This window comes from Heptranchias perlo, chromosome 4 (assembly GCF_035084215.1).
Source record: "Heptranchias perlo isolate sHepPer1 chromosome 4, sHepPer1.hap1, whole genome shotgun sequence".
Classification (NCBI taxonomy): Eukaryota; Metazoa; Chordata; class Chondrichthyes; order Hexanchiformes; family Hexanchidae; genus Heptranchias; species Heptranchias perlo.
The window spans coordinates 44,165,672-44,309,850 of NC_090328.1; the positions used below are offsets into that span (position 1 = coordinate 44,165,672).

Genomic DNA, 144,179 nt, shown 5'->3' on the forward strand with positions numbered 1-144,179 from the left:
GATTCAGTTACCCATTATACATCTCTCCCCATTTTAATTTCCATGGACGGCAACCCGGTTTTATTTCCAGGTTTAATGTCGGTGTGTAAGAGATCAGGCTTCCCACTGGGGATGCAAAGTCCAAAAATGTTGCGGTTGTGACCCAAAAGAACAACTATTTTCAACTCCCACCCCCACCCCCAACCCACCCATTCTTGGGGTTTAAAATCACCCCCATTAACTCCATTTCATAATTTTTGGAAATAAAGTGTACAAATATTCTCAACTTTGTGTATGTTAAATTTTTTATATGGAGAATTGGTTAGTTGGAGTAGATTGAAGCTTTTGACAGGTGATATTGATGTGAGGAACTTCTTGATCTGATCTACATCCAACGTCTCTTTAAAATGCCTGTGATGCTAAAGAACAAAGAATAGTTTAAAGCACAAGGAAGTGGGATTATTACAAACAATACAGTCATCAGTGGGAGGAACAGACACAAAATAGCTTCTATAATTTTTCCAGGTTTTGCAGGTGCTGGAGGGGCTCAATAAATACTTTCTTGTGTAACTACTTTAGGTGGAGGCACCCCCCCCCCCCATTAGCTGAAAACCTCCATAGAAGAAGTGAAGCGGGTGTACTGTTTTGAAGTCCTTTACAACTTTATAATGGGCTGAGTCAATGAGTCCTATCTGTCCAAGAGCAGCTCCTTCTCCAGATGGTTTACCAGTGCTAGAAACGATTATATTAACCCTTCATTAAACAGAACAAATTTAGAATGGAAACATCAGAGGAGAGACTACTCGTATGCAATTTATGATTTTGTGGGGGAAAAACAAGTAAATTTTTTTTAAATGACTGGTGGTTTAATAACTACAAAAACTCAAATAGGGAACAGAAAATGTTTTTATTTTGTTACCTGTTTTAATATGGGCATGACACACATTAGAGGGAGAATACCAGAACTTTAATTTGTTACGCTTTCTCAGTAGTTCTGTGGTAATTTGTTTCAAAAACACAAATGTATACCAATTAAACATCCCCTCACTGAATGTGATGGAAGTTCAGGATAGTGAAGGATTCTGAATTATTCAGTAGCTTGTTATATCACCAGATCTGATTGGTTCCCTCTAAGATGTTTCCCATAAAAATGAATTCCCATGGTAGCTGAGGAGCTGGGGTTTTTATGATGTCCATAAAATGGAAGAGCAGGGCTTTACTTGAACTAATAATATCATGGTTGCGTCGAGTGATTGATGATCTTTAAAAAGGGCTGGATTGGTTTCATCTTTCTTCACATTTTATCACTGACTTGTTTCCAGTCATGTGCAATCACAAAGGCCAAGAGAGGTAACAAGTGTTTGATGTATGATACTTGAGGCACTTTTGTCAGAACTGCATTTATTTTAAACTAGACTCATGTTTGATATTTAACTTCAACATGTATATATTGTTTCTGTTTATTATTTTTTTCAGCCAATGGGAATGTGTACTCTTGGGGAACAGGTCAAGAGGTAAGCCAAGCTTGCTGGTGAGTTATGCCAAGAAAGTAAAAAAAGATAGAGATAAAAAAAAATCCAGGCACATTTTTGGAGGGGAAGAAAATTTAATCTTTTTCATGTTACAGAATAGGTTTATAATGTATGCATGAAATCACTGCAAATTAGCCCTAATTTGAGTTGGGAAGATAGAAAAGAGGGTGTTTTGTCAAAGAGAATGGAAACAAATGAGGAGACACTGAGAGTTAGTTTTGAGTAACCTTGCTGGAATCAGTCCTATTCAAAAAAACAACAATAAACTAACAGCTGGGCCGGTGGATGTTTTGTGTCTCCCTTCACATTAACTGCCTTCATGCGGTTTTATTTGCCTCCACTCCAGCTCACAAAAATGTTAATATATCTTTTTATTTTGACATTTGGAGCACTATCGCAATGTTGTTTAACAAAAACAACTGGGGTGCCTGCAATTAATTTCTGCTGCGGACTGGTATTCTTGGACTGGCGACTCCCTTTGGAAGGGGAGTCACGACAGAAAAGATTTTGATTGAAAGAGAGACAATTCATTATACAATTCAGCAGCAGCTAAAAGTGGCTCAGGGTGTCAGCCCCAGCTCCAGCGCTTCAATGCTAATGAGAGTCATTGCATATTCATAACCCTAAGTACAGTCAGCTTCTTGTAAAAACTTTTGTCACCCAGGCTTCACGGCGTGAGCAAAGCAGCACACTGTTCATGTTGTGGCACTTCCGCCATCCGAGCACAAGAACAAGATTGATTGTGTTTCAACGCAGTCTGACAGGGAGCTAAGAGATGCTGCCCCAGGGATACGGAAACTGAGCTTAGTTTGATTAAGAGGCTCTCTATAATCAAAAAGAGAGGGACAATAAAGAAAAAAAATCTCTTTGGTAAGGTAAAGCAATGCCTGAAAGATAAGGTGTGACTTCTCCACGCAGTGCCAAAGGTAATTAGCTTAGATCAGTGCAACAAACTTATTGTCAAGTTAGCTGTGGAAAAAGGTATGTTGAGGATAGAAGTTGTGTCTGGTCTGAACAATTGTTCTTCCAGTTTCATTCGTTATTAACTTGTGAACACTTGAATATTTTGACAGAAAATTTGCTAACATAATATTATTAAGTGGATAAAGAGCTTCTGAAGGTTTTAATTACCATAATTCACCCATCAAGAGGGAAAATAATTTTAGGGGAAGGGGGAGAGAAAGAAAAGATGAGAAACGCAACAGAAATTGTCTCCACACTATGTATTTATATCCATTCTACAGTTCCCCTCCTGAAAAATCTAGCAGCATTAATTTCCCCTTGCAGTAATCATGTTCTGTAAGCAAACCCTCAATGTCAATGTTTAAAATTAGAGGATCTTTCCTCCCTTGACCTGTTGATCAGTTTTATCCTCTAATGAATTTTAATTTGACTAATTTTTTAAGTAGAATTTGAACAGAAACAACAGTGTCTCCTGGAAAACAATCAGAGTACAAGAATTACAGCCTTTCAATTGTCTCACAGAGTTCAATTTAAAACTCTGAGAAAAGGAAGGGAAAACTTTTAAATCACAAAGAAAAGTTTTAGAGTCCTTGAAGTAAGATCAGAAAATACTCTGCTTTGTGCCTATGTCAGTCAACCAGTTCTTCAAAATGATTGAGCATTCATTCTATGGTAACAGTTTTTTCATTGGTTATGCTATGTACCCTTACCAGTGTATTTTATGATAGTAGAACTGTTGATTATACTTGCGTAAAAGAGGCCGTGTTACATAATGTATATTACGGATTTGTATCCCTGGTAAACAAAATGTATTGTATAATAAATACAGGAGTATTATACTTCTGTGGAGTGTATTGTTGTAAAAGGATTGTTACTGCCTTGTGTTTAATTCACAAGACATTTATTATAATTAAATACACTGAACTGTAGTAAACCCTTGCAATACTACTTATACTGGGCCCCCAACTATCTTAGACCAGACCCTATATACCAGCTGAATTGTCATTAAATTAACTATTCACCACAGGTATGCAGGCTGCATGCTCCAGTACAGATTTGCACTTAACTCTTTGTTCACCAACTTTATAAAAAGTGTTGTACCTCTTTAAAATTAAATGTTACTATATAATATATGTAGGAGCACTAGACCTCTGTAAAATTGAGAGCATTCTGTTGGACCCTAAGATTAGCTTTAAACCTCACTTGTATTGCGTGCCAAGACTGCCTTCTTCTGTCTTTGGGACATTACTGGCTTACTCTCCAACCTCATCACCATCACTGCTGCACACATTCATCACCTCAAGGATTGATTTCTCAAATAGTCTCCTCACCGACCGCCACACCTCCATCCCTAACTAAGTCCAATTAATCCAGAAGTCTGAGGTTTAAGTTCTCTCTCACACTACGTCCTGCATACCCATCACCCTGTCCTCTCCAAGCTTTAATGGTTCCTGTGCCCCAGCAAATAGACTGCAAGACCCTTAACCTCGTTTTCAAATCTATTCATGGCCTCACTCCACCCTAACTAGCAGATCTTCTTCACCTTTATGTCAGGGAATTTTCTCCGAGCTGATCCCACTCCGCCGCTGTAACTTCACCAGAAATACGGCGGAAATCATGTTTAGGGAATGGGTAACAAGTAGGTATAAATTTAGGATTAGTATTAGAAGCATAAAGGATGTGGTGAGAAGATTTTTTCGTGCAAAATAATGTGCAATGCATTCTTGCAAGTGACTATTAAAGCTGAGTCAATCACAATGTTTAAGAGAAAACCAGATAATGTTAAAGGAATGTTAAAGAAAAATGTTAAACGATAAAAGAAAAGAGAACGGAAATGGCCTCCTTCTGTCCTGAAAATACCTATGATCTATGATGGCAAGGGGATTGGGAGTCTTACTCAATGATGGTGATGAGGTTGGAGAATAAGCCAGTAATGTCCCAAAGGCAAGGAGAAAGCAGTGTTGGCATGCAACAAAAGTGAAGTTTAAAGCTCATCCTAGGGTCCAACAGAATACTCTCAATTGCTGATTAGGCAATACAAGGGTCCCACTATCACTTGAATGAGGTGCAAGTGTATCATTAGGTGAAGCAGAGTTCTCAATAATTTAGGTGAAGCAGGGTGCAAGGAGATGTTCAAAATGTTGTTAAATGCAAATCCACATCATTCCTTAAGCAACTGTGTGTCCAAGTAGTTAAAGATTAGGGGCACTTGTGCACAAAACAACAGGTCCTAAAGCTGCAGCATTCTCCCTCAGCAATTGATGACTCACTTTCAGGACTGTGCCCTTCTACTCCAGGCGATCTGGCATTGGAACAATGCTGATGGTAAATAAAACAATCCAGCAAAAAGTTTAAATAAAACAATAACTTCTAAAAGAAAACTAAAGGCTAAAGTAATAACAAAGTGGCTGTGTACTATTTCAGCAGACACTATATTCCATTCATTTACTGCCTGCTTTGCTCTCTCTCACTTGATGAGGGATATTATGTGGTCCCAAAAGCTTCTGTAATTCGCATCCATTAAGCTGGTCCAATAAAAAGTATCATATATTGCACTTGGAGAATATACGCCTATAAAATCTCCATTAAATTGGAATCCTGCAACTTTAAATAACAGCATGGTGAGATTTTATACAGTTCATGTACATGTGCTCTGCAGTGGGAAGATGCAGCTGCTTCAGTGTGTACGATTCATTCTCTTTTCAAGGAATACATTGAAAATGTAACCTATTGCTATATTCTGCTGCTGAGACCTGCATGTGTTATGAGTACCGAAATCACAAATCCCTTGATAGAGAATGGGTTTACAATTTCGGAACAGACACAAATCATGCATGAAATCCTCCCCCAGATTTCTACTCGTTCTTTATCACTAATCTGACTCACCACGGATTTACTTGCACCACAGCTATTGCTGCAGGCAGAGACTCAGCTCTTTGGATCTGTGCGAGTAGAAGTTCAATGTAAGATAGATACAACCTGAATGAGGTACTTCAGTGCTGACACAGCCACAACTAGTGTAAAGAATAGCCAAGCATTAATTAAAACAAAAATCAGTTTTCTCTCTCAATTTTCTCTCTTCCTATCCTGAAGATGGACACTGACACATGGGTACATTTCCACAGGTGCCAAGGCCCTGCAGCACCTCACCCAAGTTGGCATTCATCACTCGAAGCTTACACAAGAGGAATGGTCACTTGGGAGAGGTAGTGAAGGGCATCGGTCCATGGAACCATAACACAGCAAGATTCAGTGCCTTCAGGGCAGGACAAAAAGGGGAAGAAAATTGACTCAAGAAATATCAGAACAAATTAAGATTTTGAATTCTTTAATTGTTTAATTTACAACCACACCACCCCCCACCCCCATCACTTTCATGGTGTCTTTCTCATTCAGAAAGCAAAACAAATTCTAGCCTATGAATATTACGTTCAGACACTGTCAACTCCATTCCACCTGCAAAGTGTATTTGTGCATGAAAGGACCCCTTCCACCACACCCAGTTAGTTTTCCTTTTCCTCCCCAAAATAGCCCACTGAAGACTGCCAAAACATATCCTCTAGGGATAGCCCAGTGTAAATGTCACTATCAGATCTCCAAGCAGGTCTTAGGTATCTAACTTTCTTAAAATATCATGTACAAATGAAACACAGTATTGTGTAATTGTGCTAAAGCTATATTTTATCTGTTATAAAATAGAATGATCAGAAAGCAAAAACACAGCACTTCTGAAAATGGGGGAGAAATTCAATGGTATCTAAGCAGTTGAGATTTAGACATAATTCAATTCATTATATAGAATTACATAGAATGTACAGCACAGAAACAGGCCATTCGGCCCAACAGATCCATGCCGGTGTTTATGCTCCACACGAGCTTCCTTCCTACCTTCTTCATCTAACCCTATCAGCATACCTTTCTATACCTTTCTCCCTCGTCTTTATCTAACTTACCCTTAAATGCATCTATACTAGTCGCCTCAACTACTCCTTATGGTGGCGAGTTCCACATTCTAACCACTTTCTGGGTAAAGAAGTTTCTCTTGAATATCCTATTGGATTTATTAGTGACTATCTTATGGCCCCTAGTTCTGGTCTCCCCAGCAAGTGGAAACATCTTTTCTATGTCTACCCTTTCATAATCTTAAAGACCTCTATCAGGTCACCCCTCAGTCTTCTCTTTTCTGGAGGAAAGAGCCCCAGCCTGCTCAATCTTTCCTGATAGGTATAACCTCTCAGTTCTAGTATCATCTTGATAAATCTTTCTTGCACCTTCTCCAGTGCCTCTATATCCTTTTTATAATATGGAGACCAGAACTGTTCACAATACTCCAAGTGTGGTCTAATCAAGGTTCTATACAAGTTTAACATAACTTCTCTGCTTTTCAATTCTATCCCTCTAGAAATGAACCCCCGCTTGGTTTGTTTTTTTTATGGCCTTATTAACCTGTGTCGCTACTTTAGTGTTTCTGTACTCCCAGATCCCTCTGCTCCTCTACCCCATTTAGACTCTTATTATCCAAGCATTATGTGGCCCCCTTACTCTTCCTACCAAAATGTAATACCTCACAATCACAAGTTGTTACTGAATTAAAATGGCCCCAAGATACATAGCTTCCTTTAACACTGTCATATTGAGTATTCCTCATTTCACAGTGGTGCTGTGGTTTGGCATAGCCCCACTGAATGGGGTAGGAACAGTATTAGGCACATTTTTTTCAGCCTATCTCAAATTACCAGTGATTTCCACACTCACACGATCATCTCAGCAAAGGCATAGTGAATGAACTACACCTCTTTATCTCATTTGTTTTTTTAAGTATTATAATACACAGCAGGGAATAAAGTCTTGCCTACAGTGGGATAACAATCCAGAATGGCATTTGTAAAAAAAAAGATGCTGGAAATCTGAATCAAACACAGAAAATGCTGGAAAACACTTAGGGAGATCAGGTACATCTATGGAGAGAAGATACAAGTTGACATTTCTGGTGTACAGCCCTTTGCAAGACTGGAATATATTACCAGTAAATGCTGTCTGTCAGTTATTGTCCGTTTTCTCCACAGATACTGCCTGACCTGACATTTGTAATAGTTTTGGCTTTTCTCACGAAACAGGGTGAATGGCACTGGACAATCTAGTTGTGTGCATGGCCATTCTTCCCCAGCATATAAAAACAAGGATGGCCTTGACATGTAAGTGAATGTAAATCAATGTTTACTTAATCGGTTGACGGTAGTATGAACTGCAGGTTGACCATCAAATGGGCACACTACCAATGGCCATCACAACTAGTACCACATTATGCCAATGATATTATTCTACCCTCACTGGCTTATGACTTAACAGTTCAGGAGTTTAGGACAGCAAATGCACAAAGAGCTTTTAAAGAGCAAGTCTAAGTTAACCCTTTGACAACTGCATTACCTTTTAAGATGTATAAATACACCTTTAGTTTTATATACTTTTATCTGGAATGAATTCCTGCTTTATCTTGAATATTACAAAGACATAGAAAACCTCAGCACAGTTCATAATAAAAAGAATACTCAAAACAAAGTTTCAAACATTGTAGTTTGCTTTTAATTTTGCGTTTGTTGCCAGAAGGACTGTCTCAGTCCTCCAAGTGTTAGCACTTTCACAAAGAGAAATGAGACATGAAAGAAGGTGGATGGGCAGAAGGAAAAAAGAGAGTGGAAAAGGCCCACATTGCAGAGGCATGAAAAGGCATGAAACATTGCAGAGCACATGTACAAGAGAAAGCCAGCAGCCGGGGGAGGGAGAGCTTCCATGAGTCTGTGCTGTATCTTTATGACCTGTTAGTGGTCTCTGTAGCCCATGGTCAGGTGGGTGGGGGAGTCACCTGGATAAATGTGTAGAGAAAACCCTTTCCTATACATCTGTCATTAAGCAGGCTTCTTCTATTAAGTGGAGACCAAAATATGAGAACAATATGGGCAGATGTAAGAATTTCCTGTATGGTGCTGAGCATGACATACAGGGGGAGAGGGAGAATGCTGTAAATGTTTCCTGATATTATAGGAGATTTTAAATAGCCTGAAGCAGAAATCCTATATTTGGATGATTTATTGTGGTTATTTTAATTTCTGGTAGATTATTAAACTGTTGTGACATTAAATTTTCAGCCACATCAGCTTTATTGAAGTAGAAAGGTTAAAAACAATGACTGTTTTGTGGTTAGAGAAATTTATTTCTCCCCACATGACAATCATTTCAGTAGAAGTCAGGCACTTTGCCAGCAGTTGTGATTTAACCAACTACAAACATAATTTCTACCGTGTCTTTATAGTTGCAACATTGATTAGTTTTAATTGTTCCACATTGAAACAGTTTGTGCAACACTCAACATTATTTTTGTGTACACAGTGACTATTGAATGCATGACTGCATGCGTGTACATATAAATCTGCATGTTGGTATAAAACAATTGATAACAAGCCACGTTCAGAACAACCATTTGATAGTGACGGACCTGAACTCATCTCTGTTCTATAGATGTCCAATTATAGCAATTCAGAATAAGGTTAATGCTTTTAAAGCCATTAAGGTGTAGAGGGTATTCCCTTAAAGGTGGTACAAGCTGTGCCCTCTTCTTTGTTTACAGGGACAACTGGGACAGGGGACGAGCATGAGGTTCCTTGCAAGACCATGTTGTGTATCCATTCATCAGCTCCAGGGATGTGTTCAACAGATAGCAGCTGGAGATTGTTATAGTTGTGCACTTACTGGTATGTAGTTGTACAACTTTTTAATTATTAACATCTTTTCTCTTACAAATGACTGCTGTTAAAAGATACCATACTTAGAGCCTACCTGATGTAGAAGTTTAACATTTTAAACACAGAGTTAAAAAAAAAACTTGTTCAGGAAAGTTTCACAGAAATTGTATTTGTGAACTAACTCCAGGAAATGCAAGCTTTTTATATTCAAACTTACTTTTGCTTACAATTACAGCATTCATTGTACAGGAATCTGTCACATGTATCAGAATCTGTGCAGTCATTAGTCTTTCCATGCTCCTTTTCAAATATGGTGGGTCTCAAAAATTATGCAGATTGACAAGAAAGTGCTGGATGCCGAGTCTCCAACACTGCATTTCAGTATTGAAACAGCTAACAAATTAAAGTAAAACTTTATTTTTATAACGTCCTTCCCTTTCATGGATAATCCAGTTCAAGTATCTTCTCAAGTATTATGGTGTAACCTGTGGTGATGAATGAATGAAGATGAAAATTGCTGCCACGAGCAAGTGTTGTGATGAATTTCCCAATCGTCCTCTTCACCCCGCCCCCCCCCCCCAACATGTCCAGTACTGTAATGCTAGTTTAATATTATTGACGACATAATTAACGCCTCTCTTCCATTGTCCAGCCCAGTGGAACTGCCCTTACTTGGTTCTTCACTTACCAATCTGATCATAGCAGAGTATCTTCAGCAGTGGTATCTCTTCCCACCCTTGCATTGTTACTTCCGGAGTCCCTCAAGGATCTATTCTTGGCTCCCTCCTCTTTCTCATCCACATGCTGCCCCTCGGTGACATTATCTGAAAACACGTCAGGTTCCACATGTACGCTGATGATATCCAACTCTACCTCTCCACTGCCTCTGTACTATCAGACTGCTTATCTTCCATCCAGTCTTTGATCAGCTACAATTTCCTCCAGCTAAACATTGGGAAGACCGAAGCCATCATCTTCAACCCCGACTACAAACTTTGTATTGTTTCCGCTGATTCCATTCCCCTCCCAGGCCACTATTTCAGGCTGAACCAGACTGCTCACAACCTTGGCATCCTATCTGACCCCAAGCTGAGCTTCTGACCCCATATGCTCTCCATCACAAAGACCCCCTACCTCCACCTCCATAAAATTGCACCGCCTTCACCCCTACCTCAGCCCATCTGCCACTGAAACTTTCATCCATGCCTTTGTCACCTTCAGACCCAACTATTCCAATGCTCTTCTGGCCAGCATCCCATCCTCCACCCTCCGTAAACCTCAGCCAATCCAAAACTTCATGCCTGTATCCCATTCCGCAGCAAGTCCCACTCACCCAATACCCCTGTCCACAATGACCTACTTCTAGCATGGTTAGTTATAGCATGGCTACGCAGCAAGTAAAGCTCTGTCTACTGTCCTCAACAATGTGCCTAATGCCCAATCTCAGAAAATATGCCTTACTGTGCCAGAATTAGTTTTTCACTTCCCACATCAGTCATCCTTATGGCTACTCTGATTGAGATCACTGACTTAATGCCAATTTGTTCTGAATTATGGGCAGTTTTGCTCTCTGGACTCACATACATTAGGAGTTGAGTTGAAGCAGCTTAGACCTGTTTCACATAAAACCTTTACAACTAATGGAGAGAAGAGACTTTCACTCCATCAGTCTGGGCTGGATTTGACCTCTGGTTCTGGTGGTGAAAGGGCAGTGTGCTAGCTCACTGCATTACTTGACCTCTTTGGTCTCTGAAACTCTGAGATTGAACTGATCCTGCGTTTCATTGTGAAAAACAGAAACACTTTTTGTTTTTATTAATTTTACTTTTCTCTCCATTTGTCAGTTATTTTTCAACACTCTTTTGGTTATCTTTGACCATACATCATCCCTCATCCAGCAGGGAAAGGATCTCTTTCTTGGCCTCTACACTATGGATTACTATAAAACATATTTACCCAATTCCTAATTAGTGTGATGGTAAAGATTTTTTTCTCACTTATTTTCTCCTTTCCTCTCTCCTGAAGAAGTTAACTCCCTCAATGAGACACTGTTCTGTGGATGCCATTCACTTCCCTCATCAAAGTGTGGTTTATTCATATGAATTGAAAAGCGAAGTTATGTCAAACTTGTATAGAACCTCAGTTAGAGCACACTTGGACTATTGTGCACAGTTCTGGTCTCTATATTATAGAAAGGATATAGAGGCATTGGAGAGGGTGCAAAAAAGATTCACAAGGATGATACCAGAACTGAGAGGATATTCTTATCGGGAAATGCTGAACAGGACAGGGAGAACCATCACCACACGGACTGCAGCGGTTCAAGAAGGCAGCTCACCACCACCTTCTCAAGGGCAATTAGGGATGGGCAATAAATGCCGGCCATGAACAAATTTAAAAAAAAGGCTGGGGCTCTTTTCACTAGAAAGGAGAAGGCTGAGGGGTGATCTGATAGAGGTCTTTAAGATAATGATAGGGTTTGATAGGGTAGACAAAGAGAAGATGCTTCCACTTGTGGGGGAGTCCTAAACTAGAGGTCATAAATATAAAATAATCACCGATAAATCAAATAGGGAATTCAGGAGAAACTTCTTTACCCAAAGAGTGGTAAGAATGTGGAACGCACTATCACAAGGAGTAGTTGAGGCAAATAGCATAGATGCATTTAAGGGGAAGCTAGATAAGCACATGAGGGAGAAAAGAACAGAAGGGTATCCTGATAGGGTTAAATGAAGTATGGAGGGAGGAGGCTTGTGTGGAGTATAAACGCCGGCACCGACCAGTTGGGCCAAATGGTCTGTTTCTGTGCTGTAGTTTCGATGTAACTCGATGTGAGACTTGATAGTGAATATCAGCAGGTTATTCGACTACACAGGAAAATCGCAACTCAACCCAATCCTCTTCTCACCTCATCCGATATCCATGCACACACACTTCCAGCAGTTGTTGCTGTCTAGGACAAGAACAGGAGCCTGTTCAATTTTCCCTTCCCTAATCCAGGGACTATGAGGCCAATTGAAGCAATCCTGCTGCTCCCATAGCTGAGAGCAGCCAGCTCAGCACAGACCAGTGATTGAACCTGGGACCTTCTTGGTGAGGTATCAAGGGAGCTTTGATGGTAAAGGTTTAGAAGGGAGATTTCCTCTGTGCATTGTCTTTGAGGAAATTGGAAACTGCTTATAAAGTATAGGTTTATGATTTTGCTACAAAAACACACAGAGGAAATCTTCTTCCTTAATGTTTATTCCTAATATAAAAAGACATGAGAAATCCCAATGAGAAGAAACTCATTTTTATTAAACTAGAGTAAGACAGCCTCCAATAATAAAGAAAATGGAATCCTGCACCAAATTAACACCTTTGATATACAATAATTAACAGTTCTGTGAAATGGTTGACATTAAGGTCATGCTTCTTACAGCGATTTTAAAAAATCATATGTAAATAAATGCTAACAACTTAACTCATCTACATATCAAATAATTATTGAATTTGTTCTGTCATCCTTTTTATTTAAATACAATTCCAACCCACTGAATAGCTGGCACCTTACTGCTGTTACACACTCCAGAGACACCAATTTAAGAACTATCTTGTTTGTTTATTTCAAAGCTAATGGCGAACTATTTATGTGGGGAAGAAATTGTCATGTGATTGATGCAACCCAACCAGCATCTCATAAATTCTGGAGCCCACAGAAAATTGACCTTGGTGCCCAGAATATACACAGCATCAGTTGTGGCTACTGGCATGCCACAGCCCTCACAGGACATCCTGCTGGTAAGCAACAATTCGTATTACATCACTTTGTATAAACTCTATTAAGAACTCAGGTGGCAACTTATTCACAGAATAGGTCAACTGTAGAAATATTCTATGATTCTGTGCTTAATGTTTTTCTAAACTAGAGCATTGTAAGTTCACCAAATATCAATTCTGTAGCTATTTATTTGCGTGGGTTGGGGGAGTGTATACTTTGAAAGCTGGACAGGAAATTAAACACATGAAGGGTTAATAAAATGTACCTATTAGAGGATGTTTTGTGAATTTGCACTCCCAGCATGGAGCTTTGCCCACTGGAATGTATATTCGGAATTCGGGCACAGTGGCAAGAGAGCCACAAGGAGTTTCCATCCATTAATTTTCCAGAAATGGGCTCCTGGCAAATGAGGCTCCCTACCATAAGCACAAATTCAGAAAATATACTCTCTATTGCCCAGTTGCGAATGTACTCTTGTACCTGAAGCAAATCATTTTAGTACACCAACTGCACAATTCCACTGCACAAAAATATACATACACATATGATAGGAAAGAGGTTAGGGAGATTTAATTACATACTGCACTTTGTGGTTAGCATTTAAATGAAAGTGTTCTAAATATTTCTGTGACCATGAGTATAATTTCATCTTTTCCTCAAAAAGAGGTAATTATTTTACTTTGGGCATGTTTAATGGCTGCCAATCAAAATGGCAGGTGCTCACAATTTTATTTAGGCCAGTTTTATCCAACACAGCTTCAAAAATGGGAACAAAGCAAAACCAATGATGACACATCTGCAATAATGGTAATTTCACACTTCTAAAAGTGTTAAATTGGCACACATCAGGCATAAATAGCAAATATAGTGTTCAATCAGTTGTGGAGATCACAAAGCTTACATGAAATGGCCCAATAAAGTTTTTGGAAAGCCCATTTTTCTGACCTGACCGAATTCCCAATAGAATGTGATAACCTGTCAGCTGTAAATTCATTCATTTCGCTGTGTGACCTTTTTAACTTATTTCATTTGTGTCTTTGAAAAATTAGTAACATGGCTTAAAGCTTAGAACTTCACGACCATATACATCTATCCTCTCCACATTAAGGCTGGTCAGCTGTAAATTCATAAGTTTGAGTGTGTGAGCTTCCAGCTGAAATTTGGTCAGTTTTGTATTGCCAATGGGATCTGGTCAGGTAGGTCAGGGCTACCACTGGAAATCCAGTTGCGTCAGACTAAAGCTGCCAGTGGGATTTGGGTCAGATTAGTTCCAGGCTGCCAGTGGAAATGGGACAGGCTTTGGCCTGCCAGCAGGAGCTGGGATGCGACCACATCCACCCTCCGCATCAATCCCAAAACAGCCACTGATTATTTGTCAATTATACTAGCTGTACTGATGCAGCAAAGTTTTGAGCTTCTTTCTATAAACCCACCATTCTGAGTGCAGAAATCAATTTTGTTTCCATTACCCCTCCTCCTCCCCATCCAAGGCTGTGTGATTTTATTATGATTGGCCATCAACAGACTTCATAGCCCTCAACAATCTCTCAACAAGCAACTTTTGTTTTATTTCTTCTTTAATTGACTTTCTGCCCTTTTTAGGATTGGAGCAAGTCAGAGACTTTTTGATCCTTTTCTGCTTACTACCAGTCTTGACTACCTATTTACTCATATTTACCTTTTTCTTACATTTTCACCCAGAGAAAAATATATTCCATAAAGCAGCACTATCCATTATACCCCAGCTAAGTGTTTATTATGAAGGACAGATGGAGGAGGATTTGTTTTCACTATATTGCATCCCTTATTTGCACAGTACTCTGATCCCTGGTGAGGTATTACAAAGATCAGAGGGAACACTGGACTGTCCCTTAATTTTCTCAACAGCGCTCTACAACTTAAGAAGAACACAACTCCGCTGAAGCAAAACGACATTCTCTTTTTTCCCATTCCAAATCTTTGACCTCACGGAGCTAGTGTTACTGAGATATACACCAAATTCAGAGTGAATTCATGCTTTAAAACTGTTGTCACTGAAGAAATGCAGCTTGGCAGAATTCAGCTCACTTGCGATCTTTAAGAGCCATCAGGGAGAGAAAGCCGTCCGTCTGCTTTTCACAGTGTTAGATTTGGACCTGGGTTTCACAGAGACATCACCAATCCTGTCAGCCACTTTTTCTAGCCAGTGATGATTTTATAATTTGAATGAATAACACAGAAAATGAAATAGAATTCATCTGTTTCTTTTGGAAGCTATTTGGTTCACAGGATGAATCAAAGCATAACTGTTCAATAATTTGTCCTAAATGATCACTTACAGGATTTTTTTGTAAACTTTTAGCTTTTGTTTCCTTTTTCCATGTTATGCGCTTTACCCCAGCGAAGAGAGCTGGCAAGCAACTTGTTCGCCAGCATCTGCCAATGTCACTCCAAAAACCGGGTAGCAGGAGGTGCCTAAAAGCGGGACCAGTGCAATACTCAACAAACCCTATCTCCATAACAGTGGCAGTATTGTGCATGCAACCCCACGACCTGGCATTCCGTGGCATGGTGTGTTAGAGCGTCAATGAATGGCACCATCATAATCGCCACCTAGTTAGTTTATACAAATGCTGTTAAATATGAAAATTCAAGCACCAACTAGCCCAAGTGCAGTTAGGACAGTGTGTCTTCAGGGATGTGGAGCAATGGTTTTAGTGCCTAGGATTCCTTAATGCAACAGAACGGTTTGACTAAAGACCTGTTTCACTTCCTTCCAGTAACAGCCAGCTTTCTAAGCTTCAGACACTGAAACGCATGATGTGCTTTGCTTGTATAATTTAGAAATCTTATACTTGTTTATTTTACTCTACTCTCGTTGGTTTATTACTGCAGTTAAGTAAAACATTTAAATAAACAATAATCCCGACCAATTTTACAGTGTCATACGATGCTTGTTATTTGTAAATACACTTAACTTATACTTACTGCTATTTGTAGTTGCGGCATTCCCTTTTACAGTTCTCTTCAATATAACCAATTAGCAACAGGTGGTTACTGGATTGTTTTGCATTGCTCCATAATCTAACATCAGAAAACATAATGCTCACAATGTTACAGATTCTATTTAAAGAGCAACTTTAATGTCAAAGTAAGTGCTTTGAATGTTATCCACTTGTCACAGAGGAGTGCTTTTCATTCTTAAACATTTTCTGACTATTCCTGTAACACAGTTCTTCTATAGAATCCCATATTGATCCATTTCAGCTGCTAAATGCTACAGCTGTTTTGCTTGAGTTGTGCAAGTTATTGGAATGATTGGACTATTTGGGCCAATAGTAGGTCACCTCACCTATGTTTGTGTTTAGTCTCCATTAAAATTTTTCCGTGTTTTAGTAAATACTCAGCAGAGATGGACTAAAACTAATGACAACATGCAATGGGTCAATAACCAGCATGATCACACTGACAGTAGCAGAAGAGAATGGATATTCTCCAAGGGATCGGATTGGCCTACATCACAGTGAGCTTGCTTAGGTATTTAACAGCCAAAATGGATGAATACAAAGGTTTAGAAATCTGTGCCTGGCATATACTTCGTTCTACACTAACATTACCCTTTGAAGACATGAGTAAAGTTTTTTCCTAGGAGCTTCATCATGTATTCCAGTTTTCATGCTTCCCATCATTCTTGCAGTGCTTGTAAGTTGTGCTTTCGTGACAGGTGAAGAAATCGCTGTAACTTTTGGTCAACTCACTTGATCCAGTGATCACCAGTAATGTCAAAAAGTCAAAATGTTAATCTAATGCAGCCCACCACCTCAAGTGGTTGAGCACTTGGCTTCTGTCCAGCAGATTATACATTCAAGTACCAATGTGGCCAGTTACTCAAACTCATTTGCCTCAGTAAGACCATTTTAATGAGTTCTTAGGCAGGAATTTAAGCACTTTGTGGATTCTCGATTTCCACCTTGGAAGGGTGGTAGAGCATTTGGCTTTGCCTGCTAGAATCTCACTTCCTAATCACAAAGCAAATTGATACTAGTTGTGGGTAAATTCACAACATGGATGGCCCTGGCTTCCTAGCCAGGGAAGCAGCCTGAAAAGGGAAAAAAATGATCTTTAGCCTGATAGTGCAGCAATTAAATACATTTACCTGATTGAATATTGACTGGTCACCATACTATCAGGTAAATCTGTTCCAGCATCTAAATGATAAAAACCATTAACCCATCAAGTTGGCTTTTCCAATGACATTTCACAGGATTTCGAGTCTCAGTACAAAAAAGGCACACTGCAAAATGCTCCAGATGTTTCCACAGTGATTATATTCTCAACTAAATATTTACAGATTTTTTAAAAAATGAACAATCTTAAAACAGCAGGGAACTGCAGAAGTGTGACAGCTGTAATACAACACCAGTACATTTAGAGTTAAGTTGCAAAGCAAATTCCTGATGATTGTCAATCAAAGTTCATTTTTATTTATTGGCCTATGATATATAAAAGTTGCAAAACCCTTAACATATTTTTATCAATATATAGTTGAATCAGTAAATTGTTATTAACTGTCTATTTGTTATTTGCATGGTAAGTTTTGGGTTTGTTTGTTTTTCTCTCTGTTATCAGCTATTTCTGGTTACAAGTAAATTTAATTGACAATCTTGACTTATTGAATATAAAAGGATCCCACTATATAATGAATGCCTGCAGCAGCAGGGAAATATAGCAGGAAATGACTTGGATAGCACTGTAGGCATTATTTTCTGTTTGTTTGAATTAGTATGTGAAAGGTGAGCCTTCCCAGGCCTATCATCACCACTTTTGTGATTAAAACCTTGCAGGCCGAGTACTAAGAGTCTCTGTGTGTGAGGTGTACACACTTCACTTATCTGTCAATCTCTCAGCCCACTGGCTTTTCAGGCTTGGAGAGGAAACATGCACTGTTCAGTTCGCCTCCTGATAAGGTGGACTCTGCTGAAGCAACATGATTCAGTAAATAAGATTTAATGGAAAATCAAACCCAGCCTCTCTACTTTAGATAGAAGAGGTCAGTGATTCAACAAGTTGCAAATTAGTGACGTGGAAGAACTTGCAGAACGCTGTCCTTCTGCAGCACAGTGGTAGTTGTAGTTATTTGTTTTTTAGTGCTTTGATGTCAAAGCTCTGCATTTGGATCCGAGCTCCCCAAACAAGACATTTCTCACAGTAATGGCTATTGATTGAATGTGGGTTGTGGGAATCCACTGATAGTTATAGGTCTTGAGAACTGGTGTACTGTTTAGGTTGTTTGGTAAATAAGCTCTTGGAGTCCAGAGATATCTCTTCACTCAGCTCCCCAGGGAAAATCGGTTTCAACACAGTCCTAAATGAGGCCTTCTGAAACACTTCACAGTCTCTTTCCAAACTATTAAACTAGTCTAAACAATTAGGCTATAATTAAAAACTACTGCAGCAGCTCTTGTGCCAGTCTGGATTACCGTATTCTGTGTCTTTAATGATAGAATTCAAAAGATCTGAAAGCTCACTTAAAATTTTCACTGCTTTTTAGTTTGTTGGATTTTCAGTGGTGCCTAGTCAAGTCCCACTGAAGAAGTGCTTCATCCTCCAACCAGAAGAGTGGAGGCCAACATTGGTCACAGATTGCTGAATATCAGTAATCAGTGCTGGTCTGCGATTGTCTTGAAATTTTGTATGACAAAACTGGTTTCTTTAGTTTTTCTCTCTTTCATTCCTCTCCTAGAGATGGGGTGCTTCACTAACATATAGTAGCCTGATAAAAGCTTCAGCAAAATTTGCCCAGTGAAGAGAATAATTTTTTAATTATGGGTGTCGATGGGATTTGAACTCAGTCCCTTTGAAGGAGAATCTGTTGCTAGAATTACCACACAAACTAAGCTGTCAAGTTTACATTTAAATCTTTCCAAAATATATAACTAAGAGATATCATTTGACTCAACTTTACTACGTGCTTATTGCTTCAAGCTAGGTGTGTGATGCATATTGTACAATTTCAATCTCCAGCTATGGGTTCTAGAGTGCAACCTCCATTATCCGTCAAACTGAGGAGGAGTTCCCCATTCCAACCCTGCCAGGGATAATGAAATTGGTGGGTAACAGGGAGGCCCCAAATTTTGGTATTAGATGTAGACATAGGAACAAAGACAAGTATAATGCAAATAACATAAATTGAATTTAATCTTTTTTGGACTGTGAGGTACGGGGTTGATTTTGACTTTGTGCGATAGTGTAAAATGGGTGATAGCGAAATGGCAGCCCGTTTTACATCTCTGTTTTTATTTCCACAGATTTTATTTTTGCACAAAGTCAAAATCTACCCCTAGTAGACTTATGTCAGTCCAGGGGAGATTAGTGTCAGTGGGCTGTGCAATGAGCCAATATCTCGCACAGGGCTTTTCACCAACAAAAATTCTGGTGAATAACCAGGAAAGCAGGCAGATAATAGAGTTTCCACTGAATATTATTGAAACAATTCAGCTTAAGCATATGTAGGAAGTCACACTGATAGTTAATTGGTGAACAACTCAACTTTGGTGTAGCAAAGAAATTCAATGAACTTTAACATTTTCTTTCAAGATTTATATGTATTTGAATTATAGAACTGAATATTATATATGTGGCTGATTACTCTGTAGATATTTATTGCTCATTTTCTTTGCTTACGTTGGCAAGTATTTTATAAATTAAATTAGTCCAATTATTTATCATTGCGATAGCATGTTTAAGAGAATACACATCTGTTTGCCTTTACAATTTGACAGTGTCATGACTGACCTAGTTTGCTAAACAATATCTAAATGTCATATTTAACAATAAGGTGCTGAAATGCTACTTTAAGAGGAAGAGGATTCAGGAACATACATTTCTGTGTTTTTTTTCCAAGCTCTTTAAAGTACTCTACAGCTGTTGACAGTTGTTTGTGCTGGCATTGCAGAGCGGCACCATGGGAATAAGGAATCTGGTTTCAGTGAAACTGGAGAGACCTTCAAAGGGGACAACCACTATCCCAAACTGATGGAACTTTCACAGGAAGAAAAAAGGGATGGGGTAAGGAACTGCACAGCACTATCTCTCATTACGCCTCAATAATCCTCTAAAACTCTATCTCCATTTAAGGGGGAATGCAGGTACCGAGTCCTGGACACTAACTTTCAGTCAAACTTGAATTTACTTTCTGACTCAATTTAAAAATTTAAGTTCTTAGGGGAAGGGGAATTTTCAAATGGACTCTGGCTTCTTTGATTAATGCTAATAGAGAGGGAGGTGTGATGGAAAAGGAAGAGGAATTGGTTTAAAGTGAAGGATATGGTTTTGACAAGGTGTTGTAATCTGATATAATAATGTTTTGGGTTTTTTTATACCACACATGTGGATGTACCAACACTCATTTAGGGCTCTCAGATACCATTACATCTGGATATAAAAAACACACACACACACACACACACACAATCACACAGATTTCTTCTTGTTTACTGGCTTCCGTCTCTGACTTTCTCTTTGCCTGTGTTTTCTCTCATTTCTCACTGCTCCATCCTTTCATGCAGGATGTTAGGACCAGTATCTCACTGCTCGTGGATAGTCCACAACACAAGAGTATTAAACCAGCAGCTGTTCCTCCTCCTCTTCCACTTCTACACAGAAAAGGACATCACGGGGTAACTTTCTGAACCCTTGCTGGCAGAGATGTACCTCTCCCACCATCAACACATTGCAGCACACTACCTGCGATTTTCCAATACGCGTTGACAGCAGGCAAGATACTGCACCATGTGTATGGACTCAGAAAACTTTGGCTTACTACCATTCACATTTAAGAAACAAATCATAACATGAAGATTGTTGCTCAATATTTTTGTCATAATCCTCACCAATTTCTAATGTTGATTAATAAACAGTATGGGGTATTTAAAGGGGCACTATTCTCAGAAAAAAAGGTGCTAGTTAAAACATTTATTTTTGTTTGTTTGCAAATGCACAGAATGATTCTGTAAATCATGTCAAGTCACTTCATTTGTGTATGATATCATCATGTCAAGTCACTTCATTTGTGTATGATATCATCATGACAAAAGCGACAAACGGTTCTTCTGGTCTTTCTCTTAAATAAATTAAAAGGTTTGCCAAACAGTATTTTTTTATGAAGACAGTGCACCTTTAAACTAGGCCTTTCATCACTGGGATCTATGTTTGAATCCTATGATGGAATGAAAGTTTCCTTTCTCTCTCTCTCTCTCTCTGTCCCGTTTTCCAGCCTTTCCACCCCACTCCCACCAGAATTATAACAGGCGTATATGGCAGAAGGGCCAAAGAATATCAGCCTCATATTTTTTAAAGGGATATAATCTTCATGAAAATATTTGGCAATCATTTTTTTATTTGCAAGTACCCTCTGAAATAATATAAATCGCATCAAATGCATCACCATATCACTTATTTGTGATAACTTCACGATGGAAATAACACACAGCTATTCTGGCTCTTCTCACTCCAAAAGCAAAGAAATATTTGCTCTATACTTTTTAATGAAAAGAGATCATTGTGTGCACAATGTGTATCTAAAAAAAAATTGTACGCTAACAGCTAAGATAGCAAGGTTTGAAGAAGAAAAACTGCACTCCCCCTTTAAATGCAAAAGATAACTCCCTGAAACTAGCAAAAGCACTTTACAGCATTGTAACATGATGGCAGTATTATCATTCAGCTTGCTACTGACCAAATATTTTAATTGTTCAGATACATTGTCCATGTTTTATGATTTTACTGGTAGAGAACAAATTACTGTATGACAACAGCATGCTGTTAGCGATCTGGGTAATGAATTCAGCACTCAAAGGGAATATATGAAAATAATTTTTCAAATAATTTTCCCCAGGAAGCATTACACAGAAACATCAGAGTGCATAATTGATGTTATTTTTTGAATAGTGCAACATTTTGCATGCAGTTAGAGATGTTGACATTAGGGTAATTTGATTAAATCAAGTCAGACCTAGAGTCATAAACCATTTGAACTTGAACCACCATTTGCATCCACACCCGGTATTAACATTATTGTAAATAGTAAATTCTGTAGGTAACACAGGTATTATTGATGGCCTATCGATATTATTAGTCTTCATATTTAAATATGTAAATGGACTGTTCCCCACTTAAGGCAGCCGCCCAGGTCACCTATTTGGAGGACCCCAGCAAAATGGAGACTGCCACTTCGACAGGGGCAATGGGGCGGTGAATTCTTCCACGCCATTTTCGGGGCCCTACCACCCAGTTTTCCACTGGGGGGAGAGGCCTAAAAATTCAGCCAAGGTCTACAAAACTAGGCCAAAAATTGGCAAGAATGTGAGAACCATACCTGCTCTCTTTTTTTAAGTCAATAATCATGTTTTCCTTGAAAACTACTTCAACCCTTACAGTGGCACATGATTCAGTTGTCATAGTGCTATCAGGGCTAACAATACATGTGCGTATTCAACACATTTTCTTGTTTTGAGATGTTTTTATGTATCAGATATTGACCTGATCATGCTTATGATGCAACCATGTCAAACTTAGGACCTGAAATTGCATAGTGAGAACTGCAAAAAAAGTGTGTTTAAATATTCAATTAAACAATAACAGCAAACTAGCTTTAAGGAACATTCCAAAGCAGGTCAGACGCATTTCCCTGCCATGTGCCCATTATATATGGGCAGGAAACCCGCTGGAGTGAAATTCAGTGTGGGATCCAGTTTGCATAATTAACGTAGGATAATGGGAGATTTTCTTGCTGGTATTGTTGCCCTTTTTTTCACATCTAGATCATCCATCAGAAAATCGGGTGCTCCACAAATTAAGCATGTGGGGTCGGGGCAGAATTCCCCACTCCATGCCCATGACCAATGAAGTGGAGCCTCGGAAAATCATTCCTCTGCTAAAGCCAGAAAACCCAATGGCTACATTTTCCCACAAGCAAAAACATGTTTCCGTATTTGGCAACAAATTTACCAATATGGATAGTTTACTTCAACTGCCATCGGGCCACGCAATTCAAAAAAAGAATCGTAAAGTAAGAAAACTGATAACAGCAAATTCTCTGCTAAGCATTGACTTCCCCTAAATAAGGCCAGCATGACACTGATGGTTGCGGAAGAGCAGGTAATATTAATTAACTGAGAATGACACCCATCAGCCCCTCCTGACCACTGAGCAGGACAACATGTTCACTGGGTTTATGCCGAGATTTGCACAACAGTTCCACATATTTCTGTGGCAGTTGGCAAGAACTCTGGACACCTAATGCTTTTATAAATCATTGAAAACAGCAGACTGCGAACAGCAGAGTCTCAGCTGTTGTATAGGGAGATGTCTGCGCTAATATCATTTGTTAACCTGCCCTGCCTTAATCAGGTAATTCTAACAGACAATCTCAACTTGTTTTTTTTTTGGCTGCTGTGGTCCTTCAATTTATTACATCCATCTACAACCCAAATCAACTTCCTTGGCACAACAACCATAGATCTGAATGCTGGTTGTTGCAATCCCACTGTTTTAAGAGCAAAAATTCTACCCTATTTACTTTACAATACTGGCAGTGGTAACCCACATACAGAGATGATTTTTGCCAGCTCCTCCTGAGGCACCATTGTAGAGACAAGGGGCTCGATATTAGCAGGGCGGCAGATTCTCAGCGGGGGGTCGAATGGGCACGTGGGTAACGCGCCCGGTGAAATCAGTGTGCTCCGCACGGAATCGCAGGCTAATTGGAGCCACTTACCTGTGCTTCCGGGTTTCCTGCTGGTAAGCTGCGCGGCAGGTGGACTGCGCATGTGCAGCAAGGTCTGTCAGCTGGAGGAGCCCTATTTAAAGGGGCAGTCCTCCACTGACTGATGCTGCTGAAAATAGGCAAAATTACAGCATGGAGCAGCCCAGGCGGAAGGCTGCTCCCAGGTTTAATGATGCCTCACGCCAGGTCTTATTGGATGGGGTGAGGAGGAGGGGGAGGACAGAGATCTTCCCCCCGGCGGGCGGGAGGAAGCGGCCTGCCTCTGCCACCAAGAAGGCCTGGCTCGAGGTGGCAGAGGAGGTCAGTTGCACCACCAACATATTGTGCACCTGCATACAGTGCAGGAGACGCTTCAATCACCTAAGTAGGTCAGCCGAAGTGAGTACACTTACTCATTCCCCTCCCCTCCATCTGCCACATCACCGCCCCCACCCCACATCTCCTTCTGCACTGCCAACACTACTCTATCACATCACTCCTCACACCCACTCAAAGCTCATCCTCATCTCACCTGGACTTACTCACCTTGCCAGTACTCATCCCAACACTACCATTCAACCCAATCCTCATACAATCTCATGGCTCTATCTCATACTCACCCTCTCATGCATCTCTTTCACGGTCAGCCTCACTCAACCTGCCACTACCTGTGCTGAAGCCACAGGGCATGCATCACATATGTGCAGAAGGAAGCGTAAGGCAAACGTGTCGTGAGCATGAAAGGGATGCACAAAGGTGAGGGTTTGTCATGGTGTTTACCTATATTTAATTTCTGATCAACTCACATAACATGTTATATTGTCACCCACTACTGCCACGTCTTTGCAAATCTTGTCTGGTTTGTGCAATAATGCCCTTTCCTGAGGATCACTATGAAGACCCACAACTGATGCCACCCATTGTGTCACTGCAGAGTGGGTGTAGGTGTATTTGCAGGGCTCTTTTGTGCAGACGACTGAGAGACGTCGGCAATGTCCCCGGTGGCACCGTGGAAGGATGCGGAGGAGAAGTTGTTGAGGGCAGTGGTGACTTTGACAGCGACAGGTAAGAAGATGGTGCACGGGCCAACCGGGAGCAGCTCGGCATGAAGGAGGCTGCAGATGTCCACGACTACATGTCGAATGACTCTAAGCCTCCGTATGCACTGCTGCTCAGAGAGGTCCAGGCAGCTGAGCCTCGGTCTGTGGACCCTGTGGCGAGGGTAGTGCCCTCTGCGACGCATCTCTCGCTGCGGTTGCCCTCCCTCCTGCTGTGCAGGTGGATGTGTCACAGCACTGTGTTGTGGAGCTCCATGTGTCAGAAGTGGACGGCGATGCTGTTCGCTCTCCGAGGAGGTCATGACTGCAGCTACGGCGGCCCCCATCGGAAGATGTACATCTGAGGGGGTCCACAAGGTAGGTAAATGTATCTGGACACCTGGGTGAGTGTGCAAGTTTGTGAATTTTATTGTTAGGGGGAGGCTAAACTTTGTCCAAAGTGACAGAGTGGCCTCCTGCAATGAATGAGGGTCTCCCCCCACCCCACCTGTCAAATGGACCTTTGCAGCTGCCACAGGCTGATGGCTGCAACACGTCCATTTGAACTGGGAGTGTTTCCCCCAGTACGGGAAACAGTCTCAGTTAATTTCAAAATCCCAGCCCTCCAAAAAAATCAGGTCAATCAGGTCTGTAAACGACCTGAAGTACCTGTTTAAGTACTTTAAGTGGCACCCCGCCGGCTTTAATTGCCGGCTGGAATCCCACAGCGGGGGCTGCGCGCGCATGTTAGCTTGTCACTGGGGAACCCGGAAGTGGGCGAGTTGGAGCCGGGCTCCAGACCCACCCCAGGAATCCCGGATTTTCACAACCCCCCCCCCCGCCACAAACGCACCCGATCGCGGGTGTGAAAATTGAGCCCTATGTGTCAGGTCTGTGATATGTGGAAGTTTGCGGACGGCAAGACTGTCCCAGATTGCCACATCTGCAGGAACCATCTCTGCCTTGAGACACTCCAGCTCAGAGTCCTTGAGCTGGAGTGTGAGTTAGAGATACATAAGGGAGGGAGAGGAATTTTTGAATAGTTTTCTCCTGAGTACAGTCATTCCTCAGAGGAAAGTACAGGTACAGGAAGGGGGGAGTGTGGCGGTTGGTCAACAAGGTGAGGGGAACCAAGGGGAGGTAAAGAAGGAGGTCCCACAGACACAGGCCCTGTCCAACAGGTACAATCTGTGAGGATAAGGATGCAGGGTGCAGGGTGGACAACCGGAATGCTAACCATGGCACAGTGGAGCAGGAGGCAGTCCAAGGTTGTGGGGCGGAGGGGGGAGCAGAATAGAAAGGTTGTAGTCATAGAGGATTCTATAATTAGGGGGATAGATAGCATCCTCTGCAGTCGCGACCAAGAGTCCAGAAGGGTGTGTTGCCTACCTGGTGCAAAGGTAAAGGATATCTCGGAGCAACTGGAGAGGAACTTGGAAAGGGAGGGGGAAGATCCAGTTGTTGTGTTCCATGTTGGGACCAATGCCATAGGGAAGAAAAGGGAGGAGGTCCTGCTAAGAGAATATCAGAAGTTAGGAACTAAATTAAAGAACAGGACCTCACGGGTGGTCATCTCGAGATTACCACCCGAACCACGTGCTAATTGGCATAGGAAGGTGAATGTGTGGCTGAAAGACTGGTGTGGGAAGGAGAGGTTCCATTTCAAGGGACACTGGCACCAGTACTGGGACAGGAAGGAGCTGTACCACTGGGACGGACTCCACCTGAACCAGAATGGGACTACTATCCTCGCGGAAAGGATAAATAGGGTTGTCGATAGGACTTTAAACTAGTAAGACGGGGGGAGGGGGGATCTTGTGAAAATAACATAAGTCTGAAGATAAAATAAATAGGAGATGAGCGTAAAGGTCAGACCAAGGTAAGGAACAAATACAGTTATAGAACATAAGTACAAAATGACTGTTAAAGATAAAGTGAGGGGAACAATTATTTTTAAAAATTAAATAGCCTGTACAGCAATGTGCACAGCATCCGAAACAAAATGGGGCAACAGGAGGCAATAATTCATAGTGAGGAGCCAGATGTAGTAGGGATAACTGAAACATGGCTACATAAAGAACAGGACTGGCAGTTAAATATTGCAGGATTTAACGTATTTAGAATGGATAGGAAAGGAAGGGGGTAGCTGTACGAATTAGAGACAACATAATGGCAAGAGAAAAAAGGGACATAATATTAAGATAGAAACAGAATCCATATGGAATGAGACAAAAGATAAGAATGGATCGATCACATTAATAGATATATTCTACAGACCACCTAATAGTGGAAGGGAAGTGGAGGAAGAAATATGTAGGTGAATCTATGAAATGAGTAAAAAACATTGAATAATAATCTTGGGAAATTTCAACTACCCCCAAATAAACTGGCAAGAAGAGGTAGGGAAAGGGGAAAGGAGAATATAATTTTTACTGTGTATACAGGACTCCTTTCTTACCCATTGTGTGAGAAACCCAACAAGAGAGGAATCATTGCTGGATCTAGTAATGGGAAATCAACCGGAGCAAATAAGGGAGGTTAAGCGTAGGGGAACATCCAGGCAATAACGATCATAACATAATGAGGTTTAAAATAATGATTGTGAAAAACAAAAGCAAGACAAAGACCAAAGACCATAGTAAGAGAATGGAAAAAAGCTAATTTCATGGGGATGAGAATGGAACTAGGAAAGGTAAACTTAATTATTTTATTGGCAAACTGATAGAACTGCAGTGGGAAATATTTAAAACGGTGATCAATAGAGTTCAGGGAAATATATTCCTCTAATAAACAAGAACAAACTAGACAATAATGAAACACCATGGATGGACAAAAAGATAAGGATAAAATTGAAACTATAGAAAAAGGCATTCGCTAAGTACATAAACAAAGGAGAAGATGACAAAAGGGAATATGAAGAGGTTAGGAAAGATGTCAAGACAAACAATTAAGAAAGCAATTAAAAATTAAATTATCAAGGAACATAAAAAGACATGGTAAAGTATTATTTAGACACATGGGGCATCATTTTAGCACCCGCTATCAGGTGCGATCCTGGCGGGGGGGGTTCCGAAAATCGGGGAATCCCAGAGCGGATTCGGAGCCCGGCTCCAACCCACCCACTTCCGGGTTCCCCACAGACGCGCCGATGTGCGCACGCAGCCCCCGCATGTGGGAATCCCGCAGGCAATTAAAGCCAGCGGGATGCCACTTAAAAGTATTTACTGAGGTATTTCAGGTCATTAACTGACCTGATTAAGTGAATATGTGAGGAGGGGTGGGATTTTATAGACAACTGGGACTGTTTCCCATACTGGGGGAAACACTCCCAGTTCAAATGGACGTGTTGCAGCTGTCAGCCTGTGGCAGCTGCAAAGGTCCATTTGACAGGTGGTGGGGGGAGACCCTCACTCATTGCAGGAGGCCACTCTGTCACTTTGGACAAAGTTTGGCCTCCACCACCCTCCTCCTGACAAGAAAATTCACCAACTTGCACACTTACCCCGGGGTCCAGAGACATATACCTACCTTGCGGACCCCCTCAGACGTACATCTTCCGGATGGGGGCCGCCGTAGCTGCAGTCATGACCTCCTCGGAGGGCGAACAGCATCACCAGCCTCACCAGCCTAGCCATCCACGCCGTCCACCTCTGACACGTGGAGCTCCACAACAGAGTGCTGTGACACATCCACCTGTACAGCAGGAGGGAGGGCTACCACAGAGAGAGATGCGTCGCAGAGGGCACTACCCTCGCCACAGGGTCCACAGACCGAGGCTCAGCTGCCTGGACCTCTCTGAGCAGCAGTGCATACGGAGGCTTAGAGTCATTCGACATGTAGTCGTGGACATCTGCAGCCTCCTTCATGCCGAGCTGCTCCCGGTTGGCCCGAGCACCATCTTCTTACCTGTCGCTGTCAAAGTCACCACTGCCCTCAACAACTTCTCCTCCGCATCCTTCCAGGGTGCCACCGGGGACATTGCCGACGTCTCTCAGTCGTCTGCACAAAAGAGCCCTGCAAATACACCTACACCACTCTGCAGTGACACAATGGGTGTCATCAGTTGTGGGTCTTCATTGTGATCCTCAGGAAAGGGAATTATTGCACAAACCAGACAAGATTCGCAAAGACGTGGCAGTAGTGGTGCCAATATAATATGTAATGTGAGTCGGTCAGAAATTCAATATAAGTAACAACCATGACAAACCCTCAAACACCCTTGTACATCCCCTTCATGCTCACGGCACGTTTGCCTTACGCTGCCTACTGCACATATGTGATGCATGCCCTGTGGATTCAGCACAGGTAGTGGCAGGTTGAGTGAGGCTGACTGTGAAAGAGATGCACGAGAGGGTGAGTATGAGATAGAGCCATGAGATTGTATGAGGATTGGGTTGAGTGGTAGTGGCGGGATGAGTACTGGCGAGGTGAGTAAGTGCAGGTAAAATGAGGATGAGCTTTGAGTGGGTATGAGGGGTGATGTGACAGTGTAGTGTGGGGTGGGGGCGGTGATGTGGCAGATGGAGTGTAGGGAAAGGAGTAAATGTACTCACTTCGGCTGACCTACTTAGGTCATTGGAGCGCCTCCTGCACTGTATGCAGGTGGGCGATATGTTGGTGGTGCAGGTGACCTCCTCTGCCACCTCGAGCCAGGCTTTCCTGGTGGCAGAGGCAGGCCACTTCCTCCCGCCCACCGGGGGGAAGATCTCTGTCCTCCCCCTCCTCCTCACCCCATCTAATGATGCCTGGAGTGAGGCATCATTAAACTGGGAGCAGCCTTCCCCCTGGGCTGCTCCATGCTGTTTTTTTTCCTATTTGTTGCAGCATCAGTCAGTGGAGGACTGCCCCTTTAAATAGAGCTCCTCCAGCTGACAGACCTTACTGCCCATGCGCAGTCCGCCCGACGCACAGATCAGCAGTGGGGAACCCGGAAGACCAGGTAAGTGGATCCAATTAGGCTGCGATCGCACGGGGGGGGCAGACTAATTTCACCGGGCGCGTTACCCACGCGCCCAATAGCCCCCCTGCCGCGAACCCGCAGCCCTGGCAATATCGAGCCCACAATCTCTGCAGACACCTCTTTTAAAACCCTCGGATATAGGCCATCAGGTCCAGGGGATTTGTTGACTTTTAGTCCCATTAATTTCTCCAGTACTGTTTCTTTACTAATCTTTACTAATCTTAATTACTTTATGTTCCTTACTCTCATTAGACCCTTGGTTTCCCGGTATGTTTTTTGTGGTCTTCTACTATGAAGTCAGATACAACCTATTTGTTTAATGTCTCTGCCATTTCCTTATTCCCCATTATAATTTCTCCTGTCTCTGCCTCTGAGGGACCCACATTTACTTTTGCTAATCTTTTCCTTTTTACATATTTGTAGAATCTCTTACAATCTGTTTTTATATTTCTTGCTAGTTTACTCTCATATTCAATTTTCTCCCTCTTTATCAATTTCTTGGTCACCCATCACTGATTTCTAAAACCCTCCCAGTCCTCAGGCTTACTACTCTTTGTAAAATTGTAAGCATCTTCTTTTAATCTAATACTATCCTTAACTTCTCCAGTTGGCCATGGTTGGATCACTTCTCCTGTGGAGTTTTAATCCTCAAGGGAATGTACATTCGTTGAGAATTATGAATTATTTCTTTAAATGTTCACCATTGCTTATCTACCATCATATCTTTTAATCTAATTTCCCAATCTCCCTTAGCCAACTCGCCCCTCATACCTACGTAATTGGCTTTGTTTAAATTTAAGACCCTAGTTTTGGACTTAACTACATCACTGTCAAACTCAATATGAAATTCTATCATATTACGATCACTCTTCCCCCAGAGGGTCCTTAACTATAAGATTACTAATTAACCCCGTCTCATTACACAATACCAGATCCAAAATAGCCTGTTTCCTATGCGGAATCGGAAGTACAAATTCAAAATTTGAAGACAGCACCAAATTGGGGGTATAGGTAATACAGAGGAAGAATGCATCAAAATGCAAGAAGACTTTAATAAACTAGCAGAATGGGCGTGTAATTGGAAAATGAATTTCAATATAGATAAATGTGAGGTGGTGTATTTTGGTAGAAAGAATAAGGAGGCCACATATTGCTTGGATAATAAGAATCTAAATGGGATAGAGGAACAAAGGGATCTTGGGGTACAGATACACAAATCACTAGAAGTAGTGACGCAGGTTAATAAAGCCATAAAAAAGGCAAACCAAGCACTGGGGTTCATTTCTAGAGGGATAGAATTGAAAATAAGAGGTTATGTTAGAACCTTGGTTACACCAAACTTGGAGTGTTGTGCACAGTTCTGATCTACTTGTTATAAAAAGGATATAGATGCTTTGGAGAAGGTGCAAAAAGGATTCACAAGGATGATACCTGAACTGAGAGAATATACGTATCAGGAAAGACTAAACAGACTGGGGCTCTTTTCTCAAAAAAGAGAAGGCTGAGGGGTGACCTGATAGAGGTCTTTAAAATAATGAAAGGTTTTGATAGGGTAGACGTAGAGAAAATGTTTCCACTTGTGGGGGAGTCCTAAACTAGAGGTCATAAATATAAAATAGTCTGTAATAAATCCAAAAGGGAATTCAAGAGAAACTTCTTTACCCAAAGAGTGGTACGAATGTGGAACGCACCACCACAAGGAGTAGTTGAGGCAAATAGTATAGATGCATTTAAGGGGAAGCTAGATAAACATATGAGGGAGAAAGGAATAAAAGGATATGGTGATATGATTACATGAAGTGGGGTGGGAGGAGGCTCGTGTTGAGCATAAACCCTGGCATAGACCAGTTGGGCCGAATGGCCTGTTTATTTACCGTAGGCTCGATGTAACTTGATATAACATGCTAAATCAAGGCTCCATCTACCTGGTTAAGTTGACGTAAAGATCCCATGACACAATTTGAAGAAAAGCAGGGAAGTTCTCCCCAGCAAAACATTGATCCCTCAACCAACACGATCCAAAACAGATTATAGTCATTCAATCATTCATTTGCTGTTTATAGGATCGTGTACAAATTGGCTGCCACATTTGCCCGTTTACTAATTTTTATTGCAAAGTTATTAATTTGTAGCAAAACATTCTGAGCCAACATCAGGGCTCAATCTTCAGGGGTCCAGACTGCTTCTTTGGTCTGGAGTCCTTCCCTCCCCCCACCAATGGAGCCCTCTTACGCTCTTCTTGAGGCCAGTACACCTCATCCTTCCCTGTCAGTGGCCTCATAAGCGATGGGCAGAAGTTCCACCCTTATAAGGCCAACCGGGAAATCCAAGCATAGGTCAGGATTATCCTGCTACCAGCTTATTTCCAAGTTTCCATCAGACTCTCACTGGAGTTACAGTGGGAGTCCGCCAGAATGCCAAGGAAATTTGGCCCCCATTTCACTTGCTGGAAACTTTGTCACAATGGACAAGCATCTATATTCTCAGCCCCCTCCCATCCCAAGAAGTGCTGGTGAGCACAGATAAACCATCAGCCTGTTCAAATCCATCTGATTAAGGGAAAATGCTCACAGAATGTTTTGATGCCTTGTTTATTGCCTCCTTCCAGAAGTCTAAACCTAGGTAAGCATTAACAATGCTATAAAAATTAAAGTGGGGTCAAGCATTGCACTTGCCATAGGGAAAAGTTATCTTCATCCTGAGTGCAGCAGAATTTTCTGAACAAGCTGGCTGCAAACTATTATCAACAATAGGGAGTGTGACCCAAGCCAAATTTAAACCCCCCAAGTTATTCAAATTGGAGTGCTTGGAGCTAATAAAACACAATACTCTGTGAAGGGTTGGGGAGTACTTTCAATCAACGTCACTATCCCAGAATACCACTAAAATAAAACTCAGTTAAACAATTCAGATAAAGGGCTGGAAATTGGTTTAAGCCCATTTCTGGGCTCAAAATAGGTGATGTGCTTGGAGTGCACGTCAGAAGCTGTAGGCCTGAGGCTTTTCTGAAATTGGGCCTTGGTCCTCATCAGTATAATTGTGGCTCCGAGCATAAATCGGGCATCCCAAGGCAGCTCGCTGGTAGTTTCCCTTAGGTAGGTCTTAGGAGGGGGGGGAGGAGAACGGGACAGGGGGAGTGGTGGGGATGCGTGCTTGCAGCGGCACTCAGGATCAAAATTCTGGAACTCCCTAGCTAACAGCATTGTGGGAGTACCTTTACCACATGGTTCAAGAAAGCAGTACACCGCCACCTTCTCAAGGGCAACTAGGGGTGGACAATCAATGCCAGCCTTGCCAGTGATATCCACATCCTGAGACTGAATAAACAAAAAGAAGTGCTTCTCCTTCTGACTCCACATGAAGGTAAGTTAAAAAGAAGAAACTTACCTTTTTGTTGGCGGCCTTTTCAGGGCCATTCGTTTGGCCACAGCTAGAACAGGAAAATCTGACTGGAGCATATTCTGTTCAGCACAGGCCAATTTTCAAGAGGGGTCCTTAAACAGGCAGTAAGCCCCTCATTAGCATATACAAGGGGTGCCTGAATATCACCCAAGCCAAAATCGTGGGACATAGCCCACAAATTTAGGCCTGTTTTCTCCAATTTTGCAACCGAAGAAGCTGGCATAACAAGGTCCAATTTCTCCCCCAAAATGTCTCCAACTGTCCTTCTATAGTATGAAAACTTTAATTTGAGTGGGAGGGCTGGGATTGGAATTCAGGACAGGGAAGGATGCAGACCCTTCCCCCCACTCAGTAAAATGACAGCTGGACAGACATTTGGCAACTGAATATATCATCTGAGCAAGCCTTGCCTAATCCAACATGGGGTTCTCCAAGAGGCTGGTTTTTGACTTAGCAAAATATGAATATTTTTGCCATTGGAGATATTTTAAATACATTTTTTCAATAGCTTTTTGGAAAAAGGTATTTCAGATTAATACTTCAAAAATACCTTGGTTTTTACCCATATCTGGTCCCTTTGAAAATGATACATACAGGAAATATCCCTTGATACATACGCCCCTCTATTTTTGCATTTCTGCTGTACCTTTCTTGACACAATGGCGGGTCACAAGTAGTAGGCAAATAGCTGGAATGAGTCACAGCCACAAAGATAAATAATTAAACTAAGCTAGCATGTGTTGGGGGAGTATCCAACTTCTGGCATTTGAGTGGGGTTGGGATGCAGACCCTGTGTGCCCAGTTTGTGTTTCCTGTCCCTGACAACTCAATGGGGAGGTCAAATCTTCCAACCATCCAATTCCTGTTAGTCTAGTTTTGGGATAAGTATTCACTGCTCCTTCATCTAATCCTTGGCTGTGTAGAGGTCAGTATGCATTTGCTTTCCCTTACAGTGCATTAATTCTGCATATGTTCCCTGGCAATCTACAAAAACACACATAGTCACCATCCAGATTACATCTTTGATTCCTTATCCTAAACATCTGAATTTTGGGCCCATTAAGCTAAAATTGAAGCCAGGCCCTCAAGAACTTAAAACTGTCACCACTAACCAGCTAGCCAAGTTTCTCAAAGATCTCCTTAGGAAGTTGATATTAATCTAATCCCAATGTTACGATAACTCATAGCAAGTCACAAGTGTGTCTTCATGACTGACTCAGTACTGCTGGAGAACTTGTGGAAAAGTTTACAAAACAATGGTCACCAACCATGTTCTATTGTTATTTTGTAATTGTTTTTTCAATTATCTTAAAAAAAGCAGTATTTTTATCTCTCATAATTCAAAATAGTTCTTGCAGTAATCATTAAGAAAATTTGAGATCATTATTGAGAAGTTAAAATTTTCCATCCAAAAAGAGTGAATTGCCTTATTGGAAACTAACAAAATCTGAGCCAGAACAGTCATTAATAATGGGTACAGTACAGGTAAGAGATGCAAAACTAAGGTGCTACAGCGCCACCATTAGTGGGAGGGTGTAATTACAGTATGACAAGTTTACATAGGCAATTTCCATTATAAATGTGCATGTAGGAAATTATTATAGAAAACATTGACAGAGGATGGCAAAAACGTGACAACAAGAAAGTAAGGTTTTGTAGACAGGAAGTGTGCACAGATGTAAATTTTTTAACATAGATGTTTAGAATGAGTAATTATGGTGAAAAAGCTGCTGGGCCCACATTTCTAGACTTGCCCTTTGAAGTCTAATTACACGTTCTAATTCATTTGTTAGTAAGAAGAGATGAAGGGGTTTCATGAAGGTGCTGGTTTACATGCTAGAAAGCTCAAAATGACCTCCTTGTCAGAAATAAGAGTCATTAAGGGCCATCCATTACAGGAAACAAAAGCTTTCTTTACATGTACAAATTATCTTTTACGATCAGTGTGTTGAAATTTTCAGATTAGAGCAACAGAACTGAAAAACAAAGAGGAATACCTGGATAATTCCCAGTTTTTGCAATCAGCTATTCAACCTGGGCACGAAGATTCATGCCAGTATGCAACCTTGACAGAGTGTCCTAACTGCATGGATGAACCTGAAAAGAACAACATTTGCGTGAACTTGAGCATTCAATCTTCACATCATTTAAGAGGTGCTGGGAAATTCCAGTCATCAGTTGGCATTGTGGATGAGAAAGAAAAACAAAAGGAGAAGGACTCCTTACTCCTGGCACAGCACAAATCCAAAGTGGTTTATTTGCCCAAACAAAAGCAGTTGCAGAGAGATCAAAGTTTTACCTCGATACAATCACTTAAAACCATGAATCGGAGAGCACGGACAGGAGAGAGGAAGAAGGGAAGCCTGCCTGTTGTAGGACCCACTCAACATGTCTTGCACAAGCTGCACTCCCCCAAAGACTCTTCCAATTTGTGGTCACAAAGTAGTGCTGAGGTAAGTGTCACTGAAGAAGATGAATGCTCTGAGCAATGGAGGTGAATTTCCTCGGGGCATCTCCTGCTCTGCCGCCGTAACTGTGGTGTAGGCCATGCTTACATGCTTAAACAGGGTTTCCAGTGAAGTTACAGCAGAGGAGCGGGAAAAACCCAGAGGAAATTCACCCTCTAAATTGTGTTTTGAGCAATTGTTCTTGTACACTATATTTACTGAGTTTTTAGAAGTTTCCAAAACTTGAGCACCGCCTCAAAGGACCTGAAAATCCGTGGGCTGCATACCGGTTATTTTGACAGAAGTGTGCCCACCAATACCCTCCAGCACTGACCCTGCCAGAGTTAGCAGGGTCAACAGGAAGGCACCTGGAGCTTGTGGGTGCCCATGTCACTGTTTGTACATCTCCCGTGCCACCTGCCACGTGAAACTGGTGCTTGCCCACCATTGGGAGGATGGTTTCCCAGACACCAGACACCAGACACCCTGCTGCTAATCCTAGCCATGTCCTTTTTGACCCCCTGTGATCAGGTGACCCAATTAAGAAATATTAAAAAACAATGTCCATTTTTCAGAATTCCAGGCCACTTGCCCATCGATGAAGCTCACTTACGCCCATCTGGAAGCTGATGTGCCTCACCTCACTGGGCATGGTGGCCTCCAGTTCTACACAAGGTCCTTAATGAGCCAGAAAAATAGGAACGCCCATCATGAGGCCCTGCTCCCTGGCTGACCCTTGATGATATTTGACTTTTAAAGGGTGGGCAGAGGTACTGCCCCTTTCTAGGCAGCCTGGAAAATCCTAGATCCTTGACATTTTCCAGTAAGTTCTGCCAGTCTCCTGCTGGGGTTACAGTGGGAGTCCAACAGAACTATTAAGGAAATTCGGGGCTGTGATATGTATTTGCAGCTGATTTTTAGAGGGCTTGTCTATTATGCCACACATGGATTCGTCAGGCTGCTCGCGAGGATCTTCCAAAAAGGTCTTGTGAGCGGACAAGGTGTAGCCTGCTGAAAGTGATTCACATTGAGGAGAAATGTCCAGAGTTATTAGATAAGCAATGAACATGTTGACCAGAGACCTAGATCCATGGAGAATCTTGACTGCCTGATGTGTTGCCCAGCACAGGACAGTCTTAAGTTTCTGTAAGCATCATGAATAAACCTTGTAAAAAGTACCTTATTTTGCTGAACTAGTGCTCATGTTCTAAGGAGGAAAACATTATGGCTATCCAAAGGATGGTGCCATCAAGAAAATCCAGATGCTCCCCATCCCCATTGGCATTTATTGGAAATATCTTGTGTTCTTTCAACGTTCATGTACATAAGCTGTGGGTCCGGAAATGGAAGTCAGTTCATTCTTTTGGATCAAAGCTTGCTATTTCAAAGTAACTCTGAGTGTAGGTATCTTATTGTTTAACTACATCAATTGTTAATGATTCATGGACCAAATTAGCATCTTCCTTTCAAATTAATTCTGGTATTTAATATTCTGCTACAGTAACACCTCCCTGCACTGAAAGCACCAATCTTCAAACACTTGACTATTTACTTATTACTTGAAAAGAAAAATGTAACTATGACTAGCTAGAAAAGCAAGTTATCCTTGATTTTCATTACAGCATAAGAACTTTGAGGGTGAAGTCAGTCTACATCAATGGGAAAAAAAATCAGGTGCAGTGTAAAACGAGCAGCCGATTTGCTATGAGCCTGTTTCATGCTGCTGGTGTAGACCAATTTCACCCCTTTCACTATTTTTCTCACCCCTGCTTCATACAATCTTCCATGGTCAGGAGAGCAGGACAATCCAGCTTACCAATGCCTCTATTAATATATCTCCTTTTTGACCTACCCATAGAGATTCTTTTGATTACAGCACGTAGGGATGCCTTCCTAGGATCAAATTTAAATATGAAGTGCCTGGAATTTCTTGAGTGTGCCAGCAGTAGCTGAATATTTTTTTTCCAATCCCTAAAAGTCACAACTGCACACATGTAACCATTTGTGAATGCTTAGCTACAATTCTGAAAATATTTCAAAACCTCCTGCAAAATCCTTGAACTAACAAAATTTGAGTCTTGTCCATCTTTTAAAACATATTTCTGTTCCCTTTGGTTTTTCCCCAGCAGCCTAACTGGGAACAAAAGAGGGTGAAAGGCAAGTAGGCTCCCATTCCTCTCCCAATATCTGGGCAACAAAAACAACTGGGGTGATTTTCCTTCCTTCACATTGGGAACCACCTCATCGCTTCTGATTGTTTATCCCTAACAGCAAGGTTGAGATCAGGAACTCACCTGATGGGGCCGTATGAGTATAGAATCACAACTGCAGTCCATGAAACCACACATTCTAATAATAAACCTCAATGTTTTTTAATAAAAATCTGTGCTCTGATGTCCGTACATTTTCTTGGTATTATAATCAAATAGAACAATTCTAGTAATTTTGAAATTTTACATATTTTTTGATGATTTCCCTGTCAAGCAGGTCCTCCTGAGTTGTATCAAATGTAATGTAGGATTTTGAAGAGCAAGAAGCAAAGTATTTTTTTAAAATTTAAAATAAACCAAAGTCTCATATATTCATCTCTGATGAATGTGCCAGTGTCATAGACAGAAAATTTACCCTGGATGTGGAGTGGGACTTTGCAGACACATGGAACTTTATACTTCTGCAATTACAATTCTTATTAACTGTCACAGCAAATATTGTTTCAGTTGTTTCCTGCAACTTTGGCTCAGTTTGCACTGCATGTCCCTCAAATCTAGTCCAGCCCTAGACCTATGGCTTCCAATCTGTGACTATGAAGATGGGAAACAGGTACCAAGCAGTTCAGTGCAAGTGATTTTCTTTCTTGTCCTGTCACACAATATTTCAAGAGCTGAAAACGGACAGCCATTAAATGACTGTACTGTTACATCATATAGGATTGTGATACACTTTTGTGAAAGATAGCAGTATCTACTTTCAACTGTCAATTGCTGAAAGCAACACAAAATACACCTGTTCCATAAAAGTGGAAACTGCAATATCCATATAAAAACTCAAAACAATTATTTGAAACTTTATTATCTGTCTTTGCTAAAATTAAAAATATACAATTCTATCAACTCAATCATCACAATGTACAGAGCACCAAAGCCTACTTCTGTACAATACTGAGACACTGGCACTCTGGGAAACTGCAAAATATTCCAGCTTTAATTTATACTACAAAATAAACACATTTATGGTAAATGGGTGGAAAATTTAGCCCTGTATAAGGGGTTAATTAAAGCCTTCATTCTAGTGTCTGACACTGCTGTACTGATTTATGATATCAGCTAAATTGGCTCAATTAGATCATAGCTAAGATCACAACTATGGCTGGAACCATGGGATATGATCATCAGCGAAAAGGACCTGAAAACCTTGTAAAAAAGTGAAAATTAACTTATTCAGTCACTATAAACCAATGGCCCTAATTATAAATGAACATATTCACAGTGTGTAATCCCCAAACCATTAATTAAAAAAATCCCAAAATCCCATGTGATAAAAACTTATTCAGTCACTGAAAACCAGTGGTCTTGATTATATCGTTGTAGCTCACTGCATGGTGTCCATTACTCTGTAGGGGTAGTTTTACAAGTGTGTGCTGCCAGCGGGAAGTCTTGCCTGCCAGCAGCACATACTGGAAATTCATGACCAGCTTTCTGTTAACTGCAATGCAAACAAGTGTTTTTGTTTAAGTCAAAACATGTTTGCATTTAAAACAAAATAGTAAACTGATATATTGTCACATTTGTTTTATTTTTGTCTTCTAGAGATATAATAAAGAAGTATACTGTCCCAAAAGTACTTCGAATGGATCTTTGCCCGTTTTTCCCAGTAGTTCACTTCACACATGGGCTGGTGGTGGTTTACAGCATGCACAATCCAAATCTGGAGTGCAACCCATAAGTGTGCAAAAAGGAAGACCCAGGACGACCCCTCACCTCTCACCTTTGACCTGTAACTCTGGCACCCAATTCATTTTGAACTTGAAATCAACAGAAAGGATAGTTAGCCGCCCTGTGTACAAACAACCCATTTATTCTTCAGGAACAGCTTGGAAAGATGTATCCAGGTCACCTGACCCTGTGTTGTCACAGAAGCATCTGAACCCTAACTCATCTTGCAATTAAGCCCTGGACCAGCACATACATAACCTTTGACTTTGTAAATGTTGGATTTCAACTTTGTCAACCTTTCTGAAATATGTTGCCTCTTTCATCTTTAACAAGCTTTGGATCAGCACCAAGATCTCAGTAGGTTAAAAAAAAATGGAATTTCTGTTTTGTGCATCTTTAAAGTTTTAGATCTCAGCCGCGCTCTGATGATTTCAGAAAAGCTGGCAACCACAAATTTATGATGCAATTACTTTTAATTGTTGACAGTGGCAGCCTTTCTCAAATAAACCTTCATTTCAAATTGTTAATGGATACGAAAAACCAACACGTTCTTTGAATATTTAGCATTGTCTCTTCCGAACTAGGTTACTCTTAGTTAATTAGAGCTGTATACAGACATTCAAATAACTGGGATACCACAGATGTGATCGGTAAACAGCACTGTATGTGTTTATAAATACAAAATGCCATCTGTATTCGTATTTCGGAACCTCCAAAATGTAGAGGAATGACTTTACGAACAGAATTTTAATAGAGCTTCAGCAATGCAGAGATTGGAGTCAACCTCTTTTTGCAGAAAGCTTTTACCTGGTGCCTTTGTAGTGCCTGCAATACAGTGAGGCTGAAGCAACTGATCTTTGGACCTTTTGCCGACAAGGAATTCTGGCACAGTTGAAAACAATGGCGATTCCTGGAATTCTAAAGAGTTACGTGGATAAAATGAAATTCTTCCTTTGTATTGACTTCTCAATGTATAATAAAACTAAAATGTATTGTAATCTTGGATAAAGATTATTACACATTGTGTTTTATAAATAACAAATTCCTTTATCTTGTGGTGTTTATTAGTGGACAGCACATTGCACCTAGATAGACAGGGATAAAAAAATTATCATTTTAAGCTAGACAATTAAATATTATGAAAACTTCAATAAGTCAGGTGTGCCATGATTGACGTGATTACAGCTATGTGCCTTGTGAAATGAAAACCCAGACGGTGTGTTAACCATTGCCCATCATGCATGGTTTAACAAAGATTAGTGCAAGAGGTTCACACTGAGGCAATCTAAAAACAAAAATAAGTAAATACTAGAAATGATCAAGAGATATTCTGTACCTGAGCTTTCTTCCTTCTCGAAGAAATAATTATTTGAAATTAGAATGAATTGTATGCTTAAATATGTATATTTTTATCAAACCAAGACCTTAATTATAATTTGCTCTGCTATAAATAGCACTTCAGCATACAACTATTGTGAAGAATTATAACATGGTCTGATTATTGTGAGATGAAACAAACCTGTTCTGTAATTCACTTTGCAGATGTCTAGTTAGTCAATCAAGTGATCTGTAATCACAAACCCTGTCAGAAAATGAATGAATAATGGGCTGTGATAAAATGGTGGGATTTTCTGGTGTGCTTGTTCCATGTGGTGAATGCCATCTGTAATTGTCAGGTCCTGTTGGCTTTGTTCTTTATTTGAGCAGGGAAGTTAAACTATGTAATGTTCCCTTGATCCAGGGAATCTGCACACAAGGAGGAAAGGAGATACTGTAAAGAGGATTGAGTTAAGTAGAGAAAGGGCTCACGGAAGTGATAGGGAAATAGGTAAGCTTTCGAAACAATATTAAGGGATAAATTCTATCTTCACCGCATGGGCAGTAATTTGGCAGAGCAGATTGCCCGCCCGTTATAAAACCCGCCCTTGAAATCAATGTAATGAAAATCAGGTGGGCACTAAAACAGACAGGTGATCCGCTCCACAAGATTACTGCCCATGCAGTGCAGGTGAAAATTTACCCCAAATGTTGTAATACTACTACCACTATTATCACTAAACCTTTGTTTAAAAAAATAAGTAGTGTGCACGATGGTCCAGTAGCTCAAGTTGTTGAGCATTCAACACCAAAAGAAGGTTGCATATTTGAGTCACAGAGCTGTTTATCACATGCATTCATTGAGCTCCATTGGGTGGCTCGGGACTGCCTGGATGGAGTGCTGTGCAAAAACACATTTACCCCAAAAATCCATCTATCCATATAAATCATGCTACCTCCCGGCCAAGCATGGATAACCATTATGGATTGGGCCGGCATCTCAGATTGTACCCCTCCTAATTCGAGCAGGATGCATGATAGGCAGTAAACCAATAGGGGAAAAAAGATACGGTTTATAATAAAAAGCCAAGCAATGTTTAGAACCTGCACAAATACTTTTCTTTTTGTAGCTAAAATGTGCGAGGCATATTTAAAATTTTGATAAGTTTCCATATCAATAAAATTTTAAAATATTAACTTAGAAAGATTATTTGCCAGTTGTTCTCTAGATACACTCCAGTAGCATATGAGCATGTGAGTGCTCCAGAATGAGAGGTTCACACTCATGATTATGTGTGCTATGAGTTTCTGATCTCAGTCACGCCCTCAGCAGCAGGGGTGGGGGGGGGGGGTTTGTAATTTGTGCAGGTACTGATTACTGAACAAAGTCATGAAGGTAGATGAACACATGAGGGAGAAAGGTATAGAAGGTTGTGCTGATAGTATTAGATGAAGAAGGGTGGGAGGAGGCTCGTGTGGAGCATGGACCAGTTGGGCTGAATGGCCTGTTTCTGTGCTGCACATTCTATGTAATGCTATGTAATGAAGTATTTAAGGCAACAGAAACTTATTTTCATTGAGAAACCAAAGTGGAAGACAGGACCCATAGAATAGGGCATCACCTCGTTGAAAAGAGTAAAAGGAAGATGGAGTAAATGATGCTAAGCTTGGGTTTTAAAAACCTGAAGGTACATGCTGTGATATTACTGATCCTCAACTATAGTCAAAGAATAGGGTTAAGGACTGAAAGACAAAAATGTTGATAATGTTTAGCAGAAAATACAGCCAAATCAGAATGACCAAGATTTAATACGAGGTGCATGATATTGCTGGGCAGATGATCAAATATGCCTTATTAGTCTATGTCGCATGGTAATGGTTTAGGTGAGCCCCTACTAAACAGCGGTCAACTTTTTTCACCATTAATGTAGTGCTAAAAATGACAGTCATCAAGTGTTACATGAACAACAATGCACATATTATGCTAATATATTTTATTGATTTGAGTATAAGGCTAATTTACAAGAAAAAAACGCTTTTTGATGCTGACAAGTTATTCAGCAAAGCCCACTAGAAAGAAAGAACTTGCATTTATATAGCGCCTTTCATGACATCAGGGTCTCGCAAAGCACTTTACAGCCAATGAAGTACTTTTGAAGCTTCAATCACCTACAGCCTCTGCTCCTGAACATTTCAGGTCAATTTTCTTGCTGTAGAAAATATAATAGTTTTTACATTTTATTAATTTTAATTTTCACAAATATCAGAAGTCTACCAACCATACACAAAATGGTGCCACCTGAATTTTTCCTCATTTGCAACACATTTGTGACCTCATCCTTTAGCTCCAGGCACACACAGGCCCATACCATATGACATCATAACATGCTAGTCCGCAGCCAGAACAACAAGTGCAACTGAAAATGATGAAAAACAAGATAAAAATACAACTTGAGTAGTGAATGAAGACAAGCAACAGATATGATATATATCTTCCATTTCTCATCACAACATTTATCCTTCCACTAGTTATTTCATTGAATGACATCACTGACATAAAGGTGTGATTAATGTATGACAAGTTTACATACACAATTTTTATTATAAATGTAAACATATAAATTTATAATGGAAAAAGTTCACAGCAAGTGGACATATTTAAAATATTATAGATATATATTTATCCTTTCATTTTCTTCTTCATAAGATGTTGCAAGATGTATTAATTTAATCAATAGTTTAAACTATTCACCACAGTGAAGTTTTACATGAAACACTACCTTTAACATGCAACAATCATGCTCGGTTTGAGAGAACAGCAACTTTTTTCATTTTTACTTCTAAATTTTTTTTGCCCGTGTTATTTTATTTTGTTCCTTTGTTTAAATTCCCCCACCACTTTGTACCATTCTTTAAATGAAAGGGCGGTAAAGCAATTGATCACTAAGCCTCCGATAGTGCTGCTGCTGAGCTGGCCACCAGAGAGAAAGCAAGAATAGCTCTAGGGTGGTTCACCCTCTGATATTCTTTTTTAACCCCCCTCCTTGTGGGGAAGCAACTTGGCAAATGTTCAGTGTCTCCCCCTGATAGCAAGCCTGAGATCAGGAATTCCGTGTATGACGAAATACAGTCAAACAATCCTTGCTGCTCTGCGGAACGTTGCATTAGAGGAACAGTGGACTGCACCTTCCTGCTCAGCCCTAGAACAGCGAGATTTACCTCAAATCACATTTTAATTCTTGAAACCTGTGTGATACAAATTCATGAGGAGAGGACCTGTCAGTGTAATAATTCTTCAATACAATTAGAATAATTTAGGCATTCTGTGTGCTTTTTTTCCTTATTTATGTGATCATAAAAAACAAATGCATTCTTCAAATGAAAATACATCTACAAAAAGTATTTTGGAATGCAAACTCAAAATATTAAAGACTGAAATGGATGTCATATGTATAAGTCATAATTTCATATCAACCTTTTCCTTTAAATGTCAATGCAAATAAAAATATGTCTTTAACGTTTTTGGGTGTATGTCTTTATTGGCTTCATATGATAACATTTTTGGAGAGTGCATAAGAATTTATTGCACATCTGTTATGTATTTTCTTTTTTATTAGGAAAAAGGGGATGAAACAAGTCTCCCCCCCCCACTCCTCCTCTTCCTAGTACAGCTCCATCAAGCATTATTAGAGGTGGGGCCTACCTGCAGAGGATTTATTGATTATTTCATAAACTATGCTGAAATGACTTTGGTAGGGAAAATGAGTTAAACAAAGAGGTCCAAAGGTGTAAGAGAAAATATGAAAAGTTCATGCCAGTGTTGAAGTCATGCAGTGCAGTTTGCAATAAGAAAAGGACAGAGCCCACATCTTTAATTCAGTAGTGGCTAGTAAATAAGTGGAATGAAAATCAAACTGCTCTGGTTTATTGGTACACATGTGTGGAATTGTAGATCAGCTGGCTTTTATTTTCTAGGGTTGGGTCAGCCACCCTTTTATAAATGTCTTTTTCACCCTATATTTAATTGCTCCCCCCTCCCCCACAAGCTGTGCGTCATTACCTGGTTACTACGGCATTGAGCACACAAATCCACAGGCCACTGCCAGTGCCCAGTCTACTAGGGTGCCTTGTACTTTGATAGTCCCTCATTCTTTGTGGTGCAGGGGTGCCTGGCACCTGCTCACTGCCTGTACTTGATACCACAGCTGTGACTGGGAACTCACCATGTTGGGAGCTGTGGTAATGAATACAGGACCTACACATGGCTTTCTCTACATCAGTGCATAATTCCACTGGAAGGGGTTTTTTGCATGCGTGCCACAGATTGACACAAGATATATAAGGGGGCTTTGTGAAAAAGGTAGTGACAAATAATGTTATGATCTGAAAATAAATCTGTAGGCATCAGTTACTTCCATGCATTAGGAATTCTAGCAAATCTTCATAGCATACACCCCTTGTCTAAAACAGGGAAAGATTTTTACTCAAGAGTTTTAATTGATTTTATTTGGTCTCTGGTCTCATGAGCATCACAAACGTTAAGTTATTTATTTATTCTGCAAAAATCACACTGACCAGTTTTCCACACAGTGAGTTCTGAATCTCAGGCATGCCGAGCAGAGGATATAGTGTTTTCCTGCAGAGAGGGAAGAAAAATAAACAGAAGGCAAGTCACCCTGGGTCTCTCTCTTGCTCACCTCTTATTGACTGGTTACAGAGCAAAGGCCTAGCAGCAGATCCATCCCATGTTCATGATTCCAAAGGTTTTTAGTTTTATTAGTAGTACTTCACATGGGACCTTGGCAAAAACTTTCCAGCACAAATAAATCACATCACGGGGAATTACACTATCTACTTTATTTGTAACGTCTTCAAAGATGTTAAGGACGTTTGTTAAAGAGCCTTATAAATCGCTCTAGCTGTTTTTATTAAGTATTGCTATATTGGTACTTCTCCAGCCTACTTCTAAGTATCATTTCCACTATTTTACCTGAAGGTGATTTAAGGCCTTTGTAGTTACCTGGATCAGATTGGTCTTCCTTTTTAAATATGGGTACTACATTTGCTTGAAATCCAATCCAGTGAAACCTTTCCAGTACTCAATGAATCTTTCATGATTATGGAAAGATTCCCCCCCACCCCGCAAATTTACTTCCTAGTCACCTTCAGCAACCATCTGGCCCAGGGAATTTGTTAGTCTTTAGTTCACTTAGCGACAACAACAACTTGCATTTATATAGTGCCTTTAACGTAGTAAAACGTCCCAAGCGCTTCACAGGCACTTAATTATGCACTGCTGTCTCCACATTGATTTCAAAATCATCTAGGACATTTGTTGTACTACAATACACTTTTACCCCTCCCTACAGTTATTGCGGGGAACCGTCTATACCAGGCAATTAACGTTAACCATTTGCCATTCCTATAGATGGCACTGACAACGGCCGTATTATACCATATTAAGCGCTCCAGCTATTCCAGGCAGACTCAGCTGTTCAATCAGCAGTTCACACCTTGTTAAAGCGTGATTACCTTGGCTATTTAATCCCCTGTCATTGTTATCGGGTTAAAGCTTGCACTAATCAGCATTGACTGCAACAGAAAACATAGCTGGAAAGAGAAAAGCAATGAGCCTCAGTGTGAAAACTGACCTCTTAAACAAGATGGATGAGCTGCTGAAGATGAGCCAGTGCGATCTAGCGCAGCACCACAATCTCCAAAATCTACTGTTGCTACTTATTTCGCCATCTGCCTCATATAATGGACAAAACGCACTAACACGAATGCCCTCGATATAAGCGGTGGGGACTATAGTCAGGTAGTATACCAATATTTTCCTCCCTCATGAATACTTCCAGAAAACAATCATTTTGCACTTATTTTCCCTTCATCTTCAAATACTAGCACTGTCTGGTTTTATTTCCAGTATACCCAGTTTTTTTTAACCACTTGTTTGGTAACCCCTCCTGCTTACGAACTTTCTATTTCCATGTATACAGCTATCCAGATATATTGGTGGTAGTGCTGTTGCTACACTTTCTATGTTGCAGAATGGCATGAAACTACATCCAGGGTTCTGTTGGTACATTATCTGCCCTTCTGAAAAGTCAATGAAATGTGCTCCATCTGTGTGAAATCAATAATCATGAAGTGGTTGCAGCTCAACAAAGATTTTAACAAATTTAGAAAAACACTCATCAGTCCTGCAACAAACAAAAGGATGTGTTGATATATTATTGTGCATTGAACTGATCTAAATACGGTAGTCAGAATGTTTCATTAAACACAGCAGCCCAGTAAAGTGGTTAAGTATAATTTCAGAAACTTACAGCAAAGCAACAAGAATGATTACAATCTGATATCTTCACAGACACTGGAGTGAACTGGGGAAGCTAATAAGTATAGCAATACATTGCTGTGGCCAACAATCGTACAATCATAAAAACACACACACACACCCTTTTCAGTAACTGTCCAGCATGATTCCTTACATGCATATATGCAGATTCAATATCTGTTGTCACTGCCAATGAAGGAGTGTGGGCTTTATAAAATCTAAAGAGGAGCAGTCAAAAATCAATATAGGTTTGTTGAGGTTTTTCCCAGATATCCACGGTTTACAAATAACATGTGGGATTCTTTCAGACACTCATTACAAATTCTTTGGCATATAGGTAACATCACAAGGTATCACTCATGCCCTGATAACTATTATATAAAGCTCTGGTTAGACCTCATTTAGAGTACTGCGTTCACTTCTGGGCACCGGACCTCAGGAAGGATATATTGGCCTTGGAGGGGTGCAGCGCAGATTGACCAGAATGATACCAGGTATAAAAGCGTTATGAGGACAGGTTGCATAGACTAGGCTTGTATTCCCTTGAGTATAGAAAATTAAGGGGTGATCTAATTGAGGTGTTTAAGGTGATTAAAGGAATTGATAGGGTAGATAGAAAGAAACTATTTCCTCTGGTGGGGGAGTCCAGAACAAAGGGGTATAACCTTAAAATTAGAGCTAAGCTCTAATGGGGTGATATTAGGCAGCACTTCTTCAGACAAAGAGTAGTGAAAATCTGGAACTCTCTTCCCCAAAAGCTGTTGAGGCTAGGTCAATTGAACATTTCAAAACTGAGGTTGATAGATTTTTGTTAGGCAAGGTTATGGAACCCAGGCGGGTCAATAGAGTTAAGATACAGATCAGCAATAATCTAATTGGATGGCGGAACAGGCTCGAGGGGCTGAATGGTCTACTCCTGTTCCTATGTTCTTATGTTCCTATTATCCCATAGTGCTTTGCACTAGTAGCTGACTGGAGGCTGACTTCATTCTTTAACATTTTGAGAATGGATTCTTAGAATTACAAGACTGTTTCTGGGTACTAACTGAGCTCATAGTTTTACCAATCCATGCGGAAGCTGCTTCATTTTTTCCCTTTCTCGTTTAGACACACTTGTAAATAAGTTTTACTGGACCCCATTAAGAATATTCCCCTTTTGTGGAATGTTGTAGCACGACAGAGTTTCAATACACTGCATCATATGTACTCAGATCTCTATTCAACATATTCCTGATTGCAGACAGCTCACCTAACTGCCCTCTCAGCCAAGGTAAGGTGCATGAAATAGGAGAAAATGCACAATGACAATAAAGCCCCAGAATTCTGATCCATGCCAAGGTGGAATTCCAGCAGATCTCCGGAGTGGGAGCCGCAAAATCGAGTGGATTACGGTTACGCCCGGATTTTTCGCCAACCTCCCTACGTGAAAAGAATTACCCTGGGAACTCCACCCGATACATCCTTATAAAATCTCAATGGAACTCTCACCGGCTGTAAGGCCAAAGAGCTCTGCAGACAAATGCAATTGATCCCAGATGGGATTGATTACCTTGTTTGTCCCAACAAATGGCTGCTTTTGGAGTTAAAGACATTTTTTGTTATGTTTTCTTAGGCCTAGGAAGGCCTCAGGGATATTATAGTGGAGAGACTGTGGGCGGTTCTGCCTTACAAGAGTAGATCGGAGCAGGCACTGCTAAAGGCAGCCCACCCTGACCATGTAAATGAACCCCCTTCCTGAAATTTGGGATGGGGTTTGCAGCTAACTGCACAGGCCGATAAGGGTTCTGCTCCACAACTCTTCCACTGGCAGGGCAACCCCAGCGGAAATTCCAGGTCTCACGACGTATCTATTCTGTTACCATTGCATCAATATAAAACCGTTTTAGTGCACATCAATGTGAAAGTGGCACTATAACTTGCAAGTCAAGTTGGGAAGCTGACTGCTGAGTGCATTGAAGCCAAGTAGTATGAAATCTAATAGGCTTGTGAACTTACTTCCAATGTTTTTAATATTAAGAGAAAGTGGATGCCCTCACCCATGCTCTCTTAACATTAAAAATGAGGGAACAGAGCTGTGTGCAGGTATGCAAAATTTCTAAATTCAATGCAAGTTGCAGGTGACAGAATAACTCAGCTGATTGCAGTCTAAAGATATTGGTCTGAGGCTGCTATTCACTGTATAAGTGCAGCATCAGATTCCTTTTTCCCGTTTCCCATTAGGAGTCCTGCTAAGTCTCTCCCACTGCATTTTTGAGTGGCTGTGCACAGCTAACACCGGCAACTTGCAGGTGGATAATTGCAGACACGAACTTGCATTCTTTCACTACACAACGGAGGGCTGCACCACCAAGCCACTCTGGAACAGATGAAGTGGAAATTGTTATTAACAGAACTTGTAAAACTCAGAACTACTGATGAAACAAGTTAGTATTCCATGCCAATCTCTAAAAAGAAAGACTGAGGGGTGACCTGATAGAGGTCTTTAAGATTATGAAAGGGTTTGATAGGGTAGGCGTAGAGAAAATGTTTCCACTTAGTGGAGTCCAAATCTAAGGGCCATAAATATAAGATAGTCATCAATAAATCAAACAGGGAATTCAGGAGGAACTTCTTTACCCAGAGAGTGGTTAGAATGAGGAATTCACTACCACATGGAGTAATTGAGGCGAATGCCATTGTTGCATTTAAGGGAAACCCAGATAAACATATGAGAGAGAAAGTAAAAGATGATTATGCTGATAGGGTTAGATAAAGAGGGGTGGGAGGAGGCTCGTGTGGAGCATAAACACCGGCATGGGTCAGTTGGGCCAAATGTGCTGTACATTCTATGTAATTTTATGATAGTATTGATGTTGATTGGTGTGTGGAGGGAGGGAGAGACAAGCTGTGCCACACAAGGAAGAATATCTTCAAATTACACTCAGTCGAGACGTCAATTTTAACTTTGGCATTTTTCACAACTTTATCATAAAGCTGTTTAGAATAGTGGCATGTTGGAAATTTGTAATTTTCAGGAAGGAATCTAAGAGATTTGGAAGTCCTGCAATGGGCTGTAGTTATGCACATGATATGCTAAAATCCAAAGACACGTTATTTGGAAGCAGCTGCGAATCAGGCTCTAAACCAGAACTCACCAAACATGGTAGCTCAACATTCTCTGCAAAAAGTAAAGATCACTGAGAAGAAAGTGTAGATCCTGTTAAATGCAATTAAATAAAACACAGTAGGGCTTTTTTGGTTGGGATGGTATATCGTTTCTCAAAAGCAAAATTTGACAATATGTAGCCACTGAGATAAATACTGCATCCAACATGCAGTACATAGTTTAATACGCTGAACAATTGTGGAATTAATTAAAATGGCACATCCAGTAGCACTAGGGAGATGAGACATGGGAGGAGAGAGACACCTCACTGACTCATGGAGGGAGGTATGTTTGGGATATTCTAAAGCTTCCAAATCAATGGCATGGATCCCAAACAGAAGAGAAATAATTCCCTTAACTCTTTCAGTACTTTCAAGTACACAAATCATTTGCAGAATTGTCAAAAATGGAGCAATTTTGGAAGTGAGATTTATTGATTAAAGAGCGTGAGCCACATCAAAATAAGTCACACTTTTAAATCAAAATTATTGATTTCCACTCCAAATGAGTGAGTTTTGGAAGGGGTGGAAGCATTCAGGTAGACCAATTTTTCACATTTATAAAGTGAGGGATATTCAGAGGTACACAATGAAGCCACCCAGCAGGACTGTTATACTAAGGAACACTCAATGCGAAAGTACAGAAACAAAATACTGCAGATGCTGGAAATCTGAAATAACTGAAATTATCTGCAAGTTGACATTGATAATTCCAGACCATTGTCTTTAACAGTAAACTATAGAGATTGTTGTTTCACATGTGAAGGCGCATTGGTAACAGCAGTGACCTTGTGGACACCACGGCCCCGATATCAGCAGGGAGGCGGTTTGGCAACGGGGGGGTGCAATTGGGCGCGTAGCAAAACCCGCATGAACCAAACTTACCGTTTCCGACACGATCGCACATTAATTGATAGTGGTTAACGTCCTCTCCGGGTTTCGCACCCAGCAGCTAGCCAGATTGGCAGGCTGACTGCCATCAGGACCTGCAATGCGAGGGGGGGTGGCGGGAAAGAGAGAGAGCGAGACGTCATCCGGTGCTGGATTGGAAGACCGGTGGGGGGGGGGCGGGGAGAGGAAGACCGGGGCAGGGAAGGAGGGGGGAAGATCGGGGAGGAAAGGGGAAGATCGGGGAGGGAGGGGAAGACCGGTGGAGGGGGGGGGGAAGGAGAGGGGAAGACCAGGGTGGGAGAGGAGAGGGGAAGATCAGGGGGAGATCGGGGCGGGGGGGAGGAGATCGGGGGGACATCGGGAGGGTGACAACGGGGAGACATCGGGAGGGTGAGATCAGGGGGACATCGGGGGAGATCAGGGGGACCATTGGGAGGGTGAAGAGGGAGATATCGGAACGGGAGACATCGGACTTCGGAGCAGGTTTCAAAGATAGGTGCATTTAGTGTTTTCACTTCATTGGATGGTTTCTTACTTAATTTCTTTAGTTTCTTTATTCCTGATCCGGCCTTTCATGCCTGGTTTCACCACGCATGAATCAGAAGCAGTGGGCATGCCACCCAGGTAAGTTAAAAATCATTCTAATCACTTAATCTGTCACAGGTAAAATTGAAGTCATTGGGAATCAGGGGGAAATCTCTCCAGTGGCTGGAGTCATACCTAGCACAAAGGAAGATGGTAGTGGTTGTTGGAGGCCAGTCATCTCAACCCCAGGTCATTGCTGCAGGAGTTCCTCAGGGCAGTGTCCAAGGCCCAGCCATCTTCAGCTGCTTCATCAATGACCTTCCCTCCATCATAAGGTCAGAAATGGGGATGTTCGCTGATGATCGCACAGTGTTCAGTTCCATTCGCAACCCCTCAGATAATGAAGCAGTCCGAACCTGCATGCAGCAAGACCTGGACAACATCCAGGCTTGGGCTGATAAGTGGCAAGTAACATTCGCGCCAGACAAGTGCCAGGCAATGACCATCTCCAACAAGAGAGTCTAACCACCTCCCCATGACAGTCAATGGCATTACCATCGCCGAATCCCCCACCATCAACATCCTGGGGGTCACCATTGACCAGAAACTTAACTGGACCAGCCACATAAATACTGTGGCTACAAGAGCAAGTCAGATGCTGGGTATTCTGCGGCGAGTGACTCACCTCCTGACTCCCCAAAGCCTTTATACCATCTACAAGGCACAAGTCAGGAGTGTGATGAAATACTCTCCACTTGCCTGGATGAGTGCAGCTCCAACAACACTCAAGAAGCTCAACACCATTTAGGACAAAACAGCCCGCTTGATTGGCACCCCATCCACCACCCTAAACTTTCACTCCCTTCACCACCAGCGCACAGTGGCTGCAGTGTGTACCATCCACAGGATGCACTGTAGCAACTCGCCAAGGCTTCTTCGACAGCACCTTCCAAACCCGCGACCTCTACTACCTGGAAGGACAAGAGCAGCAGGCACATGGGAACAACACCACCTGCACGTTCCCCTCCAAGTCACACACCATCCCAACTTGGAAATATATCGCCATTCCTTCATCGTTGCTGCGTCAAAATCCTGGAACTCCCTTCCTAACAGCACTGTGGGAGAACCTTCACCACACAGACTGCAGCGGTTCAAGAAGGCGGCTCACCACCACCTTCTCAAGGTCAATTAGGGATGGGCAATAAATGCCGGCCTCACCAGCGATGCCCATATCCCATGAACGAATAATAAAAAAAAAAGGTAAAGTACCTTAAGTACCTCAATGAGGTACATTTGGCTCTTTAACTGTCATCCCGCCGGCTTTAATTGCCAGCGGCACTTCCGGTTTCGGGATGCCTGGGAAACTCAGAAGCCGGCGGGTCGGAGCCGGCTTCCGAACCCAAATGGGATTTGCGCAATTTTCGGAACCCTGCCGCCTCCAACGCACCCACATTTGCCTCCTAAAATCACCCCCCACATGTTTCTTAGGATGCAGTTCTACTGCCACGTTCCTGGCAAATTGAAGCAGTTTTGAGTATGCATTGTTGACAAAGTAGCAGCATAACTTCATAATTGGGTCCTGTTCTGATTGTAGAATGCACTAAGACCGAGTGATGTGAGGGTCGCTTGGGGATGCTGCCTCACCACACTCGGGCTCAGCACCATATGAAATATAACTCCAGTGCAGCATGGACTGGGTTTTTTTAAGTGCTTAGGCAGTCTTACTGGACATTCCTAGCCGTCAGGGAGCAAAATTCTGCTGCTGCATGCTTTGCACATGGGCAGCACTCTCTCCTGACAGGCAGTGAGATTTGCAGTATAACATTTCACTCTCTTCAGTTATTGGTCTCAGACTAGCAGTGCAACATAACTGCAACCTTAGTATTGACCCATTCTATAAACCCTATGTTATTTTATGCTAAAGTTCCTTTGATTAACAGATACTGTGACGTAAGCATGTCAGAGCCCATATCAGTGTGTGTGTTTTAGGGTAGTTGATGACACGCATCAGATGCATGACAGTTATTATATTTATATTTTTATTTTAAAAAATAGTGCAAAACTGATTATTTTCAAAATCCTAATGGCAAAGGCTCAAAATATAATTGAAACAATGCAAACAGAGTAGTTTCTAATTCACAGTATTCTTTGAAAATTTATATTATTTAAAATCTTGTGTCTGCAATATTATATTACATAGTAGTATTGTAGTATTGTAGTAAGTCTTTAACATTGCTGATTGTTCCATGCCAATTATGCGATGCCAGGTACCAATCATATCCCAACATTGGTTCATACTAACCACATAACACCACAGAGCAATCAAATTGTTGGGGAAAATAATCAAACCATTTTCAGTTGTCATGATAACTTCACATTCCCTCTTTCCTTAATCCTCCACTCTGGGCATTTTACCTACTCTGCCAAATCTCTGCTTTGTCCCAGATCCCTCAACCTGAGTGTTCAAGCTATGAAAAAACCTCCTCCCAGGTTCACCTTGACTGTTTCAACTCCATTGCACTCACTCCCACCAAGGCCCACCCCAAGTGCTCCAATTCCCCACTTCTGCTCCCAAACCTCAATTCCCTGAAGTTGACACAAAAAGTCCTTCTCCCATGCCCCTATACTGATAGCATCTCTGACAGTGTTTGGCCAGCAAATTCCTCCTCCTGCAACCCACACCCCCATTCCCTAGTGCTGGGACCACTAGCGATACAACTGGAGATCTCCTAATCAAAATAAAATATGTTCTTGTAACATTTTGGATTTGGTGATGAAATGCTACTGCTGTTATCAAAGAGTTAAACAAGTACTGTGGTCCTCAAAGAGTTAATGTACAATAACTGTTCCAGTCCATAACAAGCTGACAAGAACAGTGATAACTTTACTCCAGTATATACCAACTGGGTGACACTCTCCATATGGTGTTTCACTGACTGAGAATTAGGCCCGATTCAAACCATCTGCCTTAAGGCAAGGGGTGAGTGATAGCACCCACAACGCATTGGTCCTGTCTCAGCTAGTGACTACTCCAGAAACAAAGCAAGCCACTGTTAAGGCAAACAGCTCAGACCATAATGCCTCATCATCTGATCCACTTGCAGAGAACAGGCCTCTGACAGCAACCAGCACTCACAACATCCAGCCAGACGAATGGCTGAAAAGCACTTTAACAGGAGAGATTCTGCAGTCAGGCATGGAGAAAAGCAGTAATATTAAGGATGGCTTGATGCCTTTCCTCCTTCACTGACCAGCACTGATGAAATTACAATTGTCTGTGCTATGGATAAGTGTCAGTTTGCAAGCAGAATCAGAACCTAGGCCAAATAGCCCCTTTCGGGACACTTACATAAAGATCGGCTCCTCCTCCATGTCCTCCTTCTGCATCTCTAGGTCAAGTGCCTCACCCTTTCTCTTCATGCCAGTCAGAAATGCAAAATCAGCCCATTGAGAGTCTGCCTGTGGTCACCTCTCCATCCAGATGCACAGGAAGATATACCTAAAAGTGAATTTTAAAAATAATTCTTTTTGTGAGTCTTTATAATATAATAATATGTCAAATAATACACAGTTGTTCGAGTTACATTTAGTCTACAAATATGCAAGAGAAATGCCTATGTCACTTCCTGCCAAAAGCAATATGGACGTTGGATCAGAAGTTTAATTATTATCAATTTGGGCAGACCAAATTTGTGTAAATGGAGAATAAAATCACAGTGATAAAGCAATATTATGTTCAGTTGAATACCATATGGATTGGGAAGTAAGGAGAGCGTAATGTACATTACTGTTAAACAGAGATTACCTTCAATAAAAAGAATTGTTGCAAATAAGCGACAAACCTTACTAAAGCTCTATGAAAAGGACTCTTCTCTCAGTCCAATCCAGACATGAACTTCATTTTGAAATACCAAATCTACATTAGATCACAGAATGAGTCACACAGTGCCGTTTATCATATTCAATCCTGTTCCAGGGTTCAACTGCTGGTGTCATTAGTCTAAGTTTTAATCTGCAATCATTGGCCTCTGTGAAATAAAAGCACACATATAAGATACCTGTAAAATAAGAAAAAAAAAGCTTGCATTCATATAGTGCCTCTCATGATCTCAGGACATACCAAAGCACTTTACAGCTAATGAATTACTTTTGAAGTTGCAGGTGTGATGTAGGAAACGCAGTAGTCAATGTGCGCACAGCTGTGTGTGACTAGATCATCTATTTTAGGTGTTGGTTGAGGGATAAATGTTGGCCAGGACACTGGAATAACTCCTCTGCTCTTCTTCGAGTAGTGTCTTGGGACCTTTTACATCCGCCAGAGAGGGCAGACGGGACCTCGGTTTAATGACTCACCCTCCGACAGTGCAGCACTCCCTCAGTACTGCACAGAGGTGCCAGCCTAGATTACGTGCTCAAGTCTGTAGAATGGGGTTCTGACTCAGAGCCAAGAATCCTACCACTGAGCAAAGGCTGACACCCACCTAAATGCGCACTAAAGGTTTTGTACCACTTTACCGTGCTTATCAATGAGTCAAACTCACCTTAAAGTGTTTCAAACCTAACAATAAAGGCAGAAGTTGGCATAAAGTAATATGCCAGTGATGCTACATTTTTGGAGCTTTTAGAATTGTTATTGGGAAAGAGGAAGCAGAATTGGAGCTAGAGCCACGATGGGAGAGGGATGTAAGTGGCGGAATTTTGTATGAATTTATGTAAAAGAAAGACTCATGGAGTTTGAGATACTGCTCAGAAGGGATTTGGAGAAGTTGAGTTTAAAGATACTAAAGCATGGGTATAATTTAAGCAGCTGTGGAGTTGAGGTAAAGGCAGAAGTGGATGATATTGTGAGGCAGAAGTGATGGATAAGACTTGGGTTTGAAGTTCAGCTCAATGTCAAACAAGACTCAGAGGTTAGGTTCTGTCTGGTTCAGTAAGCAAACAATACGGGAGGGAAATGGAGATCGGGACTAAGACATATGGTTTTGGCAGGAACTAAACAGGATGGCCTCAGTCTTGCTAATGGACAGTTGGCGATGGTTCTGGCTTACCCACAACTCGATGTTGGATAAGCAATCTGACAGCATAGTGATGGTCAATGGAGTTGAGGATGGTGAAAGAGAGATTGACCTGGCTGTCATCGGCATATGTGGGGAAGCTAAACCTAAACCTATAGATAATGTCACTTGGGTCAATATGTAAAAGAAGAAAAGGAGAGTGCCAAGGAAGGAGACTTAGTGTATTCCTGAGGTGACCATGTAGGGCAGGAGAAGAAGCCTTTGCTAGATGTGTGCTGCCTACATTAGGACCACTAGGAGGACAGTCCCATGGAAGCTGACCAATGAGGAGAGGTGGTGGAGGAGAATGGAATGGTTGACTACCTCAAATACCACAAGAGGTTGAGGAAGAGGGTAAGATGGATGATATGGTATGGTCACAGTCACAAAGAATGTTGGGCAGTGCTATGCTGTGAGCAGGCATAAACCAGACTGAAGGGAATCAAACAGGTAATTTGGGAGAAATTAATATGGAGCTGGTTGGCAAAAAAGCATTCAAACATCTTAGAAAGGAAGTAATAGTTGCAGCAGACAGAACTGTCAAGGGTGGATTTTTTTGAAGAGAGAGTTTATGACAAAAACTTTGAAGGGAAGGGGAACAGTGCCTCTGCAAAGGAAGCCATTAACAGTCAGCGAGCATTGGAACAAGAAAAGGTGGTCAAGAGTTTGGTTGTGATGGGATCGAAAGTGCATGATCTCATGGACCAGATGGTAGGAGGGAGCCGGGAAATTGGGGAAAAGCTCTAAAGTGAGATGGACTGGGGTAAGGGAAGGGATTGGGAGGTCAGGTGCAAGGGAGCAGGAGGAGACTAAGGTATCTGAGCAGATAGTCTTAATCTTGGAGACAAAAGAATCCATAAACGCCTTGCACTTGGTTTTATAGGTGAGGATGAAGAGAACTGAGAAAGGAGTCACAGGAGGTGGTTAGTTGTTGAGAAGAGGAATATAGGATTGTTTTTATCCACCAGGTGATCCTGGAGTAGTAGGAAAATTAAATCATGGAGAGGGACAGGCTCTATTACTTGAAGATGTCCAACCTGATCTGATAGTGGATAAGCAGTTACGTTACGTGCCAGGTGCACTCAAGTCTGCAAATTTCAGATTTGAGGGTGCATATGTAGGAGCTGTGCATGAGAGAATGGTGGGATGACAGGTCACAAGTGACTTGGTAAGGTGAGGGCATCAAAAGCAAACCCTAGGAAGCTGTTGAGCAGGTTGACAGGTTGTCATGGAAGGTGGAGAACCAAAAGATGGGAAATTGGCAATTATAAAGTGTGTTGATGTAGGTGCATGGGGAAAGTTTTTCCAGAGGCAGAGGACAAAGGTAATGTAGCTGGAGGTAAATAGGAAGATGTGAATATTGAGCAAAATAAGGAAATGATCAGAGATGGCCTGGCCAATTATCAAAACCTTGAAGTTGGTGGGATCTCACGTAATGTGCAGGGTGAGGTTGAATAAGATCAGGGGGCAGAGAAGTTGGATGGAAGGGGCCAGGGAAATTTAGCTGAAGGTTGAAATCACCAAGGTGGAGGAGTCCCTCAGTTCAAAGGCTAAGCCAAAAGAATAGGGAGAAGATCTTGATGAAGAAATCAACTACGGATTTGTGAAGGCTTGCACTTAGGTCGCCATCAATGTTACTGATGCATTTCTGTTTCTAGATCTATTTTTATTTATGAACAGAAATCTTAGATTCCTTCCCTATTCAAACATTAATGGAACAACATTTTTGTAACTGGTTATGATAAAAAAAAATGTTACAAGGTTGATAAATCTGCCTTACCCTTCAGATGACACCTGTGGTGTACTGCATGGGTGGAAGCCCTTTTATGTGATTTGAAGAAGTTGTGCTAATTCTCTTTTGTTGGTTTCTGTGACTTACTAACACTATACTTTGTCAAGCACAGTCCACATAAAGGCTTTATTTGGAGCAGATTGTTTCAAGCTAGCTTTGACATTAGCACACATTGATGATTTACCTGGTAGCTGCATTTAAAAATACAGAAAAAAATCAGGTGGACATATTTATTCATGGCATGGCTTTGCATTTCAACTGGACACTATAAGTCAGGTCCAGAAAATCAGAAAGGCAATGAAGACCCATAATCTAAAAACAACAACAACAAACAAAACAACAGCCGTAAACAAGCCTCAGAACTCTATTTTAAGGCAACAATTATCAAATTGCATTCACTCCACATTGAACCAAAATTCAGTCCAGTTGCGCAAAGTGAACACAGCTGCATAATATCAAGATTTCAGTGCTGATGGTATATTTACCACAATCTCAGAGTCAGGGAAAAATGGAACTGAATGAAAATAATGGTGGAGCAGCATGAGAAAATGAAAGTTAAAGTGCACCAATTTGGCTGAAGAATGATAGCTTCTCCACATATGATTTTACTGAAAATAAGTAACAGAATAACTAGAGGGTCAATGCATGGAGTTGCATGTCTGTGAGAAGTGGTTTATGAAAAATACCCCACCGAGTAACACCAAACCTCATAACCCACAAGCACCGCAGGTGTGTGATAGAAAGGTGAAAACATTGCTACTTTCCTATATCAGATTTTGAAAACCATTAACATCTAAACAATGTGCAGTGTATCCATTATCAAGCTATAGCTGGCTTTATTTATTACCAATAAAAATCAAATATATGCATTGTTTTTGAAACATTCTCAAAAGGATTGTACAGGTGTCTAATCATATTTCATTAAAAAAAATGACAGCAGTTATCAGAAGATAAACTGCCAGTGTTTTTCTGGGTAAAGCAAATTAACTTCAAAGCTCCAAGCTTATTTTCTTCCTTGTAAATAGTGACTATAATATGATGGAATTTGATATTAGAGAGGGAGAAGGGAGAGTCACAAACCCAGATTTTAAATTTGAGTAAAGCAAACTTTGAAGAGATGAGAAATTAATTAAGCAAAATACAGTAAATGACTCAACTGTTAATGGCTGAACCTACAAACAGTGGGAAGTATTCAAAGAATTATTTGGTACGATACAAAACCAGTACATCCCCTAAAAGGCAAAGGCTTCACTTGTGTAGTTAAGCAACCATGGTCAACAAATGAGGTGAGAGACAGTATCAAGCTAAAAGAAAAGGCTTACACAAATGCAAGGAAAAATGGAAATCCAGTGGACTGGGAGAGCTATAAAAAGCCACAAAGGGAAACAAAGAATGTAATAAGAGATGTAAAAAGGGAATATGAAAAAAAAACTTGCAATGGCTATCAAAGCTAACAGCAAAAGTTTTTATAAATTTATTAAGAGAACGAGAGTGGTAAAGGGACATGTAGACCATTAAAGACAGATGCAAGACAATAATGGATAATAAGGAAATGGTAGACCGGCTAAATGAGTACTTTGTATCCATTTTCACAGTGAAGGAGGGGGACAAAATACCAGCATACACTGGAAGATAAATATAAGTTATGGGGAGGAACTTAGTCAGCCTAAACTGTTCTCACATATTTCTATGGGGCTAGATCAAGAGTCGCATTGGAAGAGCCTTGCTAATTGGCCATGTTCTTGATTATGATGTGGAAGGGACCTAATTTTTTTAAAATTATAAACAAAAATAAAACAGAAGTCCTGCCTCTTTAATATGTCTAATCTGAACTAAATTTCTATTTCTAAGCCAAAAGATGGTCAATGATTTTTAATAAGTTTAAGAGCTACCTTTAGCTGGTGGTCAGAGGCCACATTCAATCAATTAAAGCACTATTTTAATTAACAAAATATCATAGTACTTATAGTATTTTTTAAAAAGTAACTGTCCCCAATTTCCAACAAAGATGTACATCTCATTTCTTTATTCAGAAACAAAATCTTCTGTCAAGTTTCGTGAAGCATGTGCTACTATGTTGTTGAGCAATTCAATTTGTAACACTTTTTTTTCACCAGCAGGAGATGTGATCACTTCTACTTCCTGCAAAACGTTTGGCCAGGGTGCCATCACTGCTACTAATGTGTGCTTTGTAACTGTGCTAAAATAACTTTGAATAGAATTTAGTCTCATAAATGAAGTTAATATTTATAATTTCTCATGTTTCAAAATTCTGTCACAATTACAATGGTTCTTAGTACATTGCTGAATGAAACAAAGGAGATTTTTATAGATGGATATGTGAAAGTGAGACAGCACCTTGCTGCAGTGCCTTAGTGCCCACTCACTGAAAGAGAGGGAGGGGGGAGGAAATCACAGAGCAAGTCACCTTGGGCTGCTCTTGAGTACCTCCCAGGGGCTTGGTCATTAGGAGAATCTTAGGAGCGGGTTGGCTGCTTGCCCTCTCAACTAGCAAATGGTGTATACCACAGGATGATCTTAAAAAACAGAACATTTCATTTCTTAATGAAATATATGTAATGTAAACCAAATTAGCTAACAGAAAACATTGTCCCTTAACAGCTGTTGTTAATCACTAACATTCTGAAATTTTATACAGATCAGATACCTGACATATTTCCATAGGAAATGTTGCAAAGTGAAATTAGAGAAAAAATAATCAGTGCCAAACTCTTCATCTAAAAATAACAGCAAGGCCTTTCAGTGAAATTGAATCAAGAACTGAAGGAAAGTTTCAAGATTTAATCTCCTTACACTTCCATAAACTTGAATATTGTACACTTCATGTTCACCAACTATTAATGCATACAAGCTCATTAAACAGAAAGAAAATTTTTTTTTTTCTGCAAGCCAATATACAAGCCAACAAACCGCAAATATCTTACAGAAATCTCTGAATGTGGCAGGACAACATTTGGAAATGGGATGCAATGTAGTTTTAATAGCTCTTCAGACACCCAGGGAAATGTTTAGTAAAGTAGGGCTGATGACAACTATGTTTGGTTTAATCTGGCTGTTGTTTGTTCTTGAGAAAGACAGTGCCTGAAATGGTGCAATCGTGATATGTGCAGGATAGTTACAAAAACATCACTTTCGATATTACTGTGCAGTTAGATTCCATATACTACTATTTTAAATATGCATCTACTCAAACATTTGTGCCCTGGATATCATTACTGGGACAGAAAAAAAATCAAAAGCCTTGCCAATCAAACTCCTCCAGTAGCATTAATAATTATGACCAAATCTCGTTTCAATTACTTTTCCATTACACTGATCTGAATTGCTGTATCTTCTTCAAATCCTAAGGATTTTACAGTTTCAGGTTTTACTATATGACGGTTTTATTGATATTAATTAAAATATTATTTAATTTTGATGTATGGTTAAACCTACAGTAATGATCAATATATTGATAAAATAATATATTTCCCAGCGTAGAAAAATAGACCCATCTTGATCTTGCATATTTAGCTTTTCTTCTTCTGCTTAATGCGTGAAATAAAGGTGTATAGAAGGAAGCTATTCCAAAGGGATTGAAAGGCATACCAATTTAAAAAGACAATGAAGTTATTTTTAAATTTATTACATTTAGGGAAAGCTCAATATTATATATTACATATACATTACTAAATAGAGAACAAAATCCTAAATTTACTCTTAATTTTAACAACAGCAACATAACAGAAACATTTCTTTTTGTACTGTTTTTGGCAATTCAGCGACACAGCAAACTTCAAATCTAAGTATTGGTTTTGAAAAGCTCAGAATGAATGTGATGCAGACAAAGCAGAGAGTGAGGGGTACTGTAGTTCTACAACCACTGGTAAATTTGTCCAATTTGTTTGCAAGCTATTAGTGGCTTTATGGCATCTGTTTTCATTTATCTATACTGAGGAAGTTCTGAATATTTTTCATTTGGTTCAAAGTAACTGAAAAATTGTGACTGTTTATTCAGGTTCAGTCTTGGCAGTATAGCTCTTTTGGAGTGCTCCAAATGGTTAATTTATTCAAAATGGATGGACTTTTGCTATTATTTGTGTGATTTTTACATGCAACTAAAACATTTTCATTAACTTTTAAAAAAAATGAGCGAACAAAAAGAAATTAAAGATTTTCTAGTCTAAAAAGGGTTTTGTGTTAGTTCTTTGAACTGAGTATACTAAATGCAATTGGGAGCTGAAATGCTTAAATAAATTAACCCTTGGATAATTTTGGGAAGTTTCAGTTGCAAATGGATATAACTTTACTGGCATCTTGTTGCCAAAATGAATTTATTCCAACTTTATTATCACATTAGCAAAATCTCCAGAGAAAACAATTATAAAACTGCTTTAATATACGTAAATGTTTCTGTCATAATCTGATGCATTTTTTTTGTTCTTGGTGGAGTAGAACAATTCGATTACTTGCTTTCCTATACATAAATGTTACAAAAATGGAGAAACTGACAAATGCTATCAACTGATTAATCTGCACTTTATAAAACATAGCTCTTTAAATATATTACACTGTAACTTATAAAACATACCTCAAAGAAACATATACACTGAGATTTCCACTTTATCAATCAAACATGCTTAAAATAATTTCTGAACAAATCATTTTATTAAATAGTTTTATGAATCTTTGGATGGACAAATAAGAAATATTCGCTTTGTATAAATATTCTTTAGTAACTCTACTCAAGTTAAATAAAACATTCATAAAATATTTCTAATGTGCAATTTTCAAAAGTGATTATTTTTCATCAATTATAGAGAAAATCTCTTAGAAAAGAGAATTGGTACAACTGAACTGTAGCAGCTATTCTATATTTACATACAAGTGGATGTAAACGACATATAGCGATTACATTATTCATGCCTTAGCATATGCAACAATATTGAATGATAATTTGTTTTCTTGTGGTTACTGCAGCTGTTCAAAAAAGTACTGGTTTGTGCATTATTTATTTTAATATTCAAGTTTAGTTCCCACATTGAAATAATACTAGTCAATGTGTTATCCATGTGGACAGTTTTGCACAAAACTATTCAATGCTAGTAGCTTGTTTCAAAGAGTCTAACTTTCCAAAGTTTTTTTCACAATAACTAGGCATTTCTACAAAGGTTGTGGCTTTGTAAGTTGTCCATCTCATTGTTTTTACAGAAACAAAAGAATCTTAATAATACCTGTACAAAAAAAGCTTATTTATTAATGTCCTTGGAATGCAGCAGAAAAGGTGCATCCTTGCAGCCAACCGGGGGATTTGGGCTTTGTGGTTCTATTTTTACAAGAATGGGCTGATTTGTCTTAGGCTATTACCGTCTATTACTGCTGGAAGTATCCTGTAAAGGTGGGAAGCAGCGAATCCTGGCATTCTGCCTAAAGAGAAATCAATGAAACAAATTAATCCTTCGCAGGCTGCAATGACACAGTAATCCATCATTCAGAGCTGCTTTTATACACGAAATCAGGGAGCAGGCAGGGAGAAAGAGCCCTGGGGGATACCATAGACACTCACAACGTACAGCAAAAAAAAATACTGGGGAATCATTTCATTTGGCTGGGCAACATTTTAAGTTGATTACCCAATGCTAATAATTTCATTGGGTTAAACACTGATCCTAAAGTATGCACCCAAGGCTAAATGGGCATTTATTGCGAGGTGCAAAATTACTGGGAATTATACTTAATTGGATGGACAAATAAATAAGAACTTGACCCTGATGTGATCTAATGAATATGGGACCGTTTCACAAAGTAAATACTTAAGAACAGAATGTCCGAGAAAAGTCGACTTGAGCAACCATTTACCTTACCAAATACAACTGAGCTAAAAATGTGCGTAAAGATAATAACGCCGGGTCTGTGGAAGTTTCAATCCACATATATACATTTGATGTGACCTACCATCAGCCACAATTACCCTTTAAAATATTGATTATTTTATGTTAGTGTATGGGTGCGTGCGCCCGCCGTGCTGGCTCCAGCTCCCAGAAGATCTTATTCCACTAGGGCAGATATTTCAGCCACACTACATAGGCTGCACAAGACATCTTTATGAGTTTAGGCTTAACTTATGAAAATGTGTCATGAAGCGAAATAGAATCACATTCTGGTACAGGTACCGATTAAATATCGATTTTAAACATGGTTATCTCCCTACAGCCTACTTTTCAGCTTCTCGCTATATATTGCATATCAATCAGATAGATAGATAGATAGATAGATGATAATTCTGTTTTAATAAGACATTGGTACTGATACTATAATGTGAATCAAGTGAACCGTCCTGTGCACTTTACGTACAGATGCTTCGGGTCAATTTACCACAAAGCCGGTAGCAATATAACAATCATTTCGCGATATGGACAGAATAAAGTATATTAGAATCCTCACAAATCAGTATAAAGGTGTCACATCAAAAAAGAGTTGCACAATGAAACAATGTATTCCTATCCCAATAAGGAGTACGCTTAGTGAGAATTTGGTATCATTAAAAAGTTATTATAACTAGGCAATCATTATTAATGGCAGGGCCTTATTGAACAGTCAGTGGCATTCGTTTCTGTGCGTGTATGTAAATACCGTATTTGTATAATAGAGAATGTTAGTCGCATAGTGCAAACGCGGGCATATATATATATGAATTCAGCGTTCATGAGCATTCTGCGTCGTATGGAAATTAACAAGTAATCATATTTAATGACATATAGTAACTATATATATTATTTACTATACATCATTAAATATGATAACTTGTTAATTCCACAGGATGCAGAATATTCATGAACGCTGAATTTGGCGGGATCACAATCATTTACGATTGCAATATTTTAAGGAATAGCAAGCGACTTAAATTATGTTTCAGCCGACAGCTGCTGTAAAACGTTGGAGATGTGTTAATGTATTCATTAATATTAGCTTTCTAAAAGTGCTTGTATTAGAATCTCAGATCTTTATTTGCATCCTTTCTAAAAGAAAAAAATAGAATCTAGTGACAAATTATTTATTGATTTAATAATAAATACAACTACTTTGCAAACTTATTGTTTTAAGAAGTTTGTGGTAATCAGTGGCAGATCTGTATCTCGGGCATTTACGTTGCACGTCTGTGGAGCATTTGTGAGAGAGTAAAAGTTGCCTCGACTCGTATTATAGATAGTTTCCTTTTGGTGGTTAATTGGGATCTGTGGGTTTTTAGATTTTGCGTTCTCCCTTTAACAAACTTGTAATGAGACGGACTGTAAAATAACACATTGGTATTGAGGATAGCGGGAAATCTCTTGTAAATTACGTGTACTTAGAAAGAAGGAGAATACCACGGAAATATTGCAACAGAACAAAATAGTTGAAATTTTAAACCATCGTGACAGTTTAACAAAATAAAACAGTTCACATCAATACATCTTAAATTACCGCAGTATTTTCAAGATATAATGCTTCTCCGTAGAAAACAAAACTTTTTAAATGAAAAAGACTTTTGAACATTTTATAATATTTTAATACAGTAGCACAAAACTTCTGCCCACTACTGTTAACTGATCTGATTGATAAGATATCTGAAAATGTGCTATAAAGCTACAAGAACTGAAATACGAATACTGCTTGCTGGCGGCCCCCACGCCTTGCTTTTCATTCCTAATGTGTTGCTTTTAGTTCTTTCAAACCCCCCGCCCCTCTTATTTCAATAAGACATCGTCCAATTTCCTCAGCACATTTTCTCCGTTCTCCTGACAGTTGTGTGGGAGAAGCTCAGAGGAGGAGCTGTGCAAACACCTGAGTTGTGAGATGTGAGGGCAATAAAAACCCAGTAATGGAACAATTTCACTCCTTGCTTCCAGAGGGAGCTCAAAACAGAACGAGACCACCGTTCATCCCTCTTTCCAATATTCGTCTTCCACACACAGCGTACAAGTTTTTCGGCCTCTTTTATACTTCCCCATGTGCCTTTTCTTAATATATATTACGCTGAACCATGTTAATGAAAAACACCATTTATATATTTAATATGAGCAAGATTTGCCTTGGAATACGTAAATGTGTAACAACTTGGAGATTGACTCTTAGCTGTAATCAGCTATCTTTTTTCCACAAACTACGATATTCAAATTGTGACAGGTGAAATCTTTCATTGTATCATTTCTACGAAATTTCTGACTTTTCGCTTTACGCTATATATAAGGAAACATAAGCTCGGCTCCAATTACATGCATATAACTGTTAATGCATACCCCACTTCTAGCTTCCCGCATGCCAAACGTTCCCCCTCCCCCACCCCACGTACACACAGTGAAGGGTGCATGTGTTTGACATTTTACATACAGAAAACATAGAATTTGATTTAAATCATTTAAAAGGCTGTCCATTCATTTGATCAGCAATACTACACGAAAGGACAAAATTGGGCAGCGTGGTCTTTTTTATCTCCTAAAGTTAACTGTTCAAATTATTATTTTGTCAGAAATCTGTGTAAATCACGATAGAATATATTATATGAAATGAGATGGTTTCTCAAAGAAAAGGAGAAAAAAAATCACTGATATTGATTCAAATGCTGCCCACTCTTCAGCAGGTTAGAAATCACGTGATCAAAATCAGCAGTCACGTACCTATTGGAACAAAAATGTAGTGTGGCTGGAATTATAGATTAAAGATTACTTTCAATCACGTCTCCTTTTGATCAGTCTTTAATCTATATATGAATTGAGCTGTGGGAACTTTAATAATGATATTAGCTACAAGTCCACACAAGTAACGTTAAATGCATATTTGAGTTACAGACTGGGATAATATGGTTCTAGCCTCCCTTACTCGATTGAAAATTCAATTAAATTATTAACACTTTCTATTCTGATTATTATATACCTGTTTAAAATTGAAGGAAATTGGTCCTATTTTATGGAAATTCACCCACTGAATACATTTACTTTTTTTAGTATTGACCTTCGTCGAAAGCTTTGCCAGTGTAACATGTCCAGCCAAAGGATTATTAGGTTTTCTGATTGGGAGCCGAAGTCAGTCAATGTGTAAGAAAGATGCATTTTCCATAATTTAAGCAGTTTGCCTTTGGGAAAGAAAACGAATAATATTCCAATAAATAGCCTGCTATCCTCATACCAAAGTAGAAAAATATTTGGTGTGCCTTATGATTATTGACAATCGGGGACGGAGGGGGGAGTTACTATTAAATACACATTTAAATACACATTTCTTACTTTATTGTACACTTTGAAAGTGCATCCGTTTTCTGTTTTAATTCACAAGGTCTGTCACCTTCTCAATGAGATGCACAGAGTTCGTTGTAACGGAACTAATGGACACCCCAATGAACAAGTCAACGTCAGTTTCGGGAGTTAGATTTAAGCGGCTGCTTTAGGTTCCGTGAAAGCCCGTGAGTCCCATTGAACTGTCATTCGGTCTATAATTGTCTTCTTTCTGTCCGGTTCACACACCTCGTGTTTGTCAGTTCCTTTCCTTAGCTTAGCTTGTACAATCCCGCCAAACCCAATTGTACTTGAAGGTTCATGGGTTTACAGCGATTATAGATTTTAAAAAAGTCCACGTATTTTTCTTTTTAGCAAGTCTTAAATAGGGACGAGGATTAATTGGCTATGTAATCACAACTTTAATCAGTTAATACTAGAATTAAATTAAACAACAGAATGGCTCGGCTGCTAGCCCGTACACGTGCGATTGTTCCATCAATACGGTATTCTCGTTAAGTCTCCAACGTAATTGTGTATAATAAAACTTTGGTAGAGAAATATGAAAATAAAGACATATAAAAACAAGAACATAAATTGGAATAGTATTGACCTATGTAGAAATTACAACCCGACCCCGTAGAAGAACTACTAGTAAAGGAAATTCAATTGTTATAATACCAAACTCACACAGCCAAGTATAAAAACACTATTGGAATGATGCTTATTAATACCAGAAAAGTTTGATCACTCTTACAAAAATAAGGACCGTCTGAGCAAAACATGGGTTGAAGAGCTAAGATTGCCATTGTGTGTTAAAGAGAAAGTTTGCAAACTTTTACTCATTAAACAATTGAAATTTACTGTCATCAGAATTCACTTTACTCAAAACAGTTTGGATTCTGTCCATGAGTCCCGGGGAAAACTAAATGGAAAAAGAATGGGGGGACAGTTTGATTGTGTGTGTTTTTCGAACTTTCATCCCCGACGCGACCACGCTTCCACAAGGCATGTGTTTATTTAGTGGTGTGAGATGAGGCTGTTCATAGAGCTATGATCACAAATAATATACGGAATTCTATGGAGCCCTTAGTTAAACCGTCGATGATTTTTTTGGTGTTAATAGATTTATGGTATCTGTTTATACGCCCATCCACCGTAATTAGCACATATGTTCTAAATAGATGGCGGTTTTGTGAGCAATAAAGCAATTACCCATTGCTGGAGCTGACAGTCCTTCCAACAAGATCCAACCACCGTCTAATTGTAAAAGTAATCTAAGCATCATTGTTTGCAATTAGTCCTGCTAAACAATCAACTCCCAAACTACTACTGTTTTAAAGGTATCTTCAGTGGGCAATGCTAACAATCCTAAACAAACGACTCATATTGAAATTTTGTAATGGCTTAAAGGTTTAAAATTGAACTATCCCTTTATGATCTAAGCTTTCATATACTATGATCTGCCTTTTTAGCTAGCATCCAGAGGCTATTTTCTCAATGCACAGCGTTGTCAGTTATGCACTTTATTCATACGGATTCATTTAGAACGTCTTCTGGTGCTGGTCGTCTTTTAACTGTATTGCTTGTCGCTAGCCCACTGGAGTACACACTTTATACAACGAACTTTCATTTCCTATTTCATCTGCATCAAACGTATTCCAATTTGAAAAGGTGTGTCCTTCCTAATAAAGGATATTGAATTGTTTTTGATCTTTTATACGAGGCTATAGTGGGTTCAAATAGTAGCAGAATGGAAGGGTTAGCCTTATTTTAACATTAGATGTGGTCTTTAAATCTGCTGTTCAAATTACACACCTAATGACCGTAATAAATGTACGTTATATACAGAATTAAGGTTCCAGATAAGTGGTGATAATATAGTCTGCAAATGTTGCCTCAACTGTAGTTAAATATTACTGCTACCTGGCTTGCAATAGGTTGTTACTGTTAATGAAAGGAAAACCAAATATTCAACTAAACTCCCTTTAGGACAAAACTAGCACCAAAAGAGTGAATAGACTGCTTTATCCATCCTGATTAGGAAATTAACTGAGTTAAATTGTTTTTTGATAGAACCAGGTCATAGATATTAACAACGAAACAAGGTATGCAAGGAGCTGACAGCAGCAAAGTATTTGAAAAAGTTTTAAGACTGAACTGTTTTGTCATCTGCAGTGGTATTATTATATAAATCTAACACATTCATTAAAAACTTGCTCAAGTGGAGCACCCCAGACATGTCAATGAGAGGGGATTGAGTTAAAATGTGGGTTTATTACAAGCCAATTATAAAGCCTCCAAAAATTCCTAAGGCTTTCGATTTGTTTTGCGATTACATTAAAGCAAAGGGTGAGGCAATTAGCTGCGCTGATTCTAACGGTAAATGCAGGTAAAGGCGGGTTTTCGCTTTCTCGCCAAGTTTCCATTAAGTGCGATTAGATGTGTCTATTCAGATCCGATGATCCACAGAGAAAACGCCAGTAGATAAAAGGCGATGTCAAGTGACCTTCTCGTCCCTTTCACACCAAATTCACCCCCAGAATAGCCAGGGATGAATTCGGACAAAGGACCCCTCCTCTTCTCTTTGACGCTTCAAGAGACTTAAAGAACGAGAGTTAGCTTTAAAAAAAATCCTTCGTGTATATTTTTATGTGTTTTAAACATCTGGCTGTTATTATCACACGTAGGATGCGACCTAAAAGTTCTCCGTGCCTGTTTGCAGTTGAGTAAAAATATCCAGGAACCCGGTATTGCTTATATAAACAGCTAAAGCTACCCGCATCTGCCACCAACATACTTCATTTCTGTTGTTGTGGATAAAACATAACTTTCTTTAGACAAATTGGGCCGAACGAGGCACAGAAATCAATCACCAAATTCTACAGGATTCAGCCCTTCTCAGTTATGCCTATGGAATTAACCTCTGGATGGGATAATTTTAGTCACTTAATTATCTTATTTATTGCAAATTAAACCAAGTGAGGTTTAGCATCAGGAACTAAAACAAAAGACTATTTTAAATGATGAATCAAGGAAGTGTACTGTATTTCTGTTTGGTTTATTTATCCCAGATAAGAGCTCTGTGCGTTCGGGAGGCAAAGGGCGATCTCAGTAAAACCAGGCCAATGTTCAGTTAAGTAACTTTATATTTGTAGAGCAGAGAGTGGGGCACAGATAAAATGCTGCAGTAAACTAGATTCTGTTGCATTTGTGTGTATTTCATAGTTTCTCTTGGCTTTTAGTTGCCTTTAGATTCCGTGTGTAAGTAAAGATCAGACATATAATTCATCGCTTTCAAAACGATTCACTGCTCGTGTTTGCATTTGTAGGGAAACTGCAAGAAAATGCCGCGTTAAAAAAAAAGTTTTGCACCGTGGCTGACTCGATACAGCTGGAAAAGTTAAAATTCTCTTTCTCTTTTTTTTTGTGCCCTCGGGAACTCTGCAAAAAACCTTGGGTAATGGGACAGGTCAGCGGCCCTAACTGGGGGGAGGAGATCTAACTAAAAGGCCAGCCTTTTTTTTTCTCCAAGATTTACAAAAGTCTACAAACGAGATGCTCTTGGTGGGTGGGTTGAATGGAAAAATGACGGAACAAAATGCATTAATTCTCCACTGGAAAAACTTCACCCTGAGTGTATTATAATAATTATTATTACTATTAATATTTATTTCAAATTTACAAGATTGGGTTTTGAAATATCTAGAGAAGCCTGTAGCAAGCTGATATAAATTGAAGGCTATTCAAGTCTGAAACCTGCTAAAGAAACGTTAGTTTTTTAAAAAAACTGGGGAAAATTTATTTACAGGACAAAGCAACGCCTTGTGTTTTTACTTAAATACCTCTGTCGCAAAAAAATCCAAGGACTTGATTTTTAATAAGAGAACTGTTTATTCTTCAGGATGGGAACTGAATATGGATGAAATCTTTTGATTAGGGGTGCACCTTGAAAACCAGTTCTTAACCTCAGAACCTAAAAAGTACAAGAATAACAAAGTCATTCGGCTGAACTGCATGTGACAGGTACAGCTGAACGGTATGGGTACGGCCATGAATTGCGAAATACCTCAAGGAAAGTAAGCCTGCGAGGTACCGACTCCACGTCACTCTGCCACCGGTTCCCCTTATCTCTGGCCCGGCCTAAAACGATCCGACCTCCCGCTGAAGACACGTTTCCCCCTCCTCTCCGTCTCTGAACTGCACAATGAATCCAACATTTCTCTTAAACTCACATTGCAGAATTTATATTTTCTTCTAACTACTTTTGCATTGCCCTCTGACAAAACACAATTGTGTTTATTGAAATGGGGAAGAAACATATAGAGAATAAGAAAGAGAGAGAGAGAGAGCACTGAGAGTGACTAAGGGCTCGGACGGGTGGTAGCAGTGTATGCATTGTGTGTCTGTATTCCGGGGCCAGTCGATCATTTTGCTGTTCCTTTATCTGTTGACACTATCACTTAGCCAAACATTGGCCGATCGATCTTTTCATTAGGTGATCAAACAACAAATAGAGCAGGTGAGAAGCTTACTTTCTGAAGCTCGCAAGTAAAGCACGGCTTGGTTTCACGCCGTTCTTGATTTCTTACAAGATCACACATCATTGAAACACGGGGGAGAGGGATTCCTGCCCCATGTGCGCTACAAATACAGATCTCTAATGTCTGTACTCTGGTTACTTTAAGATTAGCGACAGTGGTAATCAGAACATAGTCACACATTAATAAATTCACCGTTGTTCCTTGTTTTGCACATAAGCACCAGAATGGCTTGGAACAACATTGCTGTGACCGTGGAGAAAATATTCTGTCGATAACAGCTTTATTGTCGCAGTACGTGCTGTATGATATACAGTAATAATTATTTCCTTTGCATTAATAGGCACAATAATACAGAAATAGTCTTTTGGAGGCGTAGCATTTAAGCCCTAGTTTAAAAGATGTGTAATGTTTCAGCGAGCCACGGACTATTTTTGAGCGGCATTGCTAAATTCAAAATGTGATACAGAGAATGAAAGTAAAGTTGTTACTTGCCTGCTGGCGTGCTTTGACGATTCTTGTTTCCGTCGGTTACAGGTGCCTGCTTTAAGCTCTTTACACTTCAAGCAAGTTGCAAGGAGAGAGGCAGCCTCCCTTCCAATGTCCACTCTGCCCCATTCTGAGGAGGAAAACCCCGATGATACACTTACAGAATTTTCTCTTTGTCCCATCTAATCTTATTCGTTTCACCTTTTCACTAATCATAAGACATGGCTGAGACTTTATTTAGGAAGCGAGAGAGAGAGAGAGAGGGAGGAGGGTGAGAGAGAGACTAGGTCCACTGTTGCATAGTCAATAACGGCGCTTCATCAATGCATATACAATAGGGGCGGTTGGGGATGGAATCCGATTGTAAACTGTGTTTAGTCAAGGCAACATGCAAGAATCGAATTCATCTTATTAAAATTAAACTAGTTGATCAAATTTGTGTGCGTACGTGTACGTTGAATTATGCAAAAGGCCGCTGGCGTTTCTTATTTTAAGATGTATAAACGCTTATAAAGGTTGGACAAGCTGAGCTTACGCTTTATTTTTGCACAAACTAAATATTAAAAGGAAGGAATGAGTGCAATACGTGTATTAATCATATAGATAGTACACTGGTTGCCACTTAGAATCTATTTGGTTTTATTAGAGATACGTTTTTTGTCATGGCTAATTTGTAGAAAATAGGTGATAAAATTGCATCGTGAAGTTTCAAACGTTGCTCCAACTTTATAACTGTGGAGCAGCGCAACGTAGAAACGAATAATAATCTGCGTTGTTTGAATCGGAGTTTTCATTTGTTCCTCTAATATAATGATTAATTCTGAAATTTCAGGGTTAATAACATTTGGATTAAAAGTTTAAAATACTTATTTTAAAATTCAATAAATTATTCGCATTAAACAAATCCCTCAATAAAAGCCCATCTGGTGGGTTATCCAGCTGGGTATGTGTATTATATTTGATAATTGTCTACTGTACGCTAGATGGCAGCCGGATACAGCTGTTCTGAGATTTAATTTACGTCAAATACAAGGCACGTTAACAGCCTCTGCACTTTCTGCTGGACTTATCCTACAGTTACAAGCACAGCTCCCCAGCCTACAACACAATGGCAACTTTCCCTCTTCTGCAAATCACAATTGAAATCTCACCGGCATTGTAGCGAAGCATCAAAGCATAATTCAAAACAGAATAAAAATGAAATATAAAAAACAGTCGCTCACCGAATTAATATTGCAACAGCTAAAAAAAATGTATTTTTTTCTCTTTGACACAAAAGGGATGAGGAGCCCGGTTTATTTATTTATTTTTAAACAATGGTCCATTAAAATACGAAAAGAAAGTTTGATTGTCAACTAACTTTTTTTCATAATTTGAAATTTCGAGGCTGCTCGCAGCATTGTTTTATTACAAGCACAGGGTCCTCGTGTTGCTTTTTTGTGGTGACCACAGGCGACCCATACTAATAAGGTCTCAAAGTAAATACCAGCGCAGGAGATCTAATGTAAATTTTGCTTGTCAGAGCGTCGTAGGTAATAAATAAGACGGCTAACCAATAGTGTGCAGGAGGCTGGCTAACCTTAGCCTCCCCAGCCCCAATTCAGGGCTATGACCAGTCGCCTTTGATTATCAGTTGCCAACAGCCCCTCTCTTGGCTCCTTGACATGAGCTCCATATAAGGCAGCGATCTCCATAGAAACGTGTCAGTTTCAATAGTAGTGTCAAAGTTCACTATATACAGACATTCGCGCAGATCCCCCTTTCGGAAAAATTGCTCCGCTAGTCTTCCCGTTTAAACGCATTCATTTTGTCTCCCCCTTGCATATTCTATTAGTTGTTTTTTCTTTCCTCTCTATCTCTCTCCACTCCGCATGAGAGGTGAAAATAGGGCGCTTTAACGTCGACCGTCCTTTTTTTTGTCCTGGTGAGTTTTTTTTCTCTGACAATTCAGGTCTTCTATTTTCTGTTCCTCTCCGGAGAAGAAGGGATTTAACACTCGCCATACTTTACTTCGGTTCGCGTGGTTATTTTTTTTTCTCTGTGCGTGTGTGTGTGTGTTCCTTCGAATTGAGATCGCCTCTGTTCTTTTTTCCCCAACTCCTATAATCTTTAACCCCTCGTTCCCTCCTATATTGGTTTCCTGAATGGCTGACTGCGTGTTGCCCTGGATCTGGCCTCCCGACACTTGCGTACCCTGATCGGGATCTTCTTTTTTTATTTTTTTTGGTCCCCATTTGTTTCGGTTACTGTTGATCAACACTCATTCATTCACTGTTCCTTGTGTGTGTGTGTCTGTGTGTTGCTTTGATCGCAGTTTTATTTCTTTCTCTCTCTCTTTCCTTTTTCATTTTCTGTTACCACCATCCAACTCTGCTCCCTACCAACAGGACAAAAAAAAAATTCCGTGCGATCAACTTGTTTTCCCGCACTTTTTGGGCCCGAGATATGGCAATGGTAGTTAGTACTTGGCGAGATCATCAGGACGACGTGGCCGGAGCTCAGGGCGGCCAGTCTGCACAAGCGCAGCCGGGCCAGCAGCAGCAACTGCAGCAGGCGGCTTCGGGTGCTCCCCACACCCCGCAGACCCCGGGCCAGCTCGGGCCGCCCTCCACCCCGCTCGGAGGCAGCAGTCAGAGCGGCCAGCCAGGCGGCGAGAAGCAGCAACCCAGCCAGCAGCAGCAGCATATCGAGTGTGTGGTGTGTGGGGATAAATCCAGCGGCAAGCACTACGGCCAGTTCACATGCGAGGGCTGCAAAAGTTTCTTCAAGAGAAGTGTTCGGAGAAACTTAACGTACACATGTCGTGCCAACCGGAATTGTCCTATAGACCAACACCACCGCAATCAGTGTCAGTACTGTCGCCTGAAGAAATGCCTCAAAGTTGGGATGAGGCGGGAAGGTGAATATTTTTAATTAAGCATCGCTGTAAATATGAGATCTGTGCTTCAAATCTCTCACTGCGCGATTTTGGTTCAATCTGACCAAATGCGTTGGCTGCAAAGTCATTCTAAAGTTGACGAGGCTAACCAGTTAATTGTAAAACATGATTGCTTGTTTTTTTTTAAAAAAGAAAGACGTTACTTGCCAATGCATATTCTTTAAAATACATATTTTTTTAAAATTAGCTTAAGCTAAAAACCCGAACTCGCAGCTTCAAAGTTGAGAGAGTTTAACAATTACAAGCATGGCTGCATATTTTTTGTGGATTCAAATGGTTAATACATCGGCCTTTTCCCCCCCTGTAATTGTAAGTTAATCGTTTGCATTCATGCATTAGATGTTTGGAGAATTTTCCAATTGTAACCGTGGGTGGGTGTTGCAGTTTGGGGGAGCTTTTGCAATCCAGCAATTCTTTCTGCAATGTTATGTGTTTGGGATTTTTTAACAGACATAATGTGGAGTGCTCTGACGGGTAAAGCTATGTTTAGTATTTACACTTTTATATGCCTAATTTCTATAACGTTGCATATTGTATTTTTACATGGAGAAATTGCACTGATTATTATTGTTTGTGAACTTTTTAAAAATAATCTTAAATAGTAATAAAAATAACGCGCCTCTGAAGCTTCGGGGAGGGGGTTGTCCTGCGCTCTGTGGATGTACATTTCCTCTCCTTTTTTCTTTTTCTGTCAGCGGTTCAGCGAGGCAGAATGCCTCCAACTCAACCAAACCCAGGCCAGTACGCGTTGACGAATGGGGACCCTTTGAACGGCCATTGCTATCTGTCTGGATACATCTCCTTACTACTGCGGGCCGAGCCTTACCCAACCTCTCGGTATGGGAGTCAATGTATGCAGCCCAACAACATCATGGGTATCGAGAACATTTGCGAGCTGGCTGCACGATTGCTTTTCAGCGCAGTGGAATGGGCCAGGAATATCCCTTTTTTCCCTGATCTGCAGATCACAGATCAGGTGGCTCTGCTAAGGCTGACTTGGAGTGAGTTGTTTGTGCTCAATGCTGCCCAGTGCTCGATGCCGTTGCATGTGGCACCTCTGCTGGCTGCTGCTGGGCTCCATGCCTCGCCGATGTCTGCAGACAGGGTCGTTGCCTTCATGGATCACATAAGGATCTTCCAGGAGCAAGTCGAGAAACTGAAAGCCCTCCACGTCGACTCGGCAGAATACAGCTGTCTCAAAGCTATTGTGCTATTCACATCAGGTGAGTAGTTCAGGGTGGGGGGGGGGGGGGGAACAGAAAGTTCAGTAAAATGGATCTAAATCAATAATGTTGCTCACTCTGCGGTAGCAGTACAGGATAAAGCAGATATAAATGATTTGGGTGGGTAATTCTTATTTATGTATAGGATGGTATTAGTCAAGTGCTATAACAATGATTTATTTTAACCAGGAGGGTTTTATTAAATAGCATAATCTGATGTAAATCAATTGGAAATTGATCAGTAAATATTACAAATTAATCATCTTTTCAACAGCCCCCAAATCTTGATAAATTATTACTTCACCGAAGGAACTGTTAGTAAATAGAACAATCAAAGTAAGAGGGAGACAAAAAAACGTAAACTATTGGTAATGAGATTATTACAGAAAGATAGAAATTATATAGGTCTGTTCAAACGCTTCACATCCGCAACCAACCCCCCCCCCCCCCCTCCTCCTCCTCCTCCTCCAGTTTTGACCAAACTTGTTTTGATTGTTAGCCAGAGGGGAATTCATGGGAAGCCTTTCTCAAAGCTGTCCAAGTCTCCCAAAGCAAAGAGCGTTTGGGTGATCGAGAGGGTGTTTTTTTGCCATTTTTTTCTGGCTGGCCTGTTTGTGAGGGCCGCTTGAAGTTACTGAAGCTTACAGGAGGCTTGTTGTGGTTTTACCTTAGGTTTCCGGATAGTATTTTCAACCTCTAAATCTGGATACTTTCCAAGTGCTGGGTCTTGACCCAAACTTCCTATTTTACTTTATTAATTCATACGCTAAATTACGGCTTCCAAGCAAATAAATGAAAGTGTTCACAAATCGTCCACGAGCGTTTCCTGAAAGAAAGCGCAACAATCTGGCCCTTTTTGTTTTACAAAGCGCTTCAAACTCAGTAGTGTACGGCAAATGTGCATGCACATATAAAAAAAGATCTTTTTCATTCAGTAAATGTTATTTTGAAGTAAATTTGAGCAGAACATTAGCCTCCAGTAACTGGATTAATGTTGTCTTCATTAAAATGTATTTCTACATTTATTGGAAAATGTTACCGACAATATAACCACAATGTTTACATAGTTATATTACCAAACTGTTAGTACAAAGGAGAGATTTCTCAGCATATTATGATAGCCCTGCTTTTGTGAATGGTGTATGCATGGGCTGCATGTCTTCTTGTTTATCACTTATGCTTTTTAAAAAATTCGGTACACGATTACACCGTATAGTATATAGAGCTAAGGAAAAGGCTGCATTGCCGTAGAATGCAAGGGAAATGTGTGTTACACATGCTGCAAAGGAATAGGAACAATAACACGTACTAGTATCTATCACACAATGTTCCCAGACACTGGTGTCTCTGGCTCGGTTCTCTGCGGGAAATGGCGTACATCTGTACTTATTATTTAAGAGTGTCTTTGTTACCTATAATTAAAAGCTTATGCTGGATATTTTTTTTTGCCATCAGCCGTAATATTTGCAACATAAATAAGGAAAGAGACGTGTTATCAGATAGCTTGTCCGCCTCCATCATGCAGAGTAGTGTGTGAGTGTGTATACGTATCTCTATATGTGTGTGAGAGAGAAAGAGAGTGTGTGGATTGATATCAAAACAATAAACGAGGATTAAAATAAAACAAAAGATCGACTGATAGCGGCACTAATTCTGTTTTTCTTCGGCTGTCAAGATGCCTGTGGCCTGTCGGATGCTGCCCATATAGAAAGCCTGCAGGAGAAATCTCAGTGTGCTCTGGAGGAATATGTAAGGAGCCAGTACCCGAACCAGCCGAGCCGCTTTGGCAAGCTCTTACTGCGACTGCCTTCTCTTCGCACCGTCTCCTCCTCGGTCATCGAACAGCTCTTCTTCGTCCGTTTGGTAGGTAAAACCCCAATTGAAACCCTCATCAGAGATATGTTACTGTCGGGGAGCAGCTTCAACTGGCCTTATATGTCCATCCAGTGATGAGAGAAGGACACCCCTCCCTAAACAAAACAAAAAAAACACAAGCATTTTAGGCGAGCCTCCCTCTCTATTCAAGGACTTGAAAGTTCCTATAGGATGATATCTGTGAAAATAAAAGGACCTTCCAAGAGGCCAAGCTGTTGACTGTGGGATTTATTCTGTGAAAAGGAACTGAACTGCATCATATGTAGAACCACACTTACCACAAGCATCGCTTATCATTTTGTAAAATATTAGTCTTTATTTTCCTTTTTTTGTAAAATTAAAAAAAACATCGTATGCGCATTTAAAAAAAACAGAATCAGAAATTAGGGGGAAAATAACATTTTCCAAATAATTATAAAATTGTCCTGTGTCTATGTATCTATATCTGTTTTGTATTTTTTTTCTGGTTCCAAACCAGGTTTCCTGTGATTCTATACTAATAATTTTTTGATATAACCTTTTGCTTCTTATAATGAGTGCGATTTATGTCGTCAAAGCTATGTTCTCCAAGAATTAAAATTGAAATCAGAATTTTAAAAAAATAAAAGAATTTAGCACAACATTTAAAAAAGAGACTTTTTGTCGCTTTAAGCGTACCAACTAGCCTACAGTATTGGCGAAACTGACGTTTTAAAAAGTGATCAGATTGTAAGAGAGCACTGCTAAATGTTAATAAAGAAAATGTGTTTTTAGAACTATCACACAGTGGACCCTCTAAAGAACACTTGTATTCTGTGTCTATTCCCATTGCCTTTGTAGAAATAAGAGTTTTGGTCTTGAGTGTCCAAGACACTTTTTTTCTTTGATTTTTTTTCAAAAACAAAAGTCTCCATGAACTCTGGAATTAGGTTGATTGAAGTTCTTGATTTGTATTCAGGACTGACCTTGATTAAAGTTTTGTTTTGTTACGATAACAAGTCCCCACCCCCCAACCCCCAATTGTCTCTGACTTTCCACGTGGAAACAAAATTGTTTTTCCCCTGTTTGTTCCCCATCCCCCTCCAAAACTCACCTCCTCTCCCCAGTTTTTAACCCTGTAACAAAACTTTCCTATCACTACTGCCAAGCCTGTTTACCTGTAGACTTTTTTAAAAAAGGAACACAACGTCTAGAAAAAGTACAAGCGTTGTACTCTTGCAAACATGCTGTACTGTGGCGTTGTTCTGTGGGTATGATGGAATATTCTTGTAAAAAATGGTTGTTATGTTGGAACAGTTACAAAAAGTGATATAAAAGAGATCTATCGCAGCTGTGTCTGTGTTATCTGTTCGCTGGTGGTGTCGTTCTCTGCTCGGTGATCGACAGTATAGATTTTAGGGGTCTCCCATCCCACAGATTTATGGAAATTAATCGGCGGGGCCTTAATAATCATATATATGTATAAATTCCTCACCATGTTCTAAATAATACCATTAAAGTTATGTGCTCGTTGTGTTTGCATAAAAATATTCGGAAGAAGATTTGAAAGAGCCCATCGCTTCCAGACAGTGGCATTTTGGAGATGTAAAGACTGCTGTGCCTTGCCTAGAGAAGGTTGTTGTAGATTTCAGTTGCTGCTTTCATTAATGTTTTATAATCCGGGTCAAAGCTCTAGCACACACTGTCATGGGAGAGCTTTCTTTAACAACTCTGCATCGAAATTAAACCTAACAGGCAGCCCAGAGTAAAGCAGCACGAGGCACATTGTGAATCCGGAGAGTGGCTGGAAGTGTATGTGTGTATGTTGGTGAGAGTGAAAGTATATTGTGCATGTGTATAAGTGTGTGTGTGTGAAAGAGAGAAGTGTCTGTTTATATATATGTGTGTGTGTGTGTGTGTTTTAATTTTCCTCTCTGTGCTCTCAAGCTTTCTCTTTGCATTTAACGAGATCCTGCTATCTGGCCGCTTGGGGTTTTTAACATTCTAGTCGCAAAGCTGCAGGATACACAAGGCGATGGCTATAGACACTATTAGATGGAATAATTAACGTGTAAATAGATTGTCTATGTATGTTCTAATACACATGTATATATGCACCACAACAGCAGTATGCAATAACAATACATACACATGCCTACACACCCAAGTAAGATGAAGAACCAGCAAAAAAGAACTGAGACATTGCTGTGCACATCCTGGCTGCACTTAACATTATGGATATTTCAGGGTATTTTTTTATTCTGATCAGTGCTATTTTAGTGGGTTTGACTACAACTTATTGTCTGTTGTTATGAGCGTTGCCCCTAGGCCCCTCTTTCCTTCAACCCCGACTTTTACATTACCCTTTTACCGCCGCCCATCGACATCAAAGCCCTAATAGATAATGATTTTTCATCGTTTCACCGTTAAATCCAATTAAAATACTGTTTAAACTTGTTAGGATAGAGTATGACAGGGGCGTCCTGTGGTATTTCATAACATGTCAGGAACTGTGGAGAATAGTAGTTGTGTTCCAAAATACATTTTTTTTCCTATTTTGAAGCACTGTTTCAAATTACCTGTTTGAATTCACTTACATAGACAAATCTATTCTATTCCACGGCTCTGTTGGTGAGACCTAAGACCTGATTCCAGCATAATATGTGGCGACCCTATGTCTTTAATACCGCGCGATTCCATTTTATAGAAATTAATAGCCTTGATGTTGTCTGTGATATTAAACACGCAGCTCTGACACTATGTAAATACTGCACTCCACTTTTTGCTAAAGACATATTGTACATTGAGGACAGATCGTTTCATAACTGACGGAGCTTTTTTTTTACGACCACCTGCTTTAAACCTGCATTTTGTGGGGCTGACGCTATTAAACCTGAACCCAGTCCGTTCTAGACTCTCTACTGATAATTATCTTTTTTTTGTTTTTTTTAAATTTCCATTTCCTTTTTAAGAAATACAACTGAGCAGTCATCTCAGAAGGTTGTCCAAGGAATATATTTAATTGGAATATTCAAATATTATCAATTCTTTCAAAAACGAAAGTACAGATCACTGTTACAAAATATTAATGTTTAACCTGGAACTGGATGTTGATTTCAACTTTAGATGCCTGAAATTGACACTTCTGAATTGCATTTGGCTCTCTGCATAGTGTTTCAGTCGAAGTAAAACACTGATTGTATTGGGGATGACGAGCATATTTATTATTAAAGGTTGTCCTTTTCTTCCTGGAGAAATGCAGCCCAGTCCAGTATTTTAATAATATGTGAAGCCAGGCTCATTTAAATCAGATTTAAAGCAAACAAATATGGCGGCCTTTAAAGGGCTTTAGATACATTTGAGAAAAATGTGTTTTCGTGCCCACTTTCAGTCCTTTCTTGTGAAACAGAAAAGTCAAAGCCTCTTAGAGACATATCTATAGCTTCATTTCTGTCCTCATAATTCATTAAACAAATCTGGAAACTTTGTAGTGTGTGGTCAAGTATTAATGATCTGAAAGGTGGATTATACTTTCGTTTCCTAGAGGCTGTCTTCTAGTTATTTATATTTGTATTATTTAATAGTTGTACCCTGTGTACCACAATGAGTTTTATATCAAAATTGTGAAATTTTAGTGTAACAAATTACGTTTCCACACACTACTGTCTACACATTTAAATGCTGCTTTCTGTTCCTTCTCCATTTCAAATAAATTCCACTGCAAATGATTTTATTTCTATTTTAGTTATATTATTCTTTTGTTTTCTTCCCCAATAAATTCTTCTGTAGTTAAAAAAAATAGGATATTCAAATTATATTACTGAAAAGTGTCTAATACGCTGTGACGGTGTGACTTTTACCCATTGACTTTACAGCAGGGTTAATATGAGAGGGTGGATTGGTGTTACGCCTCAGGAACAAACTCCGAATAAAAATAGGCCCACAGTTAAGAAAAAACGGTTGTTCTATATCAGAATATTTGGAGGTTTCTCAAATTAAAATGATCCAAAAGGTCAAGAATGCGCAAGAAGGAAGTTTTGGAACAGTAAGGTATCCCGAGCTTTACATTTCAGCAACAGAAACTGAAACGCTGACCTTTTTTTGGGTTGGTGGTGGTGGTGGTGGGGGGGTATATTGCTGACAATGCATAAATTAATCTAAAAATGAATATGAGAATATGAACAATTAAACGCAGGAAAAGTGTATGTGTTTAACTATGATGTTAGTGTACTTTTAATAAAACATGAAACCAGCTGTATATTGTTCTTGTAATAAATCATGTGCAGTTTGCAAATATGTTTTATTCTTTCATGAAACTTCTAATTTTAAAAAGAGCTGTTGGATACAACATTTTATTTGTTTTCTTTTTTCCCCCCTTTGCCCTGAATTATCAAAACGCATTCTTCAATCTCTTCATCCCACTTGCCTGAATTTTCTTTTAAGCCCGCCGTCTGGTCTTTCACCCTGTTTCTATCTGATTTGTCTTTAACATCGTGCCTGGATTCTACTTTCTCAAACACGCTATCTTTCCTTTCCTCAAAAGCAAAATCCTGCGGATGCTTTCCTCTCGTTTTTCCGAATTGTCATTGAACACACTGCCCTGTCTCTTTCTCTTGTTTTGCTTGATTCGCCCTTAAGCATTGCTGGCTGGTCTCGGTCCCTGCTTTGCCTGAATTCTCTCTTGGTCTCCCCTACTCCTTTAATACCCGAATTCTCCTCGGACACTTACTCGTTTCTTTTTTATTTATTTGATTGTCCCTTAACTAGACGGTTTTTATCTATTTTTTCTGGATTTTTACTTTTAAACACGCTGCCGAGTCTATTCTTCCTCCTTTTTTGCCTGACTTCAGTATCTCAAAAGGGTTGTCCAGTCTTTTTTTTGGTGGATTTTAGCTGCTGTAACCACAACGTTTGTTTAAAAAATCAAAAAGGGACTCCCTTAGGGATCTAACTATGCAAAGGCTAAGCACTGTCTGCCCGTCGTTTGAAACATTTCTTTTAAATAACTGTGTTTATTACAGTTCCAGTTGAGTGAAGTGAATTTATTTTCATTCCACCTGTCCATCTTCACCGCTTAACTCTGTCACTTTTTTTGCACAGTTTGAGCACGTTTTTAAAAAAACAAATTAAAAAGATATTTGATCGGCCTGATTTTAAGCTGCAGAGCGAATCCGTTAGTGTTATATTCAATATGGTTTTGGAGAAAGCGAGGGCTTGAGATTAATCCTGAAAAGTAGTTTGTTTTAAAAACAATCTACTTAAACGAACGCCTCCCACCCCCACCGTGTTTGTCTAAAAAGGTGATTTTATTTTACAAGCAGATGTCATTTATCAAAAATAGGAAAAGTATGTTTACCTTCTAATACATTCCCATTTAACTTCTCGCATTTCCAAACCTTAAGTATTTTCACAAAACAAATCTATTAATCTCCATACGTGCACTAAAGTTAGGGCCTGTTCAGGTTTTGCACTGATGAGCTGGTGACCATTGTAATTGACTGACGTTTGGATTTAATGGCAAAAATGTGGGTGAAGGAGTGGAAACTAATAAAACTCTTTTTTTTAAATAGCGATTGCTCTGGGTACATGGCGTCTCCGTGTCTTTCACTTAGAGAGCCAAGAGTTTTATTCCTAAATGAGTTAAAGACCCATTTACCGATGTCGTGTTCTATTCATCAACCTACAAGTCGAGAGTCTTACATGAAACTATTTGTTTGCTTACACAACCAGCTGGGCGCAATTTCACGTCTGAGATATCCATCTGAAAGCGACTCTCATTTATTATCCCCACTTGTCAGGGAATACGTTTCAAACCCTGCACCGAAGAATCCAAGTTCCAGCATCCACCCACCCCATAAAAAAAATCAGCCGCAAAAAAAAGTTCACATCACACATTTCACTATCTGTACAAGAGAGTGTACAAGTGCATAGCCCAGAGTCTTGTCATGTCAGCTATTGGGGGCTGCACTGCAACCGTCCCTGGCTTATTCTCTGATTGAAGAGAGGCACATACGCCATTTATTTAATTATTGCACTTAGAAAAGGCCACTGACTTTCAGACAAAAAGTTTACTTACCGCCAGTTCTCAGACAAATATAAAATGCAGTCTGTCATTTACTGGATATTTAATGAATCGAAACATTGTGTTAGCTTGACATCTTCTCCATATATCTGTGTTATGAATTATTGTCCATTCCATGATGCCTTGTACAAAATGCGCAACATCAGTTGCATTGCATCATATGAACAGTTCAGGGGTTATTAAAATTTCTTAAGAAATATGGACTAGCCGCATTAACACTGAAGGCAGAAGGTGTGTGTGTGTCGGCGGGGGGGGGGTGGGGGTGAGCCTTGTTAAGATGTATGTGAGATTGCAATGTCATTGTCAAACAACATGAAAGGATTTCTAAAAATGCTCAGCAATGATTTGTATTTCCTGATGTATTATTAATAAAATGAATTTATATAACCATCGTTTACAGTGTTGACAAATGGATTTAAATAAAAATGTTGTACTGCAAAATAAAACAACAAGACTATGTGAGTTTCTTTCTCTCTCTCTCTCTCAGTAGACCAAACACAGCCGGGTTATCAGGGACAAGTCTGTTAGCAGGCAAGATGATGGCTGTATAATTGCGTATATATCTTCTTGTCTACAGAGTCCTAGATCAAGCTGAGGCAATGGATCAAATAAAAGCTACGGGATATAAAATATCCCAATCGTGAAGGGCTTTTTCCAAAGGGGGTAGTGGGATGGTTGCTGTAAGCGAACCGTTTGTGTTGATTTAGGAAGACGTTTGCTGTATATAACATTCAAGGCTGATAATATCATTGCTCGGCCAGATAAAGCATTGCCCAAACCATTGGGTCAGCTATCGATCCTTGTGCGCGCACACACACACACACACACATCTCTAGTCTTCACTGCAAAGCCTCATTAGCATTCTCGGCCCATGAACCTGCATTGACAACTAACAGAGATATCTATGTCCTCACTATTTGTTCTCTCATATCGTCTTCATTTTTCCTTCCGGGGGGCTCACATTTCCACACATGTTGCAAATAGTGTTTTATGGTAGAAATAATAATCGATGCAGTTTGGAGGAGAATGCGGCAGTGTCGCTGAGCTGCACAGAACACATGTGTATGTGGCCTACGTGATATTTCGCCTGGATTTGTCGTTTTCAGTTTCTAGGCTGATAATCACATGTTAAATGAATTAAATGAATAAAGCAATCAGGGCATTTTTTTGGCACCAGGCATTAAATTGTGGTTTCACACGCTGTGTGACGCTGCCCATTTCTTCAGCTGTCACTATTTCGTCTGAGTTTCCCCTCATTTGATTTCCCATTAATAACTGCACTCATTACATAAGGACGGGATCATTATAAACCAAGTCAGCAGCAATGTGCTGAGTCTGGGAAGGTACATCACATTTTACTGATACACATGGTCGGTGAAACCGTGTACTTTTAAACTGTTTATTCTGTGCTGTCCTTTCTTCACTTTAACTGTTGCAGGTTTTAACCATACTTAATGTCTTTGGGTGAACAAAACAATCAATCTATAATTGAAGCAGAATTCTCCCAAGTTTGCAATACACGTTACCCAGGGTGTTCTGAAAGGATAGCAATTATTGGATATAATTTTTAAAAGAGATTCTTATCGCTCAGAAACTTCTCTTCCAAGTTTTTTTTCTTCTCTAAGCCTTGTTCCTCGCTTGCTTTGTTGTTTTAAAATATGCATGTCGCTCAGGAATGCAAGTCACGAGTCCAAACTTTGTGTCCAACCTCCCACATGAAATGATCCTTTTATAAGGAACCCGATATGTCTCAATCTGCACTTAACTGAGAGCCTTTGGGTATGGGGCGCGTAGTCCCTTCTCAAAAAAACACAGCACCGAGATTCTATCCAAAACCCCAGGCTTTTTTTTTCACAGGGAAGAAATCTAGCACACATAATTAAAGGAGGCAGCGGCCAGAGGGGAATGTCTGCAAAAAGTAAGAGTTTTATTTCTTTTGAGATTGGATTTAGGTTGTCATTAAGTAGAAATTTATCAACACGTGGCATTTGCATCTCAGTGATATTTGTATATGTTTGTGTGTGTGTGTGTGAGAGAGAGGCAGACCGAGGTGGAAAAAAGAGGTTGCAAAGAAGTGAGGAAGAACAACGGAATTGATTTATAGCACTATGGTTATGGAATAATGACTAAGTGAATTCATAAGGATACATTTTTGAAAGGTATAAATTGGTCTAAGAAACGGTTCTCAAAAGACTCTAAAGACGAGAATAAAAGACGAGAACACAAGTAAAAGGGAGGGAGATGGGGGGGGGGGGGGGGGGGAGAGGGGCTTTTGTTTGTAGACCCGGGGTTCAGTGAATGGTAAAGTAAATGGAAACAAGCAGATGATAGAATAAGGGCAGAGTGGAGAGGTTTCGCTGGAAGATCTGACAGGCATAGGAGATCTCTCGGTTGGAGTTTCTCTGCAGCCTCAGTACAGCGAGTGTAAACAGAATAAAACCTTTAACAGTCAGTGGGAATGTCAGGAGATTCCTTCTGCTATACACTCTGATCACCAACAGTGACGTCAAGACATTTTTAAAGACATCCTCTGCAGAGCACACGACGTATATGTGGACATATTTGTTTCAATAAATATGTAAAATATCTCCCTGCATAGGTCACACCAGTATGTATGGAGAGATTTGGTTTGGATCATAGTGTGATTGATGTGACGCCTTTCCTTATTTTCACTATATTCACATATGGAAAACTTAACAAGAGCAGAGGACTTACTGGGGCTGCTAACACCTGGGTTTTCTTCAATAGTGCCGGAGTGCTTCGAGTACATAGCAGCCAGTCTGTGACTGTGACTCCATGATCAACTATCTCTTTAAATGTTATTTGGAAGCATTCTGTTGCAATTATACACCATGCTGAGACCAATTTTATTAGTGGCTTGTTTTAATGCAGTCACATTGCTAAGTCTCCAGCGTTTGTGTTTAATGACGGTCTCTCGCTCCCTCTATAGATTAATATATATACACAACTAACTCAAATACTGGACTGTCACCATCCCAATCAGAGAGTGAAGTAACATTTCAAACTGTTTACTCTTTCCAATAAAATACTTTATTTTTACTGCGCACATATTTTTTGAATTGGATTGTTCGTTAATGCAAATAGAAAAATGATAACATACAGAGAGATAAGTAAATCTGGAAATAAAATACACATACAACAGATAACGTTTTCAATGAGGACGAAGGGACACGCTATTTACATTTGGACATTTTAATAATTTTTCCCGAGGCAAAAATCACAGATGCTTGTTTGATAGGTCTGATTTACACTCTACTTTCTCTTGAGTTTAATATATCTGAAGTAACAATCATTTAGCAAACAATATGGGCGGACTGGAACATTTCCAACGTAATACATGTACCCAGTCACTGTATGAAACGTGAAAAAAATAACATCTGCCTTCCTGCAATGACATGTGCGAGGTAGGTCTATTGTAAATGTTGAATCGTTTTAAAGGGAAGAGGAATTGATGAACTGGCACACATACGTTTAGTACATTCAGGACAGTTTTATGACATAAAGCTGGAACCATTCATATCGTCCTTTAGATTTAATATTGCATTAACCCAGAAAACCAGTGTTGCTATATCGGAGCTATAACAGAGATAGAGAGGGAGATTTTGAAAATATAAACTGCACCACAACCGGCAAATGTTCAAATGTGAATTTGCTTTAATTTAATTGCACATCAGGACAGACAGGCGTGGAGCTGTGTGAATGATGTTGTGGTTAATATTCTTCTAATTTAGAATTTATTTACCTAATTTCTCAGCATGGCTCCTATTTTTCTTCATAATGGATGGCTAGAGTGTTTTGTTAGATTTTTTTCGTCTTCACGTTTTAGCTGCAGTGTTACAGATTGAACGTGTAGCCAGCAATACATCATGATATAATCAGTTCCCCCTCCCCCTTGCGAAGGGGGGACGCGGACTCGTACTAATTCCCCAATATGTCTACAATAAAAGCCGTGCAGCCTTTGGTGAATTAGTAGCCTCAATGTTTCGCAGATGTGCCACTTAGACCAGAACTTGACCCTCTGATTCCCTCGTAAATAATCCACTACTAAACGTTCCCGTCAACATACATTTTCCTGCATAACCAAGCAAGTCCGTAAAAAATAGATAGAAAGAATGAAAAACAAACAGAAAATACCTTCATCAGCACACTGCAGCGAGGCTTTTTTTTATATAGATGCGCCAGGTAATGATTCTTTGCCGGCCACATCCCACACTTTAATATATTTGGCTTATTGCTGATATTGAGTCAGCCATATTTAATTTTAATTCATAGAGAGACTTGCTATGGAGCGAAGCAGCAACAGTCGATAAAAATCCTACAAGCCTGAGACTCGAACGCTCCAGGGAGGACATCACTGGCTGTTTGGTAGCACTTTGTGGCCTACATACCGTTGCTATGATTACAGAAGCACCTCGTCTTCTTGTAAAAAGCCAAATCTTTAATCTTTGTAGCATGTTGCCTTAAAGCCAGCCTGAACCGAGGTTTGTTTAGAGTGAGAGTGAGTGAGCGCTGTTGTTGTGGGGAGGGGGAGAGGGAGAGGGAAGGAATAGCCCTTTTCTGAGTGACATGACCTCTCTGTTCAAAGGCCAAGCAAGAAATAAACGCTCCTAATCTGAATGGGGCGAATTTTTTTGCAGGTTTGAAACCCTTTCTTTTGAAATGGGATGAATTTAGAGTCAAGGAGCAGTCTTTCTTACTCAACATCGGAGCATTTAAGGAGGTTCCAAGAACATACTTGCAAGGACGTTGTCTGTTTTGCATTTTTATGAAAATTAATTCTGCATACGTTGACAAAATCATTAAAATTATGTTAGCAGACATCACGTGGGGGGTTCTAGGGACAGACTGGACACAGGGTGGACAGAGACAGCAGGGGCATGCACGCTTTAAGACAGGGGGTCTTTATTAAGTTGGAGCATTTAGAGAAAGAAAAACGAATATCTTACAAAGCTCTCACTATACTACTGACAACAAAACCTGTCAGATCTTCGCTCTCTGTTACTAGAAAGGAGACAGTGTCCTCATGTGAACACCTTTCAAGGCACTATTTAGAGACGTCTTTGTGAATACTCACTTTCTGAAAGGGAGCCTTAAGTACAAAGGGGAGCTACGAAAATTCGCCCAAACTAAAGTTTATAAGAAAGTTTCATTCACAGTTTAACCAGCCTTTGTGTTATCACGATTATTTAACTTCAGGCCGATACTTCCGAGTAGTCTTCTCATTTTTGGTAACGTTTCAAATGCTGCACATATTTGAAATAATCTTTCTGTGGAGGAGGATAGAAATCTGACGTTTCGGTCGTTATTCTTTCCTATTCATTCAGACAGTTGAACTCGGTTTACTAATTGTTGCTCTGCGGATTATGCATTAACGTCCCTTCGAACTTTGCACGTGATTGCTGTGTGAAAATTTAACTCACGCTTTCCATAACATTATAAAGACAGCGCAAGGGAGGACAAAGGACAGTTTAATAAGCTATCACTGGACAGAAGGAATGTGGTGGTTTTAATAAGAAACAAGAGGAGGTGGGGGAGCTAAACATTCAGGTGAAGTTCAGTTTTTATGAACCACATCAAAGTAAGTTCGAAATCCCCTGCGTTCAGCACCACGTAGATTTCGTAAATGGGGATGTTTGATATATAGATGAGAGTGTTAAGGTAAGGCGTGGTGTCACAATGCACTCTTGCTAACAGTATACAATTATACACTGCAGGACTGTACAGCAGAGGCAAGCATGTACCTTCAATTTAAACTGTAATTTTTTATTCATCTCCTGCAGAATATTTAATTTACAGATTGCCTAATATGGAATTGCAAATATTTCAGCGTCGGCAGCACGAAGTTAACACCTTTTACTAAAAAGAACATTTCGACAGACGTTAAGCAGTCTCTTTATATTGTTTGCAATTGATCTCACTTCTGTTGCCTTATCTTTTTCTGTAACATTCTCCATTCATTTACCAACAATACTTCAAAACACCAATAAAACTAAGGAGAAATCAATCAATTTCTGCACGATTGTGAAACAAATAATGACAGTTGTACTGTCACGTAATCATTAGAAGAATATTTTCTGACGTTCTGAAGAAATAAAGCTGAGCGCCGCTGGCAACTATGCTCTTTGCTTTTTAATGCTATAAACCGATGTTAATCCACACTCTGCATTCACTGTGTTATAAAAAGACAACTGGTGTACAGTTAAACTGATATTGTCTTGCCTATTGCTATTCAGCTATTTTAAAATTTATGTGTATTCAAAGCTTAAAATATGACTTTCTTTACATTTTAGTGAGCCAGTTTGGATTTTTTTTAAATGAGGCATTAGATGAATGTTATTGTCATTGTCGCTGTAAAATTGCGGCAATTTGCTCAGTATTCTACTCAGCATAACGTTGAATCTCAGTCTCTGTGTTCTGTGACTTCAGATAGGGAGAATGTAGATAAATGCTTATTCTTTTTAAAGTGTTTGTTTCCATTAGATTCACACATGGGATTTTATCACTGGTGTCTGGTCAAAATAATAGCACAATATGAACCTGTCCTCTCCTTGCTTAAACACCTCGAAGGAGAAAACAAGGATAATTGCCATAGGAACAGTGACTATCAGTCTTGAAACAAGCTTTTTGGTGGTCAGCATTTCTGAATTTATAGTTCTCTTTTCGTTCTTTTGTTCAGTCGCTTTTTTTTCCATATCTGCTAAATAAGAGTCCACAACGTGCTTTCCTGGCGCAGTACGATGACCATTTAAGTCAATTTAAGTAAGCTCATGGACAACATAGCACTAGACTCATCACTGTGTAATATTTGTGGGAATTTTGTCTCCATTGGATTAGACGAAGGGACAAATCATTAAACTCACGTGGAAGTTCGTGGTTGTGTAAAACTATTACTTTTTTAAAAAAAACTTGAGCTATAATAAACCATTCCAGCACGGTACAGCACAAAACAGAACAGAGGCTTACTGTAAGGGAATCAGATCATCAGTTATGTCACTGCGCTGCTAACAACTTCAAAATGAAATAATGATAATCTCCAAGAGAATAAGGCCAGAATCGTTGTCAATGTAAATAGTCCCGTTTTTATAGATAACTCTTTCGTGCAATATAATTATAAAAATAAAACGTTTTACATTGCTAGAGATATTTTAATAGCAGCCAACCTTGTCCGAAGAAGACTCACATTACAGTTATATATTTCTGAACAAAACGTTGGCAGGTCCACTCTTTTATTTCATTTAATTCAATACAGCATTTGCGTGTCGCAAGACCGAAATCAACTACTTCGGTTCGACCTTATCCTACCATAGTAGAAGATTTTCATAAACATGAAATTAAATGATTTATCGGAGATACCTATTAATTTATGATAAGCTAGACGAATAACTGTACCCGTTTAAAAAACTTAGGTAAAATGTAAACGTTTTAAATAGCAAATACTTACAACGATATTTCACTTAGACCGTGCGTGCTATTTTAATTCACCTTACTGAAATATTTGACAAAGAAAGGTGGTAAAACACAATTAAGGGATTTCTTCTAGTTGTACATGGGAAGATGGATCAACAAACTTCAAGTTGTTTTAGAACGATTTTCTTATATCTCCTCTGCCTTTTGGAATGAACAAAACTACAATTGCAAGATAATTGAATTAAAATATTGCATATAACAGATATGATATTCTTATTAAAATACTAATCAGACCATTTCCGTGGCACAGATGTTAAGTGTCGACATTTAATATATTTGTACGATATTTGCACGATTTTTTTAAAAAGATAAATTCACGAAACTCAGATCACCGCAAACACACATTCAGCTTTCTGATTAGGAGCATTAGCAAGTGTAAATGTATCGCTTTTTATCACAAGATATTTCAACTTGAAAAGAATCCTCTTGTAGATTGGTTTAGTGTTTTAAAACTGAAGATTCAAAATAAAGCCAACCAATTACATGATCCGCAACGCTTATTCATTTGCAATAGTTGCATTTAGTATGACGTCCACTGTTTACACTCACGAAACAAAGATAGATAGATAGATAGATGGATGGATGATAGGACTAAACACCTTTATATAAATGTATGCATCGTACATATCTGACTGTCTAGGATTGACTTTTCGAAAGAAAATATTTGTTTAAATAATTTGTAAGCACTAGATATTTGATCCTGTGTATCCCATTGATGTATTTCCATGTAGTATTTTCATAGTTGTTAGACTGTCTAAATGTGCAGTGCTGTGATCTTAAGGGACTGTTCTTTTCCTCGTCTCCGTTTGAAGCCCGCGTTCCCCCTGTGCTGAGGTGTAGTTTCGGATCTTGTGAGCTAGATGGCGCTGTATTTCGAGAGCACAACACCAGCCACAGGAGTAGATGGAAACGTTGTTTCAAACTGTTTTGCTTTAAGATTTATTTTAAACACTTTCGCGCACATGCACAGCTGTCCAGGTGTTTTCGATTTTAATACAATCAAACTGCCCAGTTCGTTACATCGCGTTTGATTTTTTTTCAAATACAGTCGATGTAGATCACAACGTATTAGTTCCTGGTTCAATAATTGTTTCCCTATATTAGATTTCACACTTTAAAAAAACCATCTGTAGCTGTAGGCATTTGAGACTTTATTGGCACGTCTGATTCACAATGGTCAAAAATATCTTAAACATTAAACATAAGTGCGTATGAAACATTTTATATCTATGAACATGAAATGCTATTGAAATGAAACACTTTTCTATAATTATAATAAATTATTTTTATCACTTAGACATTTTGTCTTTCAATTGTCCACTGTAAATCTCAAACAACCTGTGACTTATTCGTCAGTAACACTTCAGTAACGTCCCGTTCGAAATCGAAAAGTTTAATTATTGACCGTTTAACCATGAGCTCGGTATATTTTTAATTGCGCTGGAACTTTTTCGAGAGTCAGCTAACGCTGCCCAATCGAGTGCTAAATACATTATTTGCTTGCAATTGATAAACATGGAAGTAGCTTCCTGTACAGAAATGCATCAGATTTTGGTAAAAGTGATTTGCCAGGGGGGTTGCAGGAACTAATTGTATTTATCGATCTGGCAGAAAAATTCGATTTGTAATATCAAATGAAGCTTTGAATAAAGATCGCAGAATTAGTCTTTTAGCGCCGAGTGTTCGCTTCAACCTTAAAAAGAACAAGCAAATAAGTGGTAACGAGTTTCAGTTTGAAGTAAATGTAAACCATATTCTAGGATCAGGGAAAATTACTAACTCCCATGTTAGCGGCTACCAATCTATAGTTACTGTATACACGGGCTATTTTGTTTAATTTTAGCGCACACAAAATCAATCATATATTGTTAATAAAACATACCAATCTGAATATTTTTAAAAAGTAAATGTTAAGTACAAATCGGCTGCATTTTATAAATATTATTTCTGGATCCCTAGTTGTATCATTTATAAATGAATCATAGCAGAACTGGACATTTTAAACTGTTTGTTTCAATGAATTTACAATCAATCTAACTTTTAAACTGCTTTAATTAATCTGTTTCAATGTGCTTGATAATACAGACAGGCATTTTGTGCAAAATAATTGAATCAATTTGTCAAACGTTATGTTTAAACGCAAAAGGTATCGCCAGTTATTTATACAATCATTTCTTACTGTCCTATAGAAGGTGAGATAACGGAATATTCCCATATACGCTACATGCTTTAAACGTATTCTTTTCAATGCTTATTTTATATTTCATTACGAATTTTACATTTGTTTCTCGTTAGCTGTTGCGAAACTGAAAACAAAACAGAGCCGGCAGCAGCTATGTTGTAACTAGATGGCACTGAAAGCCATAGCAGAGTGCAGGCAGAGCCGTAACAAAAGTGCAGTCGCGCCTACAATCTCACACCGCAGCAGCCGGGGAGTGGAGCCTGGATAGCGGCCATTGCACACCTGCACACGGGGCCTTCTTCCCACAGCCACAGCAACTGCCAATTGTATGGGCAGCAAAGTAAACACAAAGTTAATTCGATTTATTGGATGATTAAATGTCCTGTTAAAAACGCCAAGGGTTAAAGTTATTGTTAGTTATAAAATTATTTATATAATATATTTCAGATATCTTAATTAATATTAACATAAAAAATTGACGAGGTCTACTAATTCAATATAGATTTTAATCCAATGTGAGATACTGAATGACAATCTCCCCCATTTGTCTTGCCAGAGTGCAAATGGCGTTAATACTATTATTATCCACAGAGAAATTGATCCAGTTTTTAATGGATCTTCATTTTTAATTTAAACAAAAACAAAAAGTAAATATGTAACAATTTTTATTTGCATTTCCATCCACTCCCTGCGCAAAATTATTTGAAATTGTGTCGGCTGCTTTGGGTCAATAAAGCGACGAATTCGATGGGATATCTTTCCCGATCAAAGTGGTGCGATCTGTTAAAACTTTATCGATTGTGTGTACAAATGAACTAAATGGGGTTGGGATATTTTGGAAGGGATTAAATCTGAAAGGAGTTTGAAAAAAAAGTTTGAAAAACTTGTGTTTTTGCTAATATATTTAAAAATTCCAAGTATCATAAAATGTAAAAAAAATCTATTAACGAAAGTTTGTCACGCGACTCTTCACAGTCGTCCGTATGTCGTCGTTTGCGTTCAATTCTTATAGTATAATTATTTATTGGAGTTAAAGTTAGACAAAGTTATATTTAATATGCATTGTAAATGCACATTACAATGTTCCAAATAGCATTAGGAACACCAAAATCAGTGTTATATTAATGAGAAGAGTTTTCTTTCCAATTTACACGTGAATTTTCTGTCTGAGATCAAACGGTAACATCTTAAGATTGATGTTATCTGTTATTAGCTCGTCCCATTGCCGTTATTCACATCAAAGAATAGAAATAAACCGTTATGTTACGCGATTATTAGACGATAACATACCGTTACCTGCTTCGGCCTATTTTGTGCTATAAGATGCACATTTTACCGAACGGATAATATTAAGATGAAAAGAACATATATTTTGGTTTATTTTTGACAATGGAATAATTTGAATTGAATGATTTCTTTAGAGGTTATTCAAATATAGATGTTGAGGCGACACTTTCAGTTTCTCCAATTTAAGAATCACAATCGATGAAAGAAGTATTACTTTTCATAAATTCAATAGTTTTGAAAGCGGTTCATATACTTGGTAAAGATTTGGGATATGATATTGATTTCCACGAAAGTATCAAAGCAGCTTTTCCCTGTATAGCATCACCATATACTGGGCAGTTTACTTTCACTAAATAGAAGCAAGTCCATCTTTGACGTTGACAAATGATCTACACAGAACAAGAGCCATTTAGGGATGACTTTGAAGGGTTGCAAGAGAAAAAGTGCCCAGGTGAAAAAGGTTTAACCAGGTTCAGTGGACACATGACAAGGCTGTCTCTAGCCAGAGCTTGTGAAGCAAGATCTGAGGCTAATAGAAGAAAGGAGACTTGCTATTGGAAATGGCTAATCACTGAGGAGATAAACAGGACGACGTGTTTGTTGAAAAGTTAAAATAAATAAATATTCGAATTGCTAAAGCCAGTTGAATTTTATTCGAATGTACTGGAATTTTTTTTTGTGGGGACGGGGGTAAAATACTGATCTGTTCAATGTGTAAGATACAAGGATTTCAGAGCGCTGTACGGCCATTCTCCAGTTCAAATAATCAATTCAGTTGAATAATTGTATGAAATGATTAAACACACGCAATTCAACAGGTCAATGTACATATGTACACGCTGTTCAACGAATCAGAATCTTGTTTTGCATGATTTTAAAGAAATGCGTAGATAATTATGAACAATTGCAGGTTCGGGAAAGCAAAATGCAATTACAAGTTTTATCATTTTGAACGCAAGATGTTTACATTTAGAAAAGTGTAAGATAAAAAGGGTTGAAGATTCTAGATTCCTATTTTATATATAGATTTAAGTGTTAAAGGAAATGGAGTGGCTGAAGAAGTTGGGTGGGAATTGGGATTCAGGAAGAGAAAGAGGAAGGAGGAATAGATTAGGAATTTTTATTTTGTTTTTATTTTACTATTGAATCTTGCTGGGTTGCTGTCAGGTTCTGGATATTTAGCACTGGCTTGATACGGACGGTGGCTCCAGAGGCTCATCTCCAGGGGGCTTTAATTAACAAGCTGTCGGGAAGCTGCAACTCCCATCAAACAGCTCCTGCCCAAAGGCAAATCCGCTCACAAATTCCAGGTGTAATTCAACAGATACCTCATTTCTGGATGAAGCAAGCTCACTGATACTAAAGTTTTATTTTAAAACTTTGTTTTATATATAATAATACCCAATAATACTTTAGGAATTGAAATATTTATGTTCAGTTTAAAGCTTCTGTTGGCATTTGAATGGTAATAAATTGCAATCAACAATAAAACGCTTAGTTAGAAAACCTTTGGAAAACGCAGTGAAGATTGAACGCCCAAGACAGACAAGTAGTATCAAAAAAGAAAGGCAGAAATGTACATTAGACAGGCGATATAGAATAACAGTCCAGGATATTAAAATACAACAGGCTGAAATAATTAAGAAAATAAACGGAGAGAAGGGAGACAAAGGGTGTAGGCGGTGTGGAGGGGTGAGAAGTGAGGAAATCAGTGGAATCAGACTGCTGAAAATAAATAAAATAAGCAGAAAATCAAAACACAAAAACAGTTATAAAAAGAAACATATTACTAGCGAGATCTACAAGACCAATGGAACAACAGGGCAGAATTTAGAGAAATATGCCCGTTATGTATGTGTATTACATATATTTGAGGAACATGTACGTATTATACTATATATTATATAATTATATAAAGTTTAGATGAGAAACTTACTAAGAAGTTGTAGGAATTCAAAATATCATTTATTTCTGTCCCCCTTTGAGAATGCTATGATGTGAATGCCTTATTTTTCCCCTTTACTGCTGTTTGCCGGAAGATCTGTGGAAACTGTCTAATTTATGACAGGTCTGCACTGCGCTGTCCATGGTGCTACTCACCAAGCATTCACTGCCTGAGATCGCAGTAACTGAACGGAGGCTTTGCTCAGCATTCTCCCACTTCCACTACAAATTCAAAGTCACGAATGCATACCCCCGTGTTGTAAATAAGTAAATGGTACATGGCGCTCTACTTTTTAAGATTTCCATTTGTCAACACTCCCAAGGTTTTCTGTTTCCGAGAGCTGACAACAGGTTAAATATTTTTCTTTGAAATGCAGCATTTATTTTCTTTTAGATAAATGCGGTCTGCTTGTGATGAATTATAATTTCTTCTAATGTGTTATTTTACAATAATGTTCTCACATTGTTTTATAATTTCACAAACAATGACATGAGTTTTTGACATGAGTTTTCCTTCAGTTTTCATTGAATGCAATTTATTATCGGCTCCCGTACCTAACATATATATCTATCTGGCGCATTAGGATGTACCTAAAACAACATTTTATGAATTAAACTGCACCAAATAGCTATGGCTTATGGTTTGCGACTTTCAAATTTCATTTGCGATTAGTGCTGTGAAATGTATGATTCGCAAGTTATGTTGCGTGTAAAATATGAAATATAACAAGCCAGTAAATAATCAAATTCAATGAACAGAACAAATAATAAATAATACAATTGATGTACTCATTTCCTACTCTACAAAATGGGCATATTTAAACGTTTTCTTTAAAACGGCAATAACTTGGCGCAAGAACGGTCCATGTAAAGCAGCACAACTTTAATGGAAACGGAGATCTCTCTCATATATATGTAAAACATTTATATTTAATATCCACACATATATAAATGTATATATATCTAGAACTCCATGTTTCGTTTTTTTGTCAGCTATATCCTCTGCATACTGTGCGATGTGAGATGTGACAGAGTAAATGAAAAAAATCAATCAATAACTTCTTGGTACTTTGGACATCACTCCACATATTGTGTTTGTATAAAACAAGAGCACTGAATGTGGCATAACTTCACACATTGCTGCCGGCGGTATAACAGGTTTTAAAAATACTGGCCAAAAGCAAAGGTGACAAATATATGCGAAAAAGAAAGAAATTGAATTCTTTTTTACTTAAAAATATATATATTCATTTATTTTACAATAAACACTATCTGCTTCAAACGAATTGGAGTTTAGTAAAGTACATTGAATTGAGTAGTTGTATAGCTGTAAATAACCGGAGCTCTTGGACTATAAGGGACAAGAGGTCGGAAGGTAGACCTTACTGAGCTCTCCATCTCCCCATCTCCATTGCCCTCTATAGTTTTGGCATTAAATTTCCATCTCTCATGATGAGCGCAAAGGAAGTCTGAACCCTATTTGTGTAGTTAACGTGTCCATCTATTAAAATCTGGTGAAAACATTCCCAGTAACTGAAATGTATTTAGTTTCAAGATGAGCTCTTTGAGGACAATGGCACCTGTGCACCAAAATGATATGGACTCATGGATATTTTAACTTGTGTTTGATTCAGAGATCACTGTGAGTTAAACACGACGTCTATTTATCTAATTCTGCTTTAAAAGTTCAGGCCCACTAGTCCGTAGGAAATCAATGTGTAGATGTTACAGCACAGAACTACTGAAGGGAGTTGGCGCGCGTTGGGTTAACATCAGCGATCCTGAAGGCGACGAGAGTTAGGTCATTTCAATTTTAACTGTAAGTTTGGTTCGAAATCCCTTATACATTAGAGCGAATGCAACTCATTTTGCTACATTTCAGTGAGAAACTGGGTTAGAACACTAAGCACAAAAGTCATTATCATTAGTGTTTATGGTTCTTCGGAGTCTATATTAATGGCTTGTGGATGACGTTTCAATTCAGTGTTGTGAAAAAAAAGTTCGTTCAGTGCAATCAGATGCGTGGGGGAAACTTTCACTCTGCTTTGAATGTGAGAAAAAAACGACCTGTAAAACACAGTCTGCGGGGCAGTAACAAGCTGGAAGCTGTGCGGATATTTCTCAGTATTGGCATCGAGACAAAAACTTTCCATTCAGGTGAGAGCTGAATCGCCTGAAAGGGAAGAGGGAAGGTGGCGGTGGAGCTAATTAACAAGTCTGGAGTGCAGTCGAGCAACAGAGCAGCAAACACCTGAGCTCCACGAAGGACGGGGGTGGGGGGGAGGGAAGAGGGGAGATAACGTTGAACTGCAGGAAGCACCAGCCCACACGTTTTGGAAGAAAGTGACCTTCTAACACATTATCAGTCTACCTACAAAGCAGCAGCCCTAAACCTTTAGTCCTTTGGCTAAAGCTGCAATGTCAAATTCTACAATCCTTAACATAAATGCGTTACAGGAAAACTTCTAACCAACATTGCGCAGCTCCCTACCGAGTGCCCGGTGCATTTTTTTTTTGTAAATGTGACATTTCACACAATGTAGACTATAGCAGTATCGAGATACTAAATATATTTGTGCTGTTAAAATAGGAAGAGTTTGGACATCTATGGGTTTAAAAAATATTTAAATATTGGGAAATATCTTCTCCATATAAACGGACACGTTGACGGGACGGTGGCGTACAGTGTTATTCTGGATCATTCCCAGATACAACCTGCATAGTACTTTTGAAAATAACCTAAATTGGCCTTCTGCTGATAAGTCAATGAGGTTGAGAACAGCTGTTGATCAAATATCCATTGCGCGTCAACCAGGAATAAGGTTGATCAGATTGTCCAAAACGGAAACCTGGCATTTAGGTTGTTGATCAATTTCAGGGAAAGTGACCTGCAACGTCACCAAAAGTTAGAGTTTGAACACAGATCCAAATTAAATTTGACATGAATGAAAAAAAAACCTAAGATGTTCAGCGACATCTGAAAACTGTGTGAGAGAGGCGCACAGCTGTATAGATATGGACAAAGAAATGACTTTTGATGGAAATTTAGTGCTCTCCACGCTTCTTTAAAAAGCAAATGTAGTTACAAAGGATTTATTTTTTTATATTTCTATGGTCTCTTTCTGTGCTGTAATCATTCTATGATTCCATGATTTTATATATGATTATGATGAGGGTTAGAGGTGGGGAGAAGAGCTTCGCCTAGCTCTAGATATTACAAACAGTATTTTACTCTTTAATATTTGTAAAGTTAAGTTTTATTTTATTTCAAAATACAGAACCTGTACGTTTTTTTCTGAGTGCGGATAAGAAACAAGCAAGTTTCAGAAATTGAAATAAACTTTATTTTTTTTAAAAGAAACGTGTATATCTAAAATTCTATGTTTCATATTTCCCCAAATTACATGGACAATTCAATCCTTGTGAGATGAAAGAAAAAATCCAAATGAATGTAATCGTTTTTTAGGAGCTGTACTCAATAGCGGAGCTTGTTCAAAGAAAATGTTTATTGAAAATGCAAAAATAAACCAAGCATATAAGGTCAATATCAATTAATAATTTCACTGTTTCCTCAATATTTAAAGCATGTTGACAAACGAACATACTGTTAAAATGATTATACAAATAATATTCTGCTATTTGCTTTGAGAATATATGTGAAATTGTGTAGAATATAGAACATATACATCTACTTTATTTCATTATAAAGTATATCTGTAGTTAAAATCTCTCATCGAACTAGTTTGTACGAAATAATGCATGTAACCCGACTGCAAACTGTTAGCTGTTTTATACTACGAATGGTATTTTACGGAAATACTTTGAAGTATAAGTAAAAAGACTGAAATCCCCACGTACATTTTAATCTCTATTATTACCGACTAATAGATTTCAGTTACTAAGAAGCGATATAAAGGTTTCTACATCTCTTGAAGAGACACAAATATTCTTTTTTTCTCTCCGAGAGACAGAGAAAAAACAAATCCCTAAGAAACTTTATATAGCTTCTTAGATTTTCCTTAGCATACGTGATAAAACATTGATTGTTGCAGCTTGGTGACCCATGAAATTTGGAGGTTAGTTTTCACTTCAGACTATAGCATATAATTATGCAAATAAAGAGCTGTCACTGATCTAGTGAATAAACTCACAAACACGAAAGTGCTAGCACTAAAAAGGTTGAATCTAAAAGGTGAAGCTTTCGCCTATAAAAATATATGTTAAAATCATAAACGTTAATGTTAATAGCATTTAGACATATGACATAATTGCTCCTGGAAGATCTGCTAGAACTTTTATTGTGTGCTTCAGTAGTGTCTGTCAGTCAATCAGAGGTACATTAAACTATTTTTTTTTTGTATTTTTAACTTCTCATTGTTTATCGGAGCGATTTCATCAGTGTTCCTCTATAAAGACAGCTCAGTCTGCAATCGGACACAACATTTTTGTCGACCATGTAATATGCAATCTTGATAATTCTCACGTCGACGATTGTTACTGGCACGGGGCACGAGGACCACCATCCATTATTATCCTTCACTTTCTTAATAAAGGTGGCACGTATTTAACAATCATTTTAATTAATTTTAAATATTCCTTAAGTGTCACAAAGAAGTTGCCAATCCTTGTGAATGCATTTGACCACTCCCAACAAGTGATACAGTCCTATGGATAGTACCTCACTGACACTTATAAAATAATGATTAGCAGAGAATTATTACATAGCGCCAATACATTCATAAAGTACCACAGTTATATATGAATGTCATCTGAACTCCAAGATGTGCCCCGTAATTTCTTTATCTGTTATTATTCATGAAAGCCACTTATGTTAGTTTCCTGTCAGCAGCTAGCTATTTTGCTTTTTTATTATTATTGTGCTTTTTATGTTGGTACAAAAATAATTCTTTCCTTGTTAGTAATACGGAAGGATAGAGATTTCACAGAGTAATTAGTTCTTTTTGTGCCATAGGTTTTGAGTTACCACATTTTCATCCTGTCCTGGTTCCTATGATAAACTAACACCTGAGAACAGTTCCGTAAAAGGATGTTCCCAGCAGAACAATAAAAAGGCCTGTAACGTGTCCTTTGTAGGTTTAGAGAGCGTCTTTTATTATTATGTTTTTATTATTTGTAGTTATGTTCTCTTTTTTTTTAACTGGTTCCTATATTCAGTTATTGACACAAATTTTACTCTAACGCGGCTGTCTGACATGATGCCCATCAGATTTGAACAGGCTGACCCATGCATCATGACAGGATGAGTTAAATTATTACACTACAACAGAATTTAATAATGGTATTGACCGGAAAATATAAATTATTGGAACAAAATCATTTTAGAGGGGCCGAATACTCCTGCATGTACTACAAATCTATACATTGTGCTATATGGACTGTATAGCTAGAAATCAATAGCTATATGTTAATTCACATTCATATAGGCGATTGAGTTCTGTCATACAGCTTCAGGCCTATAGGTCATCCCACACTGATATAGGTCAAAGGTTCTTCCGTCCTGAAGTATATCGTACGATTAAAAATCTGTGAACGGAACAAATTTATAGAATGGATCCTTAACCTTTTTATGCAATAAACGATGCTTACTTCATTTCAGGTATATGGAAAGTAAGGTAGACAACATTTCTAGTTCTATTCAAAAGATGCAACTTATATTTGCTCTAGATGGAATCCCCATTTCCTTATTGATGAAGTAGGACGGCATCGAGAGATGGCTTTCTTCTTAAATCTCAAATTATGTAAACCTTTGTTTACAGCACCTTGTTCTTTTGTGACTCTCCCTTCCCAACCAATATTGAGAAACATTTGGGGGAATTCTCCCAAGAAACATACCTACTTCTATTAACTCTGGAATTTTGCCGATGTCGACATGTTGACAATCCAGGTTTCATGGCACAATTCAGATATCCGGTGTTAAAATACAGAAAAGCGAGAAGGCTGCTCTGCTCCGTCTGACTCTTCTGGACAGGTAGGAAATGAATGGGGGAGATGCCCGAGTGTGTGCAATGTTGTATTTCAAAATCAAAACTAAAGGGTTATATTTTATTTTTGCGTGTATAAAAAATAAGTATCATATTTAGAATATTGCACGTGTTTTGAGCCAAAATCATGAATTCCGATTAAAATTTGACCATTAAATTTCTAAAAGCAACGCACTTTTCTCTGCGTTGAATTTGAGCAAGTGCTTTCATCACCTTTCATGTGTTAAGGACGTAACACTTCAGACCACATTTTATTTATTCAAAAACATCAGTTTTCAATTGTATCAAACCCAATATCAAAACCCCTTGGAAGTAAAAATAGATGTTGGTTCAATTTCAAATAGAGGCAAATTTAACATTTCATATAAACGAGGGGAACGCATCCTTTCCTGTAAATTATACTTTGAACCTAAACAGTATTTTTCCTCTTTTCCCAGATGTCTTACTAGGGTAAAAGGAAGAAAGGACGCGAAGGCTTTGTTCCCTGTTGCACCAAACAACCAAGAGGGATTACTGGGTTTGAAAGCAATCCTGGCATTGAGGTTAAGAAATAATTGAGTTAAATGAACTTTCGTTTCAATAATCCCAACTGATAACACTGCCTGAAAGTGCCAAGCCGTTTCCATTTTCAGTCCGGATATCTGAATGTTCAGGTGATCTCACTTTTCCTGCTTCCATCTTCCAGACTAAATTTCACTCTGTCTGGAGTTAGCCATGCGATGGACCTGCCTTAAGCAATCAATAGAATGGCATTTTACTGGATCTCACAAGGACTTGAATGGTCACTAATTTGAAAGCATATTAAGAAACAACTGTTTCGAACTCTTGCGTTGAATATTGCTCTCCCGCCTATGAAGTTCCTATTGAACATGGGCAACTTTGCTTCAAACTCAGGAAGTAACCTGATAGAATGAACTCTTCCAACTGGCTTGCGACACCAAGGTCCAGCAAATTTATCAACTGTGAAGACTTACTCCCCCACTAAAACCAACTTTGTAGTTAATTCAATTGGGGAATTAAATAAAAATGTCAGAAATCATCGTAAAAAAAAAAATCGGAATTTTGTTGAATGAATTGTGATTTCAAGAGCACAGTCGCTTACAGGTATTTCTAGGTTAGAAACTAACGTACATGGTTATTCTACTGTGATACTAATCTATTGACTCTGCCATTTCACATACTGCCTTCTGAGTTCCAATGATTGTTCTAATCAAAGATTGAGCCACGTCCCATGTCAATAAATTACTTCGTTTTCTAATCGAAAGTTTTTAATACACAAACACCACTAATAACAAAGGCACTGAAACTAAAGGGAGAAAAAAACCTTTATTTCAATTCAGCTTTTTTAAACATTGTCATTGGAAAGCAAAATGCTTTAAAATAAGGATCATCAATACAGTTTGGTGAAAGGCAGAGCTCATTTATGCACTGCAGAACGCAACTTTTCATTTCAGTGCTTCAGTTTCATAAGATGGATTTCAAAACTATCACAAATAAAAATCACAGCTCTGCTTTAAAGCTTTTTGGTTTGAAAATTCATTTTCCTTTAGATTTTCTCCCCACCGCCCTGGTTCACAATTGCATGGAAAGCTCCTATTCACTTAGTGCTGTCAGTCATCCTCAGTCTTCATCATGTCGAGGTGATTTCTTTCCTTTATGATAGTTTTCAAAAGTAAGCCTGTAATATTTCAAAATCTGACTAGTTACATTTGCGATTACAAATACATGTACAACATTTAGAGCTCAATATAAAAAGACTCCACAATGTAGAGGATTGTTTAAATGTAACCATCACACTGTCCATTGCTTTAAAAATTAAGTCTTATAAAGTAAGTGACTGAAGGCTATTTTACAGATGCCAATTTTTCTTTCACTTGTCTTGATGATGAAAAATTAAATCCATTTAAATCTACAAATATTTCATTGGCCATTTCTGCATTTTCCTGACTAATATATAATAACTGTAAAAATAATGTGAACCGATTTTGATTTATCTGGAGATTAACTGATGAAGTCAACACCATCAATTAAAATGCTTGAATTTGGGGTTAGCTTAGTTCATTTTACAATTTTCACACTTAAATTCTTTGCACACCTAAAGAATGGAGGGACAGGGCACACGTTCTGCAGGGACCAGTGTCATTTGGCAGAAAGTGCTGGAAATGTCAAATGACTTTAAACTCCAATCAAAGCTCCAGTTGCAAAGCTCCTATCCTGCCTCTGTGGGAGTGAGCTGCACATGCGCCGAAGGAACTACCAAAGGCTTCCCCTGGGTCCTTTTGCCTATTCACATTGCCTGGTGGAGCTCTCCAGCCATTCAGACCACTAGAAGCATTATAAATTTGAACAAATCACTTGAATTAATCACTTTGTACACTGCTTTGCGCCAATTCATATTTCTCAAACTTTGTATTGCTAAATATTTCATCAAAGGCACCTATTTTAATTCTCATCTAGCATTTTGGTGTTGTCCTTCTGACTTATGTCGATGCAATGCATAACAGGAATTTGAATATTCTAAATAATCTATTCTCTGTTTTGTATTAGATCATGTTCTAAAGCACTACAAAAAGCTCCAATTTACAAATGATTAAACAAGGTAATGAGTAATTACTCCAAGGATTTTTGAAAGCATGTCCTAAAACATACTTTACATTACTCAAATTTTACCATTTGTGTGTCCTAGATTTTAGCAGAGTCCCCAAGCTACTCTATAGCCAATGAATCACAGCTCTGCGAGCAATAACTAGCAAACTGTAAAACTGAAAAATGAACTTCCACACAGGATGATAGAGCAGGACCAAAGCTAGTATTAACATGCAATTTCTTGTGTTCTTGCAATTTGGAGTGTTACTTCCTTACAAAGCAATTTCATGATTACCATGATGTTTGAGTCATTAAAGTCCCTACTGTTACACTGATCTGAAATTATTTTAAATGGACAATGAAATATTGTTTAAAACAAGAATTGCAATGCACATTTCATATGAGCTTAAGGAATCAATATATATTTTGCAGTAAAGAGTTTAAAAGTCTATCTATAAAACAAAATTCTCAGCAACTAGTTAAAAGCAAGATAACATAAAAGTTCTAACAACCTTAGAATTAAAATATTTACAGGGGTCTTTCAATTAACTGTTTTATGTTTTTGAATGCACTGAGAAAAAAATGCCATTGTGGCTCCCTTGTTTGCACTGTCTCATTTTCAACCTAGTTTAAAAATCCAGCCAGTCATTTACCAGGAGTAGCAAAATGTATAAATATACATTGATCAGATCACATAATGGTTTAGATATTTAATTATTGTCCTTTTTTAAAAAAGATAGCTTCAATTTATGTTGACCAACAGACATAAATTCACAATGAATCAAATTTACTCAACATATCTTTAAACATCCTCCAGCTTTAAGAAGTACTGTTGGTTTATTTTGAAAAACAAACACACAGTTTCAATAATACAAAGCTATTTTTTAAGCAGACACAAAAAGTGACAGCTGGCATCACCAAAAACAACTGTCATCTTTAGCGACTTAAATGCATTTGAAGTCCCTTGAAAATTATGACAAGGCTTGAGTACGTGAAAGGAAAATGTTGAGTGGCTGTGATTCCTGGCTATTTTAAAAGCTGGTGTACATAGGCCGACAAAAGAGAGGCTGTCTCTTTAATGAAGAATAGTTGGCAGGCGTTAGGACATGGGGGAAGCCAATAGCCCCATGGCATTAGCTCAGTACAGGGCTGTGTCAGGGCAATTAGAGCCGCTCTGTGCTGCACTGTGCAGAACTGCTGTCACTCTTAATCTGCGCACCGATCGGTGGCACCAAATCTGAGCTCGGGACCACAGGAAACACAACCGGCAGACCCATATTGCTTTGACAGTTGCGCTCATCTAGAAATAATGCAAAACGCTATTTAGATGTATACACCGTGACCCTTTGCTCCAAGAAGAAAACAATCTAATGAGGGACTGGGGGACTGCCAGCGCAAAAAAAAAAGCAAGAAAATGGCATTTTGCTTCATAATTCTTCACTTTTCTTTCGGTTGGAGCTTCTTGTTGTCACCGTTGGCTTAGATTTTGCTTCAGTGTTCTGTGCCTCTAAAGCTTGAGTAAAATACTTGAAAATAGAATTAAAACTCTTCCAGGAAGTTAACTCGTGCCGTTCTGTACCTAGAAATGGGTGAAAAAGGAGTACAGTTATTATCTGTATCCACCATTTGTGTGGCAGTGTTAGATATACGTACTTTTGTGGTGAAAATAGCTTCCCAGTAAAAACAAGTCCGTTCTCTTTTTTTGTTTTGAATATGGAGAGACAACCCATTTGTTAGACCCCCATATTAAAAGAACAACACTGTTTGGCTGATTAGCTGTGTCCTATTTTTAAACAAAAAATGGAATCCTTAATTGTAGCTCATCTAAAACAATCATCCTGAGTTAAAAAAAAGAAATCAAATCTAGAAATCTTCAATTGTTTTTGGTGAGGATCATATATGTTTAAACAACTACCATATGTTAGCACGCAGAGAAACATATCCAAACCATAATATTAGTGATATGAAGGTCCAAAACCTGATTTGCAGCAGGTCAACCAAGTCTCAAAATCTGAAACGGCCTTGAAAGATGGAAACACCATCAGGCCAATTCAGGATATTCAAAATGGAGGAGCTTCTTGTCATTTTACTGTTTGTCATTTTACTGAACACAAGAACACAAGCTATTCCAAACAATAACAACATACTCCATGACTGGTGTCATTGAATATTACTAAATTGGCCCTGTAGAGTTCTTGGAGCTGAAATTTTATGGGGGCCTACCGGTCTCCTGTCGGAGTTATGGAGAGAGATCGGTGGAGCGCCCACACAATTTCAGCTTGCCTGTCTTACAAGACTACACAGGTCATTTGATACTGAGCCTTTTGTGTGAAGGAATTGTTTTACAGTTGACTCCAAGTACCTCATCCAAGCAGAACTGCAACCAAGCACAGAATTCCAATGTAACAAACCGCTTCCCATTCACCCTCATTGTGTACGATTCTTGATCCAAGAATAACTGTGAAATACACAATCCTGATCCAAGCATAAAATGTCCTGTAATTATCTGCTTTTAATGCTCTGCACATGAAATTTGGCCAATCCACAGCCAAGTTTCATCTAGAGACAGAAGCACATTCTCAAAGTCTAATTACTTTTGTGTAAAACAAAGGTTTTTGTTAACTGTTTTCTGTTTTGTTTATAGTGAATTGCCAAATGAATGATTAAATGGGCTGTGGCACAAAGATTAGCAAATTGACTATTTTTATCTGTGGTTTACAGAAATCCTGATCCAAGCATAATCCTGATGCAAGCATCACATTTACAGGCAAACATGCGTTTATTAGGATTCAACTGCAATTAAAAAAAAAGTCAGTCTGCACATTACTTCGACAGCAGAGGATGCTACTGGCTGTTTATAAATATGATGTATCTTACTTTAAAATCATGACGGCAGTAGTAAAAGAATAAAATAAATAATGATTTAAAAAAAGGACTGTAATTTTTATTTTAGAAATTAGAAGAAGCAGTTTAAAGGTTAAAGGCTATAGCTGAGATCAGAATGTAAATTAGTGCCGTGCCCAGTGGCAATAGGTGAGTGTTGACTTTTCTCTCCGAAAAGTTTACATTTAGGTGAAGCTCTCTGGGATGCTCGGGACAGGAACTGTCATCAAATATCAGCGTCCTTATACCAGTGCTCACAGAATGGCAGACCTCACCACATTTTGTGCATTTGCCTGGATTTTGAAATAAAAAAGGACAATTTTTGTAATTTGACGCCAGTGCATTCTTCAACCATTTAACTGTCAAACTGCAACAACACCGATTTTAACAACTGAACAGTAGCACTCCTTTAAAAGATGACCAGCTGTCATACACGCTGGCATCTGACTGGTAACATTCAGATTCATACGAACACTCCTCATCCCTATATTAACTATTCTAGGTACTTAAATGCCTTTCGCACTCAGCTCGGCTGTTGGGCGTAAAATACAGTATGCAGGCTGAAGGTCAACTATCTGTAAGCTGTAATGGTGATTGACATGCCAGGCTTGGTTAGTGACAAAGCATGCTGCACTATCAATTAAGGCCGCACAAAACTAGGCAAAGCCGTGTGATGTGGGTCAGTTCTTGTGAACAGATGCTGGACTAAACACCAACACCTAAGGTCTAGCTTGGCAAAATGCAGCACAACTGTCATTTAGCAGCAGCAAGTGATTTTGTCTATCGCTCACAGGTGCAATAAAAGATGTACATGTCAGGGACTCACTGCTTGAAAAATCAAAGCAGGTTTTCCAAGTGATTCAGTCTGCACAATCAGTTCACTTATCTGTCCTAGATTTATCCAATAGTTTGTTGAACCAAAGGCAGACCACATGTCACTGGTAATTATGAAAAAAATCTGCATGTCACATCAAGAAAGAAAGATCAGGGAAGATGTAGTTTAAAACTGGCAAGCATATGATATTTAAAGGAGATTTAAATGTTGCATGCGACAATTACACAAATCTGTGTACAATAGAGGTGTCAGAGATCGCAGCAACATCTAATTCAGTAAAGTTAACTACTAGGGCACAAGCAATTCATTTGTAGAGATTTAAGTAACACCAAGATGACAAGTCTGTGAATTAAGGTGGTGTGGTCATGTAATGCTTTGGAGTACCAATATACAGCACGATCTAGTGGCTGGATAACAACTTCAATCCCCAATCCACAAGCTCCTGATCTCAGCCTCACTTAAGTGAATAGAAAATCAGAGGCTGTGTACTTCCCACCCAGGAGTGGGAAAGTGAAGGAATAGGGGAAATCAGAAAAGGCATCCCAGGGCCATTCTCACACACTATCTGGTGGCCAGCTCAAGAGTGATATTGGCAGAGATCTAAGGACAGGTTGCCTGCCTCTTGGCTGCAGTTGGTGTGTGGCCCAGGAGACGAGAAGAAGAGAAGCAAGAAAATAATTTTTAAAATACACAAAAATTTAATCTCAGAAGCAAAGGAAAAGATTGAGTAACAGGTCAAGCATGTATATATCTCTGGAAGTGCATTACAAAAAGAATGCTAGCCTGAGGAGCTTTTTACACATTAAATTATGATAATATTCAGCATCAAAAATAAAAAGATGGTATATATTTGTTGGCTATCTAAGCTGCAAGAAAGAAACATTTAAAATGCTAGGTTTCATAATTCCATTTGAATGTTACTATGCATGGAGCAGTAAATAAGGATACAAGATACCTATTAGTTTAACATCATTAATCCTTTGGTTGAACTTGTATCATATATACTGGCCATAAAATGTCCCTATAATCAACTGCACATGATCACTCCATAGGCTTACGGTAATGATGCACAATCATTAATTCTTCATTGTGAGTAATCATCATGCGTCGATAACATAGAACACACAAGAGTCGGCATCTGGACTGAAAGCCATTGCCAACGCAAAACTGAACCCAAATCTGAATAAAACTACCATATAAGATGAACAACATATCATTTTTAAAAAGATACCCGGGAGTGATTTCAAGGCAATATATCTAATCTGAGGATTTAGGTGACGATTACAAACTGCTTGTGCTACGCTTTTGTGGTTTCTGATATCATCTAAAATGCAGATTAGATTAGTGCCTGCTGCTAATCATTCTTATGCATCCATTATTCTCTACATAAAACACTTTAAATTTTTTCACAGGTTGAGCGAGGTAACAAAAGATGCACCAGGGTTTTATTTTGGATTTTTACTGAAGTCCAGTGTTTATAAATGAGAAAAATAATGTTACCTTAAAACATTTATTCAGGCTACACATTTGAAATTTTTACCGAAAATATTTTGTAGATCTATAACTCTTATAACTTAAAAGGGACTCCTAATGCCTATTTGTACAATACTGCAATTACATTTGTGTTGGAATGAAGTTACTGGTTTTTCAAGTGCCTGAGCTCTTTTGCAGCCTTTGAAGTAAATTATTTATTTATTTTCAATAATCTGTCTATTTTCCCAAAATTTCTTCTGTATATTTCTAATGTTGACTATTTAGAGGCATAAGACAAATGTATAGTCCCACAGAACATTTATTTTTGTCATATATTTATTGAATATATTTGTATGTTATAATCTTCTTACATCTTTTACAGGATGCAAAAATATAACTGAAACCCTCGAAAGGTTAATCACTAAAATCTGAAACCATTACCATCTGTCCAGAAAAATTCAATGTAACAAGAGTTTAGTACTTTCTAGTAGTGCCCCTCACGCATCTAGAGGTTGAAGTGGTAGACTAACAGAAGTTACCAGACTGAAAATAAATTGTGCAAATATTTTTGCTAGACATGATGGCAGCGCTATACGAAATACATAGTTTACATTTTAATGGCAGTAGTCATTAAAAAGAATGGTCAGTAACATCCCTGAATTATATATTGCTTTAATGTTGCTCACCTAATTATGTCATTATTATGCAAGGTCCCAATTCAACTAAAATGTAATTTGACAGATTCTTTTTAAAAATTACAAGTCTGAAAAAGTTATAATTTATTATAATATAAAATACATAATAGTTCAAAACATCCTGTTATAGGTGAATTTTCACTTTCAAAGCTAATATCGAGGCATTACATTGTGACGATTTTTATCATATTTCTTCGCTTAAAGATGGAATTGGGTTAAGCAATTTTTGTGAGGTTGAGTGTGTGTGGGTTCAGTGGACACAGAAAGAAACCTTTGCTTGCTATATTTTTTCCTCCTGTTTCAAGTCACCCACCCTCAGGGTTACATTTTTTTATGACTTTATTGTCCTACAAACGTCTATACACCAATGGTGCATGTGTTGACTCTCCGTTTATTAGATTGACCTCTTGCTAGCTTGTATTAATGAACAGTACTGAAAAAAGAAAAAAAGGGGGAATCAGCCCAACCGTTTAGGATTTTATGGACACTATTGGTCACTGCCTTCAGTCAACTTCATAAACTACAATCTTCCAGTTAATAACCCCTGTGCTAACATCTTTTACCCCTGCTGGTCTCAGAAGAATGATCATTCTGTAACTTACATATTTCAGATGAGTTATTTATAATTTATATCCAATTTGAAGCTCTATGTGTTTTTTTTTCTGTAGGGCAATGCAATCAATGGTTTCTCCAACCTTCTCAGAACTGCAGTGAAGTGGTGCTGCAAACCATCATACAGACAGTTTCAAGCAGATCAAGTCATGACCACTGCAGCTGAATTGCAAATGACTTAGTCTCCCAACAGGTCTGGAATGCACCAGGTGTACTCATGTAAACAAAGCAGACTCATTGGCTTTAAAAGCAATCAAATTTAGAAATTATTTCATCTGTATCAGCATTATGCAGTATTTAAAAATAACTAAATAAAAGCCCTTGGTGAAAAAATATTTTCTACTTATAGTTGATTTATGAAAAAATATATTTCTTATTTTGCTGATGGCTTTGTGGATATTATGTTAATAAGAATTATTATTAAAACTCTAACAGCAGCTTTTGTGCTGAAATCTTCACCCAAATGAAAAAAGAGTTTTACTTAAATCATTGACATACATTTTTATATTTAATGATCAGAGAAATACTTTCATAATTCCATCAACAGATGTTAAACAGTCACCTTCTGATCCTTGCTAATGTGCATTTTTATCACCAGAAGAACAAAAGTAATTTCATAAAAATGAACATTTTGTGATCTTGCGGGTGACAGATTCTAATTATGCTTCATCTTCATTTATTTACATATCAGTACAGGTTATAGTACAGGAGAAACACTCCTAGCCTGAGGCCACATCTCCTCCAACAATAAACATGTGACTTGAAACATAATCACCAATATTTTGACACTGACCTACCTACTATGTTGCAAAATAACTTTCTAAAATGCTTTAACCTTAACAATATATTGAAAGTAATTTAAATGTGTGAACATAGTAAATATGAGCCTAGAAATTACAAGTACTGATGTTAACGGATAAACATTTAATGTGTTTGTATGATATTTTATCCGATATTTTAACAGAGGCATTAACTCATTTAAAATAAATGATTAATGTTTGTATCAAAATTGCGGGTAGGGGAATGTCATAGGAATACATTAAACATTGTCTACTAACATCATCAACAGTAACTTCTAGACTATTTTTGTTTATTATCACAGTAGTAGTGCTGCGTGTATTAGGCTAAATTTCCAAGAGATCAATAACTTAGTGTGGCAATTTGGGTTCTCCAAAACAGTAAGTCATATTGATTTGCATGTAAGTATTCAGAAATCTTAAGAGCTGTCTAATATAACCACTGTGTTAGTTTGCTATCACTTATATATAAGCATTGCTCTAAATTCAGATCCACCTAAAGAGAAAGGTCTTCCAGACTTTCAGTCCAGAGGCATATGATTAATGCTACTTGGTAAAACACAATATCACGGGCAAAGGGAGGGATATAGAATGCTATAAAATTAACCTTAATGATATAATAAACATAGCAGTGCAAGCTGTACTTGGGATAGCTAAAACTCTTACTGACCCCCACCCCAAAGGCTCTGGGTACACACAGTGCTTACTGTTATACGGAGCCATACAGACCACAGCAAGATCTCAGATTTTATGTGAAATCTGTGCTGAGTTAGTGGCAGTGCTGCAATTATGTCTTTTTGAAACATGGTGACCCAAATGGCCATGGAAACTGACAGTATAAATAGATTCTAAAGACAATTGAATGTGTTTCTGGTGAAAGATAGGTCAGAATATGGTGAGAAGGCAGATAGATGGAATTGATCTCTGAGAAAGGGGGAAGTTTGTTGGGTGTAATGGACTCTTACTGTTCCTAAAATTTCTTACGTTCATATGTAAGGGCAACCAAAACAATGGTGTATGTTAAAGGATACAGTCAGCAGATAAATTTGTGCCACTAGTACTTTAAACATGGGTGCAAGATGCCTGTCTGGCATTGGGCCCAAGAGAGTTCAGTGAGGAATAGACAAAGCAAGAAGATAAATATCTTCAGGGCCAATTTTCTAAACGTGAACTATGGCAGGGAGCTTTACTTGCTGGCTGTACATATCAGAACGTTGTGGGTGGTCCACCATGATTTTGCATTGATTAATTTCAATGCTGATTTAATGCCCGTGATATGCACAGCTGGCAGGTGAGCCAAATTTATAAAGTTGGTCCTTTGGTGCCAACTGCCATTCCAAATAAATTACATTTTTCTCATGAGAAAGAGTGACGTACAACAATCTTGATTCAATCTTGGATGAGTCAATCATGCTGGGCTTGGGGGGGTGGTGTGGAGAAGGTGCTTGAAATTACTGAGAATTTCTATTTATCTCTTCCACTGCAAACTCCTTTATATAACCTTTTTAATTCCACATTGTCTCTGTTGCTTCTTTCCATTTTGAACGGAGCTCCTTTTGAGTGTCTACATTGATGGAAGACTTCTCTGGAGAACTGAGATCAATGTGTGGCAGCATAAGGCAACATTGATGATAGAGGGAAGACTTTACCAAAGGGAGAAAATACCATTCACTTCCACAGGCATTTTGCGAGTTTATTGAAGAGCTTACGTAAGATGCTTTGTTTATAACCTGTCCACTAAAGAGAGTGCTTGTGTCTATGAGCTGCAGGAGCTTCCCTTGGTGGCACATTATTTTTGGTTGAGATGAGCAGACTGAAGGCTTGTGCTCTGGTCTTTGTTGAAGCTGCTTTATGAAGGTGGGTGAGAGCAGTCTGGGTGATGTCCTGATATTAAAGCCAAAACCAAGTAGTTTATCCATATCCAATAGCTATTTCTCCCAAAGTCTGTTTGCTACAAGTTCAAAGTTGAGGCTAGCACAGAACTAAAAAACTATGGTGCCAAATTTCCTTGGAGCTGCTCCCACTCCACTGCCATAACTTCACTGGAAGTGTGGCAGATACCCCATTTACACATGTAAACGGGTTTTCCGTCGCACTTCTGGTGAAGTTACGGCGCTGGGGCGGGAGTAACTGTGAGAAAATTCACCCCATATACATTTTTCTTTGCAGTCAAATCCAAAAATCAATACTTGGCAATAGTTTGATGTTTATAACATATGATCGCTTTACTGTGCCAATTAATGCCAAAGAGCAGCTATAGCTGAGTGTATTGGCCCTTTAATTTGCTGACTGAACTTGAATGTCAAAAAGCTGTGGTCCAATGGAAGGTACCAATTGCGATTGTTAGCAACAAGATATTTCTTGCAGTTAATAGATATTTTAAAAATAATACTTGGAGTAAATATATTACTTCCCATTAACTTTCTCCTCCCCATCGCTCCTGAAATTTTTGGCCTTTTACCGGGGTACGAGATCCACAGGCAACAATTGTCCTCTAGTACCATACTCATTTGGTTATTATTCACATGAAAGGCTTTACAGTGAATGTTAGCCAGCTATTTAATTACAAGGGACACTGCAGTCAAGCCTGACCTTCTCCTCGCCCAACATTCACACATGCACTTCCAGCAGTGGTTGCTGTCTAGTGATCAGGAGCAGGAATCCTGATTGATTTTTCCCTCTCTAAGCCGGGCACTTAGATCAACTGTAGCATCCCTCACAACACACCAGCTCAGATCAATTAACTCAGCACAGACAGGAGATCAAACCTAAAACCTTCCTGGTCTGCGTGCCACAGCTCACTGGATGAACTTGCTAAGCAATTAGGGAAGCCTCAGTAAATCAAATATTTTTAACAAAAAGCCAAAGTGAACTTAAAAATTATTTTGCTTTTGAACTTAAGAGATCTGTCAAAGAATTTTTCTCTCTTAACTCAGGGGATCAGTACAAAGGTGGCAACTGGAACAAAAACTGGTGACAGACACATGGGGCATGGTATAGTGTACATGAAAAGGAGTTCATGTACTGCTGCCACTGATGATTTTTTCTATTGATCTTCTAGTGTTGTTAATAGAACCTGCAGGATAGCAAATAAAGAAAATCATAATTATCTCTTTTTTAAGATAACAACATTTATTTATTTATTGCCTTTAACCTAAGAGATTACATAAAATTGGCCACCAAAGCAAAGCTAGAGAGAACGGTGGTTCACTACACCAGCAGTTCAGTTCTCCACTTAATAAATGTGGAGGAGTTAAATAGTGCTTTAGATCACAGCTGAAGAACAAATTATAACTTCTGTTGGGCCTATTTTACATTGGATTAAGCAATGGTTAGTTAAGGGTTATATTTCACTTTAAAAAAAACTTGAAGTGCTTGCACAGAATCCAGGAATCCCAAACGTGCACGAAGAGAACATGATTATTAAACAGAACGATGAATCTTTGTGACAAGATCTAGGTCAGTAAAAATTGAACTCTGTAAGCATGACCATTTTAGAAGTAACTAACCTTTTCAAGATTATGATCTGATGTGTCCCAATTAAAGATCTATTTAATAAATGAAACCACCTGTAGCCATGCTTGAAGCTGGCTTTTGTTAGTCATCTTGTCACTGTTCTGTGTAAACCACTCACATTTTTGGCTAGTAAGAGCCATCTGACCTGTCAAGGGCTGTCAACTCACTACGCTAACATGGCTCAGACTTGTTCAGAACATACAGCAGCTCTGACTATGAAACTGATCGAAGCTCAATTTACTGGTTGGTCAGTGTGATTCGGCTTCAGTCACTGGAAATGACTTTTGATCGTCATATTAAAACTGGATTAAGAATCTGAAAAGTAATGCTTTCAAACAGCAAAGCTGACAAACACCAGTGTGGATAAATAATTCAAGTGCATTAGCAAATACTGCTGCAAAAGCAGAACTGCTGGATTAATATGTCAAATTTACACAACAGTTGATGAAATGCATGTTTGCAATCTGTCGCTGTTGGATTAACTAAAAATCATCTGCAAATATCGGACTGTCAACACTTGTGATCCTTAAAAACAGTTTAAAGCATTTTATTACTATGATGAAATCTTTATATTAATGTCATTATTTCTAAGACATTTTTCAAACAAAGCCTGTGTGTATACTTATAGAGAACTGTTGTTAAAAACTATGCACTATCAAGTTCACATTCACTATATAAAACCTTTTTATTGGCAAGTTTCAGGCATCACCCTGGTGTCACAGTGTTTTGCAACATATTGTAAGTTCCAGCTATGTCTGTTAGACAATAAAAATTGGTATAACTATCTTGTGTATACAGATTCAGTTTTTTGGTATTTATTTGTCTCCATCCTAACCTATTGAACTTGATAGGGTTCCACTGTAGTGACCAATAGGTTTCCACTGTATCATATTATGTTTGATTAATACGTTCTGGCAGTTTTCAACTTAATACAAGTAGTATTGGAAAAAGGCATATAGCAGCAGGCAGCGTGGTGGTACTGCGACAGAGTAGTCCTGGCAACATCCTCGTAAGTCTCCTCCGCACCCTCTCTAGTGCAATTACATCCTTCCTGTAATGTGATGACCAGAACTGTGCGCAGTACTCAAGCTGTGGCCTAACTAGTGTTTTATACAGTTCCAGCATATCATCCCTGCTTTTATATTCTATGCCTCGGCTAATAAAGGAAAGCATTCCATATGCCTTCTTAACCCCTTATCTACATGTCCTGCTACCTTCAGGAATCTGTGGACATGCACTCCAAGGTCTCTCACTTCCTCCACACCTTTCAATTTCCTCCCATTTATTGTGTATTCCCTTGCCTTGTTTGCTCTCTCCAAATGCATTACCTCACACTTCTCAGGATTTAACTCCATTTGCCACTTTTCTGCCCATCTGATCAGTACATTGATATCTTCCTGCAGTCTACAGCTTTCCTCCTCACTATCAACCACACAGCCTATCTTTGTGTCATCCGCAAATTTTTTAATCATGCCCCCTACATTTAAGTCCAAATATTAGAGTAGAATGCTGTGCAAAATGGAAAAAACAACTGAAAGGTATAAGGAAAAATACATTTTAAAAAAACTTTGGAAAGAGAAGGATGATTCGGCAGTCCAGTGCTTCCCAGCAGGAAGCTGCACTCACAGTGTCTGGAGCATTTTAGGAAACAGGGCTACAACACTGTAGCTCCAATATTCCAACTTAGGCTCCCTATGAAGAGCATCGGATCTCAGAATCACCCTCGAGATTTATATTGTGGAAAAAAATGAAAAAAGAGAGTGTAGCAGATTCCTGTTATACCAGCCATAAAAGTGACGATAAGCGTGAAATGCCGAGAGAGTTTTCAATTTGATGATGTACATATATCCCAAACACCATATAAAATTAATAATTTTACAACAAAATGACTAAAATATAAGTCATTCTTGCTATTAAAATATGGAATTATTTTAGACATTTTGATCACACTGCCTATTTAGAGGGATTGAAAACATGTGCACCCAATCAGTTTGATAGTGGATGTTTTTGGTATATTAGATGGCATAAAGCGTATAGAGCAGTCTTCTACATTAACCATTACCTTGGTGTCTGGGTGAAGAGGACAAAGGGATTCTATTTTACCAGCAAATATACATTGTGATCATTTTTTTAATGACTTCAAACCACACATCATTTTGAATATTTCCATTTATAACAGCAACTTGCATTTACATAGTAAAATGTCCCAAGGGACAGAGGCATAATCAGAAAAAAATGTTTGCTGAGAAACTGATATTAGGAGTGACCAAAAGCTTGGACAGAAAGATGGGTTTGAAAGAGGACTTTATAACTGAGAGCTCACAGATTCTCTTCCTCTCCACAACCTGGACATTGGTTCCTTGATTCCTTGATACTCCAAGCTGATTCCATCCTGTCTACAAGTCAACTGCATCCCACCACAGGACCTCAGACACTGGACTCTCTCATATTGTCACCTCCCTATCCTCTGTTTATCACCAGGACATGTCTCTCCTGATCTCTGCCATGCCAATTTAACCTGACTTCCCTCTATCCATTCACATGTGCATTTTGTCAGCCATTCTGGACCCGAGTCCATTACTGCTATCTCCCTTTTTTTCTTTCTCTTGGCCCCTCCTCTCCTGTCTTCTCCCCTTCCAGTCGCCCAGTCATGTTATTTTTCACTTCTCACCTCTTGGGTGCTTTGCCCCCACCTAATCCCTACCCAAGCCATCATTACTCCTCTCCCTTCCTACTCTCCTGCTACCGTCCCAGAATTGAAACTACCTTGAATCAGCTCACAGCTACCTTCTGTGCCTCTCTTCGCATTCTCTGAAAGGTCCATCGAGGCACTTGTGACTGCCTCCATACAAGCAGCAACTACAACTGCCCTATTCTCTTCTGTTGTTGACCACACCGGTTCCTCCTGGCTCCACATTAAGGTAAGTAAAAAAAACAAAACTTACCTTTACTTCAGTGGCCTCCAGCGGTCCCTTTAAGAACTGCTGCTTAAGCTGCTGTGGACCTGGAAAAACTGGCTGAGCATGCACGGCGTGTGCTCCGCTCAGTTTTTGCCGAATTTGGCATCAAGTTGCTAAAACAGGCGTTAGGCCCCTGATTAGCATTTTCAACGGGCCTAACACTTGTTTTAGGTAGGTGCCCCGGGCACTCAGAAGTCGCCGGCTGCCAATTTCCACGGAAATGTTCACTTTAATTCTTATTTTTTGGCCATAAATGGGGCAGGGATCAATTTCTCTCCCATCATCTTAGGCCCCGGTCACAAACTCCGCACCCTGGTTACTGACTCCATCCCACTCCCTGGCCGTTGTTTCACTCTTTGAACTTCTGACCCTGTGTCTTCTCCATCTCCGTAGCATCGCCTGCCTCTTCCCTGCCTCAGGCTCTCTGCTGGTAAAACCCTCATCCATGCCATTGTCACCTCCAGACTCGACTATTCCAAAGCTCTCCTGGCTGGCTTCCCATTCTCCACCCTCCGTAAATGTCTGCTCATCTAAAACTTTGCTGCCAGTATTCTATCCCGCATCAATTCTCGCTCAGCCATCATCCCTGTTTTTGCTTATCTACATTGGCTCCAGGCGCCCAACTTAAAATTCTGATCCTCGTGTTTAAATCCCCTCATGGCGTCATCCCTCCCTATCCTTAAAACCTTCTCCAACCCTACAACCCTCTAGTACTCTCACTCTGCTCTCTTATGCATCCCCCCCCACCCCCTTCACCCCACTATTGCCGGCTGTCTCTTCAATTGTTTAGGCCCCATGCTCTCCACTTCCTTCTCAAGAACAACAACAACTTGCATTTATATAGTGCCTTTAACACAAGGTGCTTCACAGAGGCATAATTTGACACTTTAGACGCTGAGCTAAACAAGCTGGCATTGTCCAGTTCAGTGAGACTGCCTCATTTGGCTCCATTCTTACCTATCTGATCAAACACACTGGGCTCGATTTTCGGACATCCGAGCTGGCGGGTTCGTGGCGGGGGGGCTCCGAAAATCGGGCATTCCCGGGGCGGGTCCGGAGCCCGGCTCCAACCCGCCCACTTTCGAGTTCCCCAGTGACGCGCTTAGATGCACGCGCAGCCCCCGCATGTGGGACTCCCGCCAGCAATTAAAGCCGGCGGGATCCCACTTAAGGCAATTAAGTAGGTACTTCAGGTCATTTGCAGACCTGATTGACATGGTATTTTAGGAGGGGTGGGATTTTCATATCAACTGAGACTGTTTCCCGTACTGGGGGAAACACACCCAGTTGAAATGGACGTGTTGCAGCCACCAGCCTGTGGCAGCTGCAAAGGTCCATTTGACAGGTGGGGGGGAGACACTCATTCATTGCAGGAGGCCAATTTGTCACTTTGGACAAAGTTTGGCCTCCTCTACCCTCCTCCCAACAATAAAATTCACAACCTTGCAACCTCAACCCCGGTGTGCAGACACATTTACCTACCTTGCGGGCCCCCTCAAACGTACATCTTGCGGATGGGGGCCGCCATAGCTGCAGTCATGACCTCCTCGGAGGACGAACAGCATCACCAGCCTCGCCGTCCACCTCTGACACGAGGAGCTCCACAACAAAGTGCTGTGACACATCCACCTGCACAGCAGGAGGGAGGGCAACCGCAGAGAGAGATGTGTCGCAGAAGGCACTACCCTTGCCACAGGGTCTACAGACCGAGGCTCAGCTTCCTGGACCTCTCTGAGCAGCAGTGCATCCGGATGCTCAGAGTCACTCGACATGCAGCCTGCTTCATGCCAGGCTGCTCCCAGCTGGCTCGACCACCATCTTCTTACATGTCGCTGTCAAAATCACCACTGCCCTCAACAACTTCTCCTTCGCATCCTTCCAGGGTGTCACCGGGGACATCGCCGACTCTCAGTCATCTGCACAAAAGAGCCCTGCAAATACACCTAGACCCACTCTGCAGTGACACAATGGGTGGCATCAGGTGTGGGTCTTCATGGTGATCCTCAGGAAAGGGCATTATTGCACAAACCAGACAAGATTCGCAATGACGTGGCAGTAGTGGTGACAATATAATACATAATGTGAGTTGATCAGAAATCAAATATAAGTAAAAACCATGACAAACCCTCAAACACCCTTGTGAATCCCCTTCATGCTCACGACACATTTGCCTTACGCTTCCTACTGCACATATGTGATGCATGCCCTGTGGCTGCAGCACAGATAGTGGCAGGTTGAGTGAGGCTGACCGCGAAAGAGATGCATGAGAGGGTGAGTATGAGATACAGTCATGAGATTGTATGAGGATTGGGTTGAGTGGTAGTGGTGGGATGAGTACTGGCAAGGTGAGTAAATGCAGGTAAGATGAGGATGAGCTTTGAGTGGGTGTGAGGAGTGATGTGATAGAGTAGTGTTGGCAGTGCAGAAGGAGATGTGGGGTGGGGGCGGTGATGTGGCAGACGGAGTGTAGGGGAATGAGTAAGTGTACTCACTTCGGCTGACCTACTTAGGTCATTGAAGTGCCTCCTGCACTGTATGCAGGTGCGCGATATGTTGGTGGTGCTGGTGACATCCTCTGCCACCTCGAGCCAGGCCTCCGTGGTGGCAGAGGCAGGCCACTTCCTCCCGCCTGCCGGGGGGAAGATCTCTGTCCTCCTCCTCTTTCTCACCCCATCCAGTAAGACCTGGAGTGAGGCATCATTAAACCTGGGAGCAGCCTTCCCCCTGGGCTGCTCCATGCTGTAATTTTGCATATTTTCTGCAGCATCAGTCAGTGGAGGACTGCCCCTTTAAATAGGGCTCCTCCGGCTGACAGCCTATGATGCCTGCTGTGCCGCTTTCCAGCACGAAACCCGGAAGCCAAGGTAAGTACCTTCAATCAGGCTGCAATTGCGTGCGGAGCACCCTGAATTCAATGGGCGCGTTACCCACGCACCCAGTTGACCCCCCGCTGCCAACCCGCCTCCCTCCTAAAATCGAGCCCACTATCATGGATTGTGCTTCTGTTGAAATATGTACCTGTTCTCCAGCAACATGTGACTTTTGTCTATGGTTGGGGATACAGAAGGTAAAACACTGCAAATTTTTCAATTAAATTTTTCAAAGAAAGTACAATTTAAACATTAAAAAAGTTTTAAAAAATTTGTTTTCTATTTATCTTTTGAAACATCAACCATATCAACATCCAATTGGTAAGGGAGAATTACAATATTTTAACAAGTGAAAGTTAATTGTAAATATGATTTGCTGGGATTGACTTCCCTCATCAGTGTCAATGACATTGTGGTCGAAAATCTGTGGTCCTTGCACTGCACTCCTGCGGCAGAATGTGCAGAAAAGACTGGGAATTAAGCAGGACCCGATTATATTGGGTCCCAGTCTTCCCCGTCGGTTTCCACGGAGTCTTGTTTGAGCCAGAACCTCCACCTATCCCAAACATGGTCCCCTGTGTCAGATGGGGCATTGCCAGGGCAGGGGATTCATTAAATTCATGGCAGCTCTATGAAAGTAGTGTCCAGGATGAAAATGGGCCAGGGAAATGAACCTCATTAAATGGATTTTCAAGATGGCGACCAGTTGGGTCAAAAATAAAATGGCAACTTATATGACACAATCCATTAACATTTGTTGTGATCACTATTAAAACTAAATAATAACCCCTTAAGAAGACTCTTTGAACTTATTTGTGCAAATATATGCTTGGTATTTCCTGGGTGGGGGAGGGTCCTATTGAGCTCCTGCCATTTCTCAGGGTTTTCGTCAAATTTCTGCCGAAGTTAGAGTCTTGAGGGACTGGAGGTAATGGTGTGGGGGCGGGAAAAGAAGCCATAGCTGAAGAATCCCTGCAGAAATTCTACCCCACAAGAATTGCTGCGTTGAAAAATAAACTGTGTATTCCAATATTCCTTATCATGCATTCACCAATTATAACAACAACTTGCATTTATATAGCGCCTTTAACACAATAAAATGTCCCAAGGCACTGCAGAGGAACGTTAGCAAACTTTGACCAAGAGCTAAATATTAGGCTCCAAAAGCTTAGTCAAAGAGATAGGTTTTAAGGAGTGTCTTAAAGGAGGAGAGAGAGGTAGAGAGGTGGAGGTTTAGGGAGGGAATTTCAGAGATTAAAGTCTAGGTAGCTGAAGGCACAGTCACCAATGGTGGAGTGATGAAAATCGGGGATGTGCAAGAGGCCAGAATTGGTGGAGCACAGAGATCTCAGAGGGTTGAAGGGCTGGTGAAAATTACAGAGATTGGGAGGGGCGAGGCCATGGAGGGATTTGAAAACAAGGATGAGAATTTTAAAATTGAGGCGTTGCCAATGTAGATCAGCGAGCACAGGGTGATGGGTGAACAGGACTTGGTGCAAGTTAGGATATGGGCAGCAGAGGTTTGGATGAATTTAAGTTTACGGAGAGTGCAAGGTGGGAAGCTGACCAGGAGATCATTGGAATAGTCTTGACGTGTTGCTTTATTTCTAAGATAAAGGGGGTAATTTTGACTTTAGTCGATAGAATGAAATGGGCGATATCACTGGGCCACTCGTTAAACACCAAGAATTAGGAGAGGAGTTTAACGGGTGGCCGAGCCTATATCGCGCATTTTACTCTATCGTCTAAAGTCAAAATTACCCCCAAAGAAATGACCATTTCTACATGGATATTTTTGTCGTTTTTAACATAAGAACTTTACATGGGAAGTTGGGGGTGTTAAGTGAAGGAAAATTGATAGAACTAGTCCTGTCATTCGGGGTCCCATCTCTATTGGCCAATGACAGAGCAACATTGAAGTCTGCATTGAAGTTCTCGTGCTCTCTTAACTGGAGGCCACTATATCATGGTAGGAAGCACCTGTGGGAATAGGAAAAGTTGGTCATGAGGGAGAAATGCCCAGAAGCAATCGGTCCTCAAGCCAAGGAAAAAAAGTTCCTAAAATAGTCCCAATCAGTAATAATATTCTACTTTATTGTTCGGGTACTAAATATTCAGTATGGTTTGTTCAGCTTTTCTACAATGATATTGTCTGGAAAAAAAATCTAACAGCAAGTACATAATGATGAGGCCTTCCAGTCTCTGTGATAATCTTTGACAACAATGCTAACACTGTCATTCTGGCCACGAGAGAAACATGCATCTACTAAGCCCTGACCCTCTGAGCCTTTTATCTGTTTGTGTACTCTCCACAGGCCGAACAAATAAAGGCTAACTGATAATTTACACATGAATCAACTTTTTCTGAAGAGTAGGCACCAGAGACAGTCCTTTTCTCTGTAACTGAGAGAATGGTAGCCAGGTCTAAGATTGTCTCAGCAGCAATCATACAAGTAAAACAGCAATACATTAGAAAATGGCAGATCAGCAAAGGGAGGCAGTTTGGAGAGACAGATAAAAATGACAGTATCAAAGGACAAGATGAACGAAGACCTTGTGGAGAGTTAGGCCTACATCCAACCATGACAATGAGGTTTTATTCAACTCCAAAGCAAAAGACAGGTAATGCTTTACACGTTTAAAAATGGCACCATTATACTAACAGGATGCAAAAAAGATATACAATAAAAGCAAGCATGGGCTCATACATTCTGGAAAAGAGCAATAGTGAACCTTTAAGAGCAAATTTTGTGACATGCTGCCAGTGGGGCCTTACACACAGCCAGTGCATGTCACAAAACTTTGGTTGTGCTGACCACGATTATCCGATATGCACTGGTTGCGTGTGAGGCCCTGCCAGTGGCAAAGAATTTCATTTGTAAGAGGTTTAAATACATTTCTTAATTTGGTCAGTTTCTGCAGTAAAACCTTGAATGACACAAACAAGGTCTCGTTGCAAAAGATATGTTATATAATATTAACATCACAACAGCAAACCTACTTCACTTCTGGCAAGTAAATTCCATTTATTTAGGTGAAAATCTCTTCATTATGACTTGCTTGATGGAAAATTAAGATATAAAAGTTATTAATAAATATCTTCATTTTACTGATATATTCTCAAACATACTGGCTGGGAATTTCCTCAGAGCTGATCCTGCTCAGCAGCTCTAACTTTGCTAGAAGTGTAGCGGAAACCCCGTTTATGCATAAAGGGGATTTTGGCTGCACTCCTGGCGAAGTTACAACGATGGAGTAGGAGCAGCTCTGAAAAAATTCCCGGCCAGTATGTTTGAGAATATATCAGTAAATAGAAGATATTTATTAATAAGTTTTAAATTTTAAAGGAGGCCAAATCAAGAAAGGAGGGGGAGAGAAAACAGGGAACTAGAGGCCAGTTAGCCTGACATCAGCAGTAGGAAAAATGCTAGAATCCATTATTAAGGACGTAGTAACAGGGCACTTAGAAAATTATAATATGATTCGGCAGAGTCAACACGGTTTTATGAAAGGAAAATCGTGTTTGACAAATCTATTAGAGTTTTTTGAAGGTATAACTAGCAGGGTAGATAAGAGGGAACCAGTGGATGTGGTATATTTGGATTTTCAAAAGGCATTCGATAAGGTGCCACACAAGAGGTTGTTACACAAGATTAGGGCTCATGGGATTGGGGGTAATATATTAGCACAGAGTGAGGATTGGATAATGGACAGAAAACAGAGTAGGAATAAACGGGTCATTTTCGGGTTGGCAGGTTGTAACTAGTGGGGTGCCACAAGGATCAGTGCTTGGGCCTCAGCTGAGTGCAATGTATCCAAGTGTGCTGACGATATAAAGCTGGGTGGGAAAGTAAGCTGTGAGGACGATGCAAAGAGGCTGCAAAGGGATATAGACAGGTTAAGTGAGTGGGCGAGAAGGTGGCAGGTGTAGTGTAATGTGGGGAAATGTGAAATTATCTACTTTGGTAGGAAGAATAGAAAAGCAGAATATTTTTTAAAAGATGAGAGACTAAGAAATGTTGGTAGTCAGAGAGATCTGGTTGTCCTTGTACATGAATCACAGAAAGTTAACATGCAGATACAGCAAGCAATTAGGAAGGCAAATAGCATGTTAGCCTTTATTGCAAGGGGGTTGGAGTATAAGAGTAAGGAGGTCTTGTTGCAATTATAAAGGGCTCTGGTGAGACCACACCTGCAGTACTGTGTACAACTTTGGTCTCCTTACTTGCCTTAGAGGGAGTGCAACGAAGGTTCACTAGATTGATTCCTAGGATGAGAGGGTTGTCCTATGAGGAGAGATTGAGTAGAATGGGCCTATATTCTCTGGAGTTTAGAAGAATGAGAGGTGATCTCATTGAAATGTATAAAATTCTTAGAGGGCTTGACAGGGTAGATGTTGAGAGGCTGTTTCCCCGGCTGGAGTGTCTAGAACTAGGGGTCATAGTCTCAAGATAGGGGGTCGGCCATAGGGGGTCGAGATGAGGAAAAATTTCTTCACTCAGAGGGTGGTGAATCTTTGGAATTCTCTACCTCAGAGGGCTGTGGATGCTCAGTTGTTGAGTATATTGAAGTCTGAGATTGATGGATATTTGGACACTAAGGGAATCAAGGGACATGGAGATAGGGCAGGAAAGTGGAGTTAAGGTAGAAGATCAGCCATGATCTTATTGAATGGCGGAGCAGGCTCGAGGGGCCGTATGGCCTACTCCTGCTCCTATTTCTTATTTTCTTAATCTATACCAATGATGCGTGATACAGTATAGAAATCAGGTTGACCGTACACATTTCTTGATAGCAATCATTTATAAAGATACTACAAACATGGGACAAGACGCAAGAAGATGTGGTTTGCATCTAAAATATTTTGCCATTTCAATGAACCTGAGGGTGGTTATTTCAAAACCATGTCACCCAGTTTCTGTGCACGCAATCTAAGTCAAATAGCCATCTTATAGTTGAAGACGTGGATTATGTCTTCCCTCAATCTTCTTTTCTCTAGTGAAAACAAGTTCAGCTCTGCAATCCTGTCCTCGTAACTTAGAGCCTCACATTCTTCCTGATGCTGATTTTGCTGAATCTTCTTCAAAGCCTCAATGTCCTTTTGAAAGCATGGTGACCAAAACTGCATACAATAGTCACAATGTGATCTCAGCAGTGATTTACTAGGTTAAAATAACTTCTTTGACTACAATTCTTTGCATTTGATCAGTTTTGTTCATTATAGCACCACATGACTGCTGAACTAAGGTATATCGGGTTACATCGAAACTACAGCACAGAAACAGGCCATTCGGCCCAACTGGTCTATGCCTGCATTTATGCTCCACACGAGCGTCTTCCCTTCCTACTTCATCTAACCCTATCAGCATACCCTTCTATTTCTTTCTCCCCCATGTGCTTATCTAGCTTCCTCTTAAATGCATCTATGCTATTTTCCTCAACTACTCCTTGTGGTAGCACGTTCCACATTCTCACCACTCTTTGGGTAAATAAGTTTCTCCTGAATTTATTCTTGGATTTATTAGTGACTATTTTATATTTATGACCTCTAGTTTTGGACTCTCCCACAAGTGGAAACATTTTCTCTACGTCGATACCCTATCAAACCCTATCATTATCTTAAAGACCTCTAGCAGATCATCCCTCTTCTCTTTTCTAGAGAAAGGCGCCCCAGCCTATTCAGCCTCTCCTGATAAGTATACCCTCTCAGTTCTGGTCTCATCCTTGTGAATCTTTTTTGCACCATCTCCAATACCTCTATATCCTTTCTACAGCATTGCTGCAGGAGTTCCTCAGGGCAGTGTCCTAGGCCAAACCATCTTCAGCTGCTTCATCAATGACCTTCGCTCCATCATAAGGTCAGAAATGGGGATGTTCGCTGATGATTGCACAGTGTTCAGTTCCATTCGCAACCCCTCAAATAATGAAGCAGTCCGAGCCCGCATGCAGCAAGACCTGGACAACATCCAAGCTTGGGCTGATAAGTGGCATGTAACATTTGCGCCAGACAAGTGCCAGGCAATGACCATCTCCAACAAGAGAGAGTCTAACCACCTCCCCTTGACATTCAATGGCATTACCATTGCCGAATCCCCCACCATCAACATCCTGGGGGTCACCATTGACCAGAAACTTAACTGGACCAGCCATATAAATACTGTGACTAAAAGAGCAGGTCAGAGGCTGGGTATTCTGTGGCGAGTGACTCACCTCCTGACTCCCTAAAGCCTTTCCACCATCTACAAGGCACAAGTCAGGAGTGTGATGGAATACTCTCTTGCCTGGATGAGTGCAGCTCCAACAACACTCAAGAAGATCAACACCGTCCAGGATAAAGCAGCCCGCTTGATTGGCACCCCATCCACCACCCTAAACATTCACTCCCTTCACCACTGGCGCACAGTGGCTGCAGTGTGTACCATCCACAGGATGCACTGCAGCAACTCGCCAAGGCTTCTTCGACAGCACCTCCCAAACCCGCGACCTCTACCACCTAGAAGGACAAGAGCAGCAGGTACATGGGAACAACACCACCTGCATGTTCCCCTCCAAGTCACACACCATCCCGACTTGGAAATATATCGCCGTTCCTTCATCGTCACTGCATCAAAATCCTGGAACTCCCTTCCTAACAGCACTGTGGGAGAACCTTCACCACACAGACTGCAGCGGTTCAAGAAGGCGGCTCACCACCACCTTCTCAAGGTCAATTAGGGATGGGCGATAAATGCCGGCCTCGCCAGCGACGCCCACATCCCACGAACGAGAAAAAAAGAAAATCAGAATAGGGATAGGGCCATTAAGGGATGCACAAGATAAACTAAAGGTAACAACAGCGAAATGGCAGAAATACTGAATAGTTATTTTGCCTCCGTATTCACTAGGGAGACTAACAAGATGGGCATGACATTAGAAGGAGGTCAAAAAAGATATTAAAACATTTAAGATAGAAATGGGGGAGATAATTGATAAACTAATCAAACTAAGGGAGGATAAGACCCCTGGTCCAGATGGAATGTGTCCACAAATATTTAAAAAATTTAGGGAAGAGATAGCAGAGACACTATTACATATATAGAATAATTCACTAGAAAAAGGAATAGTGCCAGAGGACTGGCAGACAGCTAATGTTATTCCTATATTTAAAAAGGGAGATAGAACAAGTCCAGGGAACTATAGACTAGTTAGCTTAACATTGGTGGTAGGAAAGATAATGGAATCTTTATTCAAAGATGTAATAGCAATACATCTAGAGAACGAAAATATAGTAAAGAATAGTCAGCATAGATTTCAGAAGAGAAAGTCATGCTTGACCAACCTTATTGAATTCTTTAAAGAAGTAACAGAAAGTGTAGATAAGGGTAATGCAGTAGATGTAATATATTTGGATTTCCAAAAGGCCTTTGATAAGGTATCACACTGTAGACTCATGGCCAAGGTCAGAACATGTGGAGTCAGGGGACAGGTAGCAGAATGGATAGCAAGCTGGCTACAAAACAGAAAACAGAGTGTAGGGGTTAAGGATAGCTACTCAGACTGACAAAAGATGGGAAGCGGTGTATTCCAGTGGTCGATTTGGATTCAGGAATCGGAAGTACAATTGCAAAATTTGCGCACGACACCAAATTGGGGGGTGTAGTTAATACAAAGGATGAATGCATCAATATGTATGAGGACATCAATAAACTTGCAGAATGGGCATGTAATTGGCAAATGAATTTCAATATAGAGAAATGTGAGGTGGTGTATTTTGGTAGGAAGAATAAGGAGGTCACGTACTGCTTGGATAATAAGAGTCTAAACGAGATAGAGGAACAAAGGAACCTAGGCGTATCGATACACAAATCACTAAAAGTAGTGACACAGGTTACTAAGGCGATAAAAAAGGTAAATCAAGCCCTAGGGTTCATTTCTACAGGGATAGAATTGAAAAGCAAAGAAGTTATGTTAAACTTGTATAGAACCTTGGTTAGACCACACTTGGAGTATTGTGCACAGTTCTGGTCTCCATATTATAGAAAGGATGTAGAAGCATTGGAGAGGGTGCAAAAAAGATTCACAAGGATGATACCAGAACTGAGAGGATATCCCTCTCAGGAAAGGCTGAACAGGCTGGCGCACTTTTCTCCAGAAAACAGAAGGCTGAAGGGTGACTTGATAGAGGTCGTTAAGATAGTGAAACGGTTTGATAGAGTACACATAGAGAAAATGTTTCCACTTGTGGGGGTGTCCAAAACTAGACGTCATAAATATTAAATAGTCGCTGATAAATCCAATAGGGAATTCAGGAGAAACTTCTTTACCCAAACAGTGGTAAGAATGTGGAACGTGCTACCACAAGGAGTAGTTGAGGCAAATAGCATAGATGCATTTAAGAGGAAGCTAGATAAGCATATGGGGAAGGAAGGAATAGAAGGGTATCCTGATAGGGTTAAATGAAGTAGGCAGGGAGGAGGCTCGTGTGGAGCATAAACACCGGCATGGACCAGTTTGGCCAAATGGTCTGTTTCTGTGCTGTAGTTTCGATGTAACTCGATGTATTAACTACACACCCAATTTGGTGTCGTCCACAAATTTTTAAGTTGTACTTCCGATTCCCAAGTCCAAATGTAAATTGTGAACAACAGTGGTCCCAGCACCGATCCCTGTCTAACACCACTTCCCACCTTTTGTCAGTCTGAGTAACCACCTTAACCCCTACTCTCTGTTTTCTGTTTTGTAGCCAGCTTGCTATCCATTCTGCTGCATGTCCCCTGACTCCACATGCTCCGGCCTTAGTCATGGGTCTACAATGCGGTACCTTATCAAAGGCCTTTTAAAAATCCAAATATATTACATCTACTGCATTACCCTTCTGTTACTTCTTCAAAGAATTCAATAAGGGGTTGGTCAGGTAGCATAGAATATAGCTGCAAGGTTCAAATACAGGACATACCTATGTTACCTGCTAGGTTAAGTAACACACATTTAACTGGTATAATTGTCAGGTTAAGATGATAAGGAATAAAGCTGCTGCTAGATTAACATGTACGTGGTATTCACAGCAGGTTAAGGTAATGACCGGTGAAACTTTCCATTGCTTCGCATGCAGTGGGTGAACTATCAGAAAATCCTGGGTGCCTTGCCCACCATTGCTTAGACATTAATGGATGGAAAATTGAGGGTAATCCACCCACAATTTTGTGATAGGTTGTTCACTCTGCGTGAGGCCCTGCCAGTGGCACAGGGCTTCAGAAAATTCTGCCCACAGGATCTAGTTAGTGCAGTTATCAGGTTAAAGTGATACAAAATACAGTTGGCATGGCAAGATAAAGATGGTTTAGTTGTCAGGATAAGGTGAACTATCACCCATTTGATATAGCTACCAGGTAATGGCACTGCAGTGGATACCTTTGCATTCATTTGTTCTTGGGATGTGGGTGACACTGGCAAGGCAGTATTGATTGCTCAACCCTAGTTACCCTGGGGGCAGACTTGGTTAGGATGGCAGATTGTCTTCTCTGAAGGACTTTAGTGAACCAGTTGGGCTGTTTTTAACTACAGTTCAGCAGTTTTCATGGTCATTTTCTCATACCAGCCCACAGATACAATTTGCCATAGCAGGATTTGAACTCACAACCTTTGTGTTACTAGTCCAGCACCATAATAACTGGGCTATTATACTTCCTAAACATCTGTCAGGTTAAGGTGATGCAGGGTATGGCTGGAATAGAGTATGTGAATTTCTTTCTTCTTTGGTTTCTCTATGTCTCATTTATTTTTTTTATTTTTTTTATTTCTCTCATTATGCCTCTTATTGTCTCATGCTTATTTAACTGTTGCCATTTAACCATCTTGTGTTTTCTATTTAAGCACTTTACAGGTCATTCTAATTCTTCGCTTGCATGTGTGTTTCTTCCCCTCCCCCTTGTCCTGTCCTGTCTCCTTTTTAATGCTGTTCATTTGTAGTATCTTCCACTTCTCACGAAGAGTTTGCATACTCAAAACATTAACTTCTTTGTTCTCTCCACAGATGCTGCTGTGTGTTTCCAACATTTTCTGTTTTCGTTTTAGATTTCCAGCATCTGCAGTATTTTGCTTTCTGTTCATCAGTAATTATCAGTTGATTCAAACCACTTAACGTCATTTTATAATTCAAATGAATTTGAAAACTGTAAGGTCATAAAAGAAATTGTTTTTTAAATTTTATTTTCAACTATTCTTTTTCAGTAGACATCTTAAAAATTCTAATAAATGAAGAGAGTAGCTTATCTAACATAAAATACGTAATATTTGTACACTTTTTATGTGAACTGAAGTTGAACACATAATTTGCATCCATCCATTATATTATTAGTTTCTGTCATTTTAATTTGTACCATTTTTATTGTTCCCTCTTTATGCTTAATCATATACTGCCCTAGATGGTAGTCAAGGGATATGGGAATCGGGTGGAAAAGTGGAGTTGAGGCCAAAGATCAGCCATGATCTTATTGAATGGTGGAGCAGGCCCGAGGGGCCGTATGGCCTACTCCTGCTCCTATTTCTTTATGTTCTTATGTTCTTAGTTATCTGAAAGTTTGTTTGAACCCCATACACGAGAAACCATATAAAATATTTGATGAAATTGTAATTGGTTTTAAGAAGGAACTATAGAGGTTCTTGACAAACAAATAGGGTTCTGGGTGTTAGAAATGCAACACAGGAATACTGTGGATAGGTGGGCTAGATGGACCGAAGGTCTTCTCCTGCCTAAAACTGTTACCATGTTACAATGATTCTTAAACACATAATGGGTCATTTTTTGAATGTGTGCTCCGAATGGTTAGCGTTGCCCACTGAGAGCGCACATCAGACATCCCAATGGTGCCCGAATATCCGATATGCGCTTCTGACAGCCGAAGTTTCCTACTGTGAGCACAAAGTTGGAAAACCGCCCCAAAATTGAATATATAAATAGACATTATACTGCACACAAAGTAAGTTTTACCCAATCAAAGTTGTTGAAATGATCAGTTGATATATACAGAATCATACCATGGCAATGGTTTCATTATAGTACACATTTGATCAATCAGGATTGAAGCATATGAATCATGATGTGACACCTTCTGATTGATTAAAAACACAAGATGGAACTTTAAATTTTGGTGGAGCGTAAAATGGGTGACATCGGTTCGATCACCTGTTATACAATTTGCCCAATTTTCCCTTCTATTGAAGTCAATGGAAAAGCAAATTGGGCAGGGTGCGTAACAGGCAGCTGATCTCATGTTGCTCATTTTACACCCCGCTGAACGTAAAAGTTCTGGTGACAGTGTATTTTTGAGTCAAGGCATCGCTCTGAAAGCAGGTTCTGCACTTGCAGCTCATCGGTAGTATGCAAATGAGGCCTGACCCTCAAAATGACTCGGGCCTCTTTGAGCGGACTTTGGGCAGGCTGTGCGAGTGCTGCTCCCGCCATCTGCCCAAAGTCCGCCCAAACTCAAAACTGTCCCATTCCTTTGCAGCTGGTATGATAGCATCATGGTAACAACAGACCGGCAGATTTATACACCTTCCTCCTGATCAGAAAAAAATGGAACTGTTGCTGTCAAATAAAACACATCAGTCTCAGTTGCCATGTCACCATAAAAATGCTTGATAATTTATTCATTGCTTTTCCCATCATCCCTTACCAATTTACAAACTGCTATAGTAGGCATATGCAACTTCACATTGAAAATATGAAGGCAAGTATTACAACAAAAAGCAGAAGACCACTTAACCATTTAGTACAACAGTTATATACATCAAGAGTTTCTGAAGCTTATTTGTCATTCAATGTGTGGAAACTTTTTACTGCCTTGTAAACTAAGCAGCTCTAATGCCTAAACACTGTATTTCTTAATTTTAACTCCTGTTATTAGAAGATATGGCTGCCACAAGTTCCTTATAACTTAAATCTCTGAAATTTCACTTTAAATGTATTCACAACATTTCATGAGATTTTATTTTCCATCTAGCTAGGACCAGCTCAAGCAATAAAATAGTAAATGATTTGATAACTGCAAAAGGAGAGTAAGGGTAGAAAAACTGTTTTTATTTTTTGTATACGAGTCAAAGTTCCACTAGCTCATTATACTGCTACGGTGAAGTAACCCCAGTGCTTTAAGGTTATATTCCAGTCTTTAGACAGTTAGAACAGCACAATATAAGTCATTGTTCAATTTACAGTATAAAGTTTGATCTGTGCTCAGAAATGTTACGTTACACAACTCTGCTGTAAATAAATATATGCACATTGTATAGACTTGAAGCCCCAATGTTTCAATCTAGTGAACTGTCTCTGAAAGAAAGCAAGAATCTTAAAATAATGAGAGACATGTTGCAGCAAAAACAGGAGACATAATTAAGTTAAAGGCACTATGTGCTAAGCATAATTCAAGGACTTTTTTCTCGCGCTTAGGGTCATTTGGATTTAGTATAGACTGTCACCTAGTACAATAATTACTGTCTCAGCTGAAGCATTCAAAAGGGAATTCTACAGATTCCTCATTTTGCAGGGAGTGCAGGCATCTGAGTTTATGTAGGAGAAAGATGAAGACTGCTTTGTTCTATCCTGGTTCTTGAAGTTTATTGCTGGCTAGTACTCAAGTCTTAACTGACGCTGAACTTTTTAATAACATTGGAATTGCAGGATTGACATCCAGGACTACGAAAGATGCCATTTCCCATTCAATTTATTAAGAACCATAGTTGGCAGATCTGCTGTAGAGTTTCAGTCTTTCAAACTTTGAATTTTAATCTTAATGCTAGTATTATTTTAGTTCTGTGTGTCAACATAGGAATATGTGCAAGCCTAATTTAAACAAGTGCACTAACAGTGTCTCAAGTAGGTTTGGCCCTGCACATCATGCATTGCAATTATGGTATATTTATTTAACAAGTAGACCCAACTTTGTTGCTCATCTATTGTTTGGTTGGCTCTGCTTATTGAATTAGTTATGAAAGCTGTAGTGTAAGGATCATGTTGTGTACTCTTCATTTATATATTTGTAAAATAATCTTATCCAAATAAATATTAGCAGCTTAACAGCAGCCAAATTCTCAGGACAGAAAAGAATGTTAATCGAGAATTGGTGATACAGTAAATGCAGGTTCCATTTTTCTAATATTATATACCTAAAAGTGTGCTTAATTTTTTTTAACTGTTTGCTTTCACTGGGCCACCAAGGAGGACATGTGAAGGTGATTAAAATATAAGTAATTACATAACCACATTGCCGATAAACTCTAGAAGGTAGAAGTCATTAGCCATCAGTTTGTAATAAACTTTTATCTGCATCTTCCAGATATCCACCTATTGCCCGTAGCAATTATAATATAGAATAGCTTTAGCCACCTTCGCTTCTCTAAATAAAAACATTGCTAAAAATATTGGTAGGGGCCAACTTTCTTTATCTGGTGTAAGTTGCGTCTAAACATTTAAGAACTGGAAATGATTTTGTCTCAGTGCTCATATGTTAATTGCACTAAAATTTCCTCGGTTAGCTCATTTGTATCTTTATTCACAGATCCATGGTGGAGACAGGGTCAAGTGTTGGGAGTACATTAGTGGTAGGAGAGGAAATTTGTGTGCAAGTGAAAGAGATGGGGACAATTAAACAATCTGAAAGCCTTTAAAAAGACTTGAAAAGCATTAGCAGACTTTACCAAAGCTGAAGGGGTAAGGGAATAAGAAGCGACAGGCAAAAATGAAGGAAAAGAAAGCCCCATATGGAGGCTTGAGGTCACAGCGGACTGGTTCTCTCACTTGCTGTGTCAGCCTTATGGTGTATGTTAGTAGCAAGTGTTCTTATAGCACAAGTAACAGCTAAGCATGTGGCTCTTCTGACTTAGACCCTGTAAAGTCACTTCCCACAGCCCTGGTAGGCATAATAGCACCTGCAAATACAGTTGGTGGTATGTTAGCAGATGTGGCCAATCAGGTTATGCTGACTGTTGATCACCCTGGTAAGCCTTCTCTTATGAAGTATCACACAAAGCATGACATGTTCTGATTGTGATCCTTTTCCAGCATAATTGTTAGTCAGGCATTCACATATATCTGTGTTATTGTGCTGCTGTCACAACATACCTTGGGAGTTGGAGCCTCTGCATGCACTAATCACGTGCCAAAGCAAAGTCTGACCAGATTTTAATGTAGAAGCGGGTGTGTGGGTACCAGCGGTGGGCAAAGAGCATCTCTCATCTGACCCGCATGCCATCCCTTTGGTGGTCCTTCTCATCTTCTCAGTACATAGAATTACATAGAAATTACAACATGGGAACAGGCCATTTCACCCAACCAGTCCATGTTGGTGTTTATCCTCCACATGAGCAGTAGTCCTAGTTCCATGTACCTCACATTGGGGATTTCCATTGGGAAATCTATTGATGGCTGTAATAGAGTGGCAGAAAAAAAACTAAAGAAAACCAATTGGCACAAAGGCTCATGAGAGTCTATGCGCCAGGAGAGTCTATACCCCATCCACCACCCTAAACATTCACTCCCTTCACCACCGGCGCACTGTGGCTGCAGTGTGCACCATCCACAGGATGCACTGCAGCAACTCGCCAAGGCTTCTTCGACAGCACCTCCCAAACCCGCGACCTCTACCACCTAGAAGGACAAGAGCTGCAGGCGCATGGGAACAACACCACCTGCAGGTTCCCCTCCAAGTCACACACCATCCCGACTTGGAAATATATCGCCGTTCCTTCATTGTCGCTGGGTCAAAATCCTGGAACTCCCTTCCTAACAGCACTGTGGGAGAACCGTCACCACACGGACTGCAGCGGTTCAAGAAGGCGGCTCACCACCACCGTCTCAAGGGCAATTAGGGATGGGCAATAAATGCCAGCCTTGCCAGCGACGCCCACATCCCGTGAACGAATAAAAAAAAAGAAAAAAACAAACAAAAAATCAGACAAAAGGATCAGAAATGGCCTCAAAGCAGCAAAAAAAACCAATTACTTTCCTATTCTGCTCAATGCCTAGTCACGAGAGACCCTGTTATATTGAGCGTAGTTTTCTGTTGTCGTAGACACAGTGTCGATGCTTATGCTATTAACATATGCTAATCAAGCAGCCACATATTTAAAGTGGGAACTTCTTCCATTCGCCCCCATTTTGCAACAAATGCACGTTGAGTGCTACTGGGATGGAGATCTGGTATTTAATGCCTCTATCCTTTCATTTTTCATTATTGGATCATCCTGGAAATAGGCGCTAACTGGGTTTAGTAAGGAGGCTAAGCCTGGGAGTGATTATGGGGTGTGGGAGATCTGGGAGTGTGGGGGGCTTCTGGGCAGGTAGAGATTAGACTGAGCAGAGGGGGATGTGAGGTGGGGCTAGTGGGGAGAGGGTCACCTTGCTATGTTAGTAGTGGGTGGGCTAGGAGGTGTAAATACTGAAGTTAAGTATACTTGAGGGGGCTGGGTTGTGGAAGAACTAAGGGGAGAGCAAGGATCACTGAGGGAGAGATGAGGACTGGAAGCACTGATTGAGTTTCTGAGCACTGAGGGCAGAAGGCAGGTTTGGAAGCACTGAGGGGGTATTGGAGAACTGGGGAGATAATTATTTTTTATTCGTTCATGGGATGTGGGCGTCGCTGGCGAGGCCGGCATTTATTGCCCATCCCTAATTGACCTTGAGAAGGTGGTGGTGAGTTGCCTTCTTGAACCGCTGCAGTCTGTGTGGTGAAGGTTCTCCTACAGTGCTGTTAGGAAGGGAGTTCCAGGATTTTGACGCAGCGACGATGAAGGAACGGCGATATATTTCCAAGTCGGGATGGTGTGTGACTTGGTGGGGAACATGCAGGTGGTGTTGTTCTCATGTACCTGCTGCTCTTGTCCTTCTAGGTGGTAGAGGTCGTGGGTTTGGGAGGTGCTGTCGAAGAAGCCTTGGCGAGTTGCTGCAGTGCATCCTGTGGATGGTGCACACTGCAGCCACTGTGCGCCAGTGGTGAAGGGAGTGAATGTTTAGGGTGGTGGATGGGGTGCCAATCAAGCGGGCTGCTTTGCCCTGGATGGTGTCGAGCTTCTTGAGTGTTGTTGGAGCTGCACTCATCCAAGCAAGTGGAGAGTATTCCATCACACTCCTGACTTGTGCCTTGTAGATGGTGGAAAGGCTTTGGGGAGTCAGGAGGTGAGTCACTCACCGCAGAATACCCAGCCTCTGACCTGCTCTTGTAGCTACAGTATTTATATGGCTGGTCCAGTTAAATTTCTGGTCAATGGTGACCCCCAGGATGTTGATGGTGGGGGATTCGGTGATGGTAATGCTGTTGAATGTCAAGGGGAGGTGGTTAGACTCTCTCTTGTTGGAGATGGTCATTGCCTGGCACTTGTCTGGCGCGAATGTTACTTGCCACTTATGAACCCAAGCCTGAATGTTGTCCAGGTCTTGTTACATGCGGGCTTGGACTGCTTCATTGTTTGAGGGGTTGCGAATGGAACTGAACACTGTGCAATCATCAGTGAACATCCCCATTTCTGACCTTATGATGGAGGGAAGGTCATTGATGAAGCAGCTGAAGATGGTTGGGCCTAGGACACTGCCTTGAGGAACTCCTGCAGCAATGCCCTGGGGCTGAGATGATTGGCCTCCAACAACCACTACCATCTTCCTTTGTGCTAGGTATGACTCCAGCCACTGGAGAGTTTTCCCCCTGATTCCCATTGACTTCAATTTTACTAGGGCTCCTTGGTGCCACACTCGGTCAAAAGCTGCCTTGATGTCAAGGGCAGTCACTCTCACCTCATCTCTGGAATTCAGCTCTTTTGTCCATGTTTGGACCAAGGCTGTAATGAGGTCTGGAGCCGAGTGGTCCTGGTGGAACCCAAACTGAGCATTGGTGAGCGGGTTATTGGTGAGTAAGTGCCGCTTGATAGCATTGTCGACGACACCTTCCATCACTTTGCTGATGATCAAGAGTAGACTGATGGGGCGGTAACTGGCCGGATTGAGGGCTGAAAGCACTGAGAGCTTATGACTGGAAATGCTCCAGAATACATGGCTGGGTCCTGAGCATGAGCCGAGATTTAAAGTACTGGCTCAGGTCCAGGAGTGACCAGACTTAGAAATGGAGCACAGACCGGGAACACATCAAAACTGCTCCGAAGCGTAGCAGAAGCAGAGGCAATGATGATGTCCAGCAGACAAGGCACAGCTACAGGGGCTGTGATGTTTTCAGATGGGGAGCAGGCCAGAAATTCTGGAGAGAGAGCATGATTAAAGTGTGGCAGCTGGGAGAGAACAAGAGTGGGCGCACCTAATTTGATTGGAGCAAAATTCATAATTGTTTTACGGTATCTTATGTTAAAGATGGTACTGTTACTGGTAAATTTTCAAGTAAAGAAAGAAAGTAAGTAACTTACCAGACCTCAGGATGTCCCAAATCCCTTCACAACAAATGATTTACTTTTGAATTGTAGTCACTGTTGCAATGTAGGGAAACATGCTTGAGGAATATAAATTGGCCAAGACACCGGGAGAACGCCCCTGCCCTTCTTCAAATAGTGCCATGGGATGCTTCACATCCACCTGAGAGGGCAAACAAGCCTTGGTTTAACATCTCATCTGAGAGATGGCACCTTCGACAATGCAGAACTCCCTTCAGTACTGTTCTGAAGTGACAACCTAGTTTGTGTGCTCAAGTCTCTGGAGTGGGGTTTGAATCCACAACCTTTTGGTGACAAGTAAGTAAAAAAAAAAAATCAACCTAGTGGGTCAAACTAACTACACGCAACTATTTGAATGATTTGATTGGCAGTTTAAAAAATGGAATGATTTGATTGCTCAGTTTTCTGCTGCTTACTCATTTCTTACTAGTAGTTACTGATTGAATCAAACTGTTTTTGATTCGTTCACAGTCCGTCAAATCCAATATTTGATTGGTAACAACTGTTTAGTCCTCATTTAAGTCAATCAACGATTCTTGCCCTCCGGATGTGGGACGCCCTGTTGTGTGATGCCCTGTCTGATGGAACATGAAAAGTATGAAGCAACAGAAGTATGCTAGAAGCAAGAGTTTTAATTATTTATAATATATTGTATCTGGAGTGGTTTATTCAGTTTTGGGTTTGATTATGTCCTAACAACAGGTGCCAGTATAGATGTGACTTCCAGTACAATCTATATTATCGAAGCACATTGATATTCATAATTAAATATTAACAATCTTCACATTGTTAGTGAATATTTATTGAGAATCAATCTTCAGGTGATAACTGGGAATTTCTAAGTCCAGTATATAGATTACATTGTTACATTCTACAGTAATATAAATTATGGCCAGGAATTTCCTTGGAGCTGCTCTCGCTCATCGCCATAACTCTGCTTATGCGCGTAAATGGGGTTTCTGCTGCATTTCCGGTGAAGCTACAGCGATGGAGCCTTTATGTTTTAAAAACATTGCATTTTTCTCCTGAGCAAAGGACTGACAAGGCCCTTGATGGTTTAGCACAGAACAGAGCAGTATAAGAGATAGTGAAAAGAGATTAACAAGCAGGACCTCACATGTAGTAATTTCCGGATTACTCCTGGTGCCACGCGCTAGCGAGTATAGAAATAGGAGAATCGAGCAGATGAATGCGTGGCTGGAGAGATGGTGCAGGAGGGAGGGCTTTGGATTCCTGGGGCATTGGGACTAGTTCTGGGGGAGGTGTGGCCTGTACAGGCCGGATGGGTTGCACCTCAACGGAGCTGGGACCAATGTCCTCAAGGGAAGGTTCGCTAGTGCTGTGGGGTGGGGGTTTAAGCTAATTTGGCAGGGGGGTGGGCACCAGGATGTAGCATTGGAAAGGAGAAACAAGGGGCACAAAGGATCGGGAGAGAAAGATAGCACAAGAGCAAGAAATAGTGCAGTATTAGGTGGGATCAGACTAAGAGAAAGTACAAGAAAGTCTAAGACTGGTTTACAGTGCATGTGTATAAATGCATGAAGCATGGTAAACAAAGTTGGTGAGCTGCAGGCACAAATAGCCACATGGGAATATGATGTCATGGCAATAACGGAGGCTTGGCTCAAAAAAGAGCAGGATTGGGTACTAAATATTCCTGGATACAAGGTGTTCAGGAAAGATAGAGAAGGAAAGAAAGGAGTCGGGGTGGCAGTATTGATTAAGGAGAATATTACAGTGCTGGAGAGAGAGGATGTCCTGGAGGGATCAAGGACAGAATCTATTTGGTTAGAGTTAAGAAACAATAGAGGTGTCATTACACTACTGGGTGTATTCTATAGGCCACCAATTAGTGGGAAGGATATAGAGGAGCAAATTTGCAGGGAAATTAGAGAGGTGCAAAGGCTATAGAGTAGTGATAATGGAGGATTTCAACGATCCTAATATAGACTGGAATAATAATACTATAAGGGGCAAAAAGGGGGAGGAATTTTTGAAATGTGTTCAGGATAACTTGCTTGACCAGTACGTTTCCGGCTCAATGAGGAAGGAGGCATTTCTGGACTTGGTTCTAGGGAATGAGGCAGGCCAAGTGGAGCAAGTGTCAGTGGGGGAACATTTAGGGAGCAGCGATCGTAGTATCATAAGGTTTAGAATAGCCATGGAAAAGGACACGGACCACTGTAAAGTAAAAATACTCAATTAGAGGAGGGCCAATTTCAGTGGGATGAGAACAGAACTGGCCCGGGTAAATTGGAATCAAAGATTGGCAGGCAAAACTGTAATTGAACAATGGGTAGCCTTTAAGGAGGAGATGGTTCGGGTACAGTCTCGGTGCATTCCCATGAGGGAGAAAGGTAGGGCAACTAAAGCCAGCGCTCTCTGGATGACAAAAGAGATAGAGAGTAAGATGAAGCAGAAAAAAAGAGCGATGACAGATGTCAGGTTGATAACACAAGTGAGAACTAGGCAGAATATAGAAAGTTCACAGGGGAAGTGAAAAAGGAAATGAGGGGTATAGAGAGAGTATAAGAATAGACTGGCAGCCAACATAAAAAGGAATCCAGAAGTCTTCTACAGGTATGTAAACAGTAAACGGGTAGTAAGAGGAGGGGTGGGGCAGATTAGGGACCATAAAGGAGATATACTCCTGGAGGCAGAGGGGAATGCCGATGTACTAAATGAGTACTTTGCATCTGTCTTTACCAAGGAAGAAGATGCTGCCAGAGTCTCAGTAAAGGAAGATATGGTTGAGATACTGGATGGGCTAAAAATTGATAAAGAACAGGTACTAGAAAGGCTAGATGTACTTAAAGTACATTAGTCACCCGGTCCGGATGTGATACATTCTAGGTTGCTGAGGGAAGTAAGGGTGGAAATTGCAGAGGTACTGGCCATAATCTTCCAAACATCCGTAGATACGGGGGTGGTGCCAGAGGACTGGAGAATTGTAAATGTTATACCCTTGTTCAAAACAGGGTGTAAGGATAAATCCAACAACTATAGGCCAGTCAGTTTAACCTTGGTGGTGGGGAAAGTTTTAGAAACGATAATCCGGGACAGAATTAACAGTTCACTTGGACGAGTGCTGATTGACTAGGGAAAGCCAGCACGGATTTGTTAAAGGCTAATCGTGTTTAACTAACTTGATAAGAGTTTTTTGATGAGGTAACAGAGAGGGTAGATGAGGGCCATGCAGTTGATGTGGTGTACATGGACTTCCAAAAGGTGTTTGATAAAGTGCTGCACAGTAAGCTTGTCATCAAGATTGCGGCCCATGGAATAAAGGGGGCAGTAGCAACATGGATACAGAATTGGCTAAGGGACAGGAAACAGAAAGTAGTGGTGAACGGTTGTTTTTCGGACTGGAGGGAGATATACAGTGGTGTTCTCCAGGGGCCAGTGCTGGCACCATTGCTTTTCTTGATATATATTAATGACTTGGATTTGGGTGTATAGGGCACAATTTCAAAATTTGCAGATGGCACAAAAGTAAGAAAAGTAGGGTTGAGGTCACAATCAGATCAGCCATGATCTTATCAAATGGCAGAGCAGGTTTGAGGGGCCGAATGGCCTACTCCTGCTCTTAATTTGTATGTTCGTATTTTCGTATGGAAGGGTAATGAACAGTGAGGAGGATAGTGGTAAACTTGAAGAGGATATAGACAGGCTGGTGGAATGGACGACATGTGGCAGATGAAATTCAACGCAGAAAAATGGGAAGTGATAC

General features: G+C 39.9%; 3 protein-coding genes and 2 long non-coding RNA genes across 10 annotated transcripts in view; 3 read left to right on the plus strand and 2 right to left on the minus strand.

Annotated features, from left to right (window-relative positions):
• Window positions 1–1,459: 1,459 nt before the first annotated feature.
• LOC137320482 (uncharacterized) lies at window positions 1,460–42,141 on the plus strand. Its single transcript, XM_067982174.1, has 6 exons — window positions 1,460–1,493; window positions 9,100–9,223; window positions 12,827–12,994; window positions 19,909–20,021; window positions 35,079–35,570; window positions 39,371–42,141. Exons 2-6 carry the CDS (start codon window positions 9,124–9,126, stop codon window positions 39,728–39,730), a joined length of 1,233 nt encoding a protein of 410 aa, XP_067838275.1. The 5' UTR covers window positions 1,460–1,493; window positions 9,100–9,123; the 3' UTR covers window positions 39,731–42,141.
• A 3,190-nt stretch (window positions 42,142–45,331) lies between these two features.
• Window positions 45,332–73,203, minus strand: LOC137320483 (uncharacterized). The gene is made up of 5 exons (XR_010962551.1): window positions 72,840–73,203; window positions 63,924–63,979; window positions 55,553–55,738; window positions 55,060–55,209; window positions 45,332–45,449 (listed from the first exon to the last, which is right to left on the minus strand). It is a non-coding gene; the product is annotated as an uncharacterized lncRNA (long non-coding RNA).
• Window positions 73,204–74,537: 1,334 nt separating this feature from the next.
• Window positions 74,538–83,125, plus strand: nr2f1a (nuclear receptor subfamily 2, group F, member 1a). The gene is made up of 4 exons (XM_067982835.1): window positions 74,538–74,761; window positions 75,225–75,736; window positions 76,471–76,998; window positions 78,674–83,125. Exons 2-4 carry the CDS (start codon window positions 75,283–75,285, stop codon window positions 78,946–78,948), a joined length of 1,257 nt encoding a protein of 418 aa, XP_067838936.1. The 5' UTR covers window positions 74,538–74,761; window positions 75,225–75,282; the 3' UTR covers window positions 78,949–83,125.
• Window positions 83,126–86,661: 3,536 nt separating this feature from the next.
• LOC137320889 (uncharacterized) lies at window positions 86,662–113,233 on the plus strand. Of its 6 annotated transcripts, none has more exons than XR_010962666.1 (4): window positions 86,662–86,831; window positions 103,500–103,803; window positions 104,254–106,415; window positions 112,957–113,233. It is a non-coding gene; the product is annotated as an uncharacterized lncRNA (long non-coding RNA). The 6 variants fall into 6 exon arrangements; XR_010962664.1 differs by having other exon boundaries at window positions 103,592–103,803; XR_010962665.1 differs by lacking the exon at window positions 86,662–86,831 and adding an exon at window positions 90,392–90,592.
• Window positions 105,124–144,179, minus strand: part of arb2a (ARB2 cotranscriptional regulator A) — a 469,833-nt gene continuing 430,777 nt past the window's right edge. Inside the window, exon 11 of the mRNA XM_067982839.1 lies at window positions 105,124–107,981. Coding sequence (XP_067838940.1) covers window positions 107,830–107,981 — 152 coding nt within the window. The 3' untranslated portion in view covers window positions 105,124–107,829. The remainder of the gene's footprint in view (window positions 107,982–144,179) is intronic.

Coding starts and splice junctions, on each gene's coding strand:
- LOC137320482 (XM_067982174.1), top strand. CDS start 9,124: ATGAGGTTCCTTGCAAGACCATGTTGTGTATCCATTCATCAGCTCCAG. Junction 20,022..35,078: donor AGGAAGAAAAAAGGGATGGG/GTAAGGAACTGC, acceptor TGAAATTTTCAG/ATTAGAGCAACAGAACTGAA. Junction 35,571..39,370: donor GGTCACAAAGTAGTGCTGAG/GTAAGTGTCACT, acceptor TTTGTCTTCTAG/AGATATAATAAAGAAGTATA.
- nr2f1a (XM_067982835.1), top strand. CDS start 75,283: ATGGCAATGGTAGTTAGTACTTGGCGAGATCATCAGGACGACGTGGCC. Junction 75,737..76,470: donor AGTTGGGATGAGGCGGGAAG/GTGAATATTTTT, acceptor TTTTTCTGTCAG/CGGTTCAGCGAGGCAGAATG. Junction 76,999..78,673: donor TATTGTGCTATTCACATCAG/GTGAGTAGTTCA, acceptor TCGGCTGTCAAG/ATGCCTGTGGCCTGTCGGAT.